Source organism: Fusarium subglutinans, assembly GCF_013396075.1.
Source record: "Fusarium subglutinans strain NRRL 66333 chromosome Unknown NRRL66333_c0000092, whole genome shotgun sequence".
NCBI classification, from domain to species: Eukaryota; Fungi; Ascomycota; class Sordariomycetes; order Hypocreales; family Nectriaceae; genus Fusarium; species Fusarium subglutinans.
In genome coordinates, this window is record NW_023502155.1 from 1 (window position 1) to 134,740 (window position 134,740).

The following is a 134,740-nucleotide window of genomic DNA, read 5'->3' on the forward strand; positions in this document are numbered from 1 at the left end:
CCCCCCCCCCCCCAGTTCCGTGGAGATTAATGAGTTGCTACTGACTGGCCTTGCCTTAAACCAATTCGACTGACCCGACTGTTTCTTTCTCCCTCTTATCAGATCGAAGCCCCGACACATCCATCTCACCACCACCAAAATGTCTACCATCACGGAAATTAACAGTATCCCCGAGTGGGAGCAGCTGGTCGGTTCTGTCCCTTCCACTACCCTCGTCGTCGCATCGTTTCATGCGCCGTGGGCCGCACCATGCGCGCAAATGGCCACCGTCCTGTCGACCCTCGCTTCCGAATATCCAGTCACCGAACCTCCTACCACAAAGTGGGTTTCCATCAACGCCGAGGATCTGAGCGACCTCAGCGAGACGTACGATGTCACTGCAGTTCCTTTCCTTGTTCTTTTGAGGAATGGCCAAGTTGTTGAGACTGTGAGTGGCAGTAGCGCCGTAAAGGTGCGCACGGCGATCGAGACACAGGCAAAGCACTCTGGTCAGAATTCAGAGGAAAGCGCACAGAACGGTATCGACAGCAACAATGCCCAAGCTAAGGAGCAAGATCCCGAGAAGAAGAAGGAGGAGCTTTTCAAGCGTCTCGGGGACCTCGTGAAGGCTGCACCCGTCATGCTCTTTATGAAGGGTACACCCAGCTCTCCTCAATGCGGCTTCTCCAGACAATTGGTTGGGCTACTGCGCGACAACTCGGTCAAGTATGGTTTCTTCAACATCCTCGCCGACGACGAAGTTCGACAGGGGCTGAAGGAATTTGCGGACTGGCCAACATACCCGCAGCTCTGGATCGATGGCGAGCTCGTTGGTGGACTGGATATTGTAGGCCGCATTCGCATTTTCGTTTTGACCAAGGCTGACAAATCCATAGGTCAAGGAGGAAATGGCCAACGACGCCGAGTTCCTTACCAAGTACAGCGTCAGCGCTCCCGCAGCTGTTTGAGGCGGAATACATACGTTACGAAACTCATGACGCATTTATGTTTAGAAGGCGCGACAATAGCCCATCGCATACTGCTGAATATTACACTGCCTGCCTAGCCCTGGTAAAACCCGACCGTTTGAGTGATGGTATCCGGCAATGCAATATCAAGCACTCTGGCTAATGGTTTATCGAGTGGCAAATTGAGGAGAGGAACGAGGCCAAGAAGTCCTGAAGTCCCGGGAGGTTGAAAGCTAAGGCGCAGGGACTTTATGCAAGAATATTGTGGCCATATAAAACCTCGCTGATGAGCTCTTGTCAAACCTATCATGCAACTAACTGATGGCCCACTGAATGGTTAGGCTGGATCATGTGTTTGGCTCCCGAATACTTCTAATCGGCCATATCAGCTTCTGCTTGAAGCTGGTTGGGAAGTGGTTCACAATATCTACAGGAATAGTAAAGCTTGGAGAGAAAAGTAGACATGGCCATTTCTAGGTGATCATAGCTGCAGGTACATTATAATTTGCCAAAGACGATGGATTTACCGCTGGTTTCCAATGTTCGTTTTGCATAGCGTACTAAAATGATGGTATCTCCATAGTGTCTGTCCTTAATAGTAGTGTAATAAGTCAGGCAACTGGCTTATAGAAGGCCTCAGATACAGAGCGAAGAGTGTGGTGTGATGGAGTTTAATGACAAATATCGGTGATAAACATGGGCCGGCTCCGAAATCCGAGCATCCATACAGCAGATGTCGAATCCGATGAACGAGAATGACTCACAGGCTAGGTAGGCAAGTAAGATTTGTGACTTTGTCTCTTTTTAGCAGATTGTGGTTCGTTCGATTGAGATAGTTGCCGTAACGCCCGTTAAATGATGAGTTTACTGCACCTGGCTGACTTCAGCCATCACGTTGAAGACGCTACCTAACCTAGGTACCTATGCCAGTTGCAGAGAGCACTGGGACGAATGCCTCGTAGGTAACTACTACCTACTAAAGTACTAACTACTAAACCCAAAACACAGGAAAGACACGTGCAAGATAACAGATGTATCACAAGGGCTCTTTTAAATCGAAGAACGAAGACAACCTAGAAGTAAATACCCTTGTCTCTGTGAATTGTGAATGTAAAACAACCCCACCATCTCGCATCTTGCATCGATGCTGGGATGCACACGCGTTCCTTGACTTGACTGCGGTGCCTAACTAGGTACCTACTTACCTACCTTAGTTCGTTTGTTCCTCATTCCCAGGCTGCCGGGCGGTTTAATAAGGCTGATGCTGACGGGACATTCTGGAGACCAAAAATTGGATTCAGATCTAGCCCTTTTTCTTTCCACCCTTTTCGGAGATCTTCTCGTTCCTCTCCTTATTTGAAGCAAGGCACCGGAGGTACCGACACCTCCATAGCCAGCCTCTATCATCTCATTGATCCTCTGCTTGGATAACTGCGTCATCTGCCCTCACAGCCTCTGTTCCTCTGCTGACTGAGCTTACTGAGTAATTATCGACTCGACAAAAAAAAAAAAAAGACCAACCCGCTATTCTCCATCCATTTCTTTCTGTCTGGACTTGGAATACATCTGTAACGCTCTATAGGTAGCTTGAGCTTAGGCGTCTTCATTTGGGCCGTCTCCTCGCTATCTTCGCCTCCCGTTCCCGTCCTCTTCCTCCCTGACGGGTTCGCGACCTCGCTATCGCTACAATATCGGTCATCAACTATAGCGAGTGTCCTGCAAAGTCCCATTGCCTAGAATTTGATTCCCCGTCACACATTCTCAGCAGACCGCAATTTTGGGTGCCCCTGGCCCCCGATATCTCCACGGATTATCACCGTCCGCCCTTTCACCTTCACCGTATCACACTGTGCGGTGCCTCAAGTGGGAGGCTGTGCTGTACCGTGTCAATTCGCTGTTGCTACAGGCCTACGGGCGTACGGACGTGTCGGACTTGATCAACGCCACCTCTGGGTTCCTGGAGACCGTTTGGGGCGAAACGGTTCCATTATCCTGCGCAACTGTGCTGCGACATCGACATTGGCTTACCAGGCGGGTTGACTCGTGGAGCCGCATTTCCCGGTTGGTCAGACAAGTCTTCTGTTGACCAGGTTGCCGTAGCTGCGGCAGTATTCTGGAAGGGCGCTGTATTATTCATATCAAGCTCTTTTGGGTTCCGCCAACCGCGTAAGACTCGATATATTGATGGGGTTTCCCCTGGCGCTGACCAACTCTTGTCTCATCATTGTCTATCAATATTGGAGTCGGATCCCTCATCTTATCTGTTGGAACGCCTTGGCCGTTTCGTTCCCCTTGTCACAATGACCCCAACTCCTCCTTCGACAAACTCGTCTCAGGGAGCCCGGTCTCCCGAGGAGCAGTTCCGTGTTGTGAGGAAGAGGAATCGCGTGCCTCTAAGCTGCTATCCTTGTAGGACGCGCAAGTACGTTACCCTTAGAATAATGCTTCAATATTTACTAACATTGTCCGTAGGTTGTGAGTTTAATTGACCACCTCAACTCCTCATCGTCACTAATATCCGTCAGAAAATGTGACAGAAGTCATCCTTGCAGCAACTGTACGAAGCGCGAGGGTATGGGGACTACCTCATGCTCCTATGCCACGCCGGTTACACGCAAGAAGAATCAAAGTCAAGGAGACTCGAGTCCTGATGACATGCAGAATCGTATTGACCGTTTAGAAGGCTTAGTTCTATCCCTTATGCACGGAGGTGCTAATGTAGATGCTGCATCCGCCGCAGCCGCTGGAGCAGCGACTACACAATCCACCACGGACAGCGGATCTTCTGCCAAGACTGGAAAAGGAGACGACAATGCAATGGCATATGATGAGGAGGAAAACAGTGATGAAGAGGAGGGGCTGGCCACGTCTTTGGGTTTTCTTAAAGTGGACACGGACAAAGGCAAGTCGCTGTATGTTGGCCAGGAACATTGGCATACCCTCCTCGCCGATATATCTGAGGTGAAAAACTACTTCACGTCTCACAAAAAGGAGTTAGAGACAAGTTATGAGCGAGTCAAATCTTCAAAGCCTATGGCTGCAAGGGAGGGGCCGACACTCCTGCTAGGAGCACTCCCAGCATCCGAGATTGAAATAAGAGCAGAGCTTCCCCCCAAGTCTGCTGTTCTGACGCTCTGCAGTCGATACTTCAACTCCATGGATAATGCTGTCAACATCATTCATGGACCAACATTTCAACAGCAGCTGAAAGACCACTGGCAAGATCCCAACAAGACGCCCATTATGTGGCTTGGTATGCTCTACTCGGTTCTCTGCCTAGCAATGCTGAGTTACCATAAAGTGGGCGACGAACCTCCCGAGTGGAGAGGACGAACCCTTGAGCTTGCAAACGAATACCGGTTACGCACGGTGCAATGCCTGATTAAATCAGACTATACAAAACCTAACGAATATACAGTTGAGACTATGATACTCTATGTATTCGGTGAATATTCGTCTCGATGGGATGCTGATCTAGGATTGTGGTTAATCGTGTCTTTAATTGTTCGAATCGCGTATCGAATGGGCTACCACCGAGATGCCAAATGGTTTCCGTCAATTACACCATTTCAAGCAGTAAGCTGCACGCTGGTCTGCCTGTTAATATAGATTTACTAATCATGATTAGGAAATGAGACGGCGGACGTGGGCTCTCGTACGAATGTCGGACGTTATCTTCTCGCATCAGGTTTCTCTGCCCAGCATGATCTACGAAAATGATTGCGACACCCAACTGCCCAATAACATATTTGACGATGAGTTCAATCCCAGCGTCAAGGAGCTGCCCCCTTCTCGACCATCAACTGTCGCTACTCCCATCGCCTACATGATTGCCAAGTCAAGATTATGTTTCGAGCTGGGAAACATCCTCCAGGCTACAGGGCAAGTTGGCAAGCATGTGCCTTACGACGAGATCATTCGCTTTGATGCCAAACTACGACAGATCATGCAAGAATTACCGCCGCATTTGAAGTTAACGACATTAGAGGGGTCCCATGATCCAGTGACTCTGATCATTGCCAGGTTCAATGTCGATATCTTATACCAGAAGATTTTGTGCTTACTTCACCGAAAATACCTTCCCAGGGCGAGGCAGAGCGCAAGATATGCACACTCTCGGAGGGCTGCAATTGAAGCATCATTGACCGCACTCGATCATCTGGCAGTATTGTACCGAGAATCACAATCCAACGGGAGGCTACGCTCAGTCAGTTGGTTTGTGAAGTCGATTGCTACCAAAGACTTTACGTTGCCTGCGATGCTAGTCATTCTTGATCTCCATTTTGACAATATTGCCGCGCAGTCTTCAATCCCCCAAGACGATGAGGGTGCTTCAACTTGGAACGATGACCAACGATCCAAAATGATTGGCAGTTTGGAAACTGCGAGAGAAATTTGGAACACACTTGCAGATACCTCAATGGAAGCATTCAAGGCGGCCAAGGTCATTGATATCATGCTAGACAAGATCAAGGACCCTGCCTCGATCGGTTCAGAAATGCCGGGCATTCCATCGCCAATGCCAGGCCTCACACAAGGTGTTGGGACTGATGTTTCGCCGGCTATGGCGCCGGGCTTTGTCTCACCAAATAGCTTACCCGATTTCAATGCGACGGCCAACCCCTTTTCGACGCCCAACCCGGCCGCCTTTATGGGTATGGACTTTGGCATGCCTGGGTCTGAAGGGCTTGATTTTCAAACCGATGGATTCGCTGGGGCTGGTCCAGCTTCTCCTTTCTCCTCCATGTTCAGCAATCTGGGAGCCAACACTAACACGGGGATGGATATGGGCGCTAACTTTGACTGGGTAAGAAGCATTTCCGTCACGAGATCACCTGCACCCATTTCTAACTTGGAATAGAATGCCTTTGAAAGCTATACGCAGATGGCCAACTGGGGAGCAGACCAGAGTTTTCAGATATACGGCGCTGGAGGAGACCAGTCATCCCCGGGACAGACCTCTTCGTTGGGTGGTCGCAGTGGAAGCACGTCACAAGCGCCAGGGCAAGGAAGTGCCAGGGATGCCAATATGCAATGATGCTGCAGCAATATCAGATGAAATAGTTGTTGGTCTTGTGCTGCGATGTTACGACGGGCAATAAATGAAATGTAAAATCAAGCAACTCTACTTATTCAAATACCCCAGTAATGGGTCCCCAAATTGGATTCTTTGAAGTCTCACAAATATTGGATGCGATCACCAACTGTTTCTATGCTTATGTCATAATAAAAATGGGTCCTCCCGCCAATAAGGTAGGTACTGTTATCGATAGTTACCTACCTCTGGTACCTAGCTGAGTTCAGAACTTTTGGTTCCTGCTACCTTCTCTACCTACTATACCTATCACCAAGTAAGTAAGGTATCACTCCCCAATTCAAGACAACTCCGTCAATTTACTTCACGCCGCATTACGAGCAACGTTTGGTTTGTGCAGAGACGCAGGCGACATTTGAGCGTCCGATCCTTGTTGCTTACACTTAAATTGCAACGCCAATTCTTTCCCCATTGCTCGTTACCATTCACGCAGACAAGTGTTGACCATCCCTTTTCACTCTACATGCTTGATGATCCGTCAAGCAAGTTGTTTCTTTTTGTGCCTCCCGTTCTTACTCATCACTGCTATTCAGTAGCGCGTCAGATGAGGGATGGTTATCCCAGAGAATCAAGGGGCCGGCACCTCTGGTTCAGCCGTCACCGAGGGAGCATCAACAACTAGTGGTAGAAGCGAGGCCGACGTGCCCATGGCTGATGATATGGGTTATGAACCCTCAGAAGCCTCTAGCCATGACCCTGCAGCGGCTCTACTCGATGCCATCTCCCAGCCCACCAAAAAAAGGCGCCAGTCAATAGATTGCAAGTCTGTTCAGCAAACTAAGAAAGTTAAACTTGATAAAGCCCATCTTCCATGCCCGGCGGCTCAGAGTCTTTTGAGGGACCGAGCCAAGCAGCTTCCGGGACAGATATGGCAACATATCTTCACTCTTGTACCACCCAGAGACCTGGGTCGTTTGTTGGTTGTCAACAAACTATTCCATGCCTTTCTTAGCCCCCTTTCCACTCATTCCCCAGTATGTTATAATGATATACCGTCATCCTTTCCTTTACTGAAGCCAGATGCAATCTGGCAAGCTTCAAGAAGACTGTTTTGGCCGCGTATGCCTGCACCCCTAAAAGGGAAATCGGAGATTCAGATGTGGCGTCTCGTTTGTTCCGTGTCTTGCCAACTCTGTGGTTTGCAGAGCCAGAAAACACTACCATCTTCGAACAACGAAGCTTGGTGTCGTGGTCCAGGTCCTAGTGACGTCTGTCCTATTTTCCCCTTTTGTGTCTTCGCTTGCGGAAATTGCCTGAAGAAAAACGGCGTCAAGGTAGGCGTTTCCAGGATTCTCCCCGGATGCAATTCTAACGTCAGCAATAGGAACTAGAACTTCTCTTGTCTTCTTCATTTCCATCTGTTCTGCTCCCAGCTCTTCCCCCAGTACTTGTGGATGCCGATATGCATGTTATACACCCCCGTGCCATACAAGCGGGGACTGTGCCGCCACATATCCAGGTCACAAAACTCTTTTGGTTGGAGCATGCTGAACAAATCAAGCTGGAATTCGAAAATGTTAAGGCACTTGGGTCTGCTGCTGCCGAAGAGTGGATAAAAGGTCTAGAGATCCGAGGAAAGCAGGCTCTGGCTGATGCCTCTCGTTGGGAAAAATGGGCTAGTACAGGTGGGATGACTCAGTTTCAAGCACCGAAGACTGCTTCCAAAGCAGAAGCTCCATTTTCATTTACGCCTCTGGCTATTTCAGCTCCCCTTGATAAGACTCCATCAGATCCCGCTCAGTCAATCGGCGAGCACCATCGCCAAGCACCTGTTGCAGATGACGGCCGTGGGTCAATAGTGCCATTGGAGGCTAAACTCCACCCCTTACGGACTCCAGTTCAGCAAAAACGGACGAAGGAGGAGGCAGCTCACCTTAAGGCTCAAAGACGGACCGACATTGAGAATCGAGCCATGCTACTTGATCCTCCGTTGACTGCAAATGTTCTGGCTCATATTCCATCCTTTCAGGCAGCACTTCAACTCATCACGCCCCTTGATGATCACGCATGGGAACTCTTGAAGCCCCGTCTTCTCGCTCAGAGGGTAGAAGCGGAGCTGCGAGAGAAGCAAAGTTATAGCAACCCCCAAACACTTGAAGACAAGCTTCCGACAATGGAGGCTGATAAAAAGCCCGCTAGGGAGCCAAGAGAAGTTACAGACCAGGAATGGGACGATACACAGGGACCCGTTCGAGCGCGCATATCCGAATATGCAGACGAAATCATCGAAGGATGGAACAACGGCGCCAAGGTTAAGAGAAAGAATTGTCCGCAATATGCCGCAGATGTGCTGCTTTACGTTCGTAAAAGGTTCTATGCCGAAGTTGCAAAGGACACTGCTGCCACAATCGCGGCAGGGAAGAAGCCGATTGTCGAGCCCCCAGAGGGGCCTTGGACTCAACGGTTGACATTGGAGAACATGAAGTGGGTCTTTGATGTCAAAATCAAACCCCGTACCGAACCTATGCGCAAGGAGTTGTTTCTTTGTAACAGCTGCCTCGGTGTGAATGGAGTCTTGAAATTCTTTGGATTCGAGGGCGTACTTCAACACTATGCAGCCAAGCACACGGCTTCTCTCAGTCTGGGGAATGTTGTCGTGCACTGGAGAGCGGAGTGGCCTGAAGTGCCTCCTTTTAGTCCTGATCCTCTCGCCAAAGAGAAAGCCTATCATGACAACGAGCCACGGAGCGCACTCGCGTCAAATGTGCCAATTCAACAAAGCTATTCTGTCTTTCAACCTGGTACACCAGCGGGATATCCTCTGTCTGTTTACAGCGCAGAAGCGCCGCCGTTCTCGTTCTACAGTTCCAGGCCTCCAATTCCTCCTGTATCTGCATACGGGCAAAATTCACCCCATATCTACGGTCCATCTTACTCGGCAACAGCATATTACGACCCTGCAACATATTCTTCATATCCAGGACTGTTTTCTTCGGGGATGGCACATAGCTCTCAAAGACAGTTGAACAACTACACAAGATCAGTTCCAGCTCCTAACCCTTCCGAGGGTGGAGCATATCCCAGCTACTACGATAGCAATAGCGTCGCCTCGGCCAACAGCACTCATCAACACCAACATGAAAATTTTGTCAGGAGCACTCAATCTGTCTGGTCAAAGGTTGGGCATCATAAGAAGATCCCACCTGCAGTTAGGGCTTACGTCACCATTTACCATGCTAGCAAACTGTTTGAGGCGTCTGAGAGCGAGACCTTACCATTGTCGCTGTTCATCGACGCCACATCGAAAAATAAGAAATTACGCAGTCTGAGGGCTCTCAATGGCGTTTCTTGCAAAGTGTGCAACGACGACAACATCTTTCACGTTCCTCAACTCGCCAGACATTTTGAATCAGAGCATGTCGACAAGCCCCGGAGTCAAGGACGAGCACATATGGATTGGCGAACAGAAATGATAAAGATGCCTGAAAACGAGCGAATGGCTGGACTGGAAATCAAGACTCGGGGAGACTCTGTCTTGTCCACTCTTGTTAAGGAGGCCCTTCCCTGGGCATTCGAACAAGCCTTCATAGACAAATATGCTTTGAAGCCTGTGCAAACAACACCCAACAACACCCCACATCCGCAAGTGTCAGTGTCGGTGCAGACACCAGCTCAGATCTTCACTGCTCTACCAAACAATCGGTCAAGGGAAGAACGCCAGCAGAGTGACGTCGGGCATGTCAGAGAGCAAACGCAGCAACTAGGTCATGCGGATCTGGGAAGTCAGTCCTTGGCATCAAGTCGACTAGATCTGCGCTTTTCTTCACAAATCGAGTCTGAGCCAGACATACCATATCTTCGTCCAGCAAGCGAGGTTTATGGTCAAAAGGTGGTCGGGGCTAGAAGGAAACAAGGGAAACCTGCATCCCAAGCCGCTGATAGTGCTTCAACGTTTGGCAACTACTTGCCGCCGTACTCCGAAAAGTTTCAAGATACACATAACCGAAGCAAAAAGGTTGATGTCGGAGTCGAGACTGAGGGGGAAGTCACCACTTATCGTGTTTCATATCCCACAGTGCCGCAGAACAAGGCTCATTGGCGCGAAGAAAAATCATCCGATTACCGTGACGTCCAAGAACGGCGTTATTCGGGCCCAGCACCAGCTAGTCCACGTAACAGGAGCGCATCGGTTGGCGACCGGCCCCAAGACCATCATCCGTTAGTGGCCGCCTTGGCCGCCGCAGCACCTAGCTACGCGGAGGTCGAAAGAAGGGGGCGGGAAGAACCTCATGTGGCCCATAACCACCACATGGTTGAAGAGGAGGAGGTCATCTACGTTGATGAATCCGGACGGGAGATCGGAAGAGGTCTCAGAGCCCGAAATACCCTACCCCAGGAATCCAGATATGGCCCGGCCAATACTGAAAGGTTTGGCGAGCATGCCCGACCCTCACCCTCATGGTTTAACAACCATAGTGAATTCTATTATAAAGAACCTAGCCCTCAGGCTCAATATGCAACACAAGCCCGCCACCTCGATTCTCCTGCTAGTTCCGATCATTTCTATCATAATCGTCACGGTACTCATCCTCCGCTAGAGCTTTCAGATGCATACGAAGTCGTTGAGACTCATCATCATCATCCGGACGGCGACTACTTCATCAGGCGCCCTGTACGACAGACTGGTAGGCCATACCATGCCTATGAGACCAGACAGCCACGACCAGAGCAGAGCATATTCCCTCAACAAGGAATAGCTCACGGCCCTTCGGTTTACAACTTGAGTTATGGAACAGATCCTCATATTCCGAGTCGGCCTCCTCTTATGACTAATCACAACAACCCACGACATCCTTCTTGTGCAGCAAGGGGGACACCAGCGGACCATGGGAGCCAGCGATGATTTATTCGATGTACTTCAGTATCGTAATGGGAAAGATAACACCAACTAATTAGTCTAGTGCCGATTCGTGTATACATATATATATATATATGCAAGCTGCAACATCGCATGTATAATGTCTTTCCTCATTTGAAGTCAATCCTTTCCTCAAGCAGTTCAGAGAACGTATTCGTCGTTTGACGGATATTATAAAAGTAGTACATTGTGTGTATTCTGCTAGGACGACGAGCCGAGTTTGGTTTGCTTTTTTTACATACATACATCCATACATACAAGCCCTCCTCTTGTGTTCCGATCCGTCTTCTCGTTAGAGCCATTATCAGAAACTAAAGCTGGGTCTGGCCGCAATTCCAATGCCAGTTGGTGATGTACAAGATAAGAAGGGAAACCGATGATAATGAAAAGAACAAAATTACAACACTCTTTTCTTCTCTCGTTTCTCTCCTTTGTTCTGCTTCTCCTGCTCTGCTCCCCGATAGAGCAGAGCAGTCGAGATTGGTTCAAGAGCCCGAGCCCTTGACCAAAAGCGATCGACATTGTTTGGTGTTTCCAAGTATGTTCCGCCTTTCTCCTTCGAGTCTATCCTTCCATCCGTATATGCCTGTTACTGGTCTTTCTTTTCTTCATTATTCTCAGGTTGAACGGGACGCTGTCGCATGGTGACCATTTGCCAGAAACCCATAGATCAAAATCAGTGCTGAATCTACAACACCTCACCAATGATCTTAGCGGCCTCACGGTAGGTTTGAAGCAAGCGCTCGCACTTCTCACGCTCCTTCTTGACGCCATCATCCTCGTAAAGGAGCTCCTCAAAGAGAGATTCCTTGTAGAGCTCGCTAACGAGGCGGTTCTGAACGACGTCCTTACAGTGGTTAACGAGGAGGTGCATGACAGCTTTAGGGACCTGGTCGGCGATGGACTCGCGAACAATGTTGAAGTAGGAAGAGATAAGAGCTCGGATAAGCTCCGTCTCCATGGCCTCGCGATCTGTCATAGCTGGCTCCGCGGATTCACCCTGGTGGTGGGGGTTAGTTTCGTGTGAGAAGAGGAGACCGGGCACCTGTAGATCCTCGGAACTTACCATCTGGGATGCCAAGCCGTAGTTCTTCCCTGTTCTATCGTACAAGTCATCCTCGGGGGCCATTGTTGTCGCTGTAGATGGCCGGGCAAACTCTCTCTCCCGACGCACAATAGGGAAGCTAGTCTCCGAGTTTTGGCTGATATGTCGTCCGTTGGGCATATTGGGCATGGCGCCAGGACTTGGGAGGGGACCGCCAATGGTCTGGCCATCCTTGCCGAAAAAGTAGTTCAAGAAGGAATCTCGGGCACCTCCGAGTCCCTGTTGGTTGAGTCGAGCAGGTGAAGCTGAACGAAGAGTGCCATTTAAATGCGTCGCGTTCATAGTGGCAGCAAGGCTGGAGGTTCCGTTCTCTCGGACTGAAAGAGAAGGCGATATGCTTCGAGGAGGCTTCATGGCCTTGGTTCTTCCTGACTTCGTCTTTTCAGGCTTATCAAGAGGGCCACTGACACCGTCCTCATTTTCAGGGCCATCACCATCAGCCTCAAGCTCCTGCAGACGCCGCTTTTCTCGGCGCTCGCGCTCCTCCTGGATCAGCCTTTTTCTTTCTCGCTCCTGTTTTGCACTGACTACGTTACTCATGGCGGCGGCTGCGCCAAGGAAGTTAGGGTGATTAGTATTGATATAGGCGCGCTGGATAGAGATGAGTGATTCGACATATGACGAAGCAGGACCAAGACGCTCACGGAGCAGGTCTGAGACCGTCTCGATGAGCTTGGCCTGAAGTCTGGGGTATCGTGAAAGCTCGGTGGAGCCACAAGTGTGGCAAATCTTGATCAGCTCTTCGTAGACAAGTTCAACACAACGTTGACTAGGAATTTCCAGAAGCTTGATCTGAGGCTTGACCAGAAGATCGAAAGCCATTTCCGGCACAAAAAGACTGGGTCGGGGTCCAGTAGAGTTTCGAATAGCGGTCCGGATATCGAGGGCGGAGAGGTTGGATGTAGGGTCGATAGTGTCAAGTGCGCTGCCGAAGACAGAATTGAAAATGTAGTAAATACGAGCGCCGCCACATAACTCCTTGGTGGAAATCTCGGTCGAGGTACCGTCAATGGAAGAAATGAAAGAGTTGGCGAAACGTGTCATTTGCTGAAGGATGAGAGAGCCACGGTGCTCCTTTCCACTGAAATGCATATCACCATAACTGGCCAACTCCTGTTGCGTCTGCCCCATAAGAGTGTTGAGTCGAGCTTTGATGTCGGGCAAACGCTCACGGATATGACCCATCAGAGTAGTGTTGAGGGTCTTAGCCAGATAGTGAGTGCCACATCGAATGGAGATGTTACGATAGGCAGGATGGTGCTTGAAGAAGTCAGCCTCGGCCTGGAGAGCATCCTCCATAGGTTTGTTTCCTTGAATATCCTGCTGCGATCGATTGACAACGCCGATGAAGCCAAGCTTTAGAGGATAGACGCGGCCTGAAAGAATATCTAGAGCGTTTGTGCCATGATCCATGAGGTCGACCTTTGTCAAGACACCAATAGTCCTTCGGCCAAGGGGGTCAACATGGCGGGCGAGTTTGAGGGCTTCCGAGTTAACGATGTCGACGTTGGCGGGAGACACGGCGAGGATAATGCTATTAGGCTTGGCAATATATTCGGAAATGAGGTTTCGAGTCTGTTTCTCAATATCGGTAGGCTGGTCGCCAATGGGGACCTATGGGTTGGCTATGGTCAGTAATGCCCAGGGGTAAAACGAAGCTAAGGATCATGGAGATGGAAAGAACAGGAAACTCACCTTGGTTAGTCCCGGCAGATCCACCAGAGTCAAGTTCAGAACATGAGGAGAGTAGATCTTGAGGTTGATAGGTTGTCGGTTGATACCCTTGTTGTTGCCGGCAACTCGGGATGTCTCGTTCTCAATCTCGCGCTTGACATCGCCAAAATCGTTGAACCTCCGGTTGGGGATGTGGTGGAACTCTGCCCACTCGGAACGGCGTGCAGCGCCGGGGGATCGATAAGGATCGCTTGCAGGGTCGGGAGCGTTTTCATCTTCGGTAACGTTGATGAGCTGAAGGATCAGGGGACGACGAGTGCAGATGCCGGCTCCGCGTGGTAGAAAATCTCGGCCGACGATATTCTCAAGGACAGAAGATTTGCCTGCAGATTGGGAACCGACAACAACCTAGGCAATGGTCAGTCAGTGCTAGAGTAGCCAATTCAGGTAGCAAAAACCGCATACAATCTGAGGGAGATCCAAAGAGTCACTGCCAATGGTATTGAAGACCAAGTCTTGCAGCTTGTTGACCGTGGTGAGCAGATCCTCGCCAAGAGCAGCCATGATGATAAGAGTCCGATTTTGTGACGAGCGAGTTTGGGATATACCGATGACAGAAACAAAAGGACAGAACTGGACTGGACTGGACTGGACAGTAGAGTCAAGTGAAACGTCCGTCACGAAACCCAAGACAAACACAAGGACACGGAGGATATTTCGAACAATGCGCGCGTTGTCGCTAAATTCAAAATCCGTCGTCAGTTCCGGGAGTTCATGCGGTTCGGTCTGGGAAGCTCAGGCTCAGGCTGAGGATGGCTTTGCTTTGCTTTGCTTCGCTTTGCGCAGTGGAGTCGAGAGCACTTTTGGGGTGATTCACGTGTGTTTGCATATATAGGGAACTAATGTTCAACCACCCCCAGGCCAAGGTAGTGTACCTAGGGTAGGTTTGGCAACCTACCTAGGTTAGTACCTAGCACCTATTTTTTAGGCCCTGTAATGCCTAGCTCTAGGCTGCTTTACTGGCCTCTACCGGAGGTTTCTCGGCTATGAGGTGCCTTCCCTAGGTAAGTAAGTACCTAAGGTAAGGTAGGTAGGCACCAGGCCATGCCTTCTGACCGCTTTCGCACCCACCTGGTTTAGTCCGGAGTTGCGTTGCAGAGTCCATGCCACGTCACCAGCCACACCTGACAGGATGTTCTTATCCACCACTAGGTGCTTTAACGAGGTTCGCCACAAGGCCTGACTTTTCTGCTGTGCTAAAGAAACCATGAAGATGGTAATAGATGCAATAGAAATCAGCCAGAAGACCAATACAGATACGGAATCATGAGTACTTTCGGTAGCCCCGGCCCTTTGCCAACTACAAAGCCAACACCGTGAGTTTGACATCGTCTACTGAGAACAATTCACTAAACAGTTGTGTCCTTCTGAGCAGACCACAGCGTGGAAGCTTCCCTCTAGATCATGATGGTGAGTGGGCTGTACAAGCCAACACATTCAATGGGACAATTTTGACCAGAGTCACTGCAGGCGAGTGCAAGACTTACATGACAAAGTACCTTTCATGTATGAAAAAGGTGCGAGGTCTAAATGACGAAGAATGTCGCGAACTTGCAAAGGCGTATCTATCATGCAGAATGGACAGGTGAGCCTATAATGCTTTGACTTATGACGCATACACGTAGTCAAATATCTCGGAACAAAGCGGGCTAATAGCGACGGGTACTTTAGAAACTTGATGGCCAGGGACGAATTCAAGAACCTTGGTTTCACAGAATCTCCACCTCCTTCAGCTGTAAAAGCGACGCTAGAGGGTGATAAGGGAAGGAACCAAGGACTGAGAGGAGAGACCAGTTAATTAATACGTTTTCTCCCAGATACCTACCTACCTACCTGGGTATGTAATCATGGGAATCGGCCATTTAAGGAGTTGACTCTCGTACACACTGCCTTATAGTTTAGTTACCTACCTAGGTAGTTACCTACGTAACGGCCTGAGGTTAATACGGACTCTAATTCCTTACTAAGATATGTAGCATTCGAGCAAATGAGAGCAATACACATCAATCCTCCAGTCCCCGCTTCAACTACTGTATCATAAGAACCTAGCAGATGGCGGTGGACGATTATCCACCATAGAAATTTCTAGGAACTGCCATATACTGACTGCCCGAGACTTGCAAAGCTTCCAGCAACAAATATCATCGAAATTGTAAGTGTTCGTATTCCTGTCTCATACTTAGACAGAGGCTTTTGTTGCTGGTGGTGATGCTCTGACGCAACCAAACCAGCCGTCTCACATCGCGTTGCCTGGTCAACCCCAGCCGGCTCGATTTGCGACCACCAACAAAACTACCTTACCTTATCGACCACTAACTACTTCATACCTACCTACCTTACATACCTACCTAGGTACCTTAGTAAAGCTACCTTATCCTTCATCACTCTCTATACCTTGCCAAAATCCTCCGTATTTACCGTCTGGTCACCTCTTTAACCCTTTCTCTACCGGACACAATATTCTTCCTCCATACCGCATAAATATCTCTCCTTAATATTCTGGCAAAGATGCCAGGCACAGCAAGGACGATGGAGCCGAAGCGCAAGGTGACTCCTCCGTCGCCTTCTTACATGACAGATGAGCAGTTCGGTATGACATACGGAACTGAGTATGGCGATGAAAGTCCTTGGCTAATTTCTCCCTCTGCTGAATAGCCTCCTACCTCGCAGGTCTTCGGTCAAACCGAGTCGCCAGACCTGGAGGTGCAAGACCTCAACCAGCTGGTGCCCGCCCAGTTCCTAGCCGCTCAAGTTTGCACCGCCATAGTACGGGCCGATTCACGCCTGATCTTGCTTCTCCTACCGAAAGTGCACCACCTATTCTCGACCGTAAGGACTCGAAAAGTCCTAGCGTTGCTGGTGGCAGTCTTGCCTCTAGATACTCTACCATCAGCAGGAAAAGCCCAGATTACTATCCAACTTCAGCTACAACCCCTCTGAGGCCATCGGACGTTGTTCCCTCAGCCACATACATGGAACGAGGTCAAAGATGGATGGAGAAGGAAGAGGCAAGCTCACTGCGCGACGCAATGGAGGAGATGGACATAAGGAAGAGCACAAAATCGCCTGTTCAGGAAACTCCTGAGGATGATACTCGTCTATACAATGCTGCTCTCGATGAAGCTGCTGAGCTTGTCTGGCAACATCAACATGGCACGCCTTCTCCCCGTCCCGAAGGTCCCTACCGCTATAAGCCACATCTCAGAAAGAATAGCTACGCTCATGCTCGTACTGCTAGTGTCGGTGGTACGCGGTCATGCTCAGACAGTTCTTCGGATGGTGAAGGCGTCGAACGTGAAAGCCGACCTGAGTTAGAGCAGAGGCAGCCAGGCATACAGCCAGATCACAAAAACAAGACATACGGCAGTATTGGTCGTTCAGGCAAGGCTCCGGAGCAGAGACGCCAGGGAAGTCTGAAAAGAAACATCAGCGGGGAAGTAGGCCGTCCCTTTTCTCAAGATCAAATTTGGGAAGAGCCTGAAGCCTCAACTTCTAATGACATGAGCTTTTCTGGTCGTGCATCACCCGAGAAGCTTAGCAACCGAGCTCAGGCGGCTACAAACCGAGTCCGCTTCGAACCTGCCCGGGAAGAAGAAGAAGAAAAGACCAAGCCCCTTGAGCGAGTTGAAATACACCGCAATCCTCCCACACGCTCTCGCAATCCTCTATATACAAGAAACCGCTCCAACGATGGCTCCGTCTCTGTCGATGACAGGGTAGAGAGAAAGAATGGCATGGAAGTTCGGAGTCAGGACATTCGCGCGGCCACGAGCATGCGCTTGAAAGATCGCAGCCCAAACCTCCCGGAACCCACAGCCGTCAGTGACAGTCCGGGACGGCCCATTGTAAGCTTCGACGCCAACTGGAAAGCCCCGGACGAGTCCACTGATACCACCCCAGACCGGTCGCTTCCGGCAACCCCCAGCAGATCCTCCTCCTCCTTCGCCCAGCCGGAGAAACCCATGGCGGTACCTGGTATCGTTGTGGCGGAGGAAAGTTCGTCGGTGCCCAGGGCGCCAACGGGAACGAAAATCCCGTCGATCTGCATAGACGAGACATCTCATAGCCCTAGAGGCTCCGTAACTTCGATCAACGTCCCCGATATTGCTATCGGTGAGGCTCCGGGTAAGGGAGGCAGCATTCCTGCGATCATAACCCCTGACGACAAACCGAATTCAACCTCCCGTCCGCTACCTGATCCCATTGCCATGGGAGCACCCCGTTCTGCACAAAAGCCTCGTGGCCATTGGTCCCCAGCCCCTGGCAGCAATAGGCGAGTTGTCACGATTTGCCATGAATGCGGCATGCCCATTGAAGGGCGTTTTGTGGCCCTAGCGGGAAGCAATGAACGATTCCATCCGCAGTGTTTCAGCTGCTATACTTGTGGTACTAACCTACAGGCGATGGAGATTAGCCATGAGCCTGATCATCTTCGTCAGGAGCGGCTTGATCGCATCAGACGTCGTGCGGCGGGTGAGATACTCGAGGAGGAGCCGGGCAAAACGATGGCCGAAGACGGAGATGAGCGTCTGCGATTCTTTTGTCACCTTGATTGGCATGAGCTGTTTGCGCCGCGTTGCAAGCACTGCCAGACCCCTATTCTCGGTGAACACATAGTAGCTCTAGGAGCTCACTGGCACTACGGTCACTTCTTCTGTGCCGAATGTGGTGACCCATTCGAACATGGCATGACACACATTGAGAAGGATGGTTATGCGTGGTGCATCAACTGCCAGACGAAGCGCACCGAACGACGTGCTCCGAAGTGCAGGAAATGTCGTACAGCTGTCATCGGACAGTATATCCAAGCACTAGGCGGAGAGTGGCATGAGCATTGCTTCCGATGCGCCGAGTGTCAGGGCAGTTTCGACGACGGCCAAATTTTCACTAAGCATGTGCCCGAAGGCACTATCGTGCTCTGTACTGGATGCCGAGCTATGGAACTCAAAGCGTAATGATGATGATGTGTGTGATTTCGGTGTGCGTGTTTTGATTTCTGCATGCGTTTCTTTCGTGGTTGGTCTGTTTCCCTTCAGGTTTGCCGGTCAGCATATGATTTGTTTTGTGCTTCTGATTTGGTCTTAATGGGTGTTTCCAGGCGAGCGGCGCACTTAGCGCTCAACTGATCATGTAGATTGTCTCATTGGAACATCTTGGCCATAAGGCAAAATAGACACGGCGCGAACTGTAAGTCCGTGGTTTCAACTTTCAATGGCCAACACACAAACTTCGTTTCCGTCTACGTGATACATATCAAGTTGTCTCCCCCCCCCATATCTGTGTGATCCTGACGCATTGTTGTTTTGTAAACGTAACCTTAAGAGCAAGATTGGGTGGGCGTATCCTCCATGAGGCCAAAACACACAGGTCGTTCGTACCACTGCTGCGGAAGTGAAAAGAAAAACCATACAGTTTACCACACGAGTCACAGCGGGAATAGAGGGGCATTGGGTTGATTGGGTAGCGTTTTGTCTGTCGTAAATCATTCGTCGACTTTTTGTTTCAGTCTTCCTCTCGTCTGATGTACGCAAAGCCAAAAGTACAACCAGGTTGAATCGAAATCCAGTTCAAGAACATCAAGATTGTGTGTTCATCTCTTTTGGGATCTTCCTCCTGGTAATTATTCCTCGGAAATCCCCCTCTCTATTACTGTGCAAATCCGCCAACCTGCTCCTGGTGGACCTCGAGGGTGTCGCCATCCTGCATCTCGAGCTATGTGATGTAACTTGTCAGCATGTGTGATCTCTCCGGGGGGTCTTCAGCGGGGTGCAATTCGAACATAGATATGAAATATCTGTGCCTGCAAAAAAAAAAAGGGAAAACATACCGCATCGGGCGTATCAGTGGGTTGGACTCGCGTGCCGTCGAAAAGAAATCGCACGGAGCTGGTCGCCTTTCCCTGGCGCTCGCAAAAGGCGCCCATAAGCTTCTCAAGCTTTGTAGTACGCTTGATCTTGAAGAAGACCTCGTTGTTGTTGTCGGTGACCTTGATGTTGAGGTGCTCGGAGTTGGCGGGTGCCTGCTCGCCAGGAGTCCCGTTTTCGTTCTCGTTGGACATTCTGAATTGGTCTGGATGAAATCTATGCACTTAGTAAGAAACAACGTCAGCGCGTCGCTCGATGTGAAGTGCAGGAGTGAAAGTGTAGCGAGCGATCGCAATAATCATGGCGTTACCTTGGGACGTCTGCACGATGGTCGTTGATGGCAAGTTTGGCAAGTGGGGGTGATGATCGCGTTATGCGCGTTTGGCCGGCGAGCTACGAGCGTGTAAAGAGGAGTAAAGATCGGGCGGCCGGTGTGTGTGTGAGGAAAAAAGGTTGAACAGATATGTTGTAGGTGGGAGGTATAAAAGGCTATGGTGGGTGATGAGCCTACTAAGATAGACGGATTAGAAGGCAATCGGCCTTAAACTTACCTGCTAAGGTCAGTTGCCTCTCGCGCTTCGTTCAGTACTCAGTTAAACATCAAGCGAGCGAAAGAGCCCAACTTCAACCGTGTAGGTGGGGCCAAGAGACGAACGACTGTATTTTATTGGCTATCTCGAGCTTCGAACGAACCACCCGTACTACACTTACCCTATACTAAGGTAAGTAGGTACTATACAAGGTATCCATATGTATGACATCAGTCCTGTCTGTTTAATTTATATATATATATATATATGTCGTCCTCTTTTACTGCTGTAAATTAATATTTATTTATTAATACTACGCAAAAGGCAAGACATATACGCAACATTCATATTCTCCCAGTCTGTATGCATTTTTAGTACTCACTAATTGATTTATTAATCCGCAAAACCACCAACTGCACTGCAAATTATTACATTATACACAACCATGGTTCGTCTCGCGATAAACAATAGAGTAAAACGTTCGGTAGAAGCTGATGGATGACTCTAGGCTTCGAAAGATGATGTCGAGGCGAAGCCTGCTTGTCACCCACGTGCAGTAAGTTCCAAAGCTAATGACATCAGAACGAACATTGTGATCTGACACATGTGCAGTGTGCAATTCAAAGTATTTCCCCCCAGACACGAGAATGTAAGATGGAGACAAAATACTGACCCATATACCACAAGACTGTCTTACCAGCAATGGCTACAACGAGGCCAAGTGCCAAACTGCAATCAAGCGACTTTACGAATGCTGTGAAGCGTTTTACGAACGCTACGGCGAAAATGCATCTACTGTGAGCTGTCCGAAGCCCAATCTTCTCAAGCTCAAGATGAAGCAACTCCGGGAGGAAGCTAAATGATATGTAACGCTCGTCTTTGGTGTGTCCGCCGGTTTGGGAAACGCTGGCAACTAGAATGATGAGCGCCGAATCTCTTCTAGGCGATCGTTGAGCACGCAAGAGGCCTCATGGACCTGAACAAGCATTGAAGGCCTGTTCCGAGACTCTAATACGAATGCCGATGACATTATGATAGAGAAGAAGAAGAAAAAAAAAAATTTGCTGTTCGGTGGAGACGTACTTGAACCAGGACAGTGTTGAGTGCGATTAATATCACAAGATACACTGTACGATACGCGCGTGTGTAATCGCGGCTGTTTTCTTTTTAGCGCAAAAGTCCAAGCTTGCTTAAAAGGTACTAGGTACCTGGAAAGAGCCTTTCTTTTAGTACTAAGGCACTAAGGCAATACCGTACATAACACCCATGAATTTAGGTATTTATCCAATAAGAAACATTGTAACGAAAGAACAGTACGTACCGCCTAGAGCTCTAACCAGCGCGCCAGTGCAACAGCAACCAAAACAATTCTTTGATTCTTCTGCCTGAGCATCAAACCTGCACAAGCATCTTCGGCAAACCCCACTGGCATAATCCTTCCTTCACACTCACAAAAGCGATACACGCGACAAAATACCCATCCCCATGCTGGGCATGCTTACGGCTTCGATCGATCTTTACGTTTGACCCACCGGCCGAAGCCTGCCGAAAAGGGTTGTTTGCTTCTTCGCGCTGTGTACTAAACCATACACTCGATTTGACAATCCCCAAGACAGACCAACCTGATTCACTGAAATGGCACCTGTCGAGGCTGAGAAATTTCTATCTTACGAAGCCGGGCCCGAGGTCGAAGAGTTCGCCAACGCGCTCGACGACTGTCTCTCCCCCCCCCTCTCAAACGAAGAACGACGAGAACGAATTCTAGACCTACCTAGAAAATACCACGAGAATGCCCTTCGACGCCTAGCACAGGTTCGACCGCGCATGATGCGCAACGGACAAGACGATATCGATATGGATGCAGACGACGATGTTGCTAATAGCAACCCTGCCTCAGCAGAGCTTGTCAAACGTCTCGAGAGGGAAGCGCAGACATGGGATCTGTTGCGCAGGCTCCTTCCACTGAGATATGCTAGTTCTGATGACAGGCAGAGCGCTTCCAAACCCGAACGGAGCTCCATGGATTCAGGAGACCTGTTTGAGAGTTTCCTTGCTAGTGATTCATCGGCGCACGAACGACAAGCAGTCATACAATGGCTCCAGAGCAATGCTTCTTCGGGACCTGATATCAACGAGCTCGCGCATGAACTCCAGCAAAATGCCGACCGTGGAGATATCATCGCTCACGGCTGGCTTCACACTCGCTCCTCAATCAAGCTTCGGAAGAGCGTGACAGCCTGGCCCCATCTACTGGATCGCCAGTCACCAGCTATTGCGACCTCATTTCACACCTCAGATGGCTCACCTCTGGTGACACAGCTGGACCCAGACGCTGCGACTCGCCAGGGACGAAAACTTGAACCGCAAGATGAGTATTTTGAGCGTGCCATTTGGTTGGGTTGCTGGGAACACCTTCGCCGAGGATCAAGCTTGGACACTATCCGTGAATGGTGTCAAGAACGAACCGAAATGTGGCGGGCTATTTCCACCTCTGCGATACTTCTTTCAGCCGACGGCAGCCAGGAAGTGACGGATACTAAACCAGCATCGCTTGCTCTGTGGCGACGAATGTGCTTCAGCTTGTCTCGATCTGGTGGCTGTGATGACTACGAGCGTGCGGTATATGGTGTCCTATCAGGAGACATCCCGAGCGTCGAGAAAGTTGCCCTGAACTGGGATGATTTCCTTTTTGCAAACTACAATGCATTGCTACGCACACAGCTTGACAACTACATACTTGGACAATGCCCAGCCGACGTTGCTTCAAACCTCACACAATCGTTTCCTTCATTTGACGCTATTCAATTTCACGGTGAGCCAAGTACAGTTGACATGCGTCTAATCCGAGCTTTGGAAGCCAACCCTCAGATCAAAGACGAAGCGAACGAACCCAATAAGGCGTTGCAGGCATCATTGATTTCCAGGGAAATTGGTCAGCATCTCTATCAGCAAGGCTGGATCATTTCTTCTGGGGCAAATCACAACGAGTCAGCACTCTACAGATCAAAGCCCAGTAAGCTTGAGGTAAACAAGGAGAGGTTCTTTCAGTCCACGCAGCACTACGGCCTGCGGATTGTCGCACATATCTATCTCCTCATCAACCTCCTGGATAAGCTGAACTCGAAGGACGATTCTCTCGCCCCTGCCTTTTCTCCTCCTGAAATGAGACGTTACCAACAAAATCTCATTGCCGGGTACGCGAATTACCTTCGCCTTGCGGAGTTTCATGAGTTAATACCTCTTTACTGTTCGATTTTGGAACCCCCTCGGTCATATGAGGTGCTTAGCTACAATCTCATTCCTGAAAATGAGGCGAGTCGACGTTTACTACAACTGAGACTTATTGGGAAAGCTGGCATCGACGTGCTGGAGTTCGTCAAGACTCAGGCGTGGCTTCTGTTCGATGATTTGGGTCCGGCGCAACATGGATGTCCTGCCAAGGAAGGATTTAGCATCATTGAGCCTGGCCCACCCACTTCACGCAGCGGTCGTCCTGTGAGGCCCGATTTCTTTGGTGATGATGAAAGATTCGTTGATCAGGCACATGAGAACCTCATCCGATCACTAGAGTGGCTGGTACTGGTGCAAGAAACATGGCCCAACGTGTTGTCTATGGGGACCAAGATCTACAAATTCTTTTTACGTGAGTTATTTTGCTGTAAGCAATCGGTCGAAAACTGACAACGCCGTAGGCAACATGCACCTCAGCGCTGCTCGTCAGCTGATGAAGCGAGTTCCGTTTTCAGAGATCCTTCATGCAGCTACTGAAGAAAACGGTGATGAGATGGAGTTATACGAAGACATTCCCGAGTTTTGGGCTAGGCAACTTGATCGGAGAGGTATTCGGGACGTGACACCGCAACAAGCACTTTCCGATGCCCGAAATTTCCGCGAACTAGAGAATCTAGTGAGAGCCCTGGATAGCTTGGAGACAGTCGCGTCGCTAGCCGAGCTTACGAATGAGTACGCCAAAATAGAAAACTCTGAAGCAGGCACGGTCATGATATTAACGAGAAACAGGGACCAAAAGAAGAACCGAGAGTTCTGGAATGCTATTGGCGATGAAGTCAAGAACACAAAAGAAAACATGCAGCCTCTTCTCAAGAACTGGCTCCTGGTGGGCATCGAGGGTAAGTGAGCCCCTGTAATCAGGCCATATCAGTGCTGACACACACCTTAGAAGGTGATCAAGAACTACGAGATCTCCGTCAAGCCTATCTCCCCGAAACAGTTCTAGCATACGTTGGCACGCTGCACTTTGCTGGCACTGGCTTGTCTCGAGACAACCTCCTGGAGTGTATGGAGCTTGCTTCCATCATTGCAGAGCGCGATTCGGATCTGTCGGTTGCATTCTTAGAAGCCGGAAGAATGAAGGAGCTGGTGGAAGTCTTTGCTGCCAGCAGCAAGGCATTGGCCATCAGCACTGGTGAAAAGAGAACCACGAACACTGGCAGCAAGAAGCTGCGAGAGATGGGTTGGTCCCGGGATCTGTGGTCTGTCAGGCCATGAAAGGCTTCTTTCCATTCTGTCATCACTCGTATCTGTTGACTGATTGTCGAGTTGTTATTTCGTTACCTGGGCGTCGACTCCGGCAAGTACGCATGAATTTATCATTCTCAGTTGGTGAAGACGGGCATGAATTGTAAAATATTAGGGGTGTTGGTCGGAATCAGTACATAATAGGAATTGAGTCAATGAAGAAACGTTCTGCATCTCGATAAGTCAATTGAGGTAATAAGAACAGAAAACTCAGATGATAAGACGACGGATTTGGCTTACAAATAATTACATATTCCACTTTCTTTACTCCGTAGTGTTCTGATCAGGTACTCCGAGATTGATGATACCCGAAACGTTGGGGCCAGGCCTATGACACAATCTGTCAGAAGCTCCCCCACTTTAGACCTGCATCTTCCAACTCCAACTCAATGGGAATGGAAGTTTACCTATCTTACCTAAGGGAACTCCATATCGCCTTCACTCCTAACTAGGGTACTTCCCAACAGCAAACAGCTCAGCAGAGCGACAACTGCAATGGCAAGCTTCGCAGCTGATATGCACGGCGCAACTCCTCCTGTTCTCCCCCCCAAGCCTGGTAGCCATGAGACGAGTCGCATTGCGACGCCGACCACATCAGGGGTACCTCCACCATCCGAAGGCCGCATACCCTCCAACACTGTGAACAACGCACCAGCGTCAATTCCCGACCCAGGCGAGCAATGGCTCCCTCAGATTCTACAGGACAAGTCGTATGTGATAACCCAACCTCAAGAGTGCAATTCTAAATTCTGTGGCAAGAAAACAAGACCTGGCTGAACTGCTTGGTAACCCAACTCTCCTCAACGCATTAACGCACTCTCCTGAATCCATTCACCCTTCCCTGCTTGTATCGCATCAAGCTCTATCCGCCGCCCTCAACGAAAACATCGACCTAGCTGGCCAACTCACGGACATGGAAACTCGGCTATCCCATCAGCGCGCATCGACACAGGCACAGCTTCTCTCAACACACACACTCGAGCGACAATGGCGCCAGAAACAGTCTGACATGGATCACGCGCTGGCGCCTTTCTCACCAGCAGCTTTATACCAGCAGCTGGGACAGGGCGTCCAGGAGCAGGCATCGGTGTGCGAGGCTATGGAGGAGAGTTTCCTTGACGGAGAGGGAGAAGGTGTATCAGCAACGGAGAGGGAGGTTACTGATTGGGTGCGTAAATATAGAGAGGCTAAAGTCCAATACTATTTGAGGCAAGAGAGGAAAGAGAGATGGGACGAGGGACGTGTCGGTGGATGGAGATGATGAGTTCTAGGCGTTTATACGGCGTGGGCGTTTGATACATGACACTGTATTTTTGACCTTTCAGGTATCCGATCTTCCCTGGTATAGATCACCAGCGCTTACGAATCACGACACAGAAGCACGCGCTGAACATTTGCTTCAGCCCTGTAGAGATTACCCCAGATTCGTCCCCTTTGAGGTTAGACATCAATTTTATAACACGACAAACTGTTACATGCGATATAGCTGCGACGGATATGCCGTTGAATGCTTCCCACTATAACCAACGCTCGTTTATCCAACATGGGTATCTATGTCACTGACTTTGAAAGCCGTACAAACTTGCTAATCCTCTGCAATGGCGCCATGAGTAATAGAAAAAGAAGAAAGCCCGCGTTCCCATTATAGTGCGCTGAAAGGACTCTTCTTCATATCTGGGCTGCGTGGACTCATGGGCAGAGCAAACAGATCGTCGTCGTCATCTCGTCGTAGAGGTCTGACAGGGGCCGAGGCAGCTGTGGTTAGGTCGCCATGTAGTGCAGCATTCAGCGATATGGGACCTGTGGATGCGTTGCTGGCCATGGCCTCATGGGACGACACAGCGATATCACGCCCTCTGGGTTGAAACGGATGAGATTGACTAATGGGGCTCATGAAGGTGTTCGCTTTTGAGAGAAGTCAGCTTGTGCACAGGGACTGGAGCGATGGATCCCAAATACCTGTCGTGCTCGGTGTTAGATCAGCAGGTGATGTGGCTAGCTTGAGACCTTTGAGCTTGTCCCCCAAGCGGCCCGTAGGTGAACGAGTAGCTACAGGACGAGGCATGGAATCACTGGGAAGTTGTGGCGTGTTGATAAATGTGTCGAGAATCCACTGCCTCTCTGCGAGGGCCATCTCAACACCCACTCCCTCAGCATTATTACGAAGCTCGTTGGCTACCTCCCGATCTATGGCTGCCAGGCGTTGGCGAGCCCATAGTGTGTGTAGGACTCCCCGATTGCCTGGATCAGCGGCAAGGCCTGGTGGGAAGATGGCCGGAAGCGGTTTGAGAGTTAGACTGGGTGACCCAGGCGGCGTAATAGTGATCGTTGAGGGTACCGTGGCATCAGCGGGGAGCAGGAAGAATACACGGCGACGACGTTGACGAGATGAAGACACAGGAGCAGTGTCTGACTCAAGATCAGCAGCAGGGAGGTTAGTAGATTTACCCGGCCACGACACTTGCCAACATGTTCTGTTGATGCTGTCCACCGGAGCAGAAATCGGAGCCGGCTCCGTTGCGGAGATGCGATCGGCAGCCGGGGCGGATTGTTCACCGGGGGTGTCGGCAAGACAAATGACAGATGCAGCGGGGCCCGGAACGGCATCGGGATACCACTCCACCATCAGAACCTTTGTACCAGCATCGCTGAACTCGAAGCGGGCTAGGTGCTGAGCCTCCACAGAAGGGACGATAGGGGGTTCACCGACAATAGCAGATGCAGATGGGGTTCCAGGCCGAGAAGAGCCCGAAAACGGGTCAGTCGTCATGACTTAGGGCTACTTTCTCGTTATGGGGGAAGCAAGAAGGTGATAAGGAAGAAATGATATTGAGCTCCAGGGTGAACGCTGCTGAACAGCGGCTCTGAATTCGAGCTGAAGAGTATGGAGACGGGGACGGAGACGTGGATTGGGATGGGGATGGGGATTGAGAAGGCGGAGACGGGGTTGAAATCCGGGCACTTTGATACTAGCCCGATGGCTTTGTTTCGACTTCGTTCTAGGAAGGCTCGCTAATATGTGCGCTGTCTCTCTCTCTGTTACTGACTTCGGCTGGGTTATTGCTGTCTTCTCGGGGACTTGGGCCTTTGCGTTTTTTCAGGGTCCCGCTCCTTCTCGGACCGAGACGAGGTTATTTCGGTGAATAAGGTAAGGTAAGGTAAGGTATCAGAAGAATCTAGCCAGTCAAGGTACCTAGGTATATTGGTTTAGTGAGGTACGGGAAGGAGGCACCGGACATATTCCGCAATGCAGCCGTAACTGTGTTGGGTGCTATGTCAAAATGAGTTGACTCTGAACGTCTCTGATGAGGTTAGGCGACGAGTCGGAGGGGAGAAGACGGCGGTGGCGGTAGATAGTGGCGGGGGAGTTGCCAGTTTCAGGACGTTGACAGAAGACGGAACACTAGGTACCTAGGTTGGGTTGAACACGAGATGAGATGGAATATGACATGACATGGCTGTCAGCTTCTATTTTTTCTTTTTTTTTGAGCGTTTATAACAATATTAGAGAGGAGAAGTTTGAGGGGAAAGAAGTGGACTGAACGCGGGATGGGACGGAATGGACTTGGGGAAATGCTGTGGACGCGTCTACGGTACCTACCTCCCTCCATTCAACATTTGGGTAGGTAAGGTACCTTAGGTAGGTAGATAAACGTAGGTAAGTAGTACTTAAGTGAATGGATAGGTAGGTAGTCATGTCTAGTACCTGCCTACAGCACTGTAATGGCGGCGGATTGCACGGAAAGGGAAGCTGTTCAAAGACAAGACTGCCTAGACGATCCAATCATTCCATTGAGGTACTCGATAAGAACCTGTTTGTTGGAAATGGAAGCAAGATAGAACACACAGAGAAGCGTACCTATCCATACCCTGGGTACTAACCTTAGTTAGGTACCGCACCTTAACTCATGGGTGCTAGCCAAGGCAGTAAAGGGTCCCTTCATCACCTTGAACCTGGGAGTGATTCCTAGGTAGCGTCTATGAGCTGGGGGAGTAAAAGAAAAACCACACAGATTGGCTTTTACCCAGCCTTAACCGAAAGTCATTCTTGTGTTTTCGACTCCCAACTTAAGATACCGTCTACAACAGGCTATTGAGTAGGTACTATAGGTATTCTACGGAGTAGTACGGATAGGTTAGTCCATTAATGTGTGCTGACTGAGGCAGTGCTGACTGCCCTGGCCTGCTCCCTTGTTTAGGGGGCTGGACTTTATCGGTATATCGGGACGAAAGCCATTCCTTATCGGCCGATTGCGTGACAGACTTGAGACCAGAGTGATTTAGAGTCATGAATACGTCGTCAATAATAACAGCACCTGCTGTGTAGCTCGAGAACCAAGCTTTATTAACATGTGCTCCTGATTTCTAGCAGATGTTCTAAGTAAGTACCTTTGTAAATATGATATAGGTGATCCCAAGCTGGTATTTGTTGGCTCTAAGTTATTTGTGCACATTGCGTACTTTCCATGTAAATATTTATCCATTTTTACTCTATTTTTTATTCTGAAGCAGAATCTCGAGTCAACACAAAGTTATATTATAAGAGAAGCTTACCGAGATGCCGGCCAAGTAGAGGAAACGTTACAGAATCTCATGCCAATGCGGCGTTATCCCAAAGACAAGACTCTTCTACCGTATTGACGTCTCTACCTATCTATTCCACGAACTGCCGTGTGTGTAGGGCTCTAGCTATAATAACTCTACTCCGAGTCATTTCACTAGCAGCATAGGTACTGATCCCCTGTGCTCATATTTGCTTTTCTTTTAAATCACTAGCCAACCAGGCCCAAGTCGATTCTCAAGATCGGCGTCAACGAGACACTGGATATCGAGCTTGTAACGGATGGGGCCAGTCCTTCTGCCCAGAACCACCGCAGTAAGGCCGCGACTAATAGGAACACCCCCCCTCAAACCCGACACTAGGTAGGTAGGTTGTGTGTCTCGGGTCCGTTCAGCTGGTCCTCGCATCCACAACCGTATTCAGACAACCCCAATTATCGAACTCTCCATTACTCGTGAGATTGCTAAGATTCAAATCTAGGATTTTGACGTCGTGTAAGTGATATCAACCGTAGTGATAACATTAATGATAAGACATATATGATAACGAATGCCGTTCGTATGATTTGTATTGGCACGTAAAAGCTCACTCACGACGATAGCTCAATGGCTTTCTAACTGACTTAACTACAAGTCTCTCGTGAAGTGGAGAAATGAATCACACTTGCACTGAACCCCCGTCATCGTCAATAGCCATACCTGTCTTGTTGCATCTAAACGGAAATTGGCTCAGAAACAGTTGGAAGCTTTTAGGGTTGCTCGAGACACGCATATACACTACATTGCAACATTGTGAAGAGTCGGACAAGTGCAGTTTATTCATCATTATGAAGGCTTATATATGGACAATGAATGAATGCTCAGAGAACATCGAGCTACCTGTATCAAGCGAACCCCTCGGGCCACCCGATTCGCACGGCAAAAGCACTCGCCCATTGGGTCTCGAGCTCTTCCATAGAACTCACCTCACTTGGCCTTTATCAACTAACTACCGTACATATGCAGCTCTCGGCTGGAGAGAGGGTTCTCGGCTTGACTCTGTTGCAGATGGGTCCACGCAATTCCGGGGGCAGATGCATTTTTTTGGTCCAAGCCTTTCGGTGCCATTGCTCTCGTTCTGAGGATCAAGTGAGGTGAGGTGAGGTAACTGTAGTCCCCTGGGGCGAAGCTCTCTCGTGAGTCGATATTCATGGGTCTGACATATTCGATACGCCATCCCCTCACTTGGTCCATCTCACACAAAGGTTGTTAATGACAAGTCAGCAGAAGGCTGTTTCGGGTACATTGGCAAGGTATGAAGTTTGCATGAGCTTTGAAGATAACTTAAACATCATACCACGGAAAACCTATGACGAGGACTTCGATATCAGCTTCGAGATGTAAATAAATTAGCTAAGCTGATCCATGTAGCTTCAGGATAGTTACGGAGTATTTGGTATCTTGTATCCAGCTCATTGAAGGCTCCGACCGTCCATCTGAAAGTTATGGTTACTGGACCTCCTCCTTGCCGGCACTTTGATAAGCAGGCCATACGGATGCCATCCATCCAATTCGCTCTGACCCGGGCAGTCTCATTGCTTGATCATTGATGAAATGTTAATGAAGATAACACTACATATGTGAACAGAAGACCAGGAAGGATAAAAAGCACGAGGGTAAACCCATTCCGAAAAAGTCTGCTGACGCCTGTAAGACCCAGTCTATTTGGCCGGCTAAATGCAATCCCTGAAGAATAGACCGAGATATCAACGGGTGGCGGATCCGGTGAAGACCCGGAGAAAAGCCAGTTTTAAGGAATCTACCTTTTAGTTTAGGAGAAGCCGGGCAGGGCCAAGACAAACCTTAGTACCTAGAGGCTAGGAACCAAATGTGAATGTCCCAGCCCAAGCCTCAAAAAGAAAAAAGAGAACGACAAAGAAAAAAGAGAGGGGGAGATCCATAGTAGGAGGAAGGAAATCTTTCCAGTGGTAATTTTCTAAGCTGCCATCTCTGTTTCCCCAACGGATCTGTTTGGCAAGTGATAAGGTATTTCCCGTGCGGCTGGTCAGTTAAAGGGAATTTTAAGGGATTGCGAGTAGCTTTTAGTTGAAATCTAAAAACAGCCAAGAAAGGCGCTGTAACGTTGTTTTGTTTGATAGAGCTTCGGGAACAATCAACGGGAAAGCCATATACGCAACGCATCTGAACCGCAATGAACCACACAGGAGGCACATGTCCCAGACGCTGCATAGCATGGAACGGATGGGAAGATAGAGTAGGGCCGGCCAATTGGGCCGAGTCGGGAATTTCATTGACGATCATGGGGGGTTAGGCAAGCAATCTCACACTGTGCATCACTCAAGAAATTGAGTATATCACTCGTAGAAGCACCTACTGCATACCGTGCAATAACTGTACACTATTAAGCACCGGCGTTTTTCTGGAGCGTTGCAGTGGAGGGCGGATGCATCACCAACGTCAGCTGGTCACTAAAAGTACCTGAGGGCCACAGGCAATTCAGGGCCCGAGGAATGCTAATGCTAATGGAAACTGCTGTTGTTTAGGTTGTGGGGAGATTTGCGCAAGGCAGTGGAGAGCTTTCCACGGGCTCCATCGTCATTCTGGGTCTGGGGCTTTCCTTCTCTGCTGCCCAGATTTCCTCTCCAGGAAGTCCAAAGCACCGGGGAGATTCGCTCACGCGGTTTCTCCAGACTGGAGTACACCCACGCGCTATGTTAAAAAAAGGGGCCCCGATGTCCCCCCACAGCTGCCATGGAGTGTCCTCTCCACAGTTTGGCCGGCCAAAACGCCGCTTGAGGCGAACCAAACGCTTGCTTTTTTGGCACCTTGGGCGACCATGAGTTGTGCTAGATGTCCCAATTGTCACTGTGATGTGCTGGATTGACCTAAATAAACCGATAAGCCGTCAATCGAAAGAACACCCCACCATATTAAACGGTCGGTCCGTCCCCCCCTCGCCAGTCAATTACCTTTTCAATGGGATGGTCTGGTGCTGGCCAAATTCTTCATTTCGTTCTAACTATAGGTGTCGTTGGGGGTGACAAGATCCTCAATTCAATTCTATTTTGGCTCCTTCTTTTCATATCAGCCCAGCCGATAGGTGTATTTGCACTTGGCGATATGGGATGTACCTTATCATTCAATCATCCAAACCTTCCCAAATCTATCTACGTACCTTAGTAGGAACCCAGGTAACACCCAGAACGGGAAGTATCCAGATACTTGGGACATTCACGCCAAACTCAGCTTTTCTATGTTAACCATCGCCTCAACATGGGAAAATATATGCAGTCCTCAACACGAACCACTAGGTCTCTGGCCTGAATAGAAAGCTTGATTTTTACCCAGTAGGCATCTATCATATGCAGTGGTTCACTCTTGCCATTCGTCCCAATTCGAGATCGCACCTGTCTCTACTCCGTACGGAGTACAGAGAGAATCATTATCGTCCCGTCTGTGGAGTCGCGACCCATTTAAATTCACACCTCTTCCATGCTGCGGAAGGGAAAAGTAAAACGCTCCACCTCACACACCCCCTCCACGTCGTTCCATTCTCCCCCGGATTTGTACCGTAGGTACCCAAGTATCCTTGTACCTGGAAGTCCCCTTCCTTCTACGGCCCAGCTAGTAGTCATCACTACGCTCTCTCGCTCTTTCCTTGTACCATTCATTACCCTTCCCACTTTCCCGTTTATCCCGCGCAGTTCATTCTATCCAAGCCAACACGAAACACCACAAACTCGCTTTTCACGATATCGATCAACTGCTTGCCCTTCGTCTTTCTTATCATCAGCCTTTTCTTTTGACGTCTGGCCCTCGAACTCGATTTACCTGTGCCTCCGGATCTCCGGTCCGTAGTTTTCGGCGTTCCCGATCCCTCCGTCTCGCCAAATCGCCCTTCCTCTCGCCATGTCGAGTATATTCTCATTCAGTGCGCAATAGAGACGGACGTCTGTAGCCACTTAGGCCTGCCCAGCAAAGGCGACATCGTCCTTTCTAATACGTCGCGGCCCTCGCGCCCTCTCGTCGATAGCGTCGAACGTCGAACATCGAACGTCGCTCGTTTTCTCTTCGACGCCCATCACCATGGCTCACCATCAAGCGCGGACGATGGCTATGGATCCGCCACATATCACTGAATTTGCTTCTGAGCGCTATTTCGAAAAGTTGAGTCAGCTCAATGCACACCAACATCAGCACCAACCTCCTCCGATTCGAGATAATCTTGATGCCTCCACGTCGCCCTCGAGATTTATTCTTCCTCTACGAGAAACGAAAACTGCCGATGTTGAATCTTTAAGGCCTCTTGACCAGAAGCGTGATAAGTCAAGGTTTTTCGGCCTTCGCTCAAAGGTCTCGATCCTCCACTCTAAATCAAATGTCGCGTCTGGTCATGCGCCTCGAGTGTCTGTTGAGACGCCGCAAAAAAGGTAATGCTCTTCAGGCATAATATTTGTTCTTTCACTTTACTGACCGGTGAGATTAGTGCCAGCTTCGATCAGCTCTTCCTTGGACTTCCCAACGAATTACAGATTCAAATCATTTCTGCCCTCCCACTAACCGACGTCCTGAACCTTCGACTTGCCTCCAAATCGTGGCATACTCTCGTCACTTTCAACGAAAATACTATCGCTCGATATCATCTCGAACATCATATTCCCGTTTACGCCTCCCGCCTCTACCCCATCACAGACCCGAGCGAGATCAACTTCCAACATCTATGCGGGATATGGCATCGATTACACGTCGCTGCCAAGCTAGCCTTTCTAATGTGTGAATGGATCACAAAGGATATCTTCCTTCGCCAGACTGAAGCTCAACGACTTGCATTTGCACCCCAGAATGAGCGCATGCGACGACGTCTAATACCTCTTCTATTTACTATATTCCACTTCTTCGAGACGTACCGGAAACTTTACCTAAAGCGTATGGCTGAGAACGGAGGAAAAGGATTGAGACGGGAACCTTATACTTTGAACCCCATTGAAGCCGAAATCATGAGTATGTACGACGACCAAACCTTGTTAAGGGTTCACGAAGTCTTTCCCCTTGTAATATCATCTTTCTGTCGGAGACTCCGACCACCGACATATGTTGGTAGAGTCGAGCGATCACTTCGTGGCTATATTCGGGAGAAACCGTCCGACGATATGCATGTTGCCATCTTGTGCATTGGTGGACTCCGACAAGTGGAAAGGCTATGGGAAATCAAGGGCTATAACAGCAGGCGTGGTGCTGTTGACACATGGTTTAATGCTCTTACGAAAGAGGCGCCATCTGCTGAACAGTCAACATCGAAACCGAAACGAGGTCTTTTCGGACGCAAAAAATCTACTAGTGAAGCTCGATCGTCTGGTACAGTATTGAACAAGGTCCGGAGTTCCGGCTCAATAGATGGGAATATGGATTGGGAGACCAATCTTGTCTTCAACACGAGTTTATCTGCTGGGGCTCCCATGTCACCTTTGCCTTCACAACAGGCTCAGGTATTACTCAGCGACCTTCCCGTACTGCAGCAAATATGGCTCACAACCGCCGAAGCCTTGATCCTTCAGCGTCGGGTTGTCGAGCGTCCACAGGATATCAAACGCAACCAACAAGTCATGCTGGATTTGATCAGTGAAGATGGACTGGTAGAAGAGGACGAATGGTGGTACGGCCGCAGCATTCCCGATTCTGTGCGGCCTCCCATCGGTGTCACTGATGACGATGCGGATTAAGCCTCAGTTTCACTACATCTTAGGCATTCTTCGTTTGTTATGTTGCTGTTGGCGAGCGTGTTGAGAAGTTATACCATTACTTCTGCTTGTCGTTTTACCTGGGTACATGCATGCGTCAAACAACCGGTTTTTGAGCATTTAAACGGCGTTTTTTTATGGGTTGCGGAGAAAAGGGCTACTGCGTTGCCGAAGGTGGTACTGGATGGGAGCACTGGTTATACATATTGATACCGATTGTCTATACGACATTATATTTTCATTCATATTTCAGCACTTTCTTCTCAACTTGAGACCTAAGCCGAGTGCCTTGAAATGACAAAGGGCTCTCGTGTCTCTAAATAGTGAAATGGACTTCCCCATCCCACTGTGTGCACTGACCTCAGAGGCTAAGTTGGCTTGGCTTTTTATTCATTCAGATAGCTGTATATTTATTACCCAAGCAGCCTCTACTTTGATAGGAGGCGAGAAGGTTATTCTCAAGTATGCCAAAAAGAGATAGGATACGTTGATCTGAGCATCAGATCAACCACCAGACTGTGTAGCTCGGTTTTGTTTTTCCATGTGATCTTGCCTATAAGTGGTATACAATCCACGCACACAAACATAATTACTTAGCGAAACCGGAAACACAGTCTTTCCTCTAATGAAGCCTCCGGTATTTAAAGACATAGTTTTCTTTGCTTAGTATCCACACAAGTGATACTCACCTTACATTCGCGCTCTTGTGCAAACATTCCGGTGTCCGTGTCATGATGTGTAGGACGTGTATACTTGAGCCGTCCTGCCGCCCAAGAGCAGAAGAAGTCGAATCACATGGAATTGGTCGACTTGGGCCACCCACCTCTGCTCCTTGATATCTTTTCATATTCTCACACTCTCTTCATAGTGCAAAAAACTGGCTACGTCTGTGAATTTCGGCTAGTGCATTGCCACAGCATGGATCGCTTCTGAGTTGCTTTGCTGTGCCAGAGTTGCTATGATTGTACGTTCGGGCGTAGTTCTACCTCTCAAAGTTGGGAACTCAAGACATGTCTGCTACTTGCGTTGATGGTGTTTTAGGAGGCTTGGAGGGTGTTCCACCCATACTTGCGATTTGTGCTGGCCCTTCTAAGCGGGTGATGCGACTCAAAATGGCCGATGTTTGCCAAGGGTGTTGTCCCAGTTGAACGACGGAGGCCTTGTTGCTTGTGTCGAGGAACTAGGGTTGAGAGTGTCAAGTCTTTGAGCTTGCTGATGAGAACTTGGGCCTGCTGTCTGGGGAAAAGGGCCTGCAGCGGGATTGCCTTATTGATTCGACAACTGTCGTTGCTGTCGTAGCTGGCGTTGGTATAAATCCACTACGGTTACTTTTTGGAGAACATCTCTCGGAGCCACGAGGTCACGGCTATGTGGCTGAGTATTTGTTGCAGAAGATAGACTGGTTGGTCGGATCGACTGTTCGGATCTCAAATCCTGTGGTGAATGATGCCGAGGCTGATGCTTGCGTTGAACTTGGACGCCTTGATCTGCTTGGGTCTGGCAGGACTCATCAAATTGCTTGAGCCCCTGATCCTGCTGGTATAAATGAGATGGGCTTTGTGGCACTTCCTGGCTCAAACTATCCCCAATCTCAATTGCCTGTACCTCGGAGGCGAATGTGCCCGACATAGACGATGCGTGTTTGTTAGTGGCACTTGAACGAAAAGCTAAAGCCTCTGCATCGGCCGATTGGGAATGTCTTTCGTTAGTGCCAAGATTTCTTGGATCTGTCTCCTGAGACACACGAAGACGCTTGACTTGTTTCTCGTGAGGGGTATTGGTGACTAATCTCGCGGTCCTGGGGGACGTTTGGGGGATATGGATCACTCGAGTGTTGGTACAGGGACCATGTAGTGAATTCTTTCTCTTCCTTGAAGAAATTAGGACACCGTTCTGGTGGTTGCTGGGTGGCACCTGAGGCCCCTGTATAATAACAGAACTGCCAGCGGCTGTTCGTGTTTTGTTCTCTTGCGTGCAATCAGGCGAGCCAGTTGCGCCACCTTGCATTATGCTGGCCGCTTCTTCAGTAGGATCGGGCAACTCTGGAAGAGAAAAGGTGGTTCGAAGAGCACTGGCCGTCTCGGTCATATCGCTTGAATCAGGCGTGAATATTGCGGGATTATACATATTTCCCCTTGTGGTTGGCTCATGAGATTGAGGCCTTGACTCCCTAAGATGAGAGTCTGATGAGTTGAATGAGGAAGAAGTAGGCTTGGCACGCAGTAGCCTGGGCTTGTTCCTTGATCCTTTAGGCCGACCACGAGGCCTGCCTGTACTCTTCGTGCGTCTTGACGTTGTAACCGAATAATTTGGCACGACCAGTGCAGGTTTGCCGGTTGAGTCGGCGGGTGTCATCGATGGATCTGAGGTGCTTCTTTGGTCTTCCCCTGAAACATTTATCAATCTCGGGCTAATTGAGGGAGCGGCTGCTATAGAAACATGGCCCTTCCTATCACGAGGAAGTAGCTTACTCGAGCTTTGATTGTTAGAAGTGCGTGGTAAAGGCATACCCAAGTGTGGACTATTTGTAACTGACTCTGGTGGTGCATTCGGGCATTTGACAAGTGTTGAACGCTGCGTATCGTCCGTTTCATTGGGCCTCATAGCCAGGGGAACGAAGGTAGTACGCTTAGGTTGTAAATCTGCGTCTACTATCCTTTTCGTACTCCCCTTTGGCCTACCTCGTGGTCTCCCTGTTGAGGGCTTCGATGGCTTTTTGGTAGTGCTGTTTTCAGCAAAGTTTGGAGGGAAGATTTCCGAAATCCACGAAATAAAGAGATCGCCCGAGCTGTTCTTCGAGCCACTCACAGAGGACTCCCCATCGGGAGATGGGAGCCGCCGAGTGGCACCGCCGAACTGAGTAAGGGCACTGCAAAGCGTTTCTACGACTGTACTTGGGTGCAGCTTTCGTAAGAGTTCAATAAGTCGATGTTGCTCTGCTCTGACCTCTCTCGGTGGAAGAGTTGTTGTCAAGAGTTTTGTAATGATAGGCTGCTCTCTGTTAGCCTCTTGTGTTGGATCTATTGGCGTGGCAATTTCGTTCGATGGGTTCATGTTGACGTCCTGTGCCGAGTTCGCTTCTATAAATGGAGCGTCCTCTTGTTCATGGTTGACTCCGGGTGCGAAGTCTCCTTCACTTGATTCTGCTAGAATTTCTGTTTCAATATTTTCCATACTAGCTGATTCCGTTAATGAATTCTCTTCAAGCCTTGTGCTGGCTTGTGAAGATACCGTCCCTGCCCGCCGCTCTTCATGGGGCATAACAGTTCCGAGGGGTAGAGGCTGAGCAACTGGCTCGTGAATGTCTGCGGTTGCTGAAGGGGGATTTGAGAGAGAATGTGGAAGATTCCGAGCAGCCGCTGTGTGTGGTGGCCGCGGCCTCCTTGGATAGCGATACCCTTGAGCACTTGCAAGTTTGGCAGCAGCAGCAGTTCGTTCACTTGTAAGCTTGGCGGCAAGGTCGCGCTCCGTTATTTGCGGCTTCTGGATGTGCATATGCATAACACTAAAGTTACCTTGCTTCAAGTTCGTCCTGCCCTTAAGCTTGCTTGGCACCGCTGTCCTGATACGACCATCGCGATATGGGTTGAGGCTAGCAGCCAGCACTTTGTCCTCTTGCGGCGGACCAGGGCTAGATAAAACAGCTGTTCCATGATCTGGAGTATGGAATGACTTCATCTGGAAATCAAATAAGGCATTGCCTACTTGCCAATCTGATCTGGTGGCTCTTTGTCTAGGTATCACGGCGTCTGTCGACACTGTACTGGACGAGGCACCTGGGCTTGGACCTAGGGCACGAGCAGTGTCGGGAGCGGGGATAGTCGAATCGAGCACAATGGCGTGTGGAGGCGCTGTGCATTGCCTGTGAGTCTATGCATTGATTACATTCGACAAATTGTTTCGAACAACACGTACGTCCTTCTGAGACCATGACGTCTGGATGAGGCTGGGTCATAATACACTATTGACCTCAGTAGCTCTCTTACAGTGAACTTTTCGGGCAAAGTCAACTGTGTAGGGCTCATGGGACTTCGATGATGCGCAACTCGATGGTTCTCATATTGAGGTTTGTGGTGGTGTCGCAGCTCGAATTCCGTGTTAGTGACTGGATTCACTTGCCCTGGTCTGCGCTGTGCTTGTAGGTAGTCTAGTTAATGCCCCGTGATCAAAGGCCGTCCAGTAGTGGGGACCCCATGGACATCAGATGCGGCGGTAGTTACACTGAATAATTCGCGACCACATTGTCTTCTTGTCGTGAACTAGACCTAGGTACTCTTTAATGCGACGTACACTGGGTGCTGTTGATAGCAACCTTCGGGTCTTATTACACATAGGCAATGCGATATATGAACTGGCAATCCTGAATAGACGTTAGTACCAAGTTAGTGGTTAGGTACTCAACCTACCTTAGTAGGTATTTCACGGACATACAGTACTTTCGATCGAGGTATGAGACTATTGAGGCGGGCAGCCACAAGCAGTCGTCATCCCTAACCTCACTAGCCACAGATCCACAACTGACTCCTGATCCCAAAGGGCAACTGCTACGGAGTAGGTAGTAAGATATTCATGGAAGCTCCCACTGCCTTGTATTAGGTAGTGTAGTGCTAGCAACTCCAGCAACACTCTCGCCCTATAAACGCAACGTAACGCGATTCGACGCAACCTCGCCCTTGCCTTCGCCCCCGTTTTATCCGTTTCAACAGCAAGACTTCAACGGAGAGCCATTTATCGATCGATGAACCTGTGAGCTTGGCTCGCGATTAAAGCCATAGCTTTCACCGTGTGGAGCTGCCCGCGTTCTTCGCTGGTGTCACACTCATCAAACCGACAGCCTATCTTGCAGATATTCTCGACATAATTCATCCATCGAATATCCTGTAGCTCGAGCTTTCCACAATGTCGACGAAATACGCATTTCTATCTTTGCCTCAGGGCGTTTTTGACTCGAGCGATCGCGATGATGCCATATCGTCATTGCGTGGGACCATCTCTTCCGACAATGGATCCGTTCTGCCTTTCAACATCCCCGATTTCAAGATCGGCACTCTGGATGCCCTGGTGCAACAGGCAGATGAGCTTACCAAGCTCGAGGCGTCATGCCAGGCTGTCGTGTCCAAGGTCGCTGATTCTCTGAAGAATGTGCTCGACGGTGACGAAGATCGTATCGCCCAGTATAAGATGGTCAACGATAGTCAGTCGCGCACACTTGTTTTGAGACCGGATAGTCGCTAATCACTCACATCAGAACCCACTGATCAATACGTGAGCACTTTCAGCTGGAACAAAATTCGATATCGAGCCGACAAGTCCCTTGCAGAGCTTATTGACACTTTGCAAAAGGCGCGTTGATCCACCAACCTCAGTCCTAGGCTACAACTAACATGTCCTCAGGAATTAGCTAACGTTGATACCGACGTTAAGACAAAGTTTAATCAGTATAACTCTGTCAAGACGAACCTTGCGGCTCTGCAGCGACGCCAAACGTGAGTATTCTCCGCTGATAAAGATACCAGCCTCAGATCATTGACAGTCTCAATCAGCGGCAACCTTTCTACCAAGTCCTTGACACCCATCGTCGACCCGAAACTTCTTGTGCAGGATTCTGAGTACATTGAGACACACCTCATTGTTGTTCCTGGCAATGCAAAGAAGGATTTCATCAAGGAGTATGAGACAATATCACCCATGGTTGTGCCTCGCTCGGCTATCGAGGTAGCCAAGGACGACGAGTTTGTTCTCTTTGCTGTGGCGACATTCAAGAAGCATAGCGCCGAATTCCTCGCCAAGTGCCGAGAACAAAAGTGGACGCCCCGTCAGTACAAGTATGTTGAAGGCGGTCGACAAGAAGAGCAAAGGGAGCTCGATCGAGTCACCAATGAAGAGCGCAAGGTTTGCGGCGAAGCTCTGCGTATGGGACGCACGGGATGGAGTGAAAGTATCATGATCTGGATACATGTTATGACATTAAGGGTCTTTGTTGAGGCAGTTCTTCGCTATGGTCTGCCTCTAGATTACGTATCGGTCCTGGTCAAGGTGAGCCTGCCGAATGCGTCTCCATTCACATTACTGATCACATTCGCAGACTACATCCAAGCTGGCGCCCAAGGTCAAGGCTGCTCTGGACTCAAACTATTCGTTCCTTGGCGGCAATGCCTTTGGACGGGACAAGCGAGGCAAGATTACCAAGGACGACGCTGCGCTGAGCTCGGAGATGGCAGCCGCTGGTTTTCAGACTGGTGAGGGACACGAATACACGGCATACGTATACTACGAGATCGAGTTTCCTTAGCGATTGGCGCGGCTGGAAGGTTGGCGAAAGGAAGACAAGCTGAGGAAGAAGAACGATAGAACAAGTCGCCTGTATGCAAGAAACGCCTATATTCTACCTTATTATTATGCCTCTGAGTGACGACGGCAGGTGTCGCATGGCAGTAATATCCTATCTGTCTCTTTTTAAGTGCGAAACACAATTATGGATTTGGTGTCTATTTCTTGTTGAGATAGCCCTTCTCATTGAGCCACTGAACAATCTGAGCAACACACTCCTCAACTGAGTTCTCGTGAGTCTTGATAGTGATCTCGGCGTTCTCAGGCTCCTCGTAAGGAGCAGAAATGCCGGTGAAATCCTTGATCTCACCAGCGCGAGCCTTCTTGTAAAGACCTTTGGGATCACGCTGCTCAGCAACTTCGAGGGGTACATCAACGTAGACTTCGACAAAGGGGATTGGCTCATCACCGCCCTGTGTGGCCTGCTCGTGCAGATCACGGGCGACCTTGCGATCCGCTCGGTAGGGAGAGATAAAAGAGGTAATGGCGATGGTCGACGAGTCCGCGAAGAGCTTGGCGACTTCTGAGATGCGGCGAATGTTCTCGTTTCGGTCAGCCTCGGAGAAGCCAAGGTCCTTGTTCAGTCCGAAGCGGACATTGTCGCCGTCGAGACGGTAGGCAGCGACGCCGAGGTGAAGAAGATGCTGCTCAAGCGCAGTGGCGACAGTAGACTTGCCAGAAGCAGAAAGACCGGTCAGCCAGATGGTGAGACCGCGCTGGCCACGGGTCTCGTTGCGCTCCTTGCGCGATAAGGAAGGGTGCCAGGTGATGTTGCTGTGAAGCGCATCATTAGTTAGCGATACCTCTGGTCTTGAAGTGGGATGTGTATCGAAGTATGGATGGCGGGGTAATGGATTTGGAGACTTGGAGAGAATATTCAGAAGCCAGATAGGCACAGTGAGGGCAGGCAGTATACGAGATGAGCGGTTTGTTTTTGACTTACGTAGCCATTGTGCAAGCAAGATATGTTGAGATGGGTATTAGACAATGAGGAAAGGAAGAAGAAGAAAAAGAAAGAAAAAAAAGAAGAGTATTCAATGGGCAAAGGGTGAGAATGGGCAGTCTACTAATGTAGATATTACGGAGTAGGTAGAGTACCTATCAAATCGATCTGAACCCAAGTACTCACCTAATAATAGTGATTTCTGACGCCAATTGCGACCTCACGACCTAGATGACAAAATTTTATACCATCTTTCTAGCTATACGCCTACATGATTCGCTCCAAGAACCTCTCTATGTGATGGCAACGTGCCCTGGCGATGTCGTGATCGGGCCATCGGGCGGCAGAAGCCACTGCTACAGACTCCCCGGAGATCCACCTTTATGAGACTATAATCAGCCTATGGGAACTCATATTGAGGATGGCGACATCAGAGGCATTTCCTCGTCCCATTCAAGCCTATTCGCTAAGTGGCCGGGGCGGATCCAGCGACTCCACGGTGTCTGTCCAATGCGCCGGAAGTCGGCCCCGCGAAAAGGGAAAAGAAAGAAAGAAAGAAAGAAAGAAAGAAAACCTGAACTGTATGTGGGGAATTGTATGTTTTTCTACATGTATAATACATGGCAGATAAATCGATCGGCCACGCTCTATCGAGTTTCCCAAAGGAAACGCTCTATGTGTAATTAGATTGTGTTCTTGTAACATGCTCTGTCGTCCATCATTTCACCTGCCGACGGTGAGGTTCCTCGTCTACCGCAACACAACCCATATAAAATGCGCCTGTCACTCCCGTCGCTCGCTCAAAGAAAAGTTGTCATAACACGTGTCATCTATTCGTTTAACCAATTTTAGGCATCATCTATAAGGCGCATTAGAACGTCTCCAGAATATCGGTATCACACGATATGTATGACTTACCGCAGCATACTTGGGCGAGATGAATAGTGCTTGCGCTTCGGCCACTATCGTTGGCTTCTCGCCAGGCTCGGCCAGTAATTCGATATGGCCCCTAACCCAGGCCTTGCGGCCTTCCACCTTGTATGTCTCCGCTCGAAGAACCAGAAAACTTCCCGCTGGTGTGGGTTTGCGATAGTCGACATTGAGGTTTGCCGTAACTGCAATGTTATGGGGCAGCGCACCGAAAGAGCAACGTCCGAGACCCTCATCCAGCATAGTCGCCAGGAAACCACCATGTACAATGCCAGGATGGCCGCACAGGTCGCCACCGACATATGCTATAGACACAAGTTGTTTGCCGTTGGGCGCCATCCAGGCGTACGGTGGTACTGGCATTTTCCCCTCACCGATGAGCGCTCCTCCCGTCAGGCTCCGACTTCGGTACGATCCGGGCATTTTCATGTGCGGCCGCGATTCGGTGAGTTCGGGATTGGCGCGGAGCTCTGCAACGAGCGGGTGTTTGTTGATCGTCTCTTCCACCATCTTCGCCTCTTCGTGGTTAGCGACAAATCGCCGCAGGCTCTCTTCGTCCGAGTGGAAGCCCATGCCGTTCGAATGCATCGTGTACCATGTTCCAAAACCGCCTGCTGTGCTTGCGCCTACGCCAGCGAGCAACATACCTGCTGCTCTCTTGAAAGCACCACCAGCGGCTGCTGTGGCGGCTACAAGTCAGATTTGTCAGTATACCTTGCGGGTATAAGTGCTTTGAGGGGCGCAGACACACCTCCAGTCGCATAACTGCGGGATTGCGTAGGACGAGCAAACCGTTTGCAAGCTTGCGCTGCAAGACGTCCACTGTGACCAACTTGTTTAGAAAACATAGCGAATTTGTTTTTCTAGAGAGTGAACTCGGCTGACGAAACAAAGGCGAAATCAAAGACAAGAAATCTATAAAATAAAAAAAAGTAGAACTTGAGAAATGCGCCGCCTCGGTTTTTGATTAGATTTAAGGTTGTCTTGATTATCGGCGTTTCCGCTTTGCCTCGGATAGGAGGGTTGGCCTCGGCGTTTATGCACTTAAACAATAGCCAACGTTGTTCCGGGGTACCCACCTAACGTGGAACGGTGGAAAGCTCCACCTTGTGGCTTGTTTAGGTACAGTACCTGACCTAGGTAGGTACCTTAGTCTGGTGGAATGCGCCAAGTTGGCACGACCCTGATAATCGCGGGATGATGTCCAACTGCCTGCCATGTGCTGGGACCCTAGTACCCGTGACGTGAGTCTCATCCAACCAGAGTAGCTCGACGAGCTTGTGAGACATGATTTGAAGGAGAGGATCAAAGGCCGCTGACGACATGCGTGCTTGCTTTGGGCGTTTTATTCCTTGTGCATGTAACCTGCCCAGGTACTCTTCCCTTGATACCTAGTACCGTAGCCAGTATTTAAAGTGTGTGCATTTCCATTTACCGTTGTTATCGAGTTCCTCACTTACTCACTATCCATTTCCAAATCACTTAGAACTCACGAGGCACCTTGCTTACAATGGTAAGATTATCGAACTTGATTGGCAAACTTGATATTGACTCTTTGAGCCAGGCGACCGCTGAAACTGTCGATCTGGGCCCTGTTCACCCTCCCAAGGAGGACTCCATTACAGCCTTTGAACAGATCCTCCCTGAGCTCAAGAAGACTCTTGTTCATCTCCGCCACGACTACAATAGTGCGTCGATATGAGCCTACCTCTGATTGGACCTAAGGCTAACCCTCCTCTTAGAGCACGAACCAGAGTACTTTGCAGCTGCTGTAAGTTCAATCGAGTGTTTCTCGGCTTACCAGGGCTTATAAGATATAGGAACACCTCTCAGACCAAGACCTTGTCGGTTTCAGTGCTGACGACTTCGAAGCTGTTCGTGTCGCTACATCAGCCTACGGTATTCATTTGTTCGGAAAGCTTCGCATTCCCGCTTTGCCTGACCCTTCAGGCCCATCTTATATTCACTTCCGTGTCTTCATTGGCGGTGGTGATGAGCCTCCCAAGCTCCATAGCATTCACACCGAGGAGCGCGAGGATTCAAGTGGCGGAAAGACTTACAGAGCAATCTTGACCAAGAACGATGAGCTTGAGTGGTTTGATACCTGACTGGAATAACTAACGAGAGATGTATTTTATGTGGCATATTGTCTAACATGACCGTGGGCGTATTTTCAAATGTGTCTTTGTGACTCCTGCATCTACATGTGTATTGTACCGCCAAAATATCAAAACATGGGTTCAGCTTCATCATGTCCTCACAATTGATAAGCCCTCCTACATATCCTCCTCTCCAGCCAAGAGCTCGGCATAATCGTCCACTGAGGCGAACATGGGAAGATCCTTGAGTTTTCTGCGCTTCGACTTCGGCTTCTCGCTTGCTGCCTCCTTGACCTCGAATCCCTCCTCATCTTCGCTTATCAAAGCACCACCCGTCTCCTCTTCGGACCCCTCAATATCCACGCTCATGTCGTCGTTGTCATCCTCGCCCAGCTCGCCATCCAAGGACAATGCTTGCGAGTCATCGTCCGATGCCATTTCTGAGTCGTCCAGGTCGAAGCCCACATCAGAGCCGTCGTCATCAGGGTCAACGCCAGGTTGCGTAGACACGAGTGCCTTCCAAACTTCGTCTTCTTGCTCATCGTCAGATCCAACGTTTCCTGCAGCATTCTTCTTAGTCTCCTTGCCCTCCTTGTCAACCTGCTGGAAGTACTGGTGGAAGAAGATGTCCTCCGCAGGAACATCTTCCGCTTTCTTCTTCCAGAATGCGGACGAGTTCACAGATGACACGGCACCTCCAGCTCCACGGCTGCCGAGCCAGATGTCGCCAGCGTCCTTGGTAGCCCGCAGAGGCTGCATGATGGAAACACCCTTGGCTGAATCGGTGACCTTGGCGTTTCGGTAGACGAACTTGTCCAAGAAGCGAATGAGTGAATGACTATCAAGGTCTGGCTTCAATGACTTCTTATTGCGCTCCAATATCGACATCGCATAGACTGTAACTGACGGATGGTAGTGACACTGAAGAGGAATCTGAAAATAGTCAGTATGGTAGCATTGAGTTGAGACAATAAACTGTTACTTACCATCTCCCACAAGCAACTACGGTTGGCGTTGCTGTACTCGGGATCTCTCTTCCGACCATCGTATCGTTGCTTCTCATTTGCGGGCTCATCGTCAAAGATGGACTCCTCAGGCTCTTCCAGTAAAGTTGAAAGATCAGGGAAACTCTCGCGTAGGTGCCCGACAAGATAGAGAAGCCCACATGTAAATGAGGGTTGATGAAGACCAGAGATCTGGAGCATACGCTTGGCAAAGGCCTTGACTCGGCGACTATCAACATCGTTTTTGAGCGCGCGCAGGAGAAGGTTCAGATAGAGTGCCTGCTTCGAGGAGTTCACCAGTCGAGGGTCAAGCAGGGACTCGTACAAGGTCCTATAAAATCTGTCGTTTGCAAGACCTCTTGATGAAGATATTTGTTGGATCAAGAGAAGTGCCTGGATTCCAGTGTTGAAGTTGCCTGAATGAGCAATCTTGAAGAGTGTGTCTAGGTGAGATTCCATGCTGTTGTAGTGTCAGTGTTACGTGTACGACAAGATATGCTGAAAGAAACAGAAGCACACATACATAGCATCGTTGCCAACCATGAATGGAGCTGCGCGATTGACTCCAGTCAGGATGGCAGATACGAGCTTATCGGCAGCCTCAGTCTCAGGCTCAGAAGCTGAGGGCTTTGCGATCTTACCGCCTCGCGGCCTTTGTGGTCGTCGTCCAGTGTTCCATTTGACGTCACTTTTGTTTTCGTCATCTTTGCCTGGCTTCGAGTCCGGTGTCGCAGTGATGCCTAGACTTCCAGTCTTCAAAATAATAGTAAAAAGGTCAAAGTAAATTCGCATCAGGGCCTCAGCTAATGAAGGCTCCTTGTTGCTAAGTATTGTCTGGTTCAGGGTGTTGATGGCGTAATACTTTGATCGGTGGTCCTGAGATGGATGCAGAAGGATATCCTGTTCAACAGTCCGGACAATGATAGGTTTCATTCCAGGATGCGAATTCTGCAGCTGGAGAATGAGGTACGACGCCCGAGAAGAGATCTTGCGATCCCGGTCACCCAACTTATTGACAAGCAATCTTAGAAGGTTGGATTCTTGCTCAGGCTTCTCCTTGAGGAGACCATAGACAAAATCGAGTGCTCGGGTACGTGAATACTCAATCTCGTCTGAGCACCAGGATTCGAGCAGTTGAATGAGTCGAAAGTAAGTCGCCTTAAGCCAATCCTCGTATATCCAAGCAATCAAGTGGGCGGGTGTGATCTTGCCAGGCAACGCGTTACCAGGGACCCAAGGCTTTCCAGGATTTCGCTGCAAAGTTCCAACAAGCCCTGGCTGATCGTGGAAAGCTCGAAGACGGCGGTCAGCAGGGAGCAATGTGCCAGGGCCAAGTAAATCAACGAGCGCGCCAATGGCACCGAGGGCCTGACCTCGACTTTTCTTGGAGGCCAGGCTCATAAGAGCATCAAAAGCCTTGATGTTGTGAACCGGAGACTCTTGAACGGCAAGAGTAAGAGCAGACACCTTATCGCTAAGCGTACCTGAAGTCATGATTGTTGACAAGAACTTGTGAGAAGATTGAGCAAAGACGCTAGTTCTGTATTTGGTTGCGTCCTCCTCCAGAAGTGTCAGAGCGTGCTGTTTCAAAGCATCCAGAGCGGCTCTGGGCGGAGTTGGCTCATCAGTAGTCGGCGCAGGAAGTTTGCGTAGTTCAGAATCATGCCAGTCTGCTCGAGGCTCGAAGGCCTGTTTTACTGTTAGCGGTCAGAAAACCCACCCTAGAAATCGTTCAACCTACCATATTGCCTTTCATTTGGGCGGGTTTCTTGGATGCCACGGCCTGTTCTTGCTCACTATCGTCGTCATCGACCTCTTCAGCTTTGTTATCTTTAGCGTCGTCGTCGTCCTCTTCCTCTTCCTCTTCCTCTTCCTCATCCTCTTGGTCGCTGGCTTCACTCATCTCAACCTCTGCAAATCCAAGTTGTTTGGAGAAAGCGGACAGCTCATCCTTAAGGCTCTTATCGACAGCTCTAGAATCCTTGGGGCCCTGAGTGTACTCTTCATCGTCGGAATCAACATCTTGAATAAGCGCCAGGTCGCTCTCATCGCCACCAAGGGCCTTAATCTCTTCTAATAGAGTCTTTTCATCGATATTTCCGCTCTTCTCACTAGATGAACTCTCGGAATTTCGCTGTCTCTTTTGATGTTGTTCGCTGTTAGCCTTGGTTGGAGGTTGCTTTCGTTTGCCAAGCCTTTTGTCGATTGTAGACGTCAGATTATCCAGTGCACTGTTGTCGAAGTTTGAGCCCTTGGAAGAGCTGCGAGGGCCTTTGCCTTTCGATTTCTTAGAAGGCTTCGCCATGCTGTCAGAGCCGGTTTGCTGATTGAAACTCTTAAATGGAAATGGATCTCGGAGACCTCCAGCTTTTTTTTTTTTTTTTGGGCTTGACGTTTTCCCCATTGCCCCACCTCCACCTTCCGGGCGTCTAGCGCGCCTACGGGCGCTAATGCAGGATGACTAACAATGATAGCAATTAGACGGAGGGTCTTCCGATTGTTGAATTACTATCAAAAGAGGACCTGATCTCATAAAAGTTGTATGTGCTGAGATCTCTTGTAGTCTCGGTTCTTAGAATCATGATTGGAAAAAGGATTGCTCACATAGGTGGCTCTTATATCCAAAAGGGCCCCCGGGGTGTCCAGCTGCGCGCCTTGTCAGTCACAAGTCTAGCAAAAGCCGACTCGCAACGGTCTACGCTGTCGAGAATATGGGTGCCAACCGGGGGTATTACTGCTAATGAAGATGAGTGTGAGTTAATTATGTTTTTGTTGAATCCATTGTGAGCTAATCAACTTTCAGTTGGCCATGGAAAACTCGTTCGCGGTGGTTTCCTCCGCCAGGTCGGTCGCTTAGCCCGAGTCGCCAAACGATGACTTGGGTGTTAATGCATCAGCAGGCTCACTCTGGTATTTTTCAGCTTCTTCCCCTAGGCCTCCGTGTTCAGGACAAGATAGAAAAGTTGATCGATAAACATATGCTCTCAGTTGGTCAGTACGATGCCAGTAACTTAGCACATGTCATTAAAACGTTATCCATAGGTGCATCAAGATTATCTCTGTCAACTATTTCATCAGAAGAATTGTGGCGAAAGAGTGGTCGTCTTGAATCTGTTGCGCCCGAGGTAAGAGCCTGGAGTTTTGACGAAGCGGTATGGGCTGACTCGTCCAGCTTTTTCGATTCAAAGATCGTAAAGATACTCCGCTGATATTGTCGCCTACGCATGAGGAGGAGATCACCTTCCTTGTCGCCGGAATCGTCAATTCATACAAGGACCTCCCAATTCGACTTTACCAGATCAGTTCGCATTTCTGTCTTCACCATTGATGCTAAACCTACTGACGTTACGTTTCTCAGCCCGAAAATACCGCGATGAGCGTCGCCCTCGCCACGGCCTTCTGCGCTCACGGGAGTTCCTGATGAAGGATCTCTATACTTTCGACCTCACAACACTTGAGGCTGAGGAAACCTACCGCCAGGTGTCTGCAGCATACCGCGCCTTCTTTGATGAGCTAAAACTCCCATATTTTGTGGCCGAGGCAAGCTCTGGTGATATGGGCGGAGACTTAAGTCATGAATATCACGTGCCAAGTTCTGTCGGAGAAGATACCGTGGTAAATTGTGACTCTTGTGGCTATACTGCTAACGACGAAGTCGCTGCTCTCCGACCCCCCTCTCCGGCATATGATGGTTCAGAGAGCCCTCCGGTGTCTGACTTTCGTGTTTGGCGAGGTATCTCCAAGGACCGAAAAACCTTGATCAATGCTTGGTATCCTCGATCATTGGGGACCGCTGCAGAAAGTGGTCTCAATCTTCATGCCCTCAAATCAGCTGTCCCTGAGCTGGACGTCACCATTGAGGATCCCTTGCCACTTTGGGGAGTATCATTGGAGAGCGGAGCGGCAAAGGTGATCAATGTTGTTGATGGAAGACTTGTACCGGTATTTGAAAGAGTTCGCGATCAGTTACCGTTGTTGCCCAAAGATCTTCAACCATACCAAGCTGAGTACTCAACATTTGGCAGTACAGCCTCTGGTGGCGGGCTGAATTTGGCACGTATCACTGATGGCGATGCTTGCCCTCGATGTGGAGATGGCGCATTAAAAATCCATCGTGCTTTAGAGTGCGGCCACACATTCCAACTTGGAACTCGCTATTCAGTACCACTCGATGCTTGTGTCACCTTACCACGCTCGGGGATTCCGGCGAGAGCTGCGGAAGAGGGGCTAGTCCCAGGGAGTCGTATTCCTCTTCAAATGGGCTGCCATGGCGTTGGCGTTTCGAGAGTCTTTGGTGCTGTTGCTGAGATTCTCGCGGACGAGCAAGGACTGAATTGGCCCCGAGCCATTGCGCCGTTTGAGGTTACGATCATACCTACACCAGACTTAGCCGAAGACTCTCTGAGAATTTACGACTTGCTTGCCGCAGGCGACTGTTCGCGTAATGGCTTAGACGTTGTTCTCGATGATCGCCAGCGATCATTTGTCTGGAAGATGAAAGATGCCGATATAGTAGGGTTTCCTGTTTTGGTTATCATGGGAAGATCTTACAAAGAGAATGGAACTTGCGAGGTTCAATGCAGACGGCTTTCGATCAAAGAAACTATAAAGCTTGACGCTCTGCCAGAGTTCATCTCCAATTTATTGGATCGGCTGTAAGGGATGGACCTGAGTTAGTATCACATAACTACTATATTCGAGACGCATGTATAACAAACAAAGCACAGTTCATAGCAACACGGATCGACAAATCAAAAAAGTTAAAAGAGAAAATAATTAACTGAAATGGAGCATCTGGGGTAAGACAATGTATGATTTTACCTGGACACCTCCTTGCTACATAAGGTAGTAAGGTAGGTTACCTAGTAGCTACTATACTTAAGTTAGTACCTAGTAGAGGTAACTACATTATGATCTTAGGCAGGTAGGTGCTGAAGTAATTAGTGGCCTTCTCTACCTATGACAGTGCCTATAGCACCCCCGTTAGTAGAATTCAACAACTCCACGTCATTTTATTACTCAAGCGAGACCCTGGAGGGGCATTCAAAGGCACCTAGACATTAATTCACGACAACTACAATTTGTCCGCCGCCACTTCAGTATACACCAAAAAGATGGCTGGAAGACAAGAAACCAGTAAAGCTACTTAGTAACTCATTCTGAATATCCATTTGCTGACTCCCATTGCGCTATAGTCAACCTCGATACGCTAGAGCCCCAGCAGCTTGCCCAAGTCAAGAAGCAGCTTGATGAAGAGCTCGAGCACTTGACAACGTCATTCGCACAACTCCATGCCGCCCAGAACAAGTTTAAAGACTGCCTCCAATGCGTTAAGAGCCGCGCTGCCGCTCCCGAAGGTACATAATCCGCATGCTTAGCCGCTTCCCACTCAGCGCACAGCCTCGCTTTCTGAACAGCACCTGACATGCTCCAGGTTCCAACTCTGTACTGGTTCCTCTCACCAACTCTCTCTACGTTCGTGGTCAGCTCACAGATGCCGATACTGTATTGGTGGATGTAGGCACTGGATTCTTGGTTGAAAAGGTATTTGTGATCCTGGCAAGCCTGGAACCGTTCACTGATTGGCCACCACACAGAAACTCAAGTCGGCCGAAAAGTTCTACGATAGCAAAGTTGAGGAGCTGGGAAATAACCTGAAAGATCTCGAGGTTATTGTCCAACGGAAGCAGACAAACGCACGAACGATTGAAGAAGGTATGCTTTTCTCGGCCACGCAGCCTCTACTAGGTAGGAGCAAGGCTAATATGACCCCTTACAGTTTTGAGGCAAAAGATCATGGCTGGCCAAGGGCAAGGCGATCAACAGGCCTGAAAGCAAGAATAAAAAACTTTCCATTATTCTAGGTCCGATTAAGATTAGCCAGACCCCAGTTTAGTAGGTATCATCTGGTGATACCCCAAGCGGCACAGCATCGCCTTTGCGCACCTGCTATGACGAGGCAGTATCAGCATGCACTCTGTTCAGGAGAGCTTGGACCTCCATAATGGTCCGCAAGAAGCATCCGAGCCTCGACTGGAGATCATCACCCTCCTCCCAAATGTTCTCGAGCCCCCCCCCCCAGCCCTTTCGCAGTTCAGACTTTCCTCCCAGTGGGGGGCGTATAATTCAACCCCCCAAGTACTATTTTGCTCCCCAGTCGTGCGAGATCCCTTTAGATTCTCGGTGATGTTGATCTTGAGGACATAGGGGGTGTCTTTGAATGGAATTATTGCCCAAGATCTTGCCTGAATTTCAGTGAATTGCTCAGCGGGGATCGCAAGTTTACTCGTGTTGACATTTGGCAAAGGGAGAATGGTGCCCTCGTCTGGCTTGAAGACAACCGATATCCTCTTTGCAAGGTCTCTAAACTCTGTTGGGACGTCCACTTTGTCCCAAGCATCCATTCGAATGTTCCAATCGTGTTCCCTGTAAGTGCAAGACATGAGTAAGTGGGGGGGGTTTTCCTTCTTCGAATAATTGACGTACATGTCAGGAGCAGCAGTCGTCCAACTCCAACGTGCCCGGGTCTCTGGCCTCGTAGCGCGGACCATTGCTAGTTGCATAAGTTGAGGAGTGTAGTCGGCCTCAGTCTTGATTTGCAGACCATTGGCCACTACAATAACTTCACAACCTCGCCTCATGTCCTTTATGTTCTTGCAGATGCCGGCCTCTGGGCGTGAGATATACTGCAAGAGTTGCTCCGCCTCGTGAGCGTCTCCAAGTCTATTGCGTGTCAGATATAGTGATCCCCCATTTGAGCATGTTGCTCCGCTCACCTGGTTACAATCGAGGCTCCTCCACGACTGGGATACATGTCCATAAGTGTGGTAAAATGGTCGAATGCGATCTCGTCTTCGGTACCTTTCGGTCTCTTGGCAATGATAACGTGCCCGAAACTGACTCGCAAGCCCATGGTCTTATTGAGTGCCATCAGGCCTTCTGCCGAGGATGTCAGGTCCGACGCCAGTCTTGGCAAATGTTCATCCATTGAAGAAGCGTTACTGATGGTGTTTGAGGTTTTAGAAAGAAAGGATGGGCGTGCTCCGAGTTTCAACTGAATCATGTCAGTAACGGCCGCATTAGTTGGTCTCTGTATAAGAAAGCGTGCGGAAGAACTGTCGTTGGATAGACGCATGTCCCGAATTCTCCAGTTGACCGCTTCAAACGCCTGCTGAAGGCGATGGATAGAATCGCAGTGAATTTCGAGAATGTTTGGCACATCCCGCGTGATATAGACTCGATATTTTCTGCGTATATCGTCGAGTGCCGCTGGTTCATCCAATGCGACAGGTAGCAAGTGTTGCCCTGGAAGCACAAGGCTCGCCTTCAAGTCTCGTTAGATGCTGTCACATAAACTTAGAAGCGAATTCGAGAGGATCATTACCTGTACTAGATATTTTCCCGGCGGTGGACGGCCAAGGTGTTTAGCATCCTCGGCTTGCCGGATCTTGTCTTCTCTACCTTGGTAGATGTTTTTCGCTGTCTTCAACCTCTCATTTTTCGTCGACGCAAACTTGAGAGCCTTTGAGAGAGAAGTTGGAGGCATGGGGTCACCTCTACCTGAGGGGATTCTTCCCCCCTTCCCCTGATACATAACGTCGCGCAGCACCCTTACTTAAGAAAGAACAGAGAAGAATGAGCTGGTGGCGAGTAGACAATGGTTATCTTTCTTTGAGGTTCAGGCCGGAGAGGATATATTGAAATGACTGGTAGTTGGGGAGAGTCGAGAAGGCGAAAGGCGGAAGGGGGAGGAAGGAGAAGAGGTGCATTGGAAACAGCCCAGTGAATCACGCCGGGTGACTGCCTAGGGTAAGGTAAGGTAGGTAAGGCAGGTACCTTCGGGAATGAAGCAAACAATTTCATTTCATTTTGTTTGTGTGCAAAGCTGATGCTGCCCACCTTATTGGCGAAGCACGTTTGCTCTATCCCGTTTGCTATCCAGCATCTTGCATGGCACTTGCACAGCTTTCAGCTCACAGGTGTTTGCTCACCTCACGTCGTAGGTACCTACCTAGGTACCTAATTAATGCAAGTAAGGTAAGTAGTTAAGTAGACGCATAGTATGAGGTACCTTGCGTAGTCTAAAGTTTCTCTTTGATTTCGTGACATGTCTGAGTTAGTTAGTATAAGGAATAAATAAGACGAGTAAGGATGCCCTTGTATTTATCAATCGAAGTTAAAAGAAGTTATTTTAGAAAAGCATATAAAAAATACTATTAATTATTTAGATAAAATAGTTGCTTTAAAGTTCTTGTAGTATTATCAAGGTGGAAGAGTAAGATATAGTTTACATCTCTCCATAACCCTGTTCAAACGTATGATTTTGTTGCGTAAAGGCAGCAATAATGCGACCATGTAAGGCTCAGTATCAATACTACTTTAGGTGTTAGAGATTCCCCACTAGCCCACCTAACTACTAGGTACTAACCTACCTAAAGAAATGCTCGAGGTATTCGGAGTACCCAGGTAGGGAGGTATTAGGTATCTGGCTACAATACCCCGGTATATGCATAGCCCATAGCAACCAATTATTTGTTCCTTACTTCAGTCGCGTCTCCTGCGACGCGTGAGTCGCCGTGGCAGCACCTGGCACTGATTAACGACAAAATAATGGCCCCCATCAACTCGGAAGAAAATACAAAACGTCAACTGTCTAAAGTTCCCCAAGATCTATCTGACGACGAGCTCGCGGACGTAGAACCATCATGGCAATGGATCTATAACTCTACCCCAACGACCGAACGAGGTGATGGAACACAGAGCGATAGAAAACGAAGAAAGGTGACAGGCGACAGGATCGTCGGGGCAAGGATTGGCCAATTTGAATGCAGAATCGGAGACACTGTCATGCTCAAAGCTGATGGCTCTAATGAAGCCTGGATCGCCTTGATCTGCGAATTTGTTGAAGACGATGGCGAGGGAGAGAAAGCAGCAAACTTTATGTGGTTTTCGAGTGAAAAGGAGATCCGAAGTAGGGACAAAAAACGATCCGATTACTACCCAGTCAGCTTTGAAACCCCTTGGCGCTGTTGGATGTAGACTAATCAAAAGCTATAGAATGAACTCTATATCTCTCCATCATGGGATATTAACCCCCTGGCATCAATCAACGGCAAAGCTAAGATCATGTCTCAAGATGGTTTTCTTGCGAGATACCCCCAGGGTAAGGTTCCTCGAAGCGATCCAGACTTCGGTAAGGTCTTTGTCTGTCGACGAGGCTGCAATACCCGCACTGCTACATACACAGACGAGTTTATATGGGAGGAAATATACCGGGGTGAGCATGATTTGTTTGCCTTGATGGATAGGGTCAAGACTGGTACGAAAGTCACACGACGTCGTCGAAAGGCTCGGAGTCCATCACCTTCTGACGATACTTACCATCCTGCGCAAATCCCACAGACACCAACCAAAACAGGACGGGGCTCGGTCGCTGCTACGCCAACTTCACGAAGGAGCCAAGCCACACCAGGCTCTCGTGTCAAAAGGTTTGTGATGAAAGCCCCTCTCGCTGGCGTGGGTTATTAACAATTACTTGTAGGAGTGCAAGCAAGAGACTTGAGTTTACGCCTTTGGCCACACGCAAACTGTCGCCCAGTCAAGTTGAATCTTCGCCTTTCCAGATAGCACGATCTCGCCTACATGTCTCCTCGGTCCCAACCAGTCTTCCTTGTCGGGAAGGAGAATTTTCTTTGGTTTATTCTCATCTCGAGGCAGCTATTTCGGATGGCACAGGTAACTGTATTTACATTTCCGGAACACCTGGAACAGGGAAAACAGCGACGGTCCGTGAGGTCGTCTCCAGGCTTGAAGAAGCTGTAGGCTCTGATGAGCTGGACGATTTCATATTCGTGGAGATCAATGGTATGAAGATCACGGACCCTCACCAATCCTATACTCTTCTCTGGGAAGCCCTCAAAGGGGAGAGAGCCAGTCCAGCACAGGCCCTTGATCATCTGGAACGAGAGTTCAACAACCCCAGCCCTCGCCGAATTCCTTGTGTTGTGCTCATGGATGAGCTTGACCAACTAGTCACCAAGAATCAGGCCGTCATGTACAACTTCTTCAACTGGCCCACTTTACGACATAGCCGTCTTATTGTACTTGCAGTTGCAAACACCATGGATCTTCCCGAGAGAACCCTCAGCAATAAGATCAGCAGTCGACTAGGTATTATCTCAATTCGACACATTGCTGTGATATCAACTAAAAACCTTAGGTCTAACACGTATCACATTCCCTGGTTACAATCACGAACAACTGATGAAGATCATTCAGTCACGACTAGAAGGAGTCCCTGGGGATATTGTAGATCCTGACGCTATACAGTTCGCCAGCCGAAAGGTAGCCGCAGTCAGCGGTGACGCCCGGAGAGCCCTTGACATCTGCCGCCGAGCTGTAGAGCTCGCCGAGGCCGATGCTCCTAGTGACCCTGCAACTCCAAGCAAGCGAGACAGTCAAACGCAACCCAAAGGTTCAGGTCGCGTTACTATTGCGACAATCAAGAAGGCCATCAACGAAGCAACCACTAATCCCATTCAACAACACCTTCGAAGCCTGCCTTTGATGTCCAAGCTTGTCATGGCAGCTCTTTTGCTGCGTATTCGAAGAACAGGTCTTGCCGAGACTACCTTCGGGGATACCCTCGACGAGATACACCGTGCCTGCCTTCGAGCTCCAGCAGCACTCCCAGGCGTAGCAGCAGTTCTCAATAATGGCCTGAAAGGAACGCAGATGGGAAGTCAGCGCCCAATGACCAGACCCGGTCACATTCACACAGCGGCGCTCGAACTGGTAGCAGCCGGCCTGGTTAACCTTGAAGCTCAGCGCGCAGAGAGGTCCAGTAAGCTCCGTCTTTCTATTGCAGACGATGAAGTAAAAATGGCCCTCCGTGATGACGGAGACCTTAAGGCTTTGGGTATCGGTGTATAACAGTTGTAGTGTAGTATGGAACCCGAACGGCGTCCTGCGACGATTCATTCTTAATAATTAAAAAAACATACCACCTCTAATTGCTCCTTTAAAACTTTCGTCGGGCCAGTGTGGGCTTCCATTCGAGGGGGTGTGATTCTTCTGTAGCTGTTTCGTCTTGCTTCCAGATTTTGACTGAGGATAGATGCATTAGCAAGGCAAAGACGAGCATGTCAAGACAAGATAGAGACTTACTTGTTTTATCAGCTTCACCACAGATCAGTCGTAGGCCAGAACGATCGAACGTTGAGCTCATGATACCTGCCTCGGCATCGAGAGAGCCGGGTTGAGCTGTGGTATCAAGAGATTGGAATCGATGGCCAGTCTTCCAATCCCAAAAGCTCATGGAGCCATTATCGCCTACAGTTCAGATTAGACACATGTGGTGTGGAAGATCGAATCGTATCACTTACCTCCTGTAAAGAAGACATTTTGCTCGTTAACACTCATCGTGTTAATAATAGCATTGTGGCCCTCGAAGTTCTGCATGAAAGCACCTTCAGGGCACTTCCATTGCTTGACACTTCCTGTACTGCCGCTAGCAAATGTGAACTCTGATGGATGTGTTGCTAGAGCACGAACACCTTTTTTGTGATGAGTTAGCACACCCATGGTCTTGCCAGCTGCGAGATCCCAGAGTCGGACTGTCGAATCCAAAGATCCGGTGATAACCTGAGGGTCAGCCTCTTGACAAACAAGATCGGAAACCGTCTGGGTGTGGCCAGACAGGACGTGAATGTTACTTCTGGTCCGCATATCCCAGACACGGGCAACACCATCACGCCCACCAGTGACCAGAACATCGAGGGTTGGATGTAGGGCAAGAGTATAGACACCGCTGAGATGTCCGTGGTAGTGACGAATGACTTTGTTAGTCTCGAGATCCCAGCACTTGACCATCTTGTCTTCGCCACAAGAGAAGAGGTAAGGATGACGAGGGGACACTGCGAGGCCGCGCACAGTACTGATATGTCCAGTAAGAGTCAGCCTCAGCGAGCCCGTGGCCAAGTCCCAAATCTTGATAGTTCGATCTCCTGCGCCGCTTGCAAACCATTTGTTGCCAGGTTCAACAGCCAGACTACGCACCCATCCGAGATGACCAGAGATGACCCTCATTAACTTCCATGGCGCGTGCCATTCTGGCTTCTGCTGCTGAAGGCCTTGCACTCCTCTTGATGTAAGACTCATGTTCTGTGGTGTACTTTCGTCCTTGGCAGCAGGAGCAGATGCCTTGACCGAACTAGGCGCCCCCTCAAGGAGTTTCATTGCTGGGCGAGCAGGCACACCAGCCTTAGAAGTCTTCTTCCCAGGCTGTTTCGTTGGAAGCTTCGCAGCAATTGATGGCGGTAAAGTCTCGACATCTGAGTATTCGCTGCGGAACCGTCTCTTGATGATGGGGTCCTCGGACGCGTCGTCTAGCTTCTGGCGCTTTGTGGTCGATCGCTCGGATGCATGGGCGTAGACTGTTCTCGAGACGTTCGCATTTTGTGCGGCGAGGGCATTGAGTCGAAGAGCATCTTGAGACACTTCCGGTGTCTCCATGATGTATGTGCGCTTGTTTTTGCGACTCAAAAGTACCTGGATAACCGCTGGGGATGTTGATGATGATGATGATAAACTGGGCCTATTCTTTGTAATGGAAGCGTGTAAAGGCTGGCAGCCGCGTGTGGCGCTAGATTTTTCTACACAACAGCGCCACAGATGTGTGGCTATGAGGTTCGGATATCTACTAACCTAACTACCAGGTATGTACCTACATCTTGCTCTCCACCTGGTACTTGACTTCCTGCGAGCTCTCTGTTGCGCTAACAGGGATCTACCTACGTAAGATCAGCTACGTACGGCTGGTCATCCATCACACTAACAAGCAACACCTGTTGTGATATCTCCAACGCGACGGGAGTTTATTAACAATATTAATTTTCTTATCTGCCTTTGTTGCTTCGTAGGCAGTATGGATATGGATGATAAGTTTCCTCTTCATGCCGCTGCTCGTGAGGGGCGAGGTATGCTTCATGAATTATACAACTCCATGACTGGGATCACCACTAATCGGCAAATATAGTAACTGTCTTTGAAGGGCTTCTCAAGGTCAGCATTCGCCTTTATAATTATATGTACCAGACATTGATTTCTTGGACAGTCAGACCCAAAATTGTCCCAACGAAAGGATAATGATGGTCGGTATCCAATACACTGGGCAGCTTCTTCTAACAACTTGGATATCGTCCAATTGTTAGCCAACCAACGCAGTTTCGATCCTGATGTCCAGGTGAGCAACGACTCCTCATTGACAGCCTCCTCCTACCTCCAGGACAATAACCGACAAACTCTAGGATGAAAGCGGGTGGTCTCCTTTGATGATCTCAGCCAGTGTTCCAGAGGGTGAAGCCGTTGTCAAACTTATCATTTCCAAAGACGCGGACGTGAACCTCAAGAGTAAGTCTTGCTCTCCGTCTACCAATCCAAATATACTCACCGGACCTCGAAGATTCTGCTGGACAGGTAAGGCTTCGATCACTAAAGCTAAATCGAGAACCATCTAAGCTCACCATATAGACTGCCCTTCACTTTGTCGCCTCCAAGAAGAACCTTGATATTGCCCGTGTTCTTATCGACAATGGCGCGTCGACCCGAGTTCGCGATCGCAGGGGGCAGTATCCCATACATCGCGCTGCTGCTGTCGGTTCTGTGCCAATGGTGACTCTGCTTCTCAAAAACAGAAGTCCGCTAAACCCTGCTGATAATGAGGGTTTCACCCCCCTTCATCACGCAATTGCAGAGGGACATGGTAAAAAGACTCCCTTTGCTACCGGCGTTAAAAAGCCACTAACCTCTGTTCTCCAGGGGACACTGCTGTTGCCCTCCTCAAAGAAGGCGCTGATTTCACCCTTAAGAACAGCGCGGACGAGCTAGCACTTGATCTGGCACCAGATAAAGAAGTATGTATATCTCTAAAATACAACAAACACGGAGTTCCTGGCTCTCTTCTCTTCGCACCACTCTATAAACTCCCATCTAACTCTATCTCTCTGTCAATAGGTACGCCGATATGTCTTACAAGGTGCAGAGCGTGAGGGTATCGAGTTGCCAGGGTAGCTAGGAATACATGCTGGAAGAAAGAGGGGAAAAGTGCAACGCATCGCGACGTTTGCCGGGTCTAGGATGCGAACACGAGAAAGCAAAGAAAACAAAGCAGAAGACAACGAAGTGAAATAGAAACAATTTCTTCCCTTTTCTTACTTCATCACGGTCCGTTCAACCAACTCGCGATACATGTCCTTGACGTCCTGAACGTCAGCCTTGAGCTCCTCAACGAGCTCGCTCTTCTCGCCCAGCATCTCTAATGTTGTCTGGTATCGCGAGTTGATGTTCTCTACTTCTGCTTCTAACTCTTTTACCCTTGCTGAAGCGGATTTTTGTGCTTCCAGCTCTGTCATCAGGTTCACAATATCAGATCGCGCTTCGTCTCGCTGGCTACATACACGAGCCATCTCTTCTTTGGCAGCCACCTTCTCGGCTTCCAGTCGTCGAATTGCCGCGCTCATTCTCTCGACGAGCTGAACAGAAGGACCAGCCCCGACTGTCGAGACCGAAATCATGTCTTGCGCAACGTTGCGGGGAGATGAAGGGTCACCATCATCTAGACCATCATCACGATCTGGTGGCGGAGATGCGGCGCGTGGTGACTCGGTAGGTGGCTCAAACGGCGAGAAAGGGGGTGGGGGAGGTATCGCATGGCCGGCTGTGGACAAAGCACTAGGGCGAGGAGGTTGACTGGACATTCTTCGTCCAAAGAAGAAGCCATCGCCGGCGCTTTCGGTTTGGCTTCCCGGTGTGGGCACTCGACGATGCTGTCTTGCTGGTACAGGAAGCCCGATGAAGTCCGAGCTAAAGGTTCGGGCAACAGAGAGCAATGGGGAATCGGGTCTGCTCTGGGACCGGGGTGTGCTTGTAGCAACATCGTCTGCCCATTGCCTTCGTTCGGCCTCGGCCGAAACCTCCCTGCTCGCCACTCGCTGCTGCTTCTCGAGCTCGTTGCGTGCCTGTTCGAGGGCCGTCTCCACGCTCTTGTGTTGGATTCTGAGGGCAGCAAGCTCTTCACGACATGTCTCGAGCTCCTGCCGAGCGACTGTGAGAGCTGGACTAACGTCCTGAAGCTCATCCTCGAGTCGCTTATATCGAGTTGCCTGTTGAAGGTGTCAGCCATCTTCCCCCTTTTTCACAGTAGAGAACATATAGTTTACCGCGTCACGAGCCTTCTTCCGCATTTCTGACTCTCGCCGTTGCGCTTCGTCCCTCTCCTTTTCAAGGCTGGCAGCCTTAGTCAGGAGTGAGGTCTCTATACCTTGCCAGTTCTCGCTGGCCGATGCATACTGCGATTGGAGGGTTTCAATATGCCGTATCAACTTGATGTCACCGCCAGATCCTGCAGAAGCCTCTTCGGCCGTCACTCTCATTGCCTCGAGTTTGCCCTCGGCCGCTCTCAGCTCGAGTTTTAGCTCTTCTTCAATATTCCGGCCACGTTCCAATGCCCGGTCTAACTTCTCTTGCCACTCAACCTCAGTCAGGCGCAATTTCTCAACCAATGCCTCGTTTTCCGACCGCAGTGATGCGATAGTACGGTCAAGTTCCTGCTGTTTGTTCTTCTCAATATCTAGCGCCTTTTTTAACGCCTCAGTGTGGGTGGCTTGTATGTGTTCAGCCTTAGCTTTAGATTCTTGCTCCAGACGTCGATAGGCATCCTCCTTGACAGCTTTGTCTTTCTTCAGGGCGTCGATTTCCTTCTGGAGCGTAGCGCTCGCTTTCCGCACTTCCTCATTTTTCTTCTCTTGCTCTTCCTTGTTGTTGATTCGACTGCGTAGGGATTCCACCTCGGCTAGAGCTTTTTCTTTACCTTTTTTTAGTTCGTTGGCCTGTTTCTCGTTGTCTATAATCTGGGTGCGCAGCTTGCGAACCGTTGTTCGGAACTTTTGCTCTGAAGTTGAAAGCTTTCGTCCTTCCTCCATTAGCAGAGCGATCTTCTCATCTTTTTCGGCCAATTTGCGCTCTACACTACCCGCTTCAGCAGAATTTGCAGTCTGCCTAGCTGCATCGGCGGCATTTTTAGATAGAAATTGCAGTTTGGCTTGTAGTGAGTCGATTTGCTCAATATACTCTTGAATCTCTTCTGAACGAAGCGCGTGGGCTTGAGTGGCGTTCTGGTCTTTCTGTGACTCTTCAACTGGAGCCTCTACGATCTGTGGAGCCTCTACAGGATGCCTGGTATCTGGTATTGGACTGTTCAGGTTTTGCTGGATGCCGGATTTGTCCGTAACTTCTTGTTCTGGTGCACTTCGAGGTTCGGCCTTAGAAGGCGGCTCAACGATAATCGGGGTGGGGAAATCATGCTTGAGGTCTTGTTCACTATTCTCCCTATTGTTGCTTCCCTCAGATGTCGCTGGTTGTTCAGCTGGGGGGGCGGAAGCTGAGCTGTCAGAGGTTGACTTGTCGACTTGGTTGGCGGGTTCAGTTGGCTTGATCTCCGATACTTCGATGCTTTGTCTCATCACTACGGGTTCAGTGCTAGCAGGGCGCTCCTTGTCAATCGAACTACGAGAAGTATCGATGGAGCTGCGAGGAGACGATTGTGAGGTTCGCGAGGCCATAGCCTTGGCCAACCTAGCTTGTAGACGATCATTGGCACGGTTGGGCTTCGGGGCAGCAGCTATAAAGAACAGGGAGTCAGCATGCGACAGTTCTGCCCGCACCAGAACACGGCCGAGGAGAAAAGAGAGGCATACCAGATGCAGTCGGTTTGGGGCTTGGTGATGGTGATGGCGAGGGTGCCGCCTTCATTCCCTGCTGCTGCTCATATCCTTGTGCTGCCTGTTGGTCTTCGTCCAGTAAGTTGTCGAGACGATTCTCGACACCTTCAAAGGCCGACGAGAGGAACGCTCCCCATCGCGACCCTTTGCCCGGCGCAGTCATGGTCGAATGACGAGAGCGCCCGAGGTGTTGGATCACAGCTCGTCGTTGTCGGCCGTCAACTGATTGACGTGATCGCTGGTGGACACCTCATCGATGTGCTGCAGAAGAAGTAGATGTAGCACCTGGGAGAGGCGCTTGAGTTGGCCAGGCTGTACCGCAACTGCAATGTAGGTGTGTAGTTGTATTTCGGTGGTGGTGGTTTGTAAGGGAACGTTGGCTTGAAGGTTGAGGTGTCGTCAGCGCAACTTGGGAGTGGCATGTACTCAGGTTAGTGGGTGGGAAGTGGAGTGAGACATGGACCTCGAGACCAGGGAGGATGCTCCAGGATGATTAGGACAAGGGACAGGCTATATTGGAATTGCCTCTATCATTGCGTGAAGAAGTCACCCAAGGAATTCAATTTAATTATCATCTGAATTGGACTGAATTACCCCCAACTCGTGTACTTCCATAAGTTAGAAGAGGCGTTAGTACGGCCTGGAACATGGCCAAAAATTGACAAATAGAGTGGGAAACGTGCTCTTTGCCTCTGGGCACCTACTTAGGTAGGTAGTGGACAACAATGTGACTTGTTAGAATCGACACAAAGAGACCCCCAATAACATAGGTAGGCAGATGGTCACGCATCGAAATATTCAGCTTTAATAAAGAGTGAAATCTAAACAAAAAGCCATTTATTGAGTTTACACCGTGCCTTGTTTCCTGGGTATACATGCAGTACAACAGTTCGCTATATCCAGCACATACAGTCCAAATACATACTTATCCAGACTTCAAATGCCATACCAGTCAAGATCAATATCCAATGCTAGAATATCCTCAAAGCACCAATCCCAGATATGCCATGAGTTGATAATGTCAAGCCAACCTAAACACCGACCACATCCACGTTGGTGTCATGTTGACACAGAACGTGGTTACCAAAAACAAGAGTACCACAACGAAATGCATGAAGTAGTGACAAACATTCAAATAGCATTGGCAAACACGCTCGCTTGAAATAGACTCTCATGCATCGTTCGTTCGTTCATCATCCGATCACTCCTCATCCAGCGATCTTCTTCCACCAACTTGTGCGAGGTGTTGTTGTTGCCTCCATATAGGTTGACGCTCGACGGGTGTGATGTCGCTCGTCGCTACCTTCCGAGCGCCTATCTCGGTGACGTTCTCTGTCTCGGCCACCGCGCTCGCGGTCGTCTCGCCTTGCTCGTCGCCTTCGCCGATCTTCGGCCTCTTCTGTGGGCTCTTCCTCGTATTTCGATCGATGAGCTCGGCGAGCTTCACGTCTTGCCATCTCGTCCTCGGTCTGTCCACCATTTGCTTCACCCCCGTCACCGAGGTCAGGAGGAGGGGGTGCGTCAGAGTGCTCCTTAACCCATGATGAAGTTCCAGAATGAGGCCAAGCCGGAGCCTGCGGTCTCTCTTCGCGGCGATGGGATCTCCGCTGATTATATTCGTCTGCAGATTGCTGACTTCGTCGCTGACGACCTTCCTCCTCTTCTACACCTCGAGCAGCTCGTTTTGTGTCGCGGCGGCGGCGTTCACGTTTGGCAGCTCGACGAGCCTCTTCATCTTCGGCTTGTTCTGCGGCAGCGGCTGCTTCCTGTTCTCTACGCAAGCGCCTGCGTTCAGCTCTTTGTGCCTCCTTTTCCTCTTGCAGTCGTTGTTGTTCTTCTTGCGCTTGTCGCTCCTCCTGGGCTCGTCTTGCATCTTCATCACGCTGTCGCCTGCGTTCAGCACGGCGGGCCTCTTTATCTTGCTTTGGAGCATCGGTTTCTTCCTCGCGCTGTCGACGCCGTTCACGGCGTATCTCATCTCGAGCTCGACGCGCTGCTTCCTCGGGGTCAGGACCGTTTTCAGCAGCCCTCTTGGCCCTGCGTGCAGCGCGTCTTGCTTCGCGGTCAGCATCCACTAATACTGCATCGCCATCCATTTTGGCGCTGCGTAAGGCTTCGTCGTCAGTTGTCGCATAGGTACTGCGACGTCGCAGAGGGTCAGGTCGTTCAGTCTTCGGCGTTCGCAAACCACTAAAAAGGCCAGCGAAACCTGAGGACTTCTTGGAACTTCGAGGAGGTGCGTCAAAAGGAACGTCAGGCTCCACCATCACGGGCTCTTCATCCCTCGATCTCTTGGTTCGCCGGCGACGTTCGGTATCGACCGCGGCGACTTCTTCCTCTTCGCGAGATCGTGGTTTGTGAGACCGGCGGCGCTCGCGTCTATCGGGCGCGACTTCAGGATCTACCATAACCAAATCATCGTCCTCGTGCGACCGTGGTTTATTTGAACGACGTCGGTCATACCTATCAGGCACAGGAGCAGCGCCGGACATCATTGCATCTTCATCTTCGCGCAATCGAGGCTTACGCGACTTGCGGCGATTGCTTAATTCATCCTCGCCCATGAGCACATCTTCAGGAGGAGGCGATACAAGTCCGCGAGCATTGGTGGAGTGGCGACGTTTGCTGCTGATGCCGTCTTTCTTATCGCGCGTGGTAGCGGAACGCGTAAGTGGGGGTTTACTGAACAAAGCAGTGCCACGAGATCGTGATGGAGTCTTCTCGACTTTATCGGACGAGGAACCCTTGGACGAGGTCTTTTCCTCTCGCCGTCTATGTCTAGTTGACTTCTCTTGGGGCTCATCCCTCTCTTCATGTGGTGTCGCGGCCCAGCGACCAAATGAGGTTCCTTCGCGATGAATTTTGGGCCTTCGAGACTGCTTCGGCTCAGGTGGTGGCGTCAACGGAGGATCTGGAACTGGAGGAGGCGGAGGAGCATCGCGGCGAGATTTGCTCTTCCTACCCTTCCTTTCTCTCTTTGGCGATAAGTCGATAACTTCGACAATCTCATCATCCGCGGGGGTTTCCGGGACTTGATCCTCTGGCAGTACCTCTGGTTCCTTTTCTTCGTCTTCGCCGAGAATAGCTTCATTTTCGACGTCACACGGTTCTTTATTCGCAGTGTCTTCAGCGTCCGCTTCTTGATCCTCATCGTTGTCCTCGGCTTCAATGTCCGACTTATCATCTTCAGGAGGGTTGCCAAATTCGACTGGATCCGCTTCCTCACCTTCTGCTGCTGCGGCAGCCTCTTCTTTGGTGGCTAGCTCTGCAGCACGCTGGATAGCGTTCTCCTCTAGAACTCTGAGTCGTTCGGTATCTTTTCTGCCGAGTCTACCTTTTCTTGCTTTCTTGAACTGGAGGGAGTCAAGCTCCTGAAGTTCTTTCGTGACCACATCACGAGCTGCGGCTTCTGCCGCCTCTTTAACTGCCGCCTCCTCGGCTTCTCTCGCTGCTGCTGCTGCTGCTGCTGCCTCCTCAGCATCAGCATCGTCTCCCCCCTTTCCCACTTCGCCATTATCGATATCCTCGTCCTCGTCCTCGTCCTCTTCCTCGACTTCATTTTCTTCTTCCTCCTCCTGCTCCTCCTCTTGAGTATCATCAACTCTCAGGTCTTCTTCAACAGCTGCTACTTCCTTATCGGCGCGTTCTTCGGCGCGTTTCGCCGCATGATCTTCCAAGACTTGAAGCCGCTCGGTGTCTTTTCTTCCCAGTCTGCCCTTTCTTGACTTCTTTGCTTGAAGGGCTTCGAGCTCCTCCTCCTCCTCAGCAATAGCTGCCTCCTCTGCTTCCCGAGCTGCTGCCTCCTCTGCTTCTTGGATTGCCATTTCGTCTGCCTTAGGCTCCTCCTCTTCCTCTTCTTCCTCCTCTTCTTCCTCCTCCTCCTCCTCCTCCTCCTCCTCCTCCTCCCCGTCCTCCTCCTTCTCCTCACCTTCACCGTCTTCCTCAGGTGGATTAGCTATAGCAGCCTCAGCGGCAGCACGTTCTTCTGCACGCCTTGCTGCATTCTCCTCCAATATAGCAAAGCGTTCGGTATCTTTTCTACCTAACCTGCCCTTTCTTACTTTCTTGGCTTTAAGGGCCTCGAGCTCGACTTCCTCTTCCCTCGCAATAGCTGCCTCTTCAGCTTCTCGGGCTGCAGCTTCTTCGTCTTGTGTTTCTAAAGGCTCAGGCCCCAGCTCAGGCTCAGGCTCAGGCTCCTCTCCTCCAGTCTCTCCCACGGCTTCGATATCAGCCTCCTCCAGAACGGCTTCAGTCTCAGCCTCAACAGCAGCTCGCTCTTGTTCACGGCGGGTAGCATTTTCTGACAAGACGATAAATCTCTCGGTGTCCTTTCGACCAAGTTTTCCCTTCTTTGCCTTCTTTTTCATTAAAGCTGCCAGTTCTGCCTCTTCCTCAGCGATTACCGCTTGTTCAGCCTCCCCCAGGCCATTATCTTCACGCTCGGGTTCAGCAGCTTCAGATTCTAGTTCTGGTTCGGGTTGGGGTTCACGAAGCTCTGCTGCCTCTGCAACTGCGTCTTCTGCATCGCGGATTGCCGCCTCCTCGGCACGTTTAGCAGAATTCTCTGTCAACGCTTGGAATCTTTCAGTATCTTTGCGGCCTAATTTTCCTTTCTTAAGCCTCTTCCTCGTCAACGCAGCTAACTCGGCCTCTTCTTCTGCGATAAAGGCAGCTTGTGCCGCTGCCTTAGCTAACATAGCTTCGGCTATAGCCGTTTCATCTTCCTGTAGATCAGGCTCAGCAAGTTCTTCGGCTTCAGATTCTAGCTCCTTGGCCAGCTCGTCTTCCTCGCCATCTTCAGCATCAACAAATTCATCGTCCTCCTCTTCCTCAGCTCGGGGGGCGTCTCCTAAATCCTCTCCTGCTTCCTTGGCCGCCTCAGCTTCGGCTCGCTTTGCAGCATTGGCGACAAGTATGTTGAATCGCTCAGTATCAGAACGGCCCAGTTTACCCTTCTTTGCTTTCTTCTTGTTTAGCGCTGCAAGTTCCACCGCTTCCTCCGCAGCAATAGCTCTGGCTTCGGCTTCGGCTGCCTCCTGAGCAGCTACTTCTTCAGCATCATGATTCTCCTCGGGCTCGGGTTCAGGATTATCATCAACCTCTTCAGGTATCAATTCTTCGGCCTCACCGTCAAGTTCAGCTTCCTTAATGGCACGTTCTTCCGCGCGTATAGCTGCATTTCGCATTAACAAATCAAAGCGTTCTGTATCCTTTCTGCCAAGTCTGCCCTTTCGCGTCTTTTTAAGGGTAAGAGCGGCAAGCTCCTCCTCTTCTTCAGCAGCAATAGTAGCAGCTATAGCGGCGGCTTCAGCTTCGATAGCAGCAGCTTCAGCATCTTCCTGGCCGGGGATATCTTCTTCTTCTTCTTCTTCTTCTTCTTCTTCTTCTTCTCCTCCTCCTCCTCCTTCTTCTTCTTCTTCTTCAGCAACATCTCCTGAGGTAGTCAGGGCCAGAGCTTGAGCGGCGGCATCCTTTGATGCCTGCTCTTCAGCGCGCCTTGAAACGTTTTCGGTTAAAAATGTGAATCTCTGGGTATCCTTACTTCCGAGTCTTCCTTTCCGAGCCTTCTTGGCTTCGAGAGAAGCAAGCTCTGCTTCTTCTTCTGCGGCTATGGCAGCGGCCTCGGCAGCGGCTTCATCGTCAATATCGGGAACCGGGGCATCAGGGGCTTCTTCGACAGTCCCTTCAGGTTCCGGGGTTCGTTCTTCAAGCTCTTCTTCGCCAAGTAGCTCTTCTACGGCCGGGGCTTCCTCAGCAGCAGCCTCAACCTCACGGGCCGCTTGTTTCTCGGCTCGTTTCACAGCATTCAAAGATAACTGCTCAAAACGCTCTGTATCCTTGCGTCCTAGTTTACCCTTCTTGGCCTTCTTGGCTGCTAAGATGGCCAGTTCTTGCTCCTCAGCGTCAGCAACAGCCGCAGCTTCGGCTTCAGCAGCCTCTCTTGAGGCTATGTCTTCAGCCTCGGCAGCGGCGGCTGCCTCAGCAGCTGCAGCTTCTTGAAATGCTTGCTCTTCGGCTTCCTTTACAGCTCGTTCCTCAGCAATCTGTGCTTCCCTTGCAACATTGTTTCCCAAAAGATAGTCAAATCGATCTGTATCTTTGCGTCCTAGCTTCCCTTTTCTCTGCTTTTTTGCTTCTAGGGCAGCAAGCTCTTCTTCCTCTTGGGCGATCACTGCCGCAGCCTCAATTTCAGCGGTCTCTCTAGCCACCGCCTCTTCCTCAGCAGCAGCAGCAGCAGCAGCCTCAGCTTCAGCAAACTCAATAGCAGCGAGCTCGGCCTCCTTAGTTGCTTGCTCTTCAGCTCTCTTAGCGGCGTTTTCAATGAGGATGGCATATCGTTCTGTATCCCTCTTACCCAGCTTGCCTTTCCTTGCCTTCTTCGCCTCTAGGTCTGCAATTTCTTGTTCCTCGGCGGCAACCAAGGCTATAGCCTCTGCAGCTGCAGCTGCAGAATCTTCTTCAAGGGTCGCCTCCTCTTCAACAACTGGTGGCTCTGGAGCATTCTCGAATAGTGAGTCCTCGATATCAGCTGGGCGATCATTGATATCTACAGACTCGGCGATAGCGGCTTCTTGGTCATCCTCAGCGGCTTCTTCATGTGCTGTATTTCTGGCTCTTTGTGCAGCGTTTTCGGTAAGGAAAGCAAATCGGTCGCTATCCTTTTTGCCTAGTTTGCCCTTTTTGTCTTTCTTGGCAATCAAGGCAGCTAGCTCCTCTTCCTCTTCGGCAGCAATAGTAGCAGCAATGGCAGCTGCTTCTGCCTCGATAGCGGCGGCCTCAGCTGCTTCAGCGTCGACTTCGGCTTCAGCCTCGGCAGGAATTTCAGCAGGGAGATCTTGAACTTCAAGAACAGCCTCTTTCATCACTTCTGACGCAGCAGCCTTCCCGGCTCGTTGAGTTGCGTTCTCGGTCAGGATAGCAAATCGGTCACTATCCTTTTTCCCGAGTTTGCCCTTCCTATTCTTCTTTGCACTCAGAGCAGCTAACTCATCCTCCTCTTCGGCAATAAGGAGAGCTTCTGCCTCTGCAGCCTCTCTAGCTGCAGCCTCTTCAAGAGCAGCAGCCTCAGCCGCAGCTGCCTGCTCCACTTCAGCTTGTGCGGCTGCTTCAGCCTCAGCAGTGGCTTGAGCAGCTGCCTCTTCTTGGGACGCTTTCTCTGCCCGTGCTGTGCTATTAGCAGTGAGAAGGTTAAAGCGGTCGGTATCTTTCTTCCCAAGCTTGCCCTTTCGCTCCTTCTTGGCAATCAAAGCAGCAAGTTCGGATTCTTCGTCAGCAATAGCAGCGGCTTCTGCTTCAGCAGCTGCAATAGCATCAGGGTCTTCAGCCTCGGCAGAAACCACATCTGTAGCTGGTTCGGGAGAAGGTTCGTTAACTTCTGTCTCGGGTTCCAGTATAGGATCTTCAGGTTCCTCGGTAGTCTGGGCTATTTCTTGAGCCCGCCTTTGTGCATTTTCCGATAAAACAGCAAATCGATCAGCATCTTTCTTTGCAAGCTTGCCCTTCTTAGCTTTCTTGGTGGTTAACATAGCCAGCTCAGCTTCTTCCTCGGCAATAGCTGCATCCTCTGCTTCACGAGCTGCTGCTGCCTCTGCTTCAGCCGCCTCTATGGCAGCAGCAGATTCAGCCGCTGCTGCTTCTTCCGCTTCCTTTGCAGCCTGCTCCTCGGCCTCCGCTGCCACAGCAGCGGCAGCTGCTTCTTCTGCTTCCTTAGCGGCTTGTCGCTGCGCAGCATTTTCTGTCAGAATATTAAAACGGTCGGCGTCCCTTTTGACAAGCTTCCCTCTTTTGGCCTTCTTGGCAGCAAGAGTGGCAAGCTCTGCCTCTTCATCAGCAATCAGGATAGCTTCAGCTTCGCTTGCTGTTATGGCTTCCGCTTCTGCTGCGGCTGCAGCTTCCTCGGCCTCTTTTACAGCCTCGGCCTCAGCCACGGCAGCGGCTGCCGCTTCTTCTGCTTCTTTTGCAGCTAGTCGTTGCGCAGCATTTTCTGTGAGGATATTATACCGCTCTGTATCCTTTTTGCCAAGCTTGCCTTTCCTTATCTTCTTTGCGTCTAGACCGGCTAACTCTGCTTCTTCCTCTGCGATAATAGCTGTGTCAGGACCTGTAACAGGATCAGGATCAGTAGATGTTGTGTCTATGTCTACAAGCGGTTGCTCAGGCTCTGGCTCGGTTTGAGCTTCGGCCACCACCTCTGCATTTCCGTGGGTGGCTTCTGCAAGCTCCCCTTGAGCTTCAATAGCACCAATCGCTTCAGCTTGCTTAGCGGCTCGTTCGGCTCGTTCGGCAGCCCGTTGAGTAAGGACATCAAAACGCTCCACATCCTTCTTCTTAATCAGATTACCGCCACGCTTGATCTTCTTAGCGGTAAGATCTGCAAGTTCCTTCTCTTCTTCGGCAGCAGCTGCAGCCTCCGCTTCACGGGCATCGGTCGCTTCAGCCTCACGGGCTGCCAGCGCATCTGCTTCACGGGCTGCAGACTCCTCGGCTTCCTTAGCAGCCTGCGCCGCGGCTGCTTCCTCAGCCTCTTTGACAGACTTTTCCTGAGCTCGCTTTACTGAGTTGCCAACCAAGGCCATTAGTCGAGTTGTTTCGTTCTTTGTTAGCTTGACCTTCTTGGCTTTCTTGGCTTTCAGCGCTGCCATTTCCTCCTCTTCCTTAGCAGCTACCTCAGCTTCAGCATCTGCAGCGGCTTGAACTGCAGCCTCGGCGTCTGCGGCAGCTTGGGCAGCGGCTTCGGCTTCGGCTTCAGCTGCTGCCGCTGTCGCTGCCGCCTGCTCTTCTGCTTCTTTCGCTGCTTGTTCCTCAGCTCGTTTCGCCGCATTGTCGATCAAGAGATTCAGCCGTTCCTGCTCTTTTTTGAGAAGTTTTCCTTTCTTCGCCTTCTTCGACTGCAGGTTCTCTATTTCCGCCTCTTCCTGCGCAATTTCGGCGGCAAGTGCAGTGTCAGCTTCTACAGCTGCTTCCGTAGCAAGGCCATCCCGCTCTGTCTCTTGAGAAAGGAGTTCACTAGGAGGTGCCGCCGGGGCAACTGGAGCAGCAGCAATGGCTTCGGCTTCCCGGGCTGCTTGAGCTTCGGCCCTCCTTGAGATATTCCCTTCGAGCAGAGTAAGGCGTTCTTGATCCTTTTTTAGCAACTTCCCGTTGCGCTTCTGCTTCTTCGCTAATAGTGTCGCAAGCTCCTCGTTCTCCTTTGCGGCTTCAGCGTCTTCCGCGGCCTGTAAAGCGACAGCTTCGGCGTCAGCTGCTGCTTGAGCGTCAGCGGCGGCTTGTGCAGCTTCATTAGCAGCTTCGATCTCGGCCTCGCGAGTAGCTCGAGCCTCGGCTCTTCGTGTGGCATTCCCTTCGAGAAGAACAAGACGTTCTCGATCTGTCTTAAGAAGCCGACCTCCTCTTTTAGATTTCTTGTCCAAGAGACAGGCAATCTCTTCGTCTTCACGAGCGGCCTCGGCTTCCTCAGCTTCGCGAGCGGCTTGCTCTTCAGCTTCTCTGGCGGCTTGCTCTGGGTCTCCTATAAATCCATCCGTTCAGCTAGTTCTACAGGTGTGGGGGTTGATATTGGGGGAAGGCAGTCAGACAAGGCGAGTTCTCGATGTTCTCTAACTTCTCCACCCCGAGGAATGAAGTCCAACCCCAGTTGACTTTTCCATATAACATCATCTCGAGCCTTGCGTCTCAACCCTTCCTCAAAAACAACATGATATGGCTCACCAGTAGCATCGATAAGAAACTCATGTGCATTAGGCTTCTTGTTGTCTATTGAACCCCAAAAAGCATCGTTAGGATCATCGGCGCCGGAAGTTTTAAAATCGAACGGGTCAGCGGCCGGTTTCTTGGGCTTCTTGCCAAAACCCCAAGAATCGAGGAGGTCGTCGGTGCCAACAGCCTCGACGGGATCGGGGGCGGGAGGAGGGATATCATCCTCTATTTGAATCAAGTCGCCAGCTTTCTTCTTTTTCTTACCTGTTCCCCATAGATCCCAACCGTCGTCTTCTTTATTAGGCGGCTCTGGGATTTGATGAGCTTTAAAGAAATTTGACTCACTTGTTTCATCCTCACCTTTCTGTCCCACACCCCATGATCCCCATCCACTCGTCTCCTCTGCCGGAGGTTTTGCCTTTCCAGTGCCAAAAGTACTCCAAAAGTCGTCACCGTCCTTGTCTTCAAATGAAGGGGGATCAGGTGCAGGCGCGGGTATTGAATCTTGAGCTCCCCAAAGTGAACTTTGTGAATGCTCCTTTTTCCCGGACCAGCCACCCCACTGATCTTCCATTGAAGGGGGTTCAGGTGCAGCTGCCAACGCAACTTCCTCCATGATACCCTTCTTCTTGGCCCGATCTTTTTTGGATATTCCCCAAGTATCCCAAATATCCTTCTTTCCGTTCGGAGGTGCAGTATCGGAATCGAGGGCAAGTTCTTCCAGAATGCCACCAGCTTTGCCCTTCTTTTTTTGACCACTCCAACCCCAAGGATCATCACCATCTTTTGGTCCCTCGTCAGGTTCAGCGCCCCAGAGCGTGGAACCCTTCTTCTTCTCCTTCTTGGCACCAAAGCCCCAACCATCGTCATCTTCTTCAATTCCTCCTATTCTATCTTTAGGTTTGTCCCAGGGGTTCTCTTCAGCCTTGTTTTCTTGTGGTGGCGGCGGTGCCGGTGCTGGTGCTGGTGCTGGTGCCTGTGACGTTTCGCTTTTCCCTCCTACGCCCCAGCCCCATCCTCCTCCTCCAAAGCCCAATTTCGCGCCCCATGAACTAGAAATGCCTTTGGATTCTGGTGGGCTCAAACCAAGATCTAATTTGTTCTCTCCGAGGTTAATATTCTCGAAGGTTGTGGGAGGCTTCGGGGGCGAGTTGCTATTGCCATCGCCATTTCCGTCACCGGCGCCGCCTGCAGCGTCTCCTCCACTGGCTCCTCCATCTCCTCCAGTATTGTCATCCTTTTGACCATCGTCTGCTGGTGGAGCCGCAGGAGGCGGCGGCGGCGGTGGAGGAGCAGAAGGCGTTTTTGTTTTCTTCTTCTTTGCCGCTTCGTAGAAACCTTGCTGCGAGTTCAAGTCGACAAGGATATCGGAATTAGGATCGTTGATAAGCGCATTATTCGGTCGGCGGCGTTCTTTCTGGGCATCTGATGGTGGTTGAGGGGATGGATTGAGCCATGCTGGGGTTCGCATACGGGCATAACGGCTGGTCTCATTCAGGGGCATTGTGGTGTCGGTAGGATCAGAAGAGTCGCAAGATCGAGGGAGGCGACAATACCATCGTGGAGAATGATCTGGTATAATTAGCGGCCTGTCGGCCACTTTGCGATGTGATGGTGAAGAAGAGACCTGGATAAATTGTATGACGTTAGACAAGACAGACTTTCAAACGTGTTCCAATTCCGGAATTGGATCGCATGACAAGACAGGAATGGGTGGCGGTGGGTTCCCCTCAGGAGAGTCCGGGCCGCTGATCGAGGGGTTGGCCGTTGAGCGCCACCCATTTAAAGTCTGTTAAGCTTTTGCTGGGAAACATGATTCAAGCAAAAAAGCGACAATATTTAAATTGTAACTACGCAAGCTGGGCAGAAAATGGAACGAACATACATTTTTATGTATACTGTGATCAACCCAGGCACGGGCAATGAGACTCAGTCGGTGACGCAAGGAGCGATCAACCGGCGCACTTGACAAACACTGAAAGCCCGGTAGGACATGCGCGCTTCTTGTCCATTCGTCTGTGAATGCCAGAACATCGACCGCGGCCATTGTGAAGAATGGAGCTCGTGCGAAGACTGAGCGACGTCACACACATGGAAGCTATAAGTATGAACAAGGATGGAAGGGCGACGAGGTATCGACAACTGAGCCAAGTCGCCAGAACAAAGGACAGTGTGGGATGTCAAGTTCGTGACCGAGTAAAGTCGTAGTTTCGTACAAGTTTTCGTGTAAGTCGTAGTCGATTGCAATATCAACCAGCAGAGTTGCGGGGCCTGGCCTTGTTCGAGGCTGTCGAAAGCGACGCCGTGACAAAGCCGGATGTATTGTCAGGGTCGAGGATAGGTAGGTAATGCTTAAATGATGCTGCGCTAGTGATGGGAGAAAAGAATCGGATCGTCGAAGAAAACAAAATTGAGGCGTTGTCAAGGCGAAGGAACTTGAAAGCGTACTGAGTGACTGCCGAGTTAATTGACAAAACAAACCCTGGGCGGCCAACTGTCACTTTTTACCAGCCACCCCTAGTCGTCGGATCGTCGTCTGGCCTGGACTACTTTGTTCGGGGGTCTTCCGTTGCGCGCTGTGTAAATAAATGAGCTTGGAAGCAAGAAAATGATGCTCGACCACTCGAGGCAAGACCAAATAACGAGTAGGGTCTCCTCAAGATACCTTAGCTAAGGTTGGTAGAAAAGGATTTGATGTAAAAGGAGGGAGATTGAGGAAGAGGAGGGGGAAGAATTCACGGTGACGAGGAGCAAATGATTTGCAGAGAGTGCATGGCAAGAGAAGCAAGGGAAGAAGGAAAGGTCGAATCGGTAAAAGGTCCCATACAATACTTTTGGGCGCTTCAGGCCAAGACAAATTGGTTGAGCTAATAAGAGCCAATGACGCCAGTCCTGGCTGTTCAGATCGTCGGCAGGCGAATTGCTCAGATGTTGTACTTGTCAAGGCTATTGTTTAATGGGTAGAATCAATGCAAAGGACAGGGTTCAGTGTCCAAAGTTGATGTGCAGCCAGGCGGAAAGGCGGGCAAACGCGGGAACAGGACAGGGAAATCAACGCGACAGTGACAGCAAGAGACGTTGATAATTAAGGCTCTGTAGGTGCTCTAGTGCTCAAAGCAGGGGACGTGCCCTGCAGGTTCTTTTCGCTACCTACCCTACCTTACCTACCAGTACTATGGATCTAACTCGAAAGTACATACATACGCAACACGCCGCCACCATGCGTAGGTACTAAGGTAAGGTAGGTAGGTTGCGGGACCTAGAAGGAATTTGAGGATAATGAGAACATTGATAGTATTCGTTATCCAGATGCGATGAGCTAAGAGACAGATCCCGGTTCTTCTCAGCTCACACAGCGGTATCCGTACATATACTCGCTACCTAGGTACTAACTAAGGTATCCGATACATATTTAGGTATTCAGCATACTGCATCTACATCAAAACACTGAGATGCTTTTTATCTCTGAAGAGGACCTTCACTCACAGCCTATAGGTACCTACCTACGTGCGAAGCTACTCCTTACTACCCCTATCAATATTGTTGGCCGCACGTCACCATCACAATCACCAGACCAGCAACCCCATAACAACCTGCACCCTCATTCTCAAGCCCAACACACCCTCGCATCGCTCCCTTCAGTGCCCGTATCACTTGAAAGCAAAACATTTTCCAGACTCGACTCAATCCTAATCTATTCTCATATCAAGCACGTCAACCCGCGCATTCATCCAAAACGACAGCCTCTACCGCCATCATAGGTCAACATCATCTGTCGTCGTGTTATTGCACATGCACGTACGATCTACTCGATCCAGGTCTACCAACCACAGATGAGTCCGTTGATGCTGATGCAGGTCTGCATGGTCAGGTCGCAGCACAACGCGTGGTTGGATCAGATCCTTTGAGGTACATGTTGGCCAAGCCCAATGACTTGCCAGCTTCTCATCGACCCAGCCACCCGAATCTCACATGTGCATTCCACTAATGAGAGAAGCAGGAAATTTGAAAAGAAGGGTTGCAATGCCTGAAACCCATCCCTTATTACGGTGCACATTGTACATACATACGTGTGCCCAACATTGGATTGGATGCATCTGGCGACTAGGCTCTGACCTCCATCTTGTCGTCAGTTATAAGACTCTCACAAGAAAACTGTAGTTGGCTCTCTAATTGGCTTTCCAAGCAAGACTGATTGATCCCATAGAAGAAGAGGATTGCTCATGTGCTGCAATGTGCTACTCCAAAGACATTCAATCCACCTGGACTATTTACCAGATGGTGGTACACCGTACAGCGCAGCTCATGGGACGGCGATGGTTTTGTCGTTCGATCTTTGTGACATCACGCGGGCTCGGTTGTTCCACTGGGGGCCAATATGGAGATACATGTTGAGACATGTGTGACATTTCTCGTTACTTCGAGGGGCACGCGATATGTCTCACCAGCACAAACCTGAGTTCCTTTGACAATTCTCTTGGGAATGCAGAATGAGGCCAATCCCGTGAAGTTCATAGTGCATACACACACGCCTTTCCCTCCAGAGGCTCTCAGCTCCTTGAGACTGTGGTTGACGTCCCGTTCCCTTCCCGTTCCCCGCGTCTTCCAGGTTCATTGTGCTTAACATTGGGCAAGTTTTGTGGGACTCACTATTACTTTTGGTTCACTCGACGACCGCTAATCAGCCAACACTTCTGAACTTCTGAAGATCACCAGGCTGTCCTCGCTTTGCACTAATTCGAATGAATTGGGGGAGCGGGTATGGAAAGGCCCGAGGGGGCTAGGTTGAGAAGACGCTGGCAACTTGATTATAAAAGGCAATGCCCGTATTAGCTACAAGGTCCAGTAGTCGCTTCGACGGCTTGCCTTGAGGTATTTTCTACAGCTTTTCCCAGTCACCCGTCACTAAACAGTCACACACGAACGCATCCAGCGACTGGGGTCCTGCTTTGATATGATACATGCAGCACAGATACAGACTCCAGTACTACATACATGGAACTATCTGCGGGTTGGGGTCTTGGGACGACTCGACAAAATCCACAAACGCCACAGGATGCTGCAGAGTCCCTGCGCTTCCTGCAAGACGTTAGCCTTGTGCATTCATCCTAGACTAAAGCTTGGCTCGAATAGGTATCGCCAAACCTTCACCGCCTCCAACTCATGTACCTACGCCGTGTTGTCCAAATTTTGTTAAAAAAGCCCGCATTTCTAATGCCGCCTGGTCCATATGAGCTGGGATCGACGACGATAATAACGACGTGGCCGTCTTAGATGTGGACGATGAATATGGACAGTGGACCTGGGCAGTCGAACTGAGTTGATGGGGCTGTTTTCATGCAACATCTGTTGACGTATCAGTACATTTCCAAGGATGGATGTCTCCGCACAGAAACCAGCGAAACAAGAAGAAGTGTTTGCCCTCCTGCCTGACGCCTTTTAAGCGGTCAGACCTGATAGTTGCTGCGATTGTCAAGGGAGAAACAAGAATGAGTCGGCAAATATGTACGACTGAGGAAGTTAGGAACTGAGAATCTCGGTGCAGGCAAGATGGACACTAGCTCCATCGTTCTGATATTGCTCGAGTTGTCCAGACGAAATCTCTACTGGGCTGGGATTGGCGATAATTAAGTGCTGGCGTTAGCGAGTGAGCCATGAGTTGCTACCTCAAACGGGACCATCCCAGCATCAATCGGTTGCAGCTAGAGACGATGCGATGCTGTGCATTCACTAATTGATGCTACCATGTGAGTGTGATGATATTCATAAAACACTCGGTTCCTGACTACGATAGCTGCAGGCAAGTTGCCCAAGCCAAGAAAGGTAACACAGGGTCTCGGCTTAACCTAACCCAACCCAGGGAATTGTCTTGAACTTGGCGGCTTACTGTACAGTTCTCACAGCCTACCTAGACTGCCTAGACTGCCTAGCAATGCCCAGTGCCGGTGACAATGCGAGTTTATTCTTAGACCTGAGCTGCAAGACGGGCCGCAATTCCATCGTTCTATCTCCCGCGCCGACACAGGTGCAGGAAGCCCTCATACAATTCACCTAGACTACCTTTGGGCTTCTGGTGGAAACTCAAGGCACTAAGCTAAAACATGAGCATATCAAGGTTGACACCTGCAAATAACGCAGTCTCAAGGTGACAGACAAATTCCACAGTGCAATATGTATATGCTGTACGGTCGGCCAACTGCCGGATCGGGCCGTGAGTAGGACTTGGTGTCGGGCTCGGAATGATGAATTGATGCCGGCCGTTGATGGTTTCGGTCTGGATTGTGGCACATGATTTTCTAGACCAAAGATTGACAGGGCGAGATCCATTATGGTTCGTTCGTCTTCGGCAAGTCAGCCGTCGTCCGTGCTTCGGGAATTGGCTGCAACGCAACGCAGCATCTAATCTTGGGCCTCGCCCGTCCAGTTTAAGGATATCGCCATGCCCATCAGTTCGTCTAGGGTGCTCCTCTTCGGGGGAGCCTCTCTCGTTCTGGCAGGTGGCTGGTGGATCGCGGAAGAAAAGCAGCCGAACAATCGCCTCAACATGAGGATAATCTGGAGTTGACCTCGAGGAGCAAAGGTGAAAATTCCAAATACCCAGGGAGAAGAGTGTCTGTCACTTGCGGTGCCGAGGTGGATGTGGGTTTACCAACCTTAAGTTAATTAGCTGCTACCTACTAAGGTGAGGTAGGTAGTACTAAACTACTATGTATGGTTAATCAGACATTTCTTCGTACATTAGTTGGGTCTGGAGATATCACACAGCACTTCACACATGTCAAAGCGGCAGTTCAGTCGCCTATCATCAACGGGACACTCGGGATTTAAAAGTATGCAGTTACAAAGTAATTAATTAACCTAAGGTGATCGGAGCTACCTTAGTACCTTAGTTACTCCCTTTTACATTCGCACTGCAAGTCATTACTAACAATCTTCACTCGACCTGATCCTTCGTTTCACTCTTTCCATCTACCTGTCTCTCCCCTCTTTGCTCCGTGTTCACTCTTCCTAGACTCCTTACATTCACTGTAACAAGGGCCCCTTAGCCACCATCTGCCCCCGCCTCAAGCACTACCTAGGTACTATACATACCTTGGGTTAGGTAGAGGTAGGTATTACTCACTGTGCAGGTACGGTATATTTTTAACTCTTCAGCCATCATTTGGTTTAGCCTCAACTCAATTCACCTCACCTCACCTCGAACGTAACTTTGCCCAACTCACTCAACGCAACACAACGCAATATCACATTTTTCTCTTCTCTTGTCCCCCTGGTGTCGCTTCCACCAAAACCTAGGAGAAAAGTAGAAGACAGCGAGGTGCAAGGGCTGTCAGACTTCAAAACTGACTGCTCCTGTTCCGATACGCGCGGGCGCCTATTCGCTTCTCAACTCCCGCTCTGCATGGAAGCGCAGTGCATGCCATCCTTCCATACCTCTCATATCCGCTCTGCTCCGCTTGTCTTCGGATTGAATCTCCCTTTCATGTGAACAAAGAGCCAAGAGAGGACATGAAGCAGTCTCTGTGAGGCGCAGGCTTTGACTTATTCTCCGCTGTTCTTGTCGAGCATCTTTTTGTCCTTTGGGTATCACAATCTTGTCGTCGACTAACACGCCCTGGTCTTGCATGTTGCAGTGGATAAGTTGATTTGGCCTTTGCGAAGAACGCCCTTTTCTTTCTATGGCTGTGTCTTCTTTCGCTGCTGTCGCTATCAGTCCGCCTTGATTTACTCTTCAGCTATCTCGAATGAGATAATAATCGTCAGCCACCATTGACAATCACCATGTACGCCTTGGTCAGTCTTACAAGGATAAACATCTCGATATCATTGCCTTCAAGATTACCAACTTGCGCAGACTCTAGTCGCCAGTGTTGGCCAAGTGTCGTCTAACAAGACAACCACGATCAACTACTCTCTCTCTCTCTCTCTCTCTCTCTCTCTCTCTCTGTGCACCCTCTTATTCATCTTCTTCACACCCATCTATATCGCCAGAAGCCCTCCAAATTTACATAAAATGCGCTCGACACAACTTCTCTCGATCTCTGTACCCATACCGGGCACTCTTCCTCCCAGCGCCGTGGTAGCAGCTCTGCAAGCCGTGGACCCATTTGTCGCCCACCACCGGACAGTGACGAGCTTGGAAGAAGTCGAAGCTGATCCGGCAGACACAGCTGACGACCCTTTCTTTGGAGCATTCGATGACTCCTTTCGCGCTTTTCAGATGCAAGAGCTCGTCAATCTCGCTCCTGGCCTTGGCAAAACCATTTCTTACAAGGCCATATTTCAGGTAATACCTGATGGCCTTCGCTCTCGTGCGAAAGCACCTGTGGGCGTCGTCGTTCGAGCCCAGTGGACGGTGCGCCAACAACAGCACGGGCGATCGCCCTCGGGTCCGATATCACCCGCGGGATCTGATAGCACCGCCTCAGGTAGCACGGCGACTGCTGAAGGGGACGAATTCGAGCTACACGAGCAGGTTCTCCTCGAGTGCAATTCTCTCCTGATGCCATTCATTACCGAGTCCTGTGTGGCTGTACATCGTGAAATTTGTGAGAATTTCATGGCGAAGACATTTAAGGATTACTTTGGAACCTCGCCGATGTATTGATCATATGTGTATATGCAATCCGGCTATGACTCTAATTCAAGAAACAAAGTGGTCATCCAACGCATGGATGTGTTCCAAAAGTGGGAGAAGGAAAGTCATTGCGGTGTTTTTGCAAGGCGTTGGTATTGTCATTTGTGGGTTTGACTTGGTATTTTATAATCTCTTACTATAACTACTGCCAGATATCCAAGGAAGGGAGGGCTTCCATAAGTCAGGGCTGGCCAAAAGTAACAAAGGGGGTCAGTCAATGTGTGGTGTACCTAGACGTCGATATTATCCATACTGCCTGCTTAGATGGTCAAGTACCATTTATGTTTTCAAGCAATCAGAATCTTTACTATACTTGTTGATATTGTATGGTCATATGTAATTGCCAGGATGTATAAGCCATATCCAGACCGAGATCCAAAAGCAAGCTTTATCTGCCTATGAAATCTAATCAAACTGGATGAGAAATAAGAGATAAAACACGTCATATTGAATGAACAGAACAGACTAGATTTGGTATCTATGCGCGCACCGTCTATACCCAAGCGCTCCCCAAAAACATAGGAAAGAAATGATAAAATCACGCCGGATCCAATTGTATGTATAACCGTTGTGATGCAGTAACCACGTCGCATCTAGCATGTCCAAAAGACGGCTGTAAAGTAGAAAACAGAAATTCCCCGAGGGATAGAGAAAGAAGTAAGGCGCAAGATGAAGAACGCCGTTAACTGGGGAAAATGCATTGGTCGCGTCAACAATGTTTGCATGCTCTTATGGCGAGTGATCCCATTTTACCGGCCCCCGAAGTCGCTCGCGTATCCCATTTCACCAAAGCCTTGACCCATCCCACCCTCACCAAACCCCGTGCCAGGGCCACTCACATACCCACCGTCTTCGTTTTCGTCGTAGTCGCTGGCATCAAACGATGAGCGGCCACTAACCTCATCGTCCATGCCAGCATTCACGTCAGGTGTAGACCAGTTCAACTGAGCTAATGCAGGATATTGGGCCAAGAGAGCCGCTGGAAGCATTGGGTTGCCAGTCGGATCCATAGGATACATAGGGCCATCCATTGGCATAGTGGATGCAACAGCCATGCTCTGCGCCATGTTCTGCTGCATCCGTTGCTGTTGCCAGAGTCGCTGTCGTTCCATCATTTCTTCGTCTAATAGAGGCTTGATGCAGATGCGGCCAGCTTCAGACCTAAAATGCCGGCCTAGAGCATCGGCACGGGCAAATCTTCTACCACATCCCCATTGACCTCCAACCTTGAGATCGCCTTTACATACAAACTTCTTTTCTCCGGAGTGAAGACTCTCGTGTCGCTTGCGATCATGTTGTCTAGCAAATGCCTTTCCGCATACTGTACACACAAAAGGACGCTCGTCTGTGTGCGTTCTCAGATGTGAACGCAAGTTGTACGCACGCGTAAATCGTTTGGGACACAATGTGCACTGGAAAGTGGCAGGGTGTTTCTGAACCCGCTTGGCAGCCCCGCTGTCCTGGTTGTTCTGGTACTCAGGATCGGCCAGTCTGAGAGCGATAACGTTGTTGGGGACAGCCGATGTGGACTGTCTTCTCCTGGAAGGTGAAGTCCCTCCTTGTCTGTCCAGAGGAGACAGAGATCTGGAGTCTGTTCTTGCTGCTAAGTCGGCGCCTAGGGAAGGCGAGATGATGTTGGCATTTCCTTGGCGACCTAGCAGACCGCCACCAGGATGGAAAGGGTCTGTCACTGCACGTGGACGGGATCGGGGGCGACCTAAGATGTGTGAGCTAGTTTCAAAAGCAATGGCTTCGGCTTCAAACATACCTCTGTCTGGCGGGGTCAGAGAGTCCTGATCCATACGAGATTTGGGAGTATCAAAAGCACCTTGTTTAGCATTTGTAGGCGCAAAGTCAATATTGATCGCTGGAGGGGCCATCGACGACAAATCAGCGCCCGAAGGCTGGAGGGAAGGGAAGGCCTCGACGGGCGCTGAAACGTCAGGATAGGTAGAGGGAACGCCATATGGGTTGTGAGGACCTGCCAAACCAAAACTGTTTTGATTCAGCTGGTTCAGGTCCGGCATCTGCTGAGGAACAATGCGAGGGCTGATTGCGGGACTATGGGAAGGACTACGACCCTGGTGTCCAGGACTACCACCGACTTGAGGGTCGGAGAGACTAAAGTTACCCATACTCAAAACCTCTTGATATAGACTGCCATCAGAAGGATGATGCGCGGGCGAGTGCCCACCGATATCAGTCTCAAAGGACTCAGCACTAACAAGGTTCGGTGACGGAGCCACGGACGAAACGTCTGAGTACTCAGAAGGCGTGCGACGGTGGCGCTGGAATTGAGGCTGATTCCAATCAGCTATCTGGTTTGGGAGCAAAGCATCTGCTGGGCCGAGTGAAGTATGTCGCGAATGGTTAGGTGGTGAAGAGAACTGGTGCTGGTTGAAGGCGGGCGACTGGTGAGCAGAACCAGGTTGTTGAGCATCGTGCTGGAATAGGTGAGGAGGGGTCGGCGAGTGATGCCCTTGCGACGCCATGGTATTCATGTCGTTAGGATTGAGCGTAGGCTGGTCAAACAAGGGGGCGTTGAACTGGTCGCCCTGGCCACTAGTATTCGGAAAGAGAGAGAAGTCGTTATCGTTAAGGTTCGGCGACAGGTAAGCTGCCTGAGCCTGGTTATTGAAGGGTAGCGAAGTGTCGGAGCTGGCAGGCTGCTGTCCGAATGAGGTGGTGTTATTGGGGTCGAGAATAGCGGGGTCGGACAAGTTGGCTTGAGCGAAGGAGTTGCTCTGTTGATGCGCAGGAGGAAGGAAAGAAGGCGATTGCTGAGGGCTAAGAAAACCTGAACTGTTGAAGGCCTCGTAAGATTGCTGAGCGGACTGGTCGAGAGAGAGACCAAGACCAACGGATGGATCGTTATGCTGATAGGGCGCCGGCGACGGGGAATGAGAATGGTTTATATGAGGCTGTTGATGGCCAGTCGAAGGCGACCGGCCTCGTTGAGCTTGCTGATCCATGATGTTTCCGAGTTTAGAAGCAGAAGAAGTACTGTAGAATAGTGTAGACAAGGCAGACTCTGGAGTCAGCCTTCAGGCACCGTGGCGATGCCGGGGGCTGTGCGCTTTCAAGGTGATGCAATGGGCGGGGGACTATCCTATCACGGCGGCCGACGCGTGGAAGGGGTTGCGAAACGCGCAGTTTGAGCGGGAACGGTGTAGTTTGAAGTAGATGAATGCGACGTGTAGAAAATCGGTATTGTTTTGTGTGTGATATTGAGGATGGGGAACGCTGCTGTAGTCGGTTGGATGCGCAGACGAAGATGATGGTGGAGGTGAGTTGCTTGGGTTGCGGTGGGTGGGTTGTGGTGCGGCGGGCGGGTATTGTCCTGTAATCCGTACCACAGCACAACGGCAGGAATAAAAGCAAGCAATGACGGCGTTAAAATTAATAAGGTTGGTACATAGGAGCTATACCTGGTCTAGGGGCCAGGACTCTGACAATTTATATTACTTTGGAAGATTCCGCTCTGGGTAGCTTCTATTGGGACGAGAAGAGAGAGAGAGGGCGAAAGCCGGGCGGCTAGCGCTGGTCCGTAGTTTTAGTTGTAAGGGAGTAAGTAAGTACTCTTTGTATCTGGGTGGTCCCTTTTCATCCAGAATACCAATTAAAAGGCCGACCACACGGAACGGGATTTGGTGCGTCAGATCTGATGTACAGCACAGGCCTCTAGGTAAACGCACAAGATTCTCCCTCCCCGTGGGATACGTTTATGTTGGGCCCAGAATGGTGCGGAGGGCTGTGCAGAGACACGTCGAACGAATGGGAACTAGAGCTAGCGTGCCCTCCCTGGGCATGAGGTCAGGTACAGCTGTTTGCGTAAGGTAAGTACTACTGTACCTTGGGTATGGATGATACCTTAGGCAAGGGAGGTAGGTGGTTTTATGTTGACAAGTACAGAGTACCGAGGTTTGCTAATTTTAACAGTATTTGGGATCGTTTGACCTGTTCCAAGCGAGGCAGACTCGCTCTCCAGGTTGATGACAATCGTGATATCGCTAAATCAACATGGGGCAGTCGGTATTAACAGTGTTGTGTTAATTATTTATTGGGATGAGAAGAGTTTCAAGAGATGCAAAGGGGAGAAGGCAGGAAATGAACTCAATGCGGGTTAATTAAGTATGAGATAACATCAAAACGACCTTATCAGTTTCTTTTAACAACTTGGGCTATCCTGTGCACTGTAACGTATTTATTTAGGTAGATATATGTGTTTTCTTTTTCTTTTTTCTTTTCTTTAAAAAAAAAAAAAATCTTAATCATCGCGAGTTCATTGGGCCTTCATTGAATTAATTAATAAGTATCGAGGTGTCCCGTTCATCTGGATTGGCGGTTCTCGGTAAATAAGCATCAGCACTAGGTTCGCATCTTGATATCCAACTTACCACGTCAAGCAGTGGCACTTTTACGTGTGCAAAATTGAAGTGTTATCTGGGATTCTAGGACTACTCTGGTTTTTGGTCGCAAATCTCGTTCAGTACGGAGTAAATTGGCATGTCATTTCCGTGTTTTCATGCCAACAAGCTGCTGTCCTTCCTACTAACCTAGACCACTCCAAGGCTCTTTGTGTTTCCCATCATGGATATCAGTAGAGTTTTCGCTAGAGAAGACCGCCGGATTTATTAGTGAGCCTTGCACATCTTTCGCTCATTCCTCAATATTCAAACTGCCTACTGCCTAGGTTAGTGGTACTTGTGCTTCTATAGTAGGTACCTTACCTACTAAAGCAACAGAAGTCTGCCTATGAGAGAAAGTGACATGAACGACGAGGTGATTGCGGAGATTTCTCTTTCAATACTTGCTCGCAATTTGCTGATTCGATAACAAGGGCGTACCGGATATTAGTGACAGTCACATTTCAGCCCTATTCTGTTTTATATCATTCGTTGCGCTGCAGGCATAGGTTTATGAGTGTAAACGGCGTCTTCCTCGTAGACTTGTCGGTTTAAGCATTCCAGGGGAATGCTCATACATAATTTGATGGCCCTTTGACAATATTCTGCTAGCCGCAAAGAGCACATAGCTCGATCGCACGAGCTTTTAATAGCCCATCCTCTGACCTGTCCCTGGATCGTCATCCACCATGCAAGTTCTGCACTGCCTCTCGAAGAAGTGATGCTTCTAGCGTGCCTCCATGTACCTGAGGGAAACTCGGCCACACAGAATATTACTCGGACCTCTAAATCTACACGTTGGCAAACGTAACCGGGTAGAGAAGAGACCAACACAATGAAGTCGCGTTGTTTATATGAATACATGCTTCACTTGATGATTTACCACCTCATTCGTGCAAATACTGTCCAAGACACATTCGTGCCATGACAGAATGCGTATATCCCACTTACACCGCCCCCAGCCTTACACGCGGCCCACGATCCGACCCCACAATCCAAGGCTGTGCTCTCTTTCTCCTCGCGTCAGAGGTAGAGGATGGTTTGCGTGCTGACGGGAGCAAGTCGGTAAGCATTGATACAGTCGTGACATCAGTTTCAGCTTATCACGCAGACCCCTGCCTTGCTCGGTGACAGCCGACTCTTCCTTTGCGTTTGAGGATCCTCGCAAGGCAGATTTCGACTTTTTTGCTGACGCGGTCCGGACCGGAGAAAAAGAAGCTTATTAACTACCTAAGGCAACTTACCTTGCACTAAAATAGGTCAACGCGAACTGAGGTGGTTCCCACCTTGCCCGAAAAGGCAGGAAGCTCGACATGCGAAATTGAGGTGACAGTTCCTGAAAGTGATGTGGTTATTCTTTAGGTTGTTCTTACGTATTGCCAGGTCCCTACTACTAAATAAAGGTTGCTCACTGAGTCATGATTGTATGTGTATGCCGTTTGTGAGTAAGCATTGTTTTCGAGACCATTCTGGCGGCACGAACTTCACATGCACTAGAGGGTTTGTGGTTGAATTAATCGAACCGTCTTACCACTGGAATATGGTTTCTTCTTCTTCTTTTATCTGACTAAAACAATGCTTCCAAGATCATCAAGAGTAGGGATTCCATAACATAACGCCATCAAATGCAGATTTGTGTTTAATTGACCAGGCAAATTCCTTCCAAAGTTGAACTCCTGTTTCCCAGTGGTATCATGTGCAAATAAGCAAGAACTACAATGCTCGATCCAAGAATTTCCGGTAATGTCGAGTAAATGAGACAAGATAATCCGTACGAGCTCGTCTGATGCCACGAGGCTTTGTTCGGCTAATGTTGGTGATCGCTTTGTGACAACCCTAGATGACTTCGACGCGGTCGTAGCCGGTGGGCTTCAGTGCGGGCTTGGGTGGCTCACGATCTTTATATTCGCTGACGAATGGGTTGGGGTCCTCCGTTTGGTTGAGGTTACCAAGTGTGTGGTTTACTCCTCGGTGAGTGGCCTCGTCAGCCCTGATGTAGAGGATCAAGTCCTTCATCGTACGGTGTTCTTTTGGCATCTTCCAGTACTAGAGAAGTATCAATATTGAATATTTTGTTATACGAGTATCGATAAGTACTCACCTGGATAGCAATGTCGGGTATCTGGAAACTGGGGTCACTCCACTTGGGTAAGTTGCCATCTTCGATCTCCTTGATGCAACGAGTATAGGTGTGAACAGCCTCTTCTTCAAGGTAACCGACAAACCTGTGGACAATCTTGGGCGAGATCAGATAGGACACAAACAGACTGTTGAAGAAGACTCCCTGAGCACCGATGATCATCATCTTCATGAACCAACCAGGCTCGCACATCTTCATAAAAGTCAAGAGATGCATTCTTTCGTTGTAGCTCTCCTCGAGGAGTGTTTCGATCCAGCCATTATCTCGTTTCATGCGTCGAAGGCTGCCGAGATGGCGCAACATGCCCCCAACCATGCCGGGAACTCCCGCCACGCTCTCGAGGAAGATGAATCGAATCAGCTTTGTCTTTGTCAGTCTATTCTTTCGTGACATGTTTCACAGGTGGGTTGAGTCTTACCCATTGAGCCTCGGTGAGTGGCTTCTGAGCCTCGATGGCTATAGTCGGCTTGGTCTTGTCGGATTTCTGATCACGATCCATACCTGTAGCCTTGTCCATGCAATATCTGGCAAAGCGGACAATTTTCCAGGCTGTATAGTCACCGACTGTCCTGGGAGGTCGATGAGCGGGTTCGACCGCCAACATTTCATCATATGTGTAGCCTTCGTGTGGCCAGGCTGGCTTGGTCGTCTGGATATGTGGTGTCTCTTTGACCGGAAAGAAGTCACGAAGTTGGTGCGTTGGTGTCGATGAGAAGAGCCGGTGTTGCTGGGAAACGGTACAACCGGCTCGAAGAGCTATAGGTGCTCTCACCAGAGACGGAGAAGAAGATATTGTTCGAGCAAGACCAAGTGCTGCAGCTTTTGCTGCCTGCCGTGAAGCTTGGCTGTGCTGAATTTGGAATGACAACATTGGGGCGAGCAAGAGTTATGGCGTCTTTGGTATACGGTATACTTATTGCAAGTATCTGCCTCAGCTTGTCATTGATCGAGTTGATTATTTGGTACGAAGATAGTATGATGAAGGTTCTGCCTCAGGAGGTCCAACTGAACCTTTATATATATTCCAAAGATAAGCCTACAGAGAGGCCTGTCTGCGTGTCAGACGCCATCCCCAGCATACCCCAGGGGTCCAATTGAGAACGAGAAAAGTCTGGTTTCTGTATCAGCAAGATGTCCAAACGCCGTTCTAATTCGGCGTGAGATTGCTGACAAGAGACGTTACCAAGGGGAATTGCACGAAGACAGACCGGGACCAGTACTCAAGGTGAGCGGCATCTGCGGCACACCGTGGCCGCCGCTAACTATAACCGGGGCCAACTGCCAAAGTCTAACCCAGCCAGGCTGTTGAAGTTCTGTTCAGACGAGTAACCGTACCGAAGTCCTTGTCAGTTACGATGTCCGCAGGGGCCCAAGCATTCGGGACAGTCAGTGGAAGCGCTAGAAAGACCTTCCCGAAGACCTAAATCGGGAACCTGACAAAGATCCGTCATAGGTTGGTAGCGGCTCAAAAGTTTCGCCGCCAAGTGAGTGAGGTTCGTCGGGAGGACTCGGGCGTTGACTACTTACACAGCACTTGCAGCGGAGATCATGAATCCTGGCTTAGGAATCACTCGCAATCTGACATCAAGAGGCTGATGGCACGTGCTATAAACGGTCCTATTATTTTGACTACTTTGGAAACTTGCTCACTACCTAAGGTAATCTAGGGGCATTTTTTAAACGCCGGTCTGATGCGGATCCAGCAGCTGGTATCGGGATTTCTCGATACCAACACTAGGTATACAGTGGTCATCAAACTCACGGGGGAATTTTCGGGATGCTGATAGTTATCCATTGGGTGAACCAAAGGCCCTGTGGTCAGCTGCTTGTGTGAATCCTCGTATACCCGGAGATGCGAAGATTTTGACTTACATGGATACATCGTGGTCTAGTCCCAGTGATGCTCGACAAATTCTCCCTTGTTAATAATGATGAAGCTTGACATATCATGTGGAGGGTACAACACCTGATATGTCTCAGTTTGAACTTGTGTACTGATCCATGTGCGATGAGCACATTTAATCTGTGAGGTAAATGTAAGAGACTTGGTTATTGTTGCCAAGGCCAATGTATATATCCCGTATTATCGAACCACGCAAAAGAATGTGTGGCCAGGGGCGGATTACACCATGTTTCTCATCATTATATCCTTACTCAGCCTAGATAAGATATTTAATACTTAAAATGCATGATATCTGTGCAAATCATAGTGCATAAAGGTAAGGAACCTCATGGAGTATATTACTATAAAAGAGCTACGCAGAACGGCTGTTAGTGGTACCGGGTAAGTTATGATGAAGGTCTACTACAACAGAACACCGAGACATTGTCACCTCCGCGATGGCATATAACATCAGAGATATCAAGGTAGTGACACATACCTCTAATGTTTCGAGAAATAGTAGGTGAGAAAGGTATTACAGTGTTGTAGAGAAAATAGCATGGCTTCGGGGCTGGGACTTAGCCCCTCTTCCTCACTACCTCTGTAGAACTGGATGAAGTAAGTGCGATTGTAGGTAATTTCAGAGTTTACAATATTAAAAGTACTAACCAATAAGAATACCTAGCGTAGAGAGACCTAGTCGTAGATTATGCCGTCATTTGGAGGGATATGATTGTTATACTAAAGTCTGACTTGTTCCTGTTGAAATGAATTTAGAGTGTAGCAATTCTTTTTTTTTATCGGCCAAAACCTTCACACTAAAAAATTGCCCCTCCTTTTAGATCGACAACCCCTCCATCCCACTTTAAATACGCTGGTTGGGAGTAAAGGCTTTCTGCCTGAAAAGCAAATACTGTAGTTTTTATAGATCTGTGAAAAGTATATGTTAGACAGAAGCGTTTCTCGTAGCGTACATACTTATATAAACACCAGGATATTGGATTAAATCCGGTCCCTTTCGTGTTTTCCGTTTACGCTCCCTTGCTTTGTTCCTTGTTTTCAAGATCCGTCTTCGACCCGTTTTGTACCGCAGCATCAAACACCCACCCACACTCGCACAACTCACACAAAACTTACCCTTCACACATCCTCGCACCCCAGAAATCCACCCTACTTCAACTCTGTCAACCACCAAACGCGATACCGTATTATACTGCCAGGAACAGACATCATGCCTCCTAAGAAGTGGGGTACGTATAAACACCTTCCAAACAGCAGTCTGGAACCCATAGACCACTGTGACGTCTCAAGCAAAATGGACTTTTGCGGGGTCGTTGGGTTTGATGCTTGCACGGCAAGCGACGCCCTTAAAGACCATAAATAGCTAACAAACTCATTCAGACGACGAAGAGAGCGACGACAGCAGCTCCTCCGGCTCCCCCGTTGTCGGTACCGGTGCCGCTTCTCGACGCAAGTTTGACGACGAAGAGGACGATGGCGACGTAAGTATTGCGCCGAAACCTGGTAGGTGTCGTTGACCCTCGAATCGCTGACACCTTTCTGCCCATCAACAGGTTCTAGATTCATGGGACGCAGATGACGACTCCGAGGCCGAGCGTGAGAAGGAGCGTAAGGCTGCCGAGGCCAAGCAGAAGGCTGCAGCAGCCGCTGCCGCAGCCAAGAAGCCTAAAGGCCAGCGAATTGCTGAACACCAGGCCGAGCGTGCCCAACAGAGAGCCGGTGCCGCCAATGTTGAGGAATATGAAGAGACAGAGGCTGAGAAGCGCGAGCGACTCCGACGTACCGAACAGGAAGCCGATCTCGCACACGCCGCTGACATGTTTGGAGATATTGGTATCAGCGCCGGCCGTGCCAAGTCCCGTCCTGCTACTGTCGTCGTCGACTCCAATGACCCAACCAAGACCATCGACATTTCCAAACTGCCTCTCTTCCAGCCCAAGACTAAGGCTCAGTTCGAGACTCTTCGCACCACTCTTACTCCTATCATCTCAGCCAACTCGAAGAATGCCCACTACAGCCTGTTTCTCCAGGATTTCACAAAGGCCCTTGCTAAGGATATGCCCAGCGAACAGATCAAGAAGCTGGCCAGTACGATGACTGCTCTGGGCAACGAGAAGATGCGAGAGGAGAAGGCTGCTGATAAAGGAGGCAAGAAGACAAAGGCAGCTAAAACGAAGACGTCGCTGGTTACTGGTCGCGCTAACGCCGCCGACACCACGACTTATGAGGATGCTGATGATTTTGGAGAGTTAGTGCCCCCTCGAAACAGGCGCCGAGACACTGTACTGACTTTTCCCCAGTGATGACTTTATGTGAAGCGTTTTTAAACAATACAGCAACGGTAGCTTTCGTCCAGATGCTAAACCGCAGCTTCCCATTTCAACTCATACCTATCTGCCCCCTATCCATCGAGTCGACTGTCCGCCGAGCTGGGCGACTCAAGACATGCCGTTGACGCAAAAAAAAAAAACATTTTGTGGTTTCAAGATACAGCCATGAAGGCTTCTTGGGTGCTCGGACATAAGAAGGGCAGCAGAGAGAGAGGGTGGTGGATCGGAGAGGGATGTGCCCTAGACTCAAAAGATGATGAATACATGGAAGAGTAGAGGGCGTCAAGGATCATACATGGGAACGATGCAGAACCAGCTTCATAGAGCATATCTCGTGCTCTTAAACATACTCTTCATACGGGCTTAGTATATGGAATTGCTTTTGACGATCAGACGCCATGGGCATCTGAGGCATATGTTGATTAGTGTCTCATTTCAGAACTCGTTAGATAAAAACTAGATGGCACTTTGCAATACACTGGAAGAAATGGAACACTGTTGAATCTGGTCTGCATAGCTCATAGATCATGTTCGTTCGTATACCGGAGGCAATTAAGCTATTTCATGTGATGAAGGCTGCCACTACGGCAAGGATATCTCATCAGCTGACGCCCATCGTGTTGCTCCCATAAGCGATCAAGCAGTAGAGTAACATCACGGACGAGTCCTCATCGTTCATATATAGAATTCCACCAACGCCAGTCACCATCAGCCGTATCACAAACTTTCCAATCTTTAACGCCTTTGTCGCCTTTCCTTTACACGAGTCATTGCTCTTACACAACGCCGATAAAATATACAAAGTCGCACACGTATCGTCATTCGAACACCATGCTCTGTTTATACTCGAGCAGAGCAGGAGCCCGTGGCAGGGAACTCACACCACATTGCCCGCCATTCCCATAAAGAGGGCATGGACCGCAAGCGACAAGGTCCAGAAGCCAACCTTTTTGAACCGCCGAACACGGCTCTGTTGGTTTTCGACGTCATTCGCAAATGCATCATATGTCTCCGCTGACATATCGTTCATTAGACCACAGTCAAAGATCGACCAGCTACCATCGAAGTCGCTGGCTCGTTTCACGATACGGCAATTGATTGGTATATATGTCTTCTTCGCGTTGATATAAGCAACGATAGGACGAACCAGTGCCTGATTGACGTATGACATATCCTTGGTGAAGAGAGGGACTGCAGCTTTGACATCGTTCATGGAGATCCGGAGATCCATGATGAGGTAGCGACGCTCATCCTCACTTGTCTGTGGCTCGGCGGCTGGCTCTTCGCCGTGGATATCTCCAGCTGAGTCTGAAAGGTGCCCTGATGTAAGAAGAGCAGGGCCTTGCTCTTGGATGTTGCGCATGAAGCGATGCCTATTTGTGTCGACGATTTCTTCAAGCTGATCGTAGAAGTCGGCCATGACCTTGGTGATGCTCTCGTCGGTGTCAGCGGGAAACATGACATCAGCAACAATATCAACATTCCCTTCGTATATCCAGCCAAAAGGCCCCTCAACACCGCGGTTGAGATGATCTATCTTCAAACCATCAATTCGGAGCCGACTGAACTTTTTCCACGCCTTGGGATCACCAAAACCGACCGAAGCTTCTGGGTCGCCGTTACCACTGGGTACGACGCCGTGGCTTTGTCGGGGATGGATCGTAAACAGAGAACCGTCGTAAGACCCTGACATGTGGTTGGCTGAAAGGAAATCATAAAATAGCCACTGCTTGCGAAGCTGGGGCAGCTCGCAAGAGAAGATGCTGATAGAGAATGGCCGGAACCCGCCCGGTTGATGAACAGTGAGTAATAGGTCCTCCATCTTGAACTTTTCGATCTCAAAATCTCCTGGCTGGTGCTTGTGACGATATGACAGAGGATCGACCTCCTCGGCTGGCCATGTCACTGAAGTTCGGTCAATGACACCGCGAACACCCTTGATTTCAACATCTTTCAGCAATCCCTTGCCATTCCACCAGTTCAGGAATGACAACGTGACATTGACTGTTGAAAGGGTGACGTCAAATTGAGTGTAGTTTCCATCGTCCTCAGTTTCAGACGTTCCCACGACATCTGCTTTGCGGCCAGCAGCAGCCTCGGCGGCAGCATCTGATGAGCCTTTGCTTACGGATGAGACGTTGCCTTGGCCAGGTCGTCGGGACACAAAAACGTTGCGGAAAGAGATAACATTATCACGCCACTTGGGAACAATAGCAGACTCAAAAACAACGGTAACGCCAGCAGACTGCGTCAAATAGTCACCTACCCATTGCGCGAGTGTTTCTGGTGTACGTTAGCATGTAGACCCTTCGTGCGAAACACACTACCATACCTTGAGCAACAACAGTGTTGATTGACAAAATGATCAGGGAGAAGAATGTGGTTGTTCCGACGATAATCCAAGCGAGGTGGCCGAAAAGAAACCATGAAACAAAAGCACCCCATTCGTCAATATTCCACGGTCTCATACTTCTAATCGACACCCATTTTAGACGAACCTTGAGTCGCTGCCAAAAGCCGTTGGCGGCCTCGAGCAGTTCCTCTTTGGTTGGCCGATGGGGCATTCTCGGCAGGTGTAGATAGGACATGTAAGAGACTGGCTCGGAATCCGACCCTGTAGGGTCTTGTTTCCCGGGTTGACTGAGAGCATCTTTGCTTGTTTCGTTCAATGTCGAAGCCTTGACCCTTTTCAGATCTTCTGTTGTTTTAGCTGGTGTGGGGGAAACACCTGTGATATCCTTGCCGCAAGAGCATTTTGATCCATTACTTTGACCACTACCACTACCACCACCACCACCACTGTACAATCGTTGCTGTTGCCATGGCTTCGATGACCAATATGACCAGTGGGATATTTTACGAGTTGACGTATGCGTTATAAGAGGAATTATTCGCTCGGAAACAGATTTTCGAGGTTGAATTGTATGGCGCAATGAAGAGGCTGGCGTGACAGGCAATAACCCATTGTCTGGGATTGGATCAAAAGTCTGACATTTTTGGTGGGAATGAATAAATCGAGTGTTTGAAAGCACGATTGTTGTCGGTAAGAATGACAATTTCCGACTGATTTCTGCAAGAGGACGTATGGTGACCGAAGAGACTGTTGCTGGAGAAGAATTGAAGCAGATACCAAAGCAACGCCCGATCAGAGAAGAGGGGATACCCTTGGCCATCATTCCAGCATCATGGTGCCTAACTGCAAAACAAGACGACACCGAGAGCGTAAATAGGGCGAAGTCGGGGCCAAAAACGGACTTTGTTGTTGTAGTTTCTAGGAAAAAAGCAAGATTACTCTTACGGAGGAGGAGTTTGTCGGAGTTAATGAACGACAGATTCCGTCACTGCAAATGCTATCCAAAGCTGCACTTCCATGGTTCTGGTTGGAAAAGTCACTCCATGACGCGCCTGGCTACTGAAGGCAGAAAACCAATCGATAAGCTACGATAAGCCACACAAATTTTTGATCAGTTTGCTCGAAAGTCACCAACGCCCCCCACCGAACCAACCTTTGATACCCTTGGAAGTGTGTGAATTTGACTTGGACGAATTTTCTGCGACCAAAGTTTTAACATAATATACTTGCCCCGAGAACAGCCCTAGAACCCCATTGCAAGAGATTATCGCAAAGCAAAGCCATTCGTTCATTATTCACGATGCCTGCACCGACCGCTCTGAAGACTGCACAGGATGCCCCGCCCGCTGTGGACGTTCCGCTCCCAGTTGAAGGTATGAAAAGAAGAAAAATCTGAAACAAGAGAATCGTGGAAACAGAATCTGATTTTGGTTCAGAGAACGATGAGGAGTTCCTTTTAGATGCGCCTGACGCTCTCCCTACCGACGCGAATGTTCTCGTGCCTGTGGAGGAGAGCAACGAGAATGGAATGGCTATCGATGAGGAAGGACGGCCTCGATTTGCGCCTGCCAGAGATATTGTGAGACTCCCACACCATCATGCAGAGTTTCAATGACCCTAATAACGTTGATAGGACCCAGTTACCCGTGTGGAAACTCGCAAGATCCCTATTCCTCCTCACCGAATGACACCTTTGAAACAGTCATGGACTTCTATCTACCCTCCTCTGGTCGAGCACCTCAAGCTACAATGTCGAATGAACATCAAGCGAAAGACAGTCGAGCTGCGATCATCGAAGCATACCACTGACACTGGGGCACTGCAAAAAGGAGAAGATTTCGTCAAGGCGTTTACTCTCGGGTTCGACGTGGACGATGCCATCGCACTGCTGCGACTCGACGACCTCTACATCCAAACTTTCGAGATTAAGGATGTGCGAACAATGCACGGCGACAGCCAGGCCCGTGCTATTGGAAGAATTGCTGGAAAGGATGGAAAGACCAAGTTTGCTATAGAGAACGCCAGTAGAACCCGAATCGTGCTTGCTGATTCAAAGATTCACATCCTGGGTGGATTCAAGAACATCCACCTTGCTCGGGAGTCAGTTGTGAGCCTGATTCTCGGCAAGCCGCCTGGCAAGGTATACGGCAACCTCCGAACGGTTGCGGCACGAATGAAGGAGCGGTTCTAGGGTGACGGAAGCTGGCGATGGACTTGGGTTGCTACATACGGCGTTACGGGTGGACAGCATTATGATCTTGAATTATGTGAACAAGGGTTACTCAGTTGAAAATGGGAGGCTGTCATAGCATGTCGATAACGATAAAACATTGAGATGAATCAATTTGTCGCTTCGTGGATACCCACCGATACCCACGGGCCAACAACGCATGATGATTGTTTCGGGCTAATTGTAGAGACTGCCAGATGTGATTGTAGTCAGATCATGTTTTTACGTTGCGTTAATATCGCGCTCTCCAGTATCAAACCACGCCTTCGGCCTTACAAGCATTCAAATGTCAACTTCCCACTCAGATGCGAGGGGGGTGGGATGGCTCCGGTCTCTTGTTGGCTGTAGATTCCCATAAGATGCTGATAGGCACGGACTCAGGTCACTCCATCAGCATCCATGTTTATCAGAACATATCAACTTTCATCGACCGACTCTGGAGCCTTGACCGACAATTGAGCGAAGCACAACGCGATTCTGAGAGTGTCTTATGGGAATGACATGCCCGATTAAAGTAGGAACATGGTTAAGCCTGCAAGCAGGGCGTTGTAAGAGCCGCTATTCAACTACACTAATAAATGGCCATGCCGCTATGCACCATGTTCAACATGCAGCCTTCTGGGACTGGGGAGGAATTGTCTCGTTTCTTGTTGCAACTGGTGAACCTGGCTTCCGATCAGGACGGGGATCGTCCAACCGGAAGACGCCCTCGAGCCGGCACGGCGAGTCTGGGGCAGCGATGCGGCGGACGACGGGCAACATGAGCCCGCAGTGCCGGGAATCAACGGGAGCGAAACATGAGCCTGCATCGAGCTGTATGTAATGGACTGTTGTACGTGGAGATGATGCTATGCACAGCAACATGAGAGGGTTAACGAATGTGTGTGGAGGCGCATATGGTGGACTATGCTCGTCATCACACTGATTATGATTCCTCGGTCTGTTTTCCATCCTCTGGTCTCCTCTCGGTCTTGGTGCGGCGCTGTGTCGGCGGGCGTGAAATATAGCATGCTAAGGCGGCAAAATTCCATATCACTAGTAATCACCCAATGCCAACGCCGATCTAACACACAGGGAGTAGCAATGTTTGACGTCCTTTAAATAACCCATGTAGCTTACTGGGACCCTGGCGTGTTCTCTTGTCGGTCGTTTACAGGAATCTTATTGTCAATGGATCTCGAGGTGAGCGGCGAACCATTGAGGTGGCTTTTGGCAATGTGGGATGGTTGGATCTAGGCGATTGTAACAAAGCTTCGTCGAGTCGGGTGGGACCTGAGCCCAGTCCAGGGGAGAATAGACCTGGACTTTTGGACCCCTCCTCTGGGTTGAATTGGCCAGGGTGAGATTTGTGAGATCATTTTCACCCCTCCAAGGTCAATCGGACCCCACCTTGCAGGTAATTTTTGGTGAGAGGGACATGGAAGATCGTGCAGACGGGACAGACAAGACGGGAGATGGGAGGCTACGTACATCTCATCACTTTCTCGTGTCAACCGTTGACTGGGCTGGGCCTCCCATTTGAGGAATGAGCTTTGACTTTTGGCTTTTAATGGATCGACGGATTTCCTCTGGTTTCCAGAAACCATTCATAAACACCTTGTGCTCCCCTCCTGTAGTCATCCTTTTCCCTCTCTCTCTCTCTTCCTTCTCATCTTCTTTGCATCCAATACCTCTTATCTATCCTCTTACCATCTTTCTCTTTTGCCTCTAGACAGGTCCTGCTGACTCCAATTGCATACCTACATTTCGTACATAAACACTTTACCTAAGGTGAGTCTCAATCGAGATAAAATAGTCACAGCCATTATCAATGTCCATACCCCTCCACTGCCCCTCAGCAATAGCAACCGCACACCAGCAAAGCAGAGCAACCTGAGCCTTAGAAAGCTCTTTGGGCTGGCCCCCCTCCCCCTCCAAGCCCCTCCTCCACCTTCTGTCATCCCCTCACCGATTAGAATAACCCCCACCAAAAAAATGCTATGAGCTGGTTTGATTTGGCGTGGTTTGGTATGGCTGTGATGAGCAACAACAAACCACTCTCCGTTGCTGGGCTGGCTTGGGCTGGGCAACGTTGAGGCATATTTCACCCACTCATTCATTGAGTGACTTTTCCTGGCACTGGCTGGCACTGTTATTGTCCAGTTGCCCGGCGCTCAGCTCTATCATGGCACTGGCCGTTGGAGCGCCGGCCGTTCCATCGGTCAAACCTTCCACTCCCAACCAGCTATATAATTTCTTTCACTTCTTCATCTCCCCGCCCCCTTCCTTTCCCTCTCCCTCTCCCTCTTCATCCTTCATACCTTTACCCTAAAGGCATAACAATTAACCCAACGACCCCTAGAAAACATACCGCCCGTCAACATGGCTGTCAAGAAGGTCTTCGCCCGCTCCGTCTACGACTCCCGTGGAAACCCTACCGTCGAGGTTGACGTCGTCACCGAGACTGGCCTCCACCGTGCCATCGTCCCCTCCGGTGCCTCTACCGGTTCGTCCCGACCCCCTTCGTCTATTGTCCGTATGCACTCGCTAAGTTCATGATAATCCAGGTCAGCACGAGGCTTGCGAGCTCCGAGATGGTGACAAGTCCAAGTGGGGTGGCAAGGGTGTCACCAAGGCCGTCGAGAACGTGAACACCGTCATTGCTCCCGCTCTTATCGAGAAGAACCTCGATGTCAAGGACCAGTCCGCTGTCGATGCTTTCCTTAACGAGCTCGATGGTACTCCCAACAAGACCAAGCTTGGTGCCAATGCTATTCTTGGTGTATCTCTGGCCGTCGCCAAGGCTGGTGCTGCTGAGAAGGTGAGCTTCAAACATATGAGTTTCATACTATGAATTTCTCAGTTAACCACTTATTGCAGGGCGTTCCTCTGTACGCTCACGTCTCCGACCTCGCCGGAACCAAGAAGCCTTACGTCCTCCCCGTTCCCTTCATGAACGTCCTCAACGGTGGCTCCCACGCCGGCGGTCGTCTCGCCTTCCAAGAGTTCATGATCGTTCCTACGTACGTATCTCGATACGCTCCTCTCAAGCTTCTCCTTTTTCTCTAACGCGGTTATAGTGAAGCGCCCACTTTCACCGAGGCCATGCGCCAGGGTGCTGAGGTCTACCAGGCCCTGAAGGGACTGGCCAAGAAGCGATATGGCCAATCCGCTGGCAATGTCGGTGATGAGGGAGGTGTTGCTCCCGATATCCAGACTGCCGAGGAGGCCCTCGAGCTTATCACCGATGCTATTGAGCAGGTTGGCTACACCGGCAAAATCAAGATCGCCATGGATGTCGCCTCTAGCGAGTTCTACAAGGTCGAGGAGAAGAAGTACGATCTTGACTTCAAGAACCCCGAATCCGACCCCACCAAGTGGATCACATACGAGGAGCTCGCCAACCTGTACTCCGAGCTCTGCAAGAAGTATCCCATCGTCTCCATTGAGGACCCTTTCGCTGAGGACGACTGGGAGGCCTGGAGCTACTTCTCCAAGACCCAGGACATCCAGATTGTTGGCGATGACCTGACTGTCACCAACCCTCTGCGTATCAAGAAGGCCATCGAGCTCAAGTCTTGCAACGCCCTTCTTCTCAAGGTCAACCAGATTGGTACTCTGACCGAGTCCATCCAGGCTGCCAAGGACTCTTACGCTGATGGCTGGGGCGTCATGGTCTCTCACCGATCCGGCGAGACTGAGGATGTCACCATTGCTGACATTGCTGTTGGTCTCCGTGCTGGCGAGATCAAGACCGGTGCCCCTGCCCGATCTGAGCGTCTCGCCAAGCTCAACCAAATTCTCCGAATTGAGGAGGAGCTTGGTGACCAGGCTATTTACCCTGGTGCTAACTTCCGCAAGTCTGTTAATCTGTAAAAGGGAACAGACTGAAACTTGGAACAAAAGCCTTGTGATGATAATGATGCCTTTGGGTCCTCAGCTGGGAGCGCGTGAGACCATATACCAGAACGGCAAATTGAAAGTAATAGAGGCAAAAATAGTAAAAGCAAACTGATCAATTAATGAACCTTTGATTGAAGTTCAACAAACTCATTTCCCCTCGTGCTTTGTGTATTTCCTCTAGCAGAGAATAACTCAATACTTAGACAAATTAGGTCTACTCATCTGCGTAATTTATGAGCATGGTAGTTTATGGATTAGCTACATAAATTTGGAAAATTGCCTCTTCAACGGTGCACTGTTTGATCAGACTCTTCTCCGTAACTACAGGCATTGTTCATTGATACGAGGGATGTTTGTGTTCCGATGTGGCTTGTATGTGGCTGTTTCTACAGCAACAAGTCTATTGGTGCATTATTGTCAACAATAATAATGCGACCATCCCACTTAAACGTTTGGTCTTTTAACAACAACCACACCCCTGAGAGTGTTTTACACGAAGCAAACGCCTCGCTAGAGGAGATACTAACTCACCATGTCAGCTTCAGGAGATCTGATTGACTTCGACTTGATCGAAGGACAAAAAGAAAATATTCAGTCTTTACCTGGTGGTCGTTCTGCTAAGAAGCTAGCTGAGCTCTACTCCCCATCGCCACTCCATAAGCTGTCTACGCCGACCCCCTCGGACACGCGCAATGTCAACGACTGCATTCGCGCCGAATTCGAACAAGAAGTTGAAAACATCGGCGAATCAGACGATCCTCTTGACGTTTTTGAACGTTATGTTCGATGGACCCTAGACGCCTACCCCTCAGCGCAAGCAACACCACAATCACAACTGCACACCCTTCTCGAGCGTGCAACCAAAACCTTCATTGGTTCAGCGCAGTACAAAAACGACCCTCGATACCTCAAACTCTGGGTTCACTACATCCACTTCTTCTCCGACACACCCCGCGAGACGTACATGTTCTTGTCGCGACATGGGATAGGAGAGTCGCTCGCATTATTTTATGAGGAATATGCCGCTTGGCTTGAGGGAGCGAATAGATGGGCACAAGCCGAAGAAGTGTACAAGCTGGGTATTGAGCGCGAGGCTCGACCTGTTCAGCGACTTATTCGCAAGTTCAAGGAGTTTGAGCAGCGTGTTGCCCAGCTGCCGGATGCCATGAACGAACCCTCATCCCCAGCATTACCTACTATGCGGCCAGCTCTTGCTGCTAAAGTTGATCCCTTCGCTGCTGCGCGAGCAGCAGATCCTCAAGCGGTAAGACCTTCAAGTGGTGGAGCTGGCAAACCCTCCAAGTCGAAGCTGGCAATCTTCTCTGACGCTGAAGCCCAACCTTCTGCCATGTCCTCAATGACTGCGGGCTCAAAAGGGTGGGACAGTATCGGTTCATTGGCAGACCGAAGGAAGGAGAATGCGGTGGAAGCCAAGCCCTGGGCGGGTGAGACACTGCCAGCTGGTGGCAAGAAGAGTACGGCTCCTAAGATGTCAGTATTTAGGGATCCGGTAAGTTGATGTTCTTCCTCCCGGCTTGCCCACATGTTGATGATCATAGGACTAATGTATGGTTATGGTTTTTTATGGTTCAATAGTCTCTTTCGCAAATACAGAATATCGTGGTTGTTCCATCGAAGCATCAAATTTCCGTTCATCCGCAAACTGGGAAAAAGGAGCGTGTTTTTGTTGACCTTGCTGCTATCTACCCAACTCCTGAAGAGATTGGCACGGAGCTTAGTTTCGAGGAGATTATGGCTGCTGGCCGAGGCTGGCTCGACCACTGTTGGGAGGATGAAACATTTGACGAGAACCTCGTTCCTGAGCCTGTCATGCCCCTCGAGATCGAGGAAATCAGCAAAGGAGCAGGGGAGAGGCTACTGATCCATCAAGATCCTGTGCGCAAGTTGGCCATTCACAAAGACACAGTTGAGAAGCTGGTTATCCATCAGGATTCTTCCACCAAGTTGGCAGTTCACAAGGACACTGTACAGTATGACGAGAATGGCAAGACTATCGAACAACATCGGGGGCCACGAGGCGGTAAGAAGAAGAAAATGATAGAGGTCAACGAGACCCAGATCAGTGAGTCACCATGTTCCCGGGAATCGTACAATCATCTGACTGTTGAATAGTCAAAGCAAAGCTTGACTCGCCATCCAGACCAAAGCTCAAGAAGAAGAACACCTCTGAGCCTACCATGACACTTCATACTAAGGCTGCCACTGATGATATTTATGATATTTTCAACGCACCCCTGAAACCTGCTGGACAGGAGGAAGAGGAGGAAGAGAGCGCAGATGATGACGATTATGAGAGTGATGATAATTACACTACTGATGCAGAAAGCACAGGCACCACAAGGCATATAGAGCCCGGTGAAGATGAGAACGATGAGACGTCTGATGTTAAGAGTGTTAGTGAATGGTCCGACTTTTCAACTCGAAGACACATTCCTCATATTGATGGAGAAGAGGATGGTGACGAAGGCACAAAACGAAATGAGACACAAGGATCTGATTTGATCGATACAGGTACCCCAGGACCTGGTCAGGGGTCATCTGGAGCTCTCGACAACACTGGTCCACAAATGGGAACTGGAGAAGAGCAAATTGACGATGCCGAGGAGCTTGAAACTCCAATGTTTGAAGATTTCCCTCCTACAGCTCGTACAACATTCGTTCCTATCCCACCTGAAGACTACGAGCCCCCAACTCGGCCATTTAGAGATCCGGCCGAGGTGGCCAACAATCGACTGCCCTTTATGACTCCCATCACCGAGAGGACTGAAGTGTCTCTGGATGTGACTATGGAGCGGCGTGGATACAAGACACCTTCTAAGAAGGATAATTCTCCAACTATTGACGAAGAGGACGAGGGGAGTTCGGATTCAGAACCTCTGAGCAGCCCTCTTCGAGAGATGGTCAACGATCCTATTCCAGCCCCCAAGATGTCCGCGCCCCTTGCTCCAAAATCCATTGGGCCTTTGGGCAAAGCAATCCCTCCTAAGCCTCTTGCTCCAAGGGGTCCTATTATCAAGGATGCTCAGTGTAACCCTGTGGATGAGTCAGTTCGTTCTGAGATCATCTCTAGGATGCTGCCCCCATTGAGCTCGTATTCTGGCTTCCATGACCATCGACATGAGAAATATGAACGAGGGGCTGAGATCCGCAAGTTTGCCAAGGCCCTGGCTAAGGCAAACAAGTCAGGCGATAATAAAACGGGACCTGTCACTGCTCCTGTAGTGGTCGAGTTCCCTGGCACTCCTTCAATCTATACAATCAAGAAAGAGCTTGGTGCTGGGGCATTCGCACCTGTTTATCTTGTTGAGAACTCAGCTCCAGAAGCTGATGAGAACGATGAAAACGCAATACCAACCATGGGCAAGGGTGCTTTCGCAGTTAGCCATCGCAGTGACATCGAGGCTTTAAAGATGGAGAACCCACCTACACCATGGGAGTTTCATATGATGCGTCTGGCTCACACTCGCTTGGGCCCTCAGCATCGTGCTTCTGCCTCCTTGTCTTATGCGCATGAGATGCACCTCTTCCAAGATGAAGCGTTTCTTTTCTTGCCTTACCATCCCCATGGCACCCTTTTAGATGTCGTCAACTTCTTCCGAGCTGAACCTTCTGCCGTCATGGATGAGCAGCTGGCAATGTTTTTTACTATCGAGCTTCTGCGAACCGTTGAGGCTCTTCACTCCAAGAGTATTCTGCACGGAGATCTCAAAGCTGACAATTGCCTGCTACGTTTGGACGCACTATCCGATGACGAGACCCTAACAGCTCAGTGGAAGGCTGATGGGAGTGGTGGGTGGTCGTCGCGAGGAGTTGTACTTATTGATTTTGGTCGCGGTATTGACATGCGCGCCTTTGTACCCGAAGTTGAGTTCATTGCCGACTGGAAAACCAGCGCTCAAGACTGCGCCGAGATGCGAGAGGGCCGCCCATGGACATGGCAGATTGACTACCACGGCCTCGCCGGCACAATCCACACGCTCCTCTTTGGCAAGTACATCGAGACTGTACGATGTGACCAAGGTGGACTCGGCAAGTCTGGTCGACGTTATAAGATCCGTGAGAGCCTCAAGCGATACTGGCAGACTGAACTCTGGTCCGACTGTTTCGAGCTTCTACTGAACCCTGGAGCTGCTGCAGCCGCCGGGGGCGAGGATGGTGGCAAGATGCCTGTGCTTAAGTCGATGAGGAATGTCAGGGGGAGGATGGAAACCTGGCTGGGGGCCAACTGTGAGAGAGGTGTTGGACTCAAGAGTGTCATGGGCAAGCTTGAAGCTACTTTTGGCAAGAATCGCAAGTAGAAGTGACTAATGGGTGGTGTTATCGTTCTTCGAGGCCTGGCGTTGGACATTGGTAGAGAGAGGGGGCGTTGGTTGCCTGAGCATTTTCTACATGTGTCGGTTCTTGCTCATTGGAAGATAAATGGTCGTGAGCAGTTATACCCCTTTGGAAAGTATCATAGATCTGGATGAGCCTTGCGATGGAAATACTGATCGGTTTATGTCTGCGTTCATGAGAAGTTGCTCGTCATTTGTCACTTGGTGAATCTTTTCGCATGCAGTGAGTGACCGCTATAGCTAACCAGGAAACCTACTTATCTCAAGCAAGCTTCAGGCCAGATAACGGGCGATGACTGCCATAGCCATGTGCAGTATTAAAGAGACGATCGTATGATACTTACTATATTACACCCAACTGTTGGCTCCTAATCCTCTTCATGAGCCAGACTCGCTACACATGCTCTAGTAACCAATTGAAGTCATCTACTCGCTCTCGTCATCAGAATCATCCTTCTTCTTCCGTTTCCCGCCCTTCTTAGTCCCCTTCTTGGCATCCTTGGCCATTTTACGATCAACCTGATCCTGTATCTTGTTCCGTTCTGACTCCCCCTGGGCCTGCAACTCTTTTTCAAGGCCCTTGAACTCTTCAGTCTCCGCATCCATGCCCACAAGTCGCTCCAAGAGCTTGATCTCGTTAGCCCAGACCTTCTTGTCCTCGACAGATTTCCCGTCAGCGCCCAGCCGATCAATGGGCGTCTCGAGTACCATAGGCATACCCGCGAATGGGGCATGGTTCATGATGCAGTGAAAGGCGCGAAGGCCGAGAAAGCCTGTGCCGATGTTGGCGTGGAGATCTCTGTTGGAATTGAAGGGGGCTTTGCTGTCGTTCACTAAAAGATGTCAGCTTCTGCAGAAAGGAAGGATGTAGATCGAATACTTGCAGTGGAAGGCCTTGAGATATTTGTGACCAACAATGTCGTTGAAAGAGTTGACAGTCTTACTGAATGCCTCTGGTGTTCTCAGGTCATAGCCAGCTGCAAAGGCATGGCAGGTGTCAATGCAGACACCAACTCTAGATTTATCCTCAACCAGGGCAATGATGTCCCTCAAATCCTCCCAGGTTGATCCAATGACATTTCCACTGCCAGCCATGTTTTCCAGGACCGTGATCACCGTCTTGGTAGCCCTGTGTGACTTGTTAAGCTGCGCGGCAATACGTGCAATGGCTGCTGGCCTAGCATCTCCGCCGGTTGATCCAGGATGGAAGTTGTACAAGCGGATTCCCAGCTGCTCGCAACGTTCTAGGTCATCTAGAAAGGATTTATATGCTTGGTCCGCCTTCTCCTCATCAGCCTGCGCTAGATTGACGAGATACGAGCCGTGGGGAAGGGCATGTTCGCCTGCGCTGTAACTGTGTTCTTTGCACATTGAGATGAATTGGTTCTTAGCTTCATGGTCAAGAGGCGGGTTCGTCCATTTTCTTTGTGACTTGAGGAAAAGTGCGAAAGCGTTTGCGCCGATATGGACAGCGTTTGTGACGGAATTCTGTACTCCTGGAGGGAAACGTTTAGCCTAGATACAACCAAGGAAATAAAGTATAAGGCTAACCTCCTGCGGCACTGACGTGAGCGCCAATGTTCATGGCAGGTTTGAGTGATGATGCGTCCGTTCTATCTGCCAAGGGTATCGCATCTTCGTCCTTTGCCTTCGTTTTGCGCTTCTTGGTCGTCTTCGCCGTTAGAGCTCGGGAGGCTATCTCAGGTTCGGGCGAGGCTTTCCGCTTCGTTACTGTCTTTACAGATGCAGCCTTTGCAGTTGCGGTCTTTGTAACTGCACCTTTAGTCTTCTGAATGACCTTAGTCGCAGCCGCTACAGCCTTAGTCACCTGGGGCATCTCGTCACCAGGGTCCTCGTTGTAGCTAACTGCCTGCTTTTTGCGCAGAGACGTACGAGCCATTGCCGGTGAAAATGAATCCTATACAGAATAGCCGGCTTACCAATTACGCCGGAAACGTTTTGGGGGTCTTGATAGATACCCAGCTCAGGTAGTTTGGTGGATGAATTAGAGTGGAGGTCAATTCTTAGGAGCGACCGACACTGCATGACGCGATTCTCGTGATCCGTCTTTCTCTTCGATGCGCGCAGTCACGTGCCTGTGTAGTAGATATGCAGAACCTGGTCAACCTCCCGTGGAAAGAAACATTAATACGTGGTACATGCATGCAATCAGTGAATGAGAGTAAATTTACTGGATAGGTACGATAGTACGATAGAAGCTTCGAAAATACATAAAGAACAAAAAAAAAGACATGCGGACCATCCTTGTTACAATCAAAATACGAAATCCCACGCAATTCTGCCTGTACCTTGAGCACAACTCCGATCGTTGTCGACCTGACAACCAATATATAACCACCTCAAGCATTTAACAACAAACAAGAGAAAATTTAGGCAAAGATTTCCAACTCAGCCTTGCGATCGGCAGCAAACTGATCCTTGTATGCATCCCACAACTTCTCAATTTCCTGAACATAACGTTCATGCAGCTCATCAATATCCTGTTGGCCTGGTTGAGGTCCATGAGCCTTGTCAACTCGGATCGGCCGTCCGATAACAATGTTAACGGGGCGGCGGTAAGGCATGAGACCAACATCATAATTCAGCACACCACGGCCGTGGAGAGCTGGCACGGTAAACTTGAAAACCTTGAGAAAGATCATCTGGATTCGGTGCACAAGGGGGTGTGTCTTAGGGCTCAGCTGGTCGTAGAGATCGTTTTCTCCAAATCCAATAACAGGAACTAAATCGGCTCCGGTACGAAGTGCCATCTTGACAAACCCTTTTCGGCTCTTGAGGATCAACCGAAGGCTTCCTGGTTGGGCCTCAAGCGATTCGCGGGCACCGCCGACAACAATAGTAACAGCGCGGCCTCGGCCATCATTGCTAGGACCACCCTTTGAGAGAAGATTCCATATTGATTCCTTAGAGACTGACTGGAGACCGTGAAGCATGATATAATCGCGGTAGAAGGGGAGACGGAAGTTGGAGTCGAGGGTGAGGAGTGTGTTGGTGATTCCAGGGAACAGTTCGCGAAACCCAAGAGCATTAGTGCCAAAGGCGGCGAAGGCTCCATGGGAAATGATGCCATGTGGATGGTACCCGAAGATGTATTTCCTATCGGTCGGCAGTTCGTGCGTCTTGTGCAGCTTCATGGGGAAGTATCCAGTGAAGAGTTTCCAGAGCTTGAGGCTTCGTACCCATTCTGAGCGGTAAGACAGGTTGCCATTGGTTCCAGCAGTTGAAAGAGCAAGATGGACCAGATAAATTATAATGATAGGCCAAGCGAGCGGATTGGCGCAGATCAACCAGAAGGCTGAGACAAATGTGGCAATAGACATGCAATGAAACAAGACAGCTGCAGTCTGTAGCCGTCGCCTCATGGGCACTCGCAATGGCGCGAAACGGATGCCTCCCGCACGCCAGCTCCCCGTCTTAATACTTTTAGGATGAGTGGTAATGGGGAGCTCGGGATAGGACCATTGGTCATGTCTGCTGGAGTTATCCACATCTCTATCAGCGACAACGTCGGCATAGCTCTTTTCGCCGTTGTTTGGATCTTCTTCCTTGCCGTCTCTCTCGTCCGCCTTAGCTGCTGCTGCTGCATAGCTCTTTCCAGTACCATTGGGAGTCCCGCTCGGGGCTCCTCCATTCAGCTTGCCATCAGGCGCACCGTTTGTAGAGAGCATCAGATCGTCAAAGTCGGCGTTGCTCGTGGAGATGCTCGACTCGAAATCACGATCAGGCAACTGTGGGCGCTCCGGATCTCTCTGTCAACAGTGATCAATACAGGTTCTTTGATGATCTGAAGACGGTGGGCTCAATACATACAGCTTCAACAGCGTCTCCATTCTGCAAATGGGACGGCTCGACCGGATGCTCGTTTTCCGGATTAGGAATTGTTGTGACTTTTTTAATTGCGTTAGAAGGATGAGCCTCTTTGAAGTATGTCAGTAAGTCTCTGGGAAAATCGTAAGTCGACGAGGCAGAACCCATCAACTCAATATATCAGCAATCAAGCTATCACATCACCATTTGCTTGCTTTACAACGCAACGCACGTATGAAGGGCCCAAAGCAGGCACAAATCAACGGCACAAATCAACGGCACATGAATGAATGGGCTTACCGTTAATGAGGGAAACACCACTGTCAGCCACAGGGTTCGACATGATACACAGGGCAGCTAGAATGTTGCTGCTTCGTGATAAAGCAGGATCCTTGGGCGGAGGGATATCGAGGGGGTCTCGGGGATGTTTGGAATTGCACGAGAAACTGCTGGTCACAAGCACAGTCACATCAGATATTGATATAAGAAGAAGTGCATATATTGGCAATGTCGAGAGAGAGAAAGAGAACGGAATTTTTCAATTGGCGACTATGACACGGGCATTAGCCGCCATGATATCGCCTTACGGAGAGGGTGGAACCTGAAACCGCTTTCGTGTTTGTGTTATGGAAAAAGCTAAGTGCCAGTGATGACGTCGCACCAACCATAGGTCATGTCTGACACGTGAAATCAGAAGCTTCGATCTTGATCTGGCCAGGGGAGCGAAGTTTGTTCATGTATCCACTTGCCGCTCCTTTACACAAGTTAGGTACCTTACCTACCTAACTTGGTAGACAGTCCCTTCGTACTAAGGTAACTCAATGGAAGGTTTGATGATAAGGTGCGGAGTACATACGTATATATTTCTTTTTAGCATGATTCAACGTGTGTTTGACTAAGGTAGGTAGGTACCTAGGTAAGTAGGTAGTAGGTTGAGCCTTGGTTTTGAATTGTAACTAGTGCTTTGTGAGCATAGGTAGTCGTAAATTACTAATGGCTTCCGTCCATGTTCCTACGGAGTACATGTGTACTTAGTTAATGTCTGGTGTCAACTGTACTGTGTCTCAGAGTCCCCAATTAATTGTCCCCCAGTCAGCGCCCTGCTTCCCGTTAGGAACCATGAAATTCCATATCAGCCTCGGTTGGCCACAAATAACAAGAAACACACAACATACACCAGACGAGACAGAACTTAATCGCTTGCCAGGTTCGCTCTAGTAACAGCTCGTGGCCCTCGACGAGTTAGACTCTCTATATAAAAAGTTTCCACTCTGAAAAATACAACTCTTTGACACCTGTACTAGCGCATGAATCCTTGCTGCCACGAGGCACAGTATCTGGACAAAACAACAATATATGTTACATGAAATTATGATGGGATAATCATGACTAGACCGTGCCCCGTTCTTTTAGCGTGGAGGTCCCTACCTTCCACAGAAACAGAAAAGGAAAAACAAAAAAGCGTGTCCCAATGTCCCATAAACGCCTCCCTGAGCACCGTGCCAAATACTTCTCAAGGTGAAAAAAAACGAAGGTCGTCTCAGTGTGCTTTGGTATATAGTAACGCAGTACGGAAGCACTCATGAATGAGTGTAATGCAGTGCTGTGTTATACTTTGGCGACAGCCGCGGCGGCGGCATCGCGTGTTTCCATTTGTTGTTTCAAATCTGCAACGACATGGTCAAGCGTCGAAACCTTATCTGTAAGCGTCTTGACTTTCTCCTCTAGCGCCTGAACATACGCCCACACACTCGGATCACTCTGAGCAAACATGTTTCCACTGTCATTGATAGACTGCGCGCCACTGCCGCTTCGGGTGTGAGAGAAGCCGGTTGACCCGGGCGCCGCGAATTCAGGATGCGACAAGCCGGGAAGCTTGGGTCGGGGCTGCGAGTTGTGCGGTGACTGCAAATCCGATGCTCGGCGTCCAAACTGCGCCTGCTGCAGCTGCTGTGTCAAGCTAGGAGAGCGCTGGCGCGCCAAGTTATTGGAGTCATGTCCTTGCAATCCAGGGCTCAATGGTTTTGGAGACTCTGTAATACCAGTCTGGGAATACATGTTCGCGTTGGCGGCCGCAACGGATGCGATTCCCGCGGTAGAATTATGCCCCGCAATGTTGTTGGCGACAGGCTGAGAAGAGTTGGAATTTGCCTGGTTCTGGTTAACATTGGGGGGATAAAGTCCCCCAGTCCCAGGTCGAGCACCAGGTGGTGGATATGTGCGAGCATGGGTGTTGTAGCCATCAACTTGTGCTCCTACAACATGCTGGGCGGTGATGCTTGGTAAACTTTGGCGTCTCAGTTCATCTTCCTCGGGGTTATCGTACGCAAGTCCAGACATGGCCGATTCATCAGCTTCGCCAAGACCGGTCTCAATATCGTTGTCATCAACGAAACTACCCATGCTGGATCGTCGCCCAGCACAGCCACCAGCGCCCTTAGAGTGACGAGCAAGCGCATCGCCGCGAGCGAATTTTCGGTCACACTTGGGACAAACGTGGGGCTTCTCGCCAGTGTGCAGTTTACCGTGACGCTTGAGGTCGTGCAGGCGGCGGAAACGCATCTGGCATTCCGTGCATACGTATGGTTTCTCTTGGCTATGCGTCAACAAATGGCTCTTGAGGTTGTGGTGGCGTGTAAATTCAGTATTGCAGTAAGGACATTTATGCTTCTTTGACCCAGATGATGTGGGAGATGTCTGGCCTTGGGTAGGCATCGGAAAGCTCATGCCTCGAGTTGGAGTTTCTGTCAGGTTGCCCGTAGCCTGAAGAGAGCCAGGGTACGATAGGGATCCAGGCTGGTGCCTCTCTTCCTGCCCGACTACTTGCTGTAACGACTGGTGATGCTGCTGCTGATCAATTTTAGGCGCGTCCACTTCCATCGGAGTCGGGCTTTCGGTGACAGGGACCCCAACGAGGCTGTTGGTGCTCTGTGGACTTGGTGCGCCATGCTCATCGACCTGACTTGTCGCAGTTTGCGCCAGCGACACCGGGTTTGTAGGCTTTGGAGATGGGTCCATGGCAGCTGTTGGTGCTAGCTGAGGCGCGTCAGCAGGGCGGCTCATAGCCTGAACCGCTCCAGACATGAGGGAAGTTAGAACTCGATGGCTAGGATTGTCGCTCGTGGGTGCTGGGGCCCGTAATCCGTCGTCGTGATCGTCAACTTCGCGTCGCCGGCGCTCGTCCTCGAGGGCAGCTGCCGCGGTCAAAGGCGTCGGAGAAATACTCGACGCGAGTGCCAAACGGGCAGACTTGGCCGGTGATCCAAGTCCCAAGAGTCCCTGCGACTGCGCGACGAGAGAGCGCGGCGATGAAGGTGACGGTGAACGAGGCCGTTTGAGCAATCTGATAGCAGCGTCGTCTGAAGGGATGATAGCAGGAGGGGTCGCCTCTGCGCGCGTTGCGGGCGGGGGGTCGATCGCGGTAAAGGCGGAAGCGTCCGATGCCATAGAGGCAGATGGAAAGCAGAGAATTGGAATAATCAAATGCAGATATGATCCAACATGCGATCAATTTCGAGGTTTCGATGTCGCAACAGCCTTGGGCCAAAGGCACATATCGGGGCGAGATGGATTAATGTGTGGCTGGAGACGTGGCGAGAGCTGATATTTTCCCCCGGGTCAGGGCAGAGAGGTGAGTGAATGAAGAAGCAAGCACTGGGTGGGCTGGTTTACGCTGTGGGCGGTGGGTGGCTTAGGCGAGGAATGCAACAAACAGAATTGAGGCTCGAGAACCGGCAATACAATAGCGTGCAGAAAGGACGATTTTAAGGCAAGTATTCTGGGGAAATGACAATGAGCCAATGTATCCGTGAGAATGGTTGACAGTAATGACGATGTAGCACTGAAGGAGAGTTGTGCAAGGAGACGTAGAGAAAGAAAGTGAACAAGGCGGCCGATGAGAGAGATGCGAGGCGAAGACGGGCGATGAGCGATAGTGAGGGCCTCTGAAAGTGGGCAAGTGGGTGAGAACCTTCCCTGATTGGATAACAAAGCATGGCGGGTTGAATGAGTGGGGTACGTAAGAGGGAAAGAGTGTGTGGGCGTGTGTCAGTGGATTGATTATTGACAGCTTGCCGGGCTGGTTCCTCCCAAAAAGGCCTGTCCTGTCTCTCAGCGTGCCAGAAACCTGGTAGGTACCTCGAGTTCGATGTACCCTGTCACCTTCCTTACCTTAACTTATCCCGTCACGAATGTTTTCCTTATTGTTTTGAAAAAGCACTATGTATATACCATGCAGCTCCGGCCTAGTATCAGTCGCAGGGCTCGCATTAAAACAAACTGATTAGGTACCTGAAACACAATTATTTACGCGACGATCGTTCACAGAGATAAACAAGGACATATATTGGTGACGGTGTCTCGCCTAGGGAAGCCAACAAAACATGCCAGAGACGCGAAGACCAGTGGAAACATTGGTAGGGAAAAGGGAAACGCGCGCCTGGTTAGGGAACGCCCCGGAGCGGAAGATGACCACAGCCCAAAGTGAAAGCCCGAAGAGCGCTAAAGCGGACAGAAGTGGGTGATGCGAATACGTTTCTGGTATGAAGCGACGGGCTAGAAACGTGCTGGGGAAAGGTCTAACTGAAAGTGACTGATTTTCGTTTCAAGGTACTTTGACGTCAGGTACCGCTATTCCCTGCTGAGGAAACATCCATCATTTGGTCAGCCAGCCAAGACATTCACCACCGTCCAACTGGAGTGGATGATTAGCCTGCATCTTGCAATCGCGATCCCAATGGAGTCATCATCGACAGTGATTTACTGTTTTATTGGCAAACCGCCTCTTCGACACTCTTCTCTCCTCTTTTGAATCAACACCCCAGCACAGCCCTTGCTTTGCGGAACTGGATGTCGAGATCTCAGCCTCTGACGGAACCGCCCGAGGCGCATATATACCATCTTACTACAGTTAATACCATGTGCCTGCAAGACAGAGGACAGACCTTCCACGCTTGAGCGGGAGATGACGACAGCTGCTTCTGGCGTCGTTCTTCTTCTTTATGACACTTCGGATACAAGGGCTTACCGGTACTTGGGTCGAGAGTATCGGTATATCTAGCCTCAGGACGACCCACTGACTCCAAATCGACAAGGCAAACAGGTTCCACAAGCTATCGTATGCAATAAGCGGCATGTCACTGCTCTATCGTAGGTTGAGAGGCGGATCGACTTGACTCGAAGGCGAGAAAATGAACAAGGAACAAGAAACACGGGAACAGTGAATGAAGACTTACTGCCGCCCACTCTGTCCAGGCTTATTGTATATTTGATTATTGCAAAGAGAAACGAGACGAGGGCAAACAATTCACAATGACTTCTGGTTTGTAGTACTCTCGTGGTTTTCTTGACTTTTTGAGCAGACATCAAATGAACTTACTCAGTACCGTCTCCATCTATCGAAACGCCCCAGCTGAAGGCTTGTCTTCAACTGCTGTTCAGTTTGCCTGGGCCAAGGTACCCAGGTAGCATTGGTTCAGGGGCCTGGGGTAACGAAGCTGAACCAATCCTTGCTCAGCTTAACTTCCCTCAGGTGAACCAAATGGTGGCGGTGCAATCAAACGCCTCGTACGGAGTAAATGGACCTCAGACCCATGAACCATGCTCAAAATACAGCTGTGGCACCCCTATGATGCTCGGCGTTAGTGTGTGTGTGGGAAAGCTTACGGATAGAATGTCCAGAAATCCTGCCCTCAGGGGGCAAGAAAACAACAGACCTTGATATAGGGTGTCAAAATAAACTCAGCAAAGGTTATCCTAAGCTTAGGCTATATCACCTAAATCTTTTTATCATTTAGGATCAAGATCCTGAGTTTTCTTTCCTCCCCTAGCCTGCCACTCGCTGGTACATACATGATTCTATAGTGGTGTGGCTGATCCTAGCAATGCTAACATCCAGCCCTTTTACTCCGCCACGCCTGTCGTCACTGATTCTTTTCCTGTGTTACCCTGACTGCCCGAGACTTCCAAAGCTCGCTGGAGAGGCTGATAGGATAATCAAAACCTGGAAGACTTATTGAGGATTTTGACAATTTACGGTATCCGACTCGGTACCTTCTAGCAATATGCCACAATGCACGCCACTCTTGTGCAGGTTAAACTTGTCAGCAAATGCCCTGCAATTATACATTATATATTCTGTACGGAGTACTCCGTAGCAAGCATATCATGATGCTTGTAAATTATGCTCATCGCAATGACAGCCTCCTTATTAGTAGCTTAGCTAACTCATATCAGATCACATTTTCAATTAATATCAAGCATCAAGTCAGTGGCCAAGTTCCATGTAGTTTAGTTTAGCACGATATTAACGTGGCTCGCAGGCTCGGGAGGCTGGAGAGTATGCGCTGATCTCACGAGTAATTCCCCAATTCTCGAGTCTCTAGCGGCTTGACTCACCGTCAACGTCACAGTGATCACCATTAAACCGCCCACTTTGTTGTTGTGGATGTTCAGCGCTTGCAAGGCTATTTTCTATTCAATGATTTTTGATTTGCTGCTGAACTAACAATGAGTGATATTCATGATTTCATCTTCTTAATTAAGGACGTTTACCTCCGTAGGTGCTCGTCAAAAGAGCAAATAATGGTGTGCCGTCAAGTTAGTCCCACCAGCTTTCAAGTTCATCATCCAGCTTTCCTATCCCTTTAATGGTCCTAATAAGGGCACATCTAGGTATTCACTCCGGTTTTTTACTCTTTCTACCTCTCTTATTCGATAGGACCATGTCGCAATATCACTTGATTCCGTCGTCCATCTTGATTACTTAGATCTGCCCTTGGGACCGTTAAAGGGATACAGCCCGGGCACTTTGGCCTTGGTACACACAGGTTCATTCCGACATAAACTGATTTCCTAATTCCATCTGGACCTCGATGACTTTCCTTGACCCTTCGACGCACTCCCATGTTCAGACGTTGTTCAAAAAGTGCCTTGTTAAACCCGATGTTAACGCCTCAGCCCCGTCGATTTGTTGAGAATCATGCATGTGCAATTGAACTGGTTGGACACTTCCTTTCCTTTCAGCTGGTAAGTGGTCGGACAACGAGCCTGTCGGGTACGTTCTTCTGGTGTAATTACTGCTGGCGTCCCTTCTGAAGGCTGCCTGTGGTCTTTCCTAGGTACCTTACTTCGACAAGAAAGTGACGGTGTGACTTACGGTTGTCATTTCTGGCTACTCTGTTCGGTCCCGTTTCATACAGGTCTTGGTGTTTGTGTATGGCCGCCTCGACCCATATCCAACGTGCGTGAACAGTGGCCTTCAAGTGAGGTTTCCCCAGTTGTGTAATGGTTTTCCTGGTTGAGGGGTTACTACTTGATATGGACTAATAATTGCTACTTGTCTGTAATCTCTACATCTCTAGTTGCATAGACCTAATGCGTGCCGGGCATGCGTGTTACCAGACTCTTTGCCCTCCACAAATGAACGTTTCAAGCTTCATCAATCATGCAAGTCAGCCAGATGTGGTCTTCTTGAAATGTGGTTTAGTCGTGGTGCAAGTCATGCCCCAAGACTTCATTCCATCCAACATGAATCTGAGTCATTGCGTGCCATGAGCAGGGTGGACAAATGGTAACAATGTACATTCCAGATATATATTCTTTTCGTCGTTGGATCGTCATGTCACGAGTTCCAGGCTTCTATTGTCATCATCCATAGGGCCCGTTGTCCTAGGCTTTTAGCTGTTGCAAGTTGTCTCAGGTGAAGTTTTTTATCCTTCCCATGACGAGCACCATTTGGTATCTTGAAACCTAGATAGCAACCGCATTCTTATGCTGACTCATGGTTTAATTACATGTCTGACTGAGATATTGTATTGTTATTTGGCCCATGTGATTCGACAGTTGTGCTCTGTCTCTTGATGCTGGTCATGTTGTAACACTGCCAGCACACAGTTTTTATTTCGGTAGTTTTGAATTTCTCAGCACATATCTGCATAGAGACACATATTGATTAGGTATAAAACTGCTATAGACACAGGACTGCGGAAGTTCAATAGGAGTTAGATAAGTTAGATGACCAGCGTCAACCTCAATACGATCATGTTAAGGTTTAGGGTAGGCGATGCCACATCAGAGACAGATTTGAAAAGGTGCCTTGAATCATTCGTGCATTGTGATAAGTTGTGCTAAGTATATCCAAAGCAATATATAGTACTACGTGACTGTCACTCAATGGCGTCGTTGCAGTTGATTGGACATTCTCTGTTTCAACTTCAGACCACTTCCCGAGTCTCTGGACTGTATCTAAGATACGGGTAGCCATTGTATTGCAGACCTTTGTACGGATAGCGGCTTGCCCTGGCAATCATGAACTGCACCCTGCGCATGAACACATCCAGACATGGTAACTGGTCTCAAGTTAACTGAGACTACTCACCACAGTGGAATGCAGTTCCACGTCATATGAACCGTGTCATGTAACCAGGACCAAATTAAAAGAAGAGCCACAAGTATACAAAGCAAACGTGTGACGAATGCCACTAAGAAACGCGAAAGTCTCAGCTCCGTTAGGATACTGATGCAACCATGAGAGCGGACATACTGCCTTACAGATCACAACAGATATCAACTTCATGCAAGATCGTTCGTATTCGATATGTACTACTTTGGTTGAAAGGTCTGTACTACAGACAGAGTTCAACGAGGCACGACTTCATAGCCACTGGCCACAATTGTAAGACGAAAATAGCTATGTCAGGGGGCTGGAAGGACAAAGCAGACTCGTCAGTGAAAGGAGCGCTGATACATGGACAATGTCAACGTTGTGAAACATATACAAGGGAAGTGACAGTCTGTACCAAGGTCGTACATATAAAACTCATCTAACTGCGGATAGTTCATATGATATCAAAGAGGAGCGTTTCGGACGCCCCAAGGCGGTCCGGCTAGGGGAGAGAGAGGTACTTTCTTTGTCGTCATTTTTTGTATTTAAATTATTATTTTAAAAAAAAAGAGGCCATCGAAAGAGGGGCCTAAGCCTTATGCCTGTGCCAGTAGGCGTAACGTACTTGGCTTATTCTTGAGTATTTTGATACCGGGTCAACTGTTACTGACCCCGAGGGACACGAGCATGCTTCTCTACACAGACATATCCAGTCACTGTAACAAGACGAAACCATGTGGCGGCTGTCAGCGACTTAACAATAGGTATCTTTAGGAGAGGACGAAATTAGGTGCTGACGTGTGCCGCCGAACCGACAATATCCAGCCGATGAAAGACCCGAAGGCCAATGCAAGGGAAAGCAGACAAAAAGTGGAGAGAAAAAGAAAAGGAGAACGTTACGGAGTAGTCTAAGCTCTAAACAAGCTGGTTGCGTTGCAAAACCAGAAAAGACGAGAGACAAGAAGGCCAAGGCTTGGGCTGGCTTGTCCAAAAGGGGGCTTCACCGTTTTAGAAACATGGCGAAGAGAAAGAAGGAGAAGTGATTAATAAAAGAAAGATAAACTTCGCAGTCAGACTCAATCAAAGTAGGGGGTCGCTGTAAGTCTGGCCACGATCCGCGCTGAGAAACGTCAGGAGAGACTTGAGCAAGGAAGCAAGATTAAGTATTTGCCGAGGCGTTGTCGATTGGACGCCATCAACTGTTATTTTCGCATCCAGCCAGAAGTCGCTTGGCGAATACCAGGATGAGGAATCATTGAGGCAGTCAGGGAATTAACAAGACGCGGCAATGCCGATCTAATTCTGACTCTTGGTGGATCAAAGCCAGACAAGATGCATTCAGTCACAAACCGAGCATCACGACATTGTATGTTTATGAACGAGCTTGGTTGGCTGATTTGCAAGTAACAGCTTTGAACCTCATTAAACCAGCGACCAACCAGATGGGTATATCGGTGTCGAGCAACATTGGCCATAGAGGCTGGTAGAGTGAGATCTTACTAACCGGAGATCGCTGGCGGCTATCAATTGAAATGAGAGTTGTGCTCGTAAAACTCGCCTTCGTGATTGGCTTTACCGCCAGACCTCATTGTGAAACGGCTAACGGTGACCCCAAAGAGAGTTTTGAAGGGTCTCTCTGATCTAGAGCCCGAGAGTAGCAGATTTAGAAGATTACCTAGTGCCAGGTACAGGCCTCAAGGGTCTGTTTTGTTAGCGTCTGTACAACGCCAATCAAGCCTAAGGGGAATACCTAAGCTGTGGCGAGATACCTATAAGTGGGCCTGAAAATAACAAAACAGACCCTTGAGGCCTGTACTCCGTACCCGAAAGTGAAATGCAGCTGAGGCTTTCGGCTAGCACATGCGCTGTATCCGTACTCTGTACTGCAATTGCGGAACGGAGCTCCACAGAGACCCATGTCTAGGTACCTCAAGGTAGGTGTACTTAGGGATGCACTTGGGCTTCATAATTCGCGAAAAATGGTCTGACCGGCTGGGTCGTAAGGTAGACAGACTGATGAAATAGACACTCATTCAATTTGCTTCGTACCTACTGTACAGAACTATTCCAAGGATTCAGAGGCTAGATCTGAACTGTATTGAATGTATTGGACTCGCGGACGAAGACTGAGCCATAGACAGCCAAAGTCAAGGCCCACCCTAAGCTAAGCAGTTGCTTATCCGTAGATCACTGTGATCAGACGGTGGAAATGGGTATTGTGCTGGGTTCAGTGGTACGTAGGCGCGCTATTGTACGAAGTACTGTGTAGCGGCCCTCCACGTACTGAATAGGTCGGTTGCTGTGGGAGTAGCGGTATGAGTCCCCTGTTCTCCTTGTGCGTTAGTACATAGGCAGCTAACCTGTCTACCTGTGGATCTAACAACCGAGGACACGGGGATCTGTTCATCGCAATTTATGCCATGACGACGACAACAGCGGGTAGGCAAATTGCATGGGTGTAGATGATAATGCGTACACAGTACATCCGCAGTTCTTGGAGTGGTACGTAAGGCGCATATGTAACCAGCAACGGGCCAAGGGACCAAGAACAGAAGATTAATTGATTGTTGTTGACAACGTTCTCATGCACAAGCGAATAAAGGAAAGGGGGAAATGTCGATCTCTTTTTCATATGAGTGATGTTCCCAAGTACTGGCGCAAAGACCCTACCTTATAGTACCTACCTAGGTACGGAGTACTGAGATACCTAGCCTTGCGCGCATTGATTCACTTTCGTTGTCCATTGTCAGGCGAGCTCTATTTTGGTAATGAAGACGGAAATGCAATTTGTTTTGGCAGGTGTGTGTTTTTGTCCCAGATGCTGCGCCTGCACTGTGCCTGGTTCCCGAAGGGGCATTGTCCAACAGGAACAGGGGACAGCTTATGCTAGCCAACTAGAGTCTAGAGGCACGGAGATGGGTCTGTGAAGGTTACCCACCAAACCAAAAAGGTGTAATTTCCCCTGTTCCTGGCAGACAACTCTTGAGCAGGATCAACAACAGTTGATGGCCGATGGCCTGTCATGAACTCGCTCAGATTAACTAGTTGGTTGTCCTGCGTCGGTTTCTAGACGATTTCCTACTAGCATCCCCTGGAGGCCTGGACTGTTGTTAGTCCCATTGGCGTCTTCTCCTTATGTGAATCTCCCGGCCTCCCCTGGACTTGGAAGTCGGTCATCCCTTAAACACTTTGCTGAAAAGGAACTCCCTTGGCCGAGGTAGATCAAGATGTCGTGTTCCAGCATATGCGAGTTGACGCTGGAACTGATACGGATACTAGACTGATTGGGGCAGAAAGAAAAAAGCCCGCTTCTGGTATTTTTCTCAATGTCATGTCTCACTCAATGATACGTTCTAGGACCTGTTTGCGTCCCAGACCTCATCGTCGCCGGGTGCGCATTCATCAACGGGGCCCAGCTTTTTCGGATGCCAATCTCTTGTGAGGTCCGCCTAATCCTGGTTTCTGCGCGGTCTTCTTTCTGGACTTAATCAACACCCCCTGCTCATGCTCCTTGCCTTAGTCTGACCCCCTTCTAGGCCTCCCCTGACTCTCCCAGTCCCTGGTCCCTCCCCAATCCTGGACCAGACGCTGGACCTCTTTTCATTCTTATCCCCTTTCGTCTCCGTCAACCCCAGGCGCTTTGTTCCTCTTGCTTTCCTCGTGTGCTCCTTCCATGCCAACTGAGAGTTTCATCTTTACTTACTCTCTCCCACACTCATTTATCAACTGTTTTTTGTTTTCCCCGGCTCTTTGCCTTATCACGTTCGCTTTTACAGCAGTCGCTCACTTAGTCGAGGGGATTGGACATACTTTCAAAAACACAACATTCTTTAAGAGTCAATAAAAGGTTAGTCGATGCGCAAAGAAGGGGAACAGTGGCGATTGGAGACGAGGCCAATGTGGCAGAGACGAGATTCAAGTCGTACCAATTCAAGGAGCAACAACAACAACCATCACAAATGCAACGACTGTCGGCTGCGATGGTCGAGAAGAATGCCACGGGCAACCCGAGGGAAATTATTGGTGGAAAACGGGCCATGTGAGGCGCAAGATCAATTATGTTTGGAGGGGAAAGCAACATGAGCCAGGACACACGAACGACCTCGGACCTGATCAACTGAGGTGACGGCAAACTCGACGACAGGAAGCTTTGCACGTCTACACGTGCGCAAGTGATGCACCGCGCAAACTCTCATGTCTCATCGGCTCTCCTTCATGAACATGCACTGTGGAATTGTCTCATAGCAACAGGAAAAGGTTGAAGGCTAATCACAAGTTTGAACCAGATATATAGGTTGAACCGTTACCATGAAGCACCTCATCACTTACACCCTTGCGGCTACGCTCGCCGCCGGTGCCACCGCCCAGCATCACCAGCACCAGCACATGCACGCCCGCCGCCACGCTGGCTCCAAGGTCGAGAAGCGTGATCCTGATGTTATCACCGAGTACGTTGTCGCAGCCACTGAGACCGTCTATGAGCTCGGTGGAGAGGAGATCGACATCAAGGCCGCCAAGGCTGGTCTCGATGGTGGTAGCCTCGTCATTGTTGGCGAGTCTAACCCTACCTACGATGCACCCGCAGCTCCTGCCACCAGTGCTGCTCAGCCCGCCAAAGTTTCTCAGCCCAAGAAGGAGGTGGGCGCTCAATTCTACGAGTCTAAGACTGCTGCAGCTACTACTGCTGTCTACTCGGCCCCAGCCGCCACTGAATCCAAGGCCTCCAAGCCTAAGTCTTCCAAGCCCAAGACCAGTGGCTCCAGCTCCGGCTCCGGCTCCAGCTACAGTGGCTCCAGCGGCGCCACCGGTGTTGACAAGAAGTTTGTGAGCGGTACTGTCGACTGCAGCGAGTTCCCCTCAGATTATGGTGCTGTTGCCCTCGACTGGCTGAACCTTGGCGGCTGGTCTGGTATTCAGTACTGCCCTGACTACAGCTCCGTGTCCAAGCTAATCTACCAGATTGACACTGCCATCTCTGGCGACGGTTGCAAGTCCGGTGCTATGTGCTCCTACGCTTGCCCCGTTGGCTACCAGAAGACCCAGTGGCCCTCTGCTCAAGGTTCCGAGCGCGAGTCTATTGGTGGACTCTACTGCAACAAGGATGGCAAGCTCGAACTGACCCGCGACGGTTACGACACTCTTTGCGAACCCGGTGTCGGTGGTGTCACTATTCAAAATGACCTCGACGAGCAGGTTGCGACTTGCCGAACTGACTACCCCGGAACTGAGAACATGGTTATCCCTGCTGTCGCTGAGCCTGGTAGCAGCGTCGCTGTCTGCAACCCCAACCAGGACAAGTACTATGTCTGGGACGGTGTAGGCACCTCAGCCCAATACTACGTCAACAAGAAGGGCTACACTGTCGAGGAGGCTTGTGTTTGGGACAGCTCCACGGGCAAGGATGCCGGTAACTGGGCACCTGTGGTTCTCGGCGTTGGCATGAAGAACGGCCTGACCTTTGTCTCCATTTTCCAGAACTCACCAACCAGCACTGCCCTCCTTGATTTCAACATTGAGATCAAGGGCGGCAATAAGAAATGCTCCTACGTCAATGGCCAGTGGAGTGAGGGAACTGGCTGCACCGTAAGTTATCCTTGTCCTCTTGCGACATCTGCGAAATACTGACATTCTTTTGTAGACTGCTGCTGCCGAGGGCCAAAAGATCACTGTCCGATACTATTAAAAGAATGTTACTTGACGAAGTCAAGTAGGATGTGCGTTTTTGGAACTTCTTGTCAATATTCTGGGTGACAGAGCTTGGGACCTTTCGGCCGCGGGCCACGGACGAGCGCAAGCTGTTGGGCCTGAGTTAATTATATCGGTGAGGTGCGCGACGGCTGGCATGAGCAGGCTTCCTCCCATTTCTTGAGCCGGATTGAATCTCTTGGATAGCTGGATGAGTAAGGACCTAAGAGCGTTCCGGCAGCCGATCTACTGGCTTGTCTTGTTCTCAGCGTCCTTTTCTAACAGTATTTGTTTTACTTTATTTTCTTATGTCAGCAAGTACTCCATATATTGCATTTTGGCCTGTTTCTTACATTGGACTCCTCACGGAACGATCATGCCCTGAGCCATTGTTTGGCGACAGACGAATGCAGCCAGCGATTGTCAATTTTGCATTGGGAGGAGCCCTCAAGGTGTTTTATACCCATAACCGAAGAGATGGCGATGGAGGAATCTTTTCGGACAGCAATGAGATCAAGTGGTCAACGTCGTTGGGTCCTGGAATAGAAATGCCCCCTTCTTTGAGCTTAGCTTGTCTACGTAATGTCTGTGATTTTGGATAGTGTATAGTGTCTTTTAAAGTACGATAATTGCATTCTTTGGTAGCCCTTGTTTTGAAATTGTGAGGTGACAGACTGCTCATTCATCCATACCTTAGGTTCGATGAATGAAAGAGTGGTCGTTGGACGGGATAGAATAGCCCCGTTCCGTGATGGTCTAAGTTAGGGAACGTCTTGTTCCCCAGACGCCACATGCGTTCACCACCTTGTTCGAACCTCTACCAACCACAATCTAGCATGTTGCCGCACTGCTGCTGCATGTGACCCTTGATCGGAACCAATCCTGGTTATGGATGCGTCTATGTACTCGTGTGCCGCTCTGTGCGTCATCTTAGATCACGGAGGGGTAGGGATACATCTTGATAGGCCTCTAATGCTCAATAGTGATGTATTTACTAAGCTGTCAACTCTGGCCAACTGGTGTTGCCTAGACACTTTCTAAGAATACCGTTGAGAAGAGTACAAGACGCTGGGCGTAACAGTAAAATGACAAACTGTAACGGTGGAGGTTGACATGCATGAGGATGTTGAGGGTTCCTGGCTGCAGCCCAGGGTTGTATCTGTTTAGTGACAAAACCAGTCATATTTTGATACAGGACATTGATAAAGATAAAAAACACAGCTAAATATTACCGCTAAAGGCGCATTACTGCAGGTTGCCTTCCTAGTGGCGCATCACGACCCCAAGCTTCCTTTCATCGATCGTCATTGACTCCACATTATATGTTTTACCCGGAGCCCATTTATTTAAATACCTAGGTACCTACCGTACCTACCTTATCTCAGACGGCCTGCCCATTGCAAGTGACACCAGTCAGATTCTCCCACCTCACTCACTTCCGGTTCTTTCAAACTTCGGCACGCCGAGCATGTCGCTGAACCGTGTTCAAAGCATCGAGACGTTGACCGCTCCGCCCGGTCATGGCGCTTCACTTGAGAGGAGAGGGAGTGATGCGAGTTTGCGCGTTCGACGCTTGACTTTCAATCCTGTCCCTCAGGACTTCGAAACGGCTTCGTTGAGGCCAGATGAGCAGCATGCTCAGACTGTTGGGGCATTTGAGGTCCCCCAGTGGAAGCGATTGCGTGAGTTTTCACTTATCAACGGATTGGATGTGTAGGTAGATAAGAAACCTATACTAACAAATGAATCTAGTCCAGATTGGTGCCGCAGTTGTACACTGTCTCTTCGCCGCGGGCATAGGCAAGTCTCTTATCAAAACCTTGCCATCTGTGGTAAAGTTGCTAACACTGTTTAGTCTTTGGCTATGCTGCCATCAAGCCAGTCCTAAAGCTTGAAGGTGCATATTCTGATGTATGCAAGCTCAGCCACTATCAAATCCCAACCATTGATACAAACGCTATCTCTGATGATCCCCAGGACACATGCGTTGAAATCAGGCTTAATCTCATGTTCACAGTCGCTGCTGTTGGGACAAACGTTGCAGCCCTTCCTGTTGGCGCAATTCTCGACCATTTCGGTCCTCGTGTATGTGGCTTGCTTGGGTGTCTCTTCCTAACGATAGGCACATTACTTATGGCATATGCTGGATCCCTGCCTTTCGACGGTCTTCTCCCCGGATACTTGTTCCTCGCTCTCGGTGGCCCATTCACATACATCTCATCGTTTCAGCTCTCCAATGCCTTCCCGCGGTACTCAGGTCTCATCCTCGCGCTCTTGACCGGCGCTTTCGACTCTTCGAGTGCATTGTTTCTTGTTTACCGTCTGATCTACAATGCTACAGAGGGTAGCTTCACCCTCCGCAAATTCTTCCTCGCCTACTTGATTATCCCTGCTGTGATATTCGTCAGTCAGATTGTTGTCATGCCTGGACAGTCTTACAAGACTGTCGGCGAGCTTGTCGACCAGGCTGCTGAAGCCGATGAAAACATTGTTGTGCACTCGACATCGAGCACGCAGCAGGAGATTGACGAGCATACAGCTTTGCTCCGCGATGAGCGTCGTGAAGAGAGGGAAAGGCGCGAAGCTGTTGTACATGATATCGAGAACCTCCTAGGCTCGTCCAAGGGTGATGATCAAGTTGAGGCCAAGGAGAGACAGCATGTTGCATCGGGTGTCTGGGGAGTCCTCCATGACCGCACTGTGATAGACCAAATCCGCTCTCCTTGGTTCATCCTCATTTGCCTCTTCACTGTCGTTCAAATGACACGCATCAACTTCTTCGTCGCGACCATACGACCGCAGTACGAAGCCATCTTCGGCGACCACGATCGTGCTGTAAGGATCAATACTTTCTTCGATGTAGCCTTGCCAGCAGGTGGAATATTTGCGATTCCCTTCATCGGAACAGCGCTTGACCATGTCAGCACTGTCCTTGTGCTATCGACACTCGTTGCATTTGGCACGCTCATTGGTATCTTGGGAGTCCTCCCCTTTGAGTGGGCAGCATACACTGGTATTGTACTCTTTGTATTGTACCGCCCATTTTATTACACTGCTGTGTCCGACTACAGTGCAAAGGTGTTTGGTTTCCGAACCTTTGGAACTGTGTACGGCCTCATTATCTGCCTTTCGGGCCTGTTAAACTTCTCACAATCTGGCCTGGATGTCTTGTTCCACGAGACCTTCAACGGTAACCCAGTGCCCGTTGATGTTATGCTTCTTGTCATAGGTCTTGTCGTTGGTGTTGCACTTGTGGTGTTTGTGGCAGCTCAGCTTCGGAAGATGCACCAAAAAGCCAGAGCTGGCATCGCCCAGTGATATGGTAACAATTTCCATGACTACACTCAACTTTCTTTTCACTATACTGAGTATTGGTTAGCGATTAACTACTATTGCATATTCTTGATCTCAGAAAAGCGTTCCCAAGGATAGTGCAAAAAAAGGGGAGGCTTGGAAGCTGCAACATTGTATTTGAAGATCGCCATCTTCAAAAAAGTGTATCTAGAACCACGGACCATAACTACCATGCTTGGATGAGACTATCCATAAAGGGCCACAAAGAAGCAGCTTGCAGCGACATTTTCAGCAAGAATTACATATATAGCCCGGATGCAGGAGGAAATACACAAAAAGAAAGAGAAAAAAACCCCCCCCCCCGTGAAGCCTGTCTACCTAAATATGGAACAAATTCCACCATTGACATAGGGCTCTTGAATGTGGTGTTTTCTGTCGCGTGCGAGTCACTGGCTAGAAATCTGAGCATGGTGAGTAACTAACAAAACTTGCACGTGAGGGATCCTATGGCCTCTACTTTCCACGATATGCTGGTAATGGAGCATGAGTAAGGTAGGTGCGAGGCTCTCAGATCGATATCCACTGTCTTGGATACTTTTGCAAAAGCTGATGGAATGAATCATTCTCACGCGTTGACTTGTGACTGGACATCTATACGGCTCCTGCTGATTCGTCACGTTGTCCAACTCCCCCTCCTTGATACACATCATAGCCAGTATAATGTTAGACGGAAATCCACCACGAGGGAATTTCTGTGCTCACAGCTGGGCTTTCAGAGGAAGAAATACGTGGAAATATAGGAACGCTGGTGGGCTATAGTTGACGCCCCAAGGCTACCTTATGTACAAACACGTAAACAGCCTTGGGTGACTATGGATTGGCTGTTTGAGAATGTAAAGGAAGTCAACAGAACGGGCAAAAGAATGATCAAATAAAATCAATGCGGTAGATATCGAATAGAAGGCTAAAATTTGACGTCGATTAGAGCCATGTTCAAAGTGGCAGCGGGTTTCATTAAGCAGTATTGCACCACTCTAGGTATACAGAGACCAACAGTCTCATATGCAGGTATATGAAACACTTCTTGTTCACGAACGGCTCTACTCGTTGATGACAGGAGTGCGGAAAGGATCATCGCCACAGAACTGACCCCAGCCGTCAAGTTGAGCAGAAGCCCACTTCAAGATTTTGCTGAAACCCTTGTCCTCGCCCTTGGGAGTGCAGTAGTAGGTATTGTCGGACGGACTGAGCTTACCAGTTTTCTCAACAGAAGGAGGATACTCAATCTGGAGTACAGGCTTGCCAGCATCGACATATGTTTGGAAGTCCTCGCAGAATGGCCAGTTCTCCTCGTCAGGATCCGTAGTGCCGCGGCAAGACTCGAGAACAGCGAAGTCAAGGGCTGAGACAAGGTCCTCAGCAATTTCAGGTGCATTCTTCTGGCCCACGAGAAGACGGTTACCATCCATGGTCTTGATTGAGTGGGCGTAATCTGCAAGATTCTTGAGGTATTTGGTGTAGTCGGATGGCTTCAGTTCGAAACCTGTAGGGTCTTCGCCATCCTGCTGCCAGGCGTCGACGTTGTCAGGGTCCACTGCATCGCATCCAATCTTTGCGGCAACGTCAAGGCGTGCTTTCTGAAGCTCGAGCACAGTTGAGTCACGGATGTCGAGATACCACTCCTCACTGTCATAAGGATAGGCCAAGGAATGACCAATAACGGCCTTGGGAAATTGTTTGATATCCTGGTCCCATGACTGAAGAGCTCCGGCGTTGAAGTAGCAGATCACGAACTTTCTAGCACCCTGTATAAAGATTTTAGTATACTGCCATGTTACTTGGACTTGGAACAATCACGCAATACCTTAAGCAAGGGAATCATCTCTGGATAATCGCGGCCATGTCCCATATCGATGTCCCAGACTTTGGCTTTGGACGGGATCAAATCGGCAACGGTATCGTGCTTGATAGGCTGGTGCAGGACAATTTCCCATTCCACGCCGGGTTTGAAACCGGACAGCTCAAACAAGGCTGAAGAAACTGCGGCAGCAGGCTTTGCTTCTACGGCCTTGACATGGTTAGCAACCCGACATTCGTCTTTACGACGAGCGCTTACAGAGCCGCCAACAGCCAGAACAGTAAGGGCAATTCGATTGAAAGTAATCATGGTTACCAATCTCGTATTTCAAGAAGAGAAAATAAGTGTTGAACAAAGGAAGATATTGCTGCAAAGGTCCCGGGGAGATATTGGAATTAGCAGTTGGAGACGGATTCTTGAATTAGGAAATGTGTGCAGACTTTGATGAGTGGAAGAAGTCCCGGCATGACATACAATTCCATAATGTAAAAAGTTGCAGAATGATCAAGCTGTGTATTATACCCTAACTTGACTCTACTGCATTCCCACTCGCTGTCATCAATATCGTATCATACCTTGGCACCCTGCCTCGTGCTCAAAGGGTGAGCCGGTGAGATGGATATGAAAGGATTCTGTGGAATACGATGGGACAAGGAAAAACCCAACCATCATGCCCTGACACAGCCGTCTTCTGGGCATGATTTTCTAGTGGCTTATTCAATAGTCACAACTAACAAGGGACGAAAGTTCCAAAGATGCTGAACATGGTAACGCCAGAGGTGGAATAGTGGGTCGAGAGCGAAACCCTCTCCAGCAGGAGATCAACTACATCCTTGTTTGAAATGCCCTTGTCGTGATGATCCTTTACAGACAAGGCGTCCAGAAGATCTTTCAACTCAGATTTGACGAGCTCAAATAAGCTTACTCCGGAGTTAATATTATGTTCCGAGCCTGGCTCGAGCTTTATCGGAGACACGAAAGCGGCCCTCGAACCATTTTGCTAATACGGCACTATTAACATTGTGACATTGAGAAGTACTCCGTGACTCAAAGCTGCATGGCGGTCCCGATTGCAGCTTCTCGGGCTTTCCGAACCTCGTCGCGTCTCTCTTCGTTTTCCTCCTTCAGCCGTTCCTCAACATCGTCTCTAATAGCACCGAGATCTGGTGGTATTGTCTGGAGCTGAACGCTTGGTGCTGCTTCCACAAACCGGAGCTGTTCCGTAACATGTTGCACAATCTCCTGCAGTCGCTTCGGGGGGTTCCGATTCACTCTTGGCTCGCCCAGGATTTGTTCCAGAGTAGGGAAGAGGGTATCCTGCCGGAAGTGATCACGCCATGGGGCATGCTCTGGGAGAATGGGGTTAATCTTGTCTTGAGCATTGATAGCAATACTCGTCTCATAAGTCCACGCCCTCGCCACGTTTCTGGGAGTGTAGCCGCCGCCTCCAAAGAGGATCATGGGGATGCCCATTTCTTTGCAGAACTTGACGCAGGCACCGTGGCCCTGAACTTGGAGGTTGAAGCGGCCCAGACGATCGCCGGCCAAAGAATCCGCACCGCATTGCAAAGCGATTGCACCCGGTCGGAACTTCTCCACAATCTTGCCAACGACAGTGTTAAATAAATGGTCGTATTGCTCATCAGTGATCCCGTCGTTCAATGGTACGTTGAAAGCATGGTGAGCGCCCGGATTATGCTCGCTCTTAGGGCCGTTGTCGTCGAGGGCGCCAGTCCCCGGGAAGAAGTTATTCGGGTCATATTTGTGAAAAGAGACTGTCATGACTCTGTCCGTTGAAAAAAAGGCTTCTTCAACACCGTCTCCATGGTGCACATCGATGTCGATGTACAATACTCGTGGGTAGTATCGAAGGAGTTCAAGAATGGCGATCACGATGTCGTTGATGTAACAAAATCCAGACGCTTCGGACCTCTTGGCATGATGAAGACCGCCACCCCAGGAGATGGCAATGTCAGACTGCTTAGAGCAAATCTTCCTGGCCGCGTCAAGAGATCCACCGGCTGATAATGAACAGTAGTTGAACAGGCCATCAAAGAGGGGACAATCAGAACCACCAAGGTTGAACTTGAGATCAACCCCTTGGTTCTCGAGATCCCGAGGTACTGGCTCCGGAAGGACAGTACCAAGGAAATCTAGATAGTCAGAAGAATGAAATTCTGCAAGCTCCTCATATGTGGCGGCTCTGGAGATGTAGTTATCCATCGCGAATGACATTCCGTAAGAGTAGATGAGACTCTTGGACAGGGTTAATCGCCACGGTTTCATGGGATGAGTGACCCCGAAATGATGCTTCTCAATGTCCGGGTTGCAGTGGAAGGAAACGTTGTAACCCTTGGGTTTTGTGATACCAGACTCTTCAGCCAGACGCTTGCACTTGTTGTAGAATTTAGCATTGTCCATCTCACTAGCCAGCCCCAGTGGTTGATTGGAGAACTCCTCAACGACCGAGTTATCACGGTCCTCATCTGCAATATGAGGAAGGTAGTTGGGCTTAGGCACCCTGTACCTATAGGAGTCTATGTCCATTGTTGGAGCACAAGAAAAGAGGTGCTTTGGTTGGTACGGGTGTGAGATGTATTAAGCAGTAGCCCAGACGAAGAGTAACTTGAATAAGTCGTTGCTGCGTATCTGAGGCTAGATAATGATGATAGTGTGATTGTAAGATACCGATAACACAACAGATAGTATGAGGCGGCTGCAAAGCTCTTCAAGTGATGATTTTTGACGCAAGTTTGGGTGGTCGAGATGTGTGGTATGGTTAATGTAGTTGGTGAAATAGATAGCTCCAGATCTCAGGTGTCGAAAATGCACAAATGCAAGCGGTTGGCAATCGCGCGGGAGGCCCCACTGTTGCCTCAGATTGTGGATGGCCAGGGAAGTATAGCCAAGTTTCTTTCAGTACAGCTAGGTACTGAGGCTCCGTGTGAGTTTAGAGACACAAGGGACTTGAAAATACATTGATGTCGCCAGGAACAAGCCTGTAGCTTCTGTCTCTTAGTGCATCTTGGCCTAAGCCAGAACGGTCATAGCACGGGCGAATAACTGTGGCTTCGATACCTACCTTAGTACCTAAGTGGCTGTGAGAAACAACCTGTTGAACATGCTGCCTTAGTACCTACTCCGTAGGTTCCCCAACTCTCAAAACTTACACCAGAAACGCCTCCACCTTTTCCCTTCATACATCCTAATTCTGCCTGCCCATCCTTCTCAAATAGAGCACCCTGAAGAGAACACACACGCGGCTGCTGCTTTTGATTCCGGCAGAGCAGAGCAGAGCACCGCGACTTCCACTACTCTCAAGTCAAAAGAAAGGACAAGCGAGCAAGTGGGTATCGAGGTGAGCCGAGCCCGAGTCATTCATGTCGAGTTGCACTCCGCGTTCTTCTTTGGACTTGCTTGAGTTTGACCCAAAGCATTGCCTTTGCCTTTGCCTTTGCCTTTGCCTTCGTCTTTGCCTCGCAGGTTGCCGGTAATAGCCATTTACTGCCCTGCTATTTCATCTACCATTTGGCTCTGGGACTCGTATCCGTCAGGCTATCGGACCACTTGATTTTCTAGACCATCGCCCTTGTCCTGTCTTGTCTACATCAAGCCAACCAGCCATCATCATATCGATTCATTTCATCTGCATTGTCATCAATCTTTTCTTCTTCCTCTTCCTTCCTGACATCTCCCATCCATGCTGGTCTCGCCACACATCGCTGCGCATTCGTTTACACTGTCACACGGGTCTCGGGCATCAGGCTTTGACGTTATCGCATTTTTCTCTTAGCTAGTATTGCTCGACTTTCTTATCGTTAACAATCATGCCTAGAGACGACTTGTCTATCGACTTCGTCAAGAGGATGCCTCAAGCCGAAGCCCTCGACCCTGGCTTGATCCTCGACGACTGGATTAACCGCGTCCAAAATCTCCCCGAAGAGATCCGCTTCATACAAGAAGAGGTCGCCGATAAAGATCGTCAATACTCCGAGTGCTTACGTACAATCGAGGACCGGGACGGGAAGATTCAAAAATGGATCAAGACAAACGGAAGCCATGAGCCGAACCCTAAGGAAGACCTTCTTCGAAAGCAAGTCCGCGACAGTTTTGCGCAAGCCGACCAACTATCGAAAGAAAAGATCGCACTGTGCCAGAAGATGCAGATCATAGTAGACAAGCATCTCAAAAACTTGGACAGTCAAATCAAGTTGCTTTACGACCGAGCCGAGCCTGGCTTTACCGATCCTGACGAAGTTCCCTCACTACTTCGACCAAGCGCTGCAAATCACACCGCCCCTTCGATCCGGGCCATAAACCCAGCAAGTCATATGACCACCACAGCTGGTCCCTCAACTCCTCTTGCCGCTGCGCAAACCTCTTCCAATCCCGCACTTGCTCGACTTCCCAACCACCCTAATGTTCGTCACGCACAGTCTCAGCAGCACGCAGCGTCTGCTCCGGCAACACCCGCAGCCAGCATGATTCTGAACCGACAAAGAGAAGGTTCTGCAGGACCCGCGACAAAGCGCGTTGCTCGGGTGAACCCCGCTTTGGGGACTATGCCAATTGCATCAAGCGGTTTGGCAAGACATTCATCACTTGGACCCGGCACCCCTAAGGGCGGTGCCATTGGAGGGTCTGGTGTTGCGAGAGCAGGCAGCGCAGGCCCAAGAACCGGATCTGTGAAGTCAACAGGACCCTTGAGCGGCCGTCGAGGTACGCCAACTGGTGGGATACGGAAGAAGTCTACCAACAAGTCGAATCTTTCCCGGGTTAAGAAAGCCTCAAATCGAAACTCGCCTGCGCCAACGAATGATAGTGAACTTTCGGATGTCGACAGTGGCAGTGGGGAGGACGAAGATGGCGCCGACGGTCGGTCAAGAGGTACGCCCGTGGCCGATGGTAAAGATGTTGACGGAGATGATATTATAGGAGATGCTGACGATGACGACGAAGAGGCTGGCGATGACAAGAAGTATTGCCTTTGCCATAACGTGAGCTACGGGGACATGGTCGCGTGCGACAACGACAATTGTCCGTATGAGTGGTTTCACTGGTCATGCGTGGATCTCAAGAGCGAGCCCAACGGGACATGGTACTGTCCTAAATGTAGAGAAAAGCTACAAAAGAAGGGCAAGTAGGAAGGCCCTGAAACCTATGAGCTTTACGTACCATATCCCAATTGAGGTGATCAGGACTTGTTGAGGAAAGCAGTCCGGTTAAAAGTGGCGTTTGGGAAAGGCATATAATATACCCATGTTGCTTTGAGCATTTGAGCAGTATAGTTTCTGGTAGTCGAACGCATAAGCTGAAGATGCACGCATTGCTCAACTCCTCTCGGAATCTGATGATCTACTTGGGATTCAATATGCCTATGTCGGTCCAAGAACACACTGAACAACCCCTCTTCGGACCCCCTCTACCTCTTCTCTGAGTTGTTCCACTCGGGCTCCTTTCTGACGTGCTTTGTCAATAAAGTCATCCAGTGAACCACCAACCCCAAAGTATAGGCGTTTTGCGCCCACAAGAGCAGCCGCTTCGTTTCCATCGGTCTTATTCTCCTTTTCCAGTATTAAGAAGAGGGTTTCGAGGAAGGCCTGGAGGGCAAATGGAGAGTAAATTGTTTCTGCACCGAGAAGCAGCGTGCTCCGTTCCTGAACAGGGCTTGAAGGTAGAGCGTATATGAGATCGACGAATTCCTGTGACCAAGCACCAGACACAAACGAGAGAGTGACGTTCGCTTCCTTGAGTGATTGTTCAAAGGCGGCGAGAACATCAGTGCCTAGCTCGACCTCGCCCTCGATTGAGAAAGCTTGTTGAAGAGCAGGTATATGAGGGTTGTTAAGGGCCCATGAAAGGATGAAGTTGGGCAAAGTGACGAGCTGGAGAACTGAAGGGTTATAGTCTGCCATGATAAGAGACAGTGGCTTCTTTTCGAATGTTGAGGCCATGGCCCATTGGAAGACTGCCAGAGATGGTAGAGCTGTACCGCATCCAAGCTGTAGCTCTAGGGTTAGATATATCACGCTATAAGTATAAGTTTATTTCACATACCTCCATGACTCGAAGCCCCTTTTGTACCAATGCTGAGGTGACGTTATTCGCAGCTAGTACCTTGACTAAATCGACACTGCTCTCCCAGCTCTTAAAACCGCCCTCATAAACACCCGTTTTCACGTCATGGCTTCCCAAGCCTTCAGACTGGGCACCAGCAACGTCTTCCTCCTCGGCCATAAGCTGCACCCTCACGTCCCATAACTCTCTCCGTGATAGCTGGATAGTAGTTCCATCATCGAGCGTCACATCCAGAAGGCTATAAGCGATCTTCGACGGTAGCTGAGCAAGCAAATCAGAGAGTTGGTGAACAGTTGGTGGGAGCTGAGGCTTTCCTGGGACGGGAAATGCGCTGGTGGTGGCAGCAGCAGCAGCAGTTGTTGTGGACTTGACGACAGAAGGAGTCTGCTCATTATCGGAGATATCGTCACCGGCGAAATCAAATGAAAATGACATTGTGAAAGGAGTTTTGCTCACCACTTAAAGAGCTTTTGAGACTTTGATAGGTAGTAGGTACAGATAAAAAGTTGTAAGTGTGTGCACTGTGTAGTGGGGCAGCAGAGGCGGATAGTGGTAGCGTGCTGGTCACTCTCGACTCCCGCAATTCTGTCCGAGATCATTCTCAACGACTCGTCCTTACTAGTCAAG

General features: G+C 49.7%; 39 protein-coding genes across 39 annotated transcripts; 19 read left to right on the plus strand and 20 right to left on the minus strand.

Moving 5' to 3' along the window:
* Positions 1 to 139: 139 nt before the first annotated feature.
* On the plus strand, positions 140 to 947 carry FSUBG_7280 (glutaredoxin; the record flags this gene model as incomplete). Its single annotated transcript, XM_036685569.1, has 2 exons — positions 140 to 826; positions 876 to 947. 2 exons carry the CDS (start codon positions 140 to 142, stop codon positions 945 to 947), a joined length of 759 nt encoding a protein of 252 aa, XP_036537148.1.
* A 2,300-nt stretch (positions 948 to 3,247) lies between these two features.
* Positions 3,248 to 5,985, plus strand: FSUBG_7281 (transcription activator acu-15; the record flags this gene model as incomplete). The annotated part of the gene is made up of 5 exons (XM_036685570.1): positions 3,248 to 3,316; positions 3,361 to 3,369; positions 3,420 to 4,523; positions 4,576 to 5,754; positions 5,809 to 5,985. 5 exons carry the CDS (start codon positions 3,248 to 3,250, stop codon positions 5,983 to 5,985), a joined length of 2,538 nt encoding a protein of 845 aa, XP_036537149.1.
* A 608-nt stretch (positions 5,986 to 6,593) lies between these two features.
* Positions 6,594 to 10,885, plus strand: FSUBG_7282 (uncharacterized protein; the record flags this gene model as incomplete). Its single annotated transcript, XM_036685571.1, has 3 exons — positions 6,594 to 7,016; positions 7,188 to 7,316; positions 7,367 to 10,885. The coding sequence occupies 3 exons, from the start codon at positions 6,594 to 6,596 to the stop codon at positions 10,883 to 10,885; spliced, it is 4,071 nt and encodes a 1,356-aa protein (XP_036537150.1).
* A 703-nt stretch (positions 10,886 to 11,588) lies between these two features.
* On the minus strand, positions 11,589 to 14,243 carry FSUBG_7283 (dynamin GTPase; the record flags this gene model as incomplete). Its single annotated transcript, XM_036685572.1, has 3 exons — positions 11,589 to 13,619; positions 13,701 to 14,087; positions 14,145 to 14,243. 3 exons carry the CDS (start codon positions 14,241 to 14,243, stop codon positions 11,589 to 11,591), a joined length of 2,517 nt encoding a protein of 838 aa, XP_036537151.1.
* Positions 14,244 to 16,247: 2,004 nt separating this feature from the next.
* On the plus strand, positions 16,248 to 18,694 carry FSUBG_7284 (hydrogen peroxide-inducible hic-5; the record flags this gene model as incomplete). Its single annotated transcript, XM_036685573.1, has 2 exons — positions 16,248 to 16,329; positions 16,395 to 18,694. The coding sequence occupies 2 exons, from the start codon at positions 16,248 to 16,250 to the stop codon at positions 18,692 to 18,694; spliced, it is 2,382 nt and encodes a 793-aa protein (XP_036537152.1).
* A 691-nt stretch (positions 18,695 to 19,385) lies between these two features.
* FSUBG_7285 (ubiquitin modifier) lies at positions 19,386 to 19,797 on the minus strand (the record flags this gene model as incomplete). Its single annotated transcript, XM_036685574.1, has 2 exons — positions 19,386 to 19,451; positions 19,567 to 19,797. 2 exons carry the CDS (start codon positions 19,795 to 19,797, stop codon positions 19,386 to 19,388), a joined length of 297 nt encoding a protein of 98 aa, XP_036537153.1.
* Positions 19,798 to 21,768: 1,971 nt separating this feature from the next.
* On the plus strand, positions 21,769 to 25,933 carry FSUBG_7286 (uncharacterized protein; the record flags this gene model as incomplete). Its single annotated transcript, XM_036685575.1, has 5 exons — positions 21,769 to 23,776; positions 23,826 to 24,263; positions 24,317 to 24,626; positions 25,125 to 25,382; positions 25,432 to 25,933. The coding sequence occupies 5 exons, from the start codon at positions 21,769 to 21,771 to the stop codon at positions 25,931 to 25,933; spliced, it is 3,516 nt and encodes a 1,171-aa protein (XP_036537154.1).
* Positions 25,934 to 26,314: 381 nt separating this feature from the next.
* On the minus strand, positions 26,315 to 27,442 carry FSUBG_7287 (uncharacterized protein; the record flags this gene model as incomplete). Its single annotated transcript, XM_036685576.1, has 2 exons — positions 26,315 to 26,577; positions 26,632 to 27,442. 2 exons carry the CDS (start codon positions 27,440 to 27,442, stop codon positions 26,315 to 26,317), a joined length of 1,074 nt encoding a protein of 357 aa, XP_036537155.1.
* Positions 27,443 to 33,318: 5,876 nt separating this feature from the next.
* FSUBG_7288 (f-box protein) lies at positions 33,319 to 34,952 on the plus strand (the record flags this gene model as incomplete). Its single annotated transcript, XM_036685577.1, has 2 exons — positions 33,319 to 33,662; positions 33,719 to 34,952. 2 exons carry the CDS (start codon positions 33,319 to 33,321, stop codon positions 34,950 to 34,952), a joined length of 1,578 nt encoding a protein of 525 aa, XP_036537156.1.
* A 2,266-nt stretch (positions 34,953 to 37,218) lies between these two features.
* Positions 37,219 to 38,901, minus strand: FSUBG_7289 (uncharacterized protein; the record flags this gene model as incomplete). The annotated part of the gene is made up of 3 exons (XM_036685578.1): positions 37,219 to 37,357; positions 37,507 to 38,821; positions 38,886 to 38,901. The coding sequence occupies 3 exons, from the start codon at positions 38,899 to 38,901 to the stop codon at positions 37,219 to 37,221; spliced, it is 1,470 nt and encodes a 489-aa protein (XP_036537157.1).
* A 968-nt stretch (positions 38,902 to 39,869) lies between these two features.
* Positions 39,870 to 41,262, plus strand: FSUBG_7290 (v-type H+-transporting ATPase subunit C; the record flags this gene model as incomplete). Its single annotated transcript, XM_036685580.1, has 5 exons — positions 39,870 to 40,164; positions 40,219 to 40,235; positions 40,365 to 40,456; positions 40,514 to 41,006; positions 41,056 to 41,262. The coding sequence occupies 5 exons, from the start codon at positions 39,870 to 39,872 to the stop codon at positions 41,260 to 41,262; spliced, it is 1,104 nt and encodes a 367-aa protein (XP_036537158.1).
* Positions 41,263 to 41,458: 196 nt separating this feature from the next.
* FSUBG_7291 (adenylyl-sulfate kinase) lies at positions 41,459 to 42,251 on the minus strand (the record flags this gene model as incomplete). Its single annotated transcript, XM_036685581.1, has 2 exons — positions 41,459 to 42,074; positions 42,244 to 42,251. The coding sequence occupies 2 exons, from the start codon at positions 42,249 to 42,251 to the stop codon at positions 41,459 to 41,461; spliced, it is 624 nt and encodes a 207-aa protein (XP_036537159.1).
* An 830-nt stretch (positions 42,252 to 43,081) lies between these two features.
* On the minus strand, positions 43,082 to 44,021 carry FSUBG_7292 (thioesterase family; the record flags this gene model as incomplete). The annotated part of the gene is made up of 3 exons (XM_036685582.1): positions 43,082 to 43,102; positions 43,162 to 43,862; positions 43,925 to 44,021. The coding sequence occupies 3 exons, from the start codon at positions 44,019 to 44,021 to the stop codon at positions 43,082 to 43,084; spliced, it is 819 nt and encodes a 272-aa protein (XP_036537160.1).
* A 662-nt stretch (positions 44,022 to 44,683) lies between these two features.
* FSUBG_7293 (uncharacterized protein) lies at positions 44,684 to 45,281 on the plus strand (the record flags this gene model as incomplete). Its single annotated transcript, XM_036685583.1, has 4 exons — positions 44,684 to 44,686; positions 44,738 to 44,861; positions 44,916 to 44,944; positions 44,994 to 45,281. The coding sequence occupies 4 exons, from the start codon at positions 44,684 to 44,686 to the stop codon at positions 45,279 to 45,281; spliced, it is 444 nt and encodes a 147-aa protein (XP_036537161.1).
* A 168-nt stretch (positions 45,282 to 45,449) lies between these two features.
* Positions 45,450 to 48,581, minus strand: FSUBG_7294 (ribosome biogenesis MAK21; the record flags this gene model as incomplete). Its single annotated transcript, XM_036685584.1, has 4 exons — positions 45,450 to 46,205; positions 46,259 to 46,736; positions 46,800 to 47,965; positions 48,018 to 48,581. 4 exons carry the CDS (start codon positions 48,579 to 48,581, stop codon positions 45,450 to 45,452), a joined length of 2,964 nt encoding a protein of 987 aa, XP_036537162.1.
* Positions 48,582 to 48,856: 275 nt separating this feature from the next.
* On the plus strand, positions 48,857 to 52,108 carry FSUBG_7295 (prolyl-tRNA synthetase; the record flags this gene model as incomplete). The annotated part of the gene is made up of 11 exons (XM_036685585.1): positions 48,857 to 49,028; positions 49,080 to 49,120; positions 49,198 to 49,267; positions 49,319 to 49,401; positions 49,449 to 49,578; positions 49,635 to 50,848; positions 50,904 to 50,931; positions 51,472 to 51,633; positions 51,711 to 51,820; positions 51,874 to 51,991; positions 52,056 to 52,108. The coding sequence occupies 11 exons, from the start codon at positions 48,857 to 48,859 to the stop codon at positions 52,106 to 52,108; spliced, it is 2,181 nt and encodes a 726-aa protein (XP_036537163.1).
* A 117-nt stretch (positions 52,109 to 52,225) lies between these two features.
* FSUBG_7296 (uncharacterized protein) lies at positions 52,226 to 53,822 on the minus strand (the record flags this gene model as incomplete). Its single annotated transcript, XM_036685586.1, has 5 exons — positions 52,226 to 52,360; positions 52,408 to 52,702; positions 52,763 to 52,999; positions 53,053 to 53,600; positions 53,661 to 53,822. The coding sequence occupies 5 exons, from the start codon at positions 53,820 to 53,822 to the stop codon at positions 52,226 to 52,228; spliced, it is 1,377 nt and encodes a 458-aa protein (XP_036537164.1).
* A 1,064-nt stretch (positions 53,823 to 54,886) lies between these two features.
* On the plus strand, positions 54,887 to 57,208 carry FSUBG_7297 (origin recognition complex subunit 1; the record flags this gene model as incomplete). Its single annotated transcript, XM_036685587.1, has 4 exons — positions 54,887 to 55,279; positions 55,334 to 55,764; positions 55,818 to 56,446; positions 56,496 to 57,208. The coding sequence occupies 4 exons, from the start codon at positions 54,887 to 54,889 to the stop codon at positions 57,206 to 57,208; spliced, it is 2,166 nt and encodes a 721-aa protein (XP_036537165.1).
* Positions 57,209 to 57,296: 88 nt separating this feature from the next.
* Positions 57,297 to 58,789, minus strand: FSUBG_7298 (pre-mRNA-splicing factor prp46; the record flags this gene model as incomplete). Its single annotated transcript, XM_036685588.1, has 3 exons — positions 57,297 to 57,382; positions 57,443 to 57,607; positions 57,661 to 58,789. The coding sequence occupies 3 exons, from the start codon at positions 58,787 to 58,789 to the stop codon at positions 57,297 to 57,299; spliced, it is 1,380 nt and encodes a 459-aa protein (XP_036537166.1).
* Positions 58,790 to 59,201: 412 nt separating this feature from the next.
* Positions 59,202 to 60,346, plus strand: FSUBG_7299 (26S proteasome non-ATPase regulatory subunit 10; the record flags this gene model as incomplete). The annotated part of the gene is made up of 8 exons (XM_036685589.1): positions 59,202 to 59,253; positions 59,313 to 59,338; positions 59,391 to 59,519; positions 59,584 to 59,686; positions 59,739 to 59,752; positions 59,807 to 60,038; positions 60,095 to 60,189; positions 60,290 to 60,346. 8 exons carry the CDS (start codon positions 59,202 to 59,204, stop codon positions 60,344 to 60,346), a joined length of 708 nt encoding a protein of 235 aa, XP_036537167.1.
* Positions 60,347 to 60,486: 140 nt separating this feature from the next.
* FSUBG_7300 (TATA element modulatory factor) lies at positions 60,487 to 63,217 on the minus strand (the record flags this gene model as incomplete). The annotated part of the gene is made up of 3 exons (XM_036685592.1): positions 60,487 to 61,437; positions 61,495 to 62,954; positions 63,031 to 63,217. 3 exons carry the CDS (start codon positions 63,215 to 63,217, stop codon positions 60,487 to 60,489), a joined length of 2,598 nt encoding a protein of 865 aa, XP_036537168.1.
* Positions 63,218 to 64,262: 1,045 nt separating this feature from the next.
* Positions 64,263 to 74,254, minus strand: FSUBG_7301 (uncharacterized protein; the record flags this gene model as incomplete). The annotated part of the gene is made up of 2 exons (XM_036685593.1): positions 64,263 to 72,562; positions 72,763 to 74,254. The coding sequence occupies 2 exons, from the start codon at positions 74,252 to 74,254 to the stop codon at positions 64,263 to 64,265; spliced, it is 9,792 nt and encodes a 3,263-aa protein (XP_036537169.1).
* A 6,510-nt stretch (positions 74,255 to 80,764) lies between these two features.
* FSUBG_7302 (uncharacterized protein) lies at positions 80,765 to 81,358 on the plus strand (the record flags this gene model as incomplete). Its single annotated transcript, XM_036685594.1, has 1 exon — positions 80,765 to 81,358. The coding sequence occupies one exon, from the start codon at positions 80,765 to 80,767 to the stop codon at positions 81,356 to 81,358; it is 594 nt and encodes a 197-aa protein (XP_036537170.1).
* A 779-nt stretch (positions 81,359 to 82,137) lies between these two features.
* FSUBG_7303 (calcineurin responsive zinc-finger) lies at positions 82,138 to 84,360 on the minus strand (the record flags this gene model as incomplete). The annotated part of the gene is made up of 1 exon (XM_036685595.1): positions 82,138 to 84,360. One exon carries the CDS (start codon positions 84,358 to 84,360, stop codon positions 82,138 to 82,140), a length of 2,223 nt encoding a protein of 740 aa, XP_036537171.1.
* Positions 84,361 to 87,630: 3,270 nt separating this feature from the next.
* Positions 87,631 to 88,805, minus strand: FSUBG_7304 (alternative oxidase mitochondrial; the record flags this gene model as incomplete). The annotated part of the gene is made up of 3 exons (XM_036685596.1): positions 87,631 to 87,840; positions 87,896 to 88,294; positions 88,353 to 88,805. The coding sequence occupies 3 exons, from the start codon at positions 88,803 to 88,805 to the stop codon at positions 87,631 to 87,633; spliced, it is 1,062 nt and encodes a 353-aa protein (XP_036537172.1).
* Positions 88,806 to 91,047: 2,242 nt separating this feature from the next.
* FSUBG_7305 (translation initiation factor 3 subunit J) lies at positions 91,048 to 92,153 on the plus strand (the record flags this gene model as incomplete). The annotated part of the gene is made up of 4 exons (XM_036685597.1): positions 91,048 to 91,066; positions 91,218 to 91,318; positions 91,391 to 92,085; positions 92,138 to 92,153. The coding sequence occupies 4 exons, from the start codon at positions 91,048 to 91,050 to the stop codon at positions 92,151 to 92,153; spliced, it is 831 nt and encodes a 276-aa protein (XP_036537173.1).
* Positions 92,154 to 93,044: 891 nt separating this feature from the next.
* FSUBG_7306 (MDM31-mitochondrial Distribution and morphology) lies at positions 93,045 to 94,731 on the minus strand (the record flags this gene model as incomplete). Its single annotated transcript, XM_036685598.1, has 2 exons — positions 93,045 to 94,450; positions 94,500 to 94,731. The coding sequence occupies 2 exons, from the start codon at positions 94,729 to 94,731 to the stop codon at positions 93,045 to 93,047; spliced, it is 1,638 nt and encodes a 545-aa protein (XP_036537174.1).
* A 1,089-nt stretch (positions 94,732 to 95,820) lies between these two features.
* On the plus strand, positions 95,821 to 96,711 carry FSUBG_7307 (pre-rrna-processing pno1; the record flags this gene model as incomplete). The annotated part of the gene is made up of 3 exons (XM_036685599.1): positions 95,821 to 95,893; positions 95,957 to 96,099; positions 96,154 to 96,711. 3 exons carry the CDS (start codon positions 95,821 to 95,823, stop codon positions 96,709 to 96,711), a joined length of 774 nt encoding a protein of 257 aa, XP_036537175.1.
* A 2,400-nt stretch (positions 96,712 to 99,111) lies between these two features.
* Positions 99,112 to 100,605, plus strand: FSUBG_7308 (enolase; the record flags this gene model as incomplete). Its single annotated transcript, XM_036685600.1, has 4 exons — positions 99,112 to 99,235; positions 99,297 to 99,550; positions 99,610 to 99,752; positions 99,810 to 100,605. The coding sequence occupies 4 exons, from the start codon at positions 99,112 to 99,114 to the stop codon at positions 100,603 to 100,605; spliced, it is 1,317 nt and encodes a 438-aa protein (XP_036537176.1).
* A 559-nt stretch (positions 100,606 to 101,164) lies between these two features.
* On the plus strand, positions 101,165 to 104,951 carry FSUBG_7309 (BUB kinase; the record flags this gene model as incomplete). Its single annotated transcript, XM_036685601.1, has 3 exons — positions 101,165 to 102,142; positions 102,247 to 102,715; positions 102,766 to 104,951. 3 exons carry the CDS (start codon positions 101,165 to 101,167, stop codon positions 104,949 to 104,951), a joined length of 3,633 nt encoding a protein of 1,210 aa, XP_036537177.1.
* A 462-nt stretch (positions 104,952 to 105,413) lies between these two features.
* FSUBG_7310 (AP endonuclease 1) lies at positions 105,414 to 106,887 on the minus strand (the record flags this gene model as incomplete). The annotated part of the gene is made up of 3 exons (XM_036685603.1): positions 105,414 to 105,820; positions 105,932 to 106,502; positions 106,555 to 106,887. 3 exons carry the CDS (start codon positions 106,885 to 106,887, stop codon positions 105,414 to 105,416), a joined length of 1,311 nt encoding a protein of 436 aa, XP_036537178.1.
* A 490-nt stretch (positions 106,888 to 107,377) lies between these two features.
* On the minus strand, positions 107,378 to 109,158 carry FSUBG_7311 (Diacylglycerol O-acyltransferase 2A; the record flags this gene model as incomplete). Its single annotated transcript, XM_036685604.1, has 3 exons — positions 107,378 to 108,757; positions 108,819 to 108,925; positions 109,116 to 109,158. The coding sequence occupies 3 exons, from the start codon at positions 109,156 to 109,158 to the stop codon at positions 107,378 to 107,380; spliced, it is 1,530 nt and encodes a 509-aa protein (XP_036537179.1).
* A 1,265-nt stretch (positions 109,159 to 110,423) lies between these two features.
* Positions 110,424 to 112,262, minus strand: FSUBG_7312 (transcriptional regulator CRZ1; the record flags this gene model as incomplete). Its single annotated transcript, XM_036685605.1, has 1 exon — positions 110,424 to 112,262. One exon carries the CDS (start codon positions 112,260 to 112,262, stop codon positions 110,424 to 110,426), a length of 1,839 nt encoding a protein of 612 aa, XP_036537180.1.
* A 9,244-nt stretch (positions 112,263 to 121,506) lies between these two features.
* Positions 121,507 to 122,881, plus strand: FSUBG_7313 (cell cycle regulation and aging; the record flags this gene model as incomplete). The annotated part of the gene is made up of 2 exons (XM_036685606.1): positions 121,507 to 122,781; positions 122,837 to 122,881. 2 exons carry the CDS (start codon positions 121,507 to 121,509, stop codon positions 122,879 to 122,881), a joined length of 1,320 nt encoding a protein of 439 aa, XP_036537181.1.
* Positions 122,882 to 124,351: 1,470 nt separating this feature from the next.
* FSUBG_7314 (major facilitator superfamily transporter) lies at positions 124,352 to 126,201 on the plus strand (the record flags this gene model as incomplete). Its single annotated transcript, XM_036685607.1, has 2 exons — positions 124,352 to 124,565; positions 124,739 to 126,201. 2 exons carry the CDS (start codon positions 124,352 to 124,354, stop codon positions 126,199 to 126,201), a joined length of 1,677 nt encoding a protein of 558 aa, XP_036537182.1.
* Positions 126,202 to 127,277: 1,076 nt separating this feature from the next.
* On the minus strand, positions 127,278 to 128,344 carry FSUBG_7315 (endo alpha-1 4 polygalactosaminidase precursor; the record flags this gene model as incomplete). Its single annotated transcript, XM_036685608.1, has 3 exons — positions 127,278 to 127,982; positions 128,042 to 128,245; positions 128,294 to 128,344. 3 exons carry the CDS (start codon positions 128,342 to 128,344, stop codon positions 127,278 to 127,280), a joined length of 960 nt encoding a protein of 319 aa, XP_036537183.1.
* Positions 128,345 to 129,082: 738 nt separating this feature from the next.
* On the minus strand, positions 129,083 to 130,582 carry FSUBG_7316 (histone deacetylase phd1; the record flags this gene model as incomplete). Its single annotated transcript, XM_036685609.1, has 1 exon — positions 129,083 to 130,582. One exon carries the CDS (start codon positions 130,580 to 130,582, stop codon positions 129,083 to 129,085), a length of 1,500 nt encoding a protein of 499 aa, XP_036537184.1.
* Positions 130,583 to 131,862: 1,280 nt separating this feature from the next.
* Positions 131,863 to 133,179, plus strand: FSUBG_7317 (component of histone acetyltransferase complex; the record flags this gene model as incomplete). Its single annotated transcript, XM_036685610.1, has 1 exon — positions 131,863 to 133,179. The coding sequence occupies one exon, from the start codon at positions 131,863 to 131,865 to the stop codon at positions 133,177 to 133,179; it is 1,317 nt and encodes a 438-aa protein (XP_036537185.1).
* Positions 133,180 to 133,410: 231 nt separating this feature from the next.
* Positions 133,411 to 134,548, minus strand: FSUBG_7318 (MNI1 s-adenosylmethionine-dependent methyltransferase of the seven beta-strand family; the record flags this gene model as incomplete). The annotated part of the gene is made up of 2 exons (XM_036685611.1): positions 133,411 to 134,037; positions 134,093 to 134,548. The coding sequence occupies 2 exons, from the start codon at positions 134,546 to 134,548 to the stop codon at positions 133,411 to 133,413; spliced, it is 1,083 nt and encodes a 360-aa protein (XP_036537186.1).
* Between the last annotated feature and the right edge of the window lie 192 nt (positions 134,549 to 134,740).